The 113,061-nt window shown below is 41.6% G+C and overlaps 2 protein-coding genes across 3 annotated transcripts; one reads left to right on the forward strand and one right to left on the reverse strand.

Moving 5' to 3' along the window:
- Window positions 1-28,576: 28,576 nt before the first annotated feature.
- On the forward strand, window positions 28,577-45,393 carry MRPS22 (mitochondrial ribosomal protein S22). Its single transcript, XM_045856925.1, has 8 exons — window positions 28,577-28,761; window positions 34,688-34,851; window positions 35,909-36,073; window positions 37,930-38,073; window positions 38,380-38,463; window positions 39,814-39,959; window positions 43,901-44,009; window positions 45,259-45,393. Exons 1-8 carry the CDS (start codon window positions 28,590-28,592, stop codon window positions 45,352-45,354), a joined length of 1,080 nt encoding a protein of 359 aa, XP_045712881.1. The 5' UTR covers window positions 28,577-28,589; the 3' UTR covers window positions 45,355-45,393.
- A 561-nt stretch (window positions 45,394-45,954) lies between these two features.
- Window positions 45,955-78,992, reverse strand: COPB2 (COPI coat complex subunit beta 2). Of its 2 annotated transcripts, XM_045856924.1 has the most exons (23): window positions 78,869-78,970; window positions 75,680-75,905; window positions 71,575-71,712; window positions 68,810-68,896; window positions 68,484-68,610; window positions 67,476-67,624; window positions 65,266-65,412; window positions 62,742-62,841; window positions 61,945-62,087; window positions 61,507-61,706; window positions 59,295-59,405; window positions 57,406-57,494; window positions 57,212-57,318; window positions 56,058-56,201; window positions 55,302-55,432; window positions 54,822-55,029; window positions 50,818-50,928; window positions 49,014-49,228; window positions 47,525-47,617; window positions 47,255-47,435; window positions 47,004-47,072; window positions 46,808-46,879; window positions 45,955-46,285 (listed from the first exon to the last, which is right to left on the reverse strand). In XM_045856924.1, exons 3-23 carry the CDS (start codon window positions 71,626-71,628, stop codon window positions 46,190-46,192), a joined length of 2,634 nt encoding a protein of 877 aa, XP_045712880.1. In that variant the 5' UTR covers window positions 71,629-71,712; window positions 75,680-75,905; window positions 78,869-78,970; the 3' UTR covers window positions 45,955-46,189. The 2 variants fall into 2 exon arrangements, with proteins under 2 accessions (XP_045712880.1, XP_045712879.1); XM_045856923.1 differs by lacking the exon at window positions 75,680-75,905 and having other exon boundaries at window positions 78,869-78,992.
- Window positions 78,993-113,061: the final 34,069 nt, after the last annotated feature.

Genomic DNA, 113,061 nt, shown 5'->3' on the forward strand with positions numbered 1-113,061 from the left:
TCAGGACAAGGATAGGTCTGCCTTCCAGTGACTGGAGCGGAGCGCCCTCAGTGGGGCAGTGCCAGGGCAGCCAGGCTGAACCCGGGGATGAGTTACAGAGGGCCACCGACAGGCCTTCCTTACTCAGGGCCGAGGACCAGGCCTCCGCTTGAGGGCATTAGTGTAACTGCAGAGTGGACCTGAGCCTGCCAGGCCTAAGCTGGTAGGGGTGCTGGGGGCATCTGACCGAGGAGGACCCGTGTTTTCCCACAAACTGGCACAGAGTGAGTACATGTCAGCAATGCTGACAGAACCCTGGAGACCTTTGGATCTGAGTCTTGGGGGTCAAGTGCCTGTTCTTACCTAGCTCATCCTGCCTCTGAGCCACTGAGCAAGCCATCCCTGTCCACTTCCCAGTCTGAGTCTCACCACCCATCAGGGCTGAGTTCCAGGCCCACCTCCTCCAGGAAGCCTTTCTTGTCTAGACCAGCCCAGCCACATCGATCACACCCTCAGGGTGGCCCTGCCCCAGCCCATGTGCAGGCCGGTTGTGACCCCACCGGGGCACTGCACTAGGTGGAAACACCACAGAGTGGAGGCCCCACAGAAACAGGGTGTGGCTGGAATGGAGAGGGGAAGGAGAAAAGAGCCACTGTCATCTGCTGAACAAGCCCAGTGGGAGGGGCCTGTTGTTTCATTTGGAAATAAATTCTAGTTAAAGAGCTGCCACTAAGTTCCTTGAAGAGTGTGCAGGTGGCAAATATAACCAGAATACTACTTTTAAAGTGTATTTTAACATATATTCTAAAATGAGTCAGCTGGTATTTTTTCTCTGAAAGCCCACCTACCCTCTGAGACTGAGCCCTGAGGTCTGTGCTCCAGGGGCGGGGTGAGTGAGCACAGCCCAGAGGACTGAGATCCCTCAGGCAGCAGGGAGGGGGTGACTGCCTGGAGAAATCCTTCAGGCTGCAGGGGGAACAAACCTCTTCCAGTATTAGGAGGAAGGAAGAAGGCAGAAACGTGGTTGGGCCATGGCATCCAGTTTCCCCCACCAAGACGTGGCCCCCATGAAACCAAGGAGAGATGTGCTGTAAGAACATGCAGAGAGAATTTCTGACTTCAAAGCTTATTTTTTTAGTTTTCATGAAGATAGACTGAGAAAACTGTGATCCCCCATAGAAAGTACCACGTGGCACCACTGACCAGAAGATAGAGTCAGCAATAGCTGGACAGGGAACCACACAAATCATGGATGGTCTCCTTCGGCTCCTCTGGAGGAACCTGGTGTTGTCCACAAGCTCCCACCGAGAGATGTGGGACGGAGGGAGTGGAGGGGCCAGGGGGCCACCATGGTAAGGGTTACGGAGACCACAGATCAGAGACCAGGCTGGGGAGGCTGAGCCGGGACCAGGTGGTGCACCTAGCTGAGACACTTGCAGCATCTCTGAGGATGGGGCCAGGGCTGAGGTGGGGGAGCCCAGTGGGCACTGAGCATACTGCAGGAAAGCCCCCGAGTTCTCAGCCCTGAGCTCCATCAGAGGGGGACAGGAGCGGGTTGAGGGAACAACCCCAGGGCTTATCTCCCACTTTCCTGAGACCCCTCCCTCCACCAAAAGGGGGCACATAAGCTTGCCCCTACTTTTAGAAGCTGTTTTGGAAAGAAGAGGAAAAAGGGAGACTGAGTATTTACCTGAAAGACACTGGGATTCCTTTCATCGTTACACTCAGTGGCGCCCGGCTGCTTTCCTGCACTGTCCTGATGGGGCAGATCTATCGCAGGGAAGAGAAGAAAGCCTCACTGTGGGTGTTGTCCGGGGAATAACACGTTAAGTTCTTGACCATGAAACAAGATTAGTCTCAGGTTTGGCCATAAATTTATGCTGAGGGTATGATATTCACCTATTAAGTTGTTCTTTTCTCTCACAGAATTTACCATTTATCATTTTAAAATCATCTTATTAATTATCCCTTTAAATACCCCAAAACAGAGACCTTTAAAACAGTTATATGCCATTCCTTCCTCCTTTCAGGTGGGGAAGTCCTTGCTCTGTTCTCTTAGTCTTCCGTTCTGATCCTATCTACCCCACAGTGTGCTTCCCTTCTTCTGTGTGTGGGGCAGGGGGAGGCCAGGGGTGGGTTTACCAGCAGGCCCAGCGTGGTTGGTGTCCCATTGGGAGGGGACATAGTCACTGGAGTACAGGTTGCTGCAAGAGGTGCCAGATAGAGTTTTGTACACAGCCTGCAATGACATTTGCTATCTCAGCTTTTGACAGCAAGTAATAGCTAAGGGTGACTTACAAAATATAGATACTTAACAGGAAGACTGAAGAAAGGTATATCCAAAGTCAGTTCAGTGGCTTAAGGATGTCATCAAGGCGTAAGGCTCTTTCTAGCTATTTCCCCATGCTCAGCATGTCGGCATTTTTGTCCTCATGAATGTTGTCTCATAGTCACAATATAGCTGCCACAACTCCAGACATCATATCCTCATACAACTGTATTCAATCCAGCTCATGTGCCTCCTTTTTTCTGGTAGGGAAACATCTGCCTGAAGCTTGACCAGGGATGGCTCACAAATCCATTCTACAGATCATGTTCTGCACCCGGCTTCCCTAAGATCAAGACATTATCAGATACTCAATTTTCTCTTAGCAGGGGGAAGGTTTGAGATGACTTTGGGCCAGGAAACCAACAGTGTTTGTCAATGGTTCCAATGAGACCAGACAGGGAGAGTGAACCAGTGTAAGAAGTTTCATGTGCCAGAAGTTAAGAGAAGACAACCAATGGAGTTTAAAGTGGGTAGCAGGTGAACAATATACATGCTGCTGATGGTGGTGGTGAGGGTGGTGGCCATGAGCTACAAGTTATGGAGCACTGGTGCCACACTTGATCCTTACTAAGCAGTCCACATGGAATCCTCACAGTAATTCCACTATTTTGCTCACAAGGGAATTGAGACGCATTCCCACATGCTGGCAGGTGAGCATGGAGGTCATCATTTCATCACCCTGGCAGCTGGTGTGGGTGGCTGGGAGCATTTCAGAACAGATGCTGTGTGTGGATTCCTTCTTCCCTGTTCCATCACATAGTCAACCAACATTTAACAAAGCCTCCTCTGTCAGACGCAGCCACCATCCTCACATTCTAGGATAGAGTGGAGGACACAATAGACAATGCCTCTGCTTGTGCGGGGCTCCAGGCTAGTGGGAAGTGCGGGAGATCATCCAGAAAGCAGTCCACCAATAGGAAAGATAGTGTGGCAAGAGTGACAAGTGTCCAGTAGGACATCATGGCAAGTTGGTGCCACCAGGAGTGCTTGAGGGAGAGCCTCATTTAGATAGGATGGTCTGGGAAGGGCTCTTAGGAGGTGGCGCTTGGGCTGAAACTTCAATGGTGAGGTGGCACAGGTGTGATGCCACAGCTGTGTGACCATCTGGCGGGAGAGAATTCCAGGCAAGGGAACAGCAAGGGTGCAGGCTCGGGGATTGTAGGTGGCATTTGAAAAACACCCTGATGGGAGCCTGGCTGACTAGGGACTGGAGTGTCATGGAAAAGGGTCTGGATTTTTTTCCCCAAGTGATGTGAGATGCAGTAAAGCATCTTCGGCAGGGGAATGTAATCTGATTTATGCTTTTCGGTGGGTACCCTTGTGCACAGGGCTCCCCCTTTCTGTGGTCACATGACACTTCTGTTTGGTGGGCATCCTTCATGTTTCCCCAGGAAGACTGCAAGTTTTTGGAGGTGTGAACTGAACTCACCTTCTTTTGCACCTGCTAGAAGCCATCAGCAGTGCACCAGCGACAGATATGAAAAAGTAAATAAATTTTGAAAGTTCCGGTCTTTACCTGAAGGGGCCTGAGAAGCAACTGTCCCGGGGGACAATTGGAGCACGAAGGCGTGTCCTTCTGCAGTTCTCCCCCACCGCATCGCAGAGCAAAGCAGGAGCACATCTGTCTTCCCTTGGAGATGTTTCCCCAGGTTGGCGAGGGCTCCTCTCCATCCAGCCGCCCGCACAAGCGTGGAAGCAGCCCTGGGTCTCATTAGGGGGAGGCTGTCAGATGATCTCAGCGTTCGGCAGATCATTCCCCCAATGAGATCTGATAGGCAGCAGACGTGTGTGCTGGGGGTGACCTGGTGAGCAGCTACCCCTCTGCCCCCGCCTGCCAGCCAGGGGGCTTCCCCCGCCCGCTCAAGGTGCTCTCAGAACTCGACTCTGAATTCACGAAACATGAGGCCATCCCCCTTAATCAGAGCTGACTTATGGGAAAATTAAACACAGAAGGACACGCCAGCTCCAGGGAATGTTCCTTCCCTGCCTTCCTGGAGGCCCAGTCTGGCTGCAAGCACCTTCAGGGACAAAGACTGACCTTGCCGTCAGCCCCAGAGCTGTGACCCCAGGTGGCAGTTGCATGCAGATATGTGCACATCGACTGGACTGGGGGCAGTAATAACAGAAGAAGAATAAAAGGGTGAACTTTTTTGTTGCTGTTTGGAATGGTCTGTCTAGTCTCCATATCCTCATGGCTGGATATCACTGATTTTTCAGAAGTACTGAGTTAAAATCTCATTAAGTTTTTCCAGGTGCATCAGTTTCAACCCCTTATCTAACCCCTTCTGGAGCCATTAGAAGGAATGCAGGTTCTGTGATGGAGAGCCCAGGGGACCAGTTTACACGGACTGCTGGGAGGATGGGCACAAGAAACCTGGGAGAACAGTTCAAGAGGCTGGGCCCTGTGGAGGGGAGACTGAGCAAGGCTGTGACTGGACTGCAGTGTCACCGCTTGGGTTGAAGGACAGGCCAGACGTCTCCTCTCTGAGCCACACTGCACTTACACGAAGGCAGCAGGGTGACGCGGAGCCAGGGGCTTCTTCGTCTAACTGCGTTTGTCCAGAGAGCCTTTTGAAGGCTGCCGTGGGCTCCCGCTCCACTCAAAAAGACCCTTTCTCATGAGGATTTAAAGCATATGCTTAGCCAAGGCTGTCAAAATGCATCACAGCGATGGTCCCACACCAACTGCTGAGCACCCCCCTGTCCTGATCAAAGCAGAGGAGGCAGGCATCCCACTGCCTGCGGACGCTGGAGCAGAGCATGGGAGAGCCAGCTGGGGCTGCGTGCAGACAGCACTGCTAGCAGTGGAGGCGTCGTCCACGGGCTGCTGACCCACCCTGGGCCAAGGTGTCGGAGATGGGTCGATGACTCCTCTCGTCCAAAGCCAGGTCAAAGCAGCTTGGGCCAGGCCAGGGGATCAGAGCCAGGGCTGGGTGGGGTGAGTCCACAGACGGGAGGAGGCAGGCCTGCCAGGCTAGGTGGGAAATCGGGAAGCCCGGGTGGTGCTTATGCCCAGGAGGTGGGTGGAGGATCAAAGGAGAACCTAGAAGCCCCAGATCTGAAGCTAATTCTAATTACAACAGCTACCTTGCTTGAGCACCAGCCCCATGCCGGGCACCATGCCAGAACTGTCATGTCTGACCTCAGAATGTCCTCCTAAGAGGCCTCAGGGGTGCACATATGGGTGGTTCCCTGTTTGACACACACAATAGGGTGCAGAGAGACTGAGTGCTGTGCCCACACTGTGGCACAGTTAGGATTTGAACCCAAGGCTAGGTGTATCCTCACAGAGAGGAGAGGTGGTGACCAGGGGCCTGGTAGCAGGGGGCCCAGGGCTCTGCCGTGGGAGGCTGGCTCAGAGGAACCCCCGTGTGGGAAGCCCTGGCTCTGCAGGTGCACGCCCAGCAAAAGGCTGATGGAGAGGAGTGGGGTCCATGAGTGGGGTCTCCTGCTGGTGACCGCTCAGGCTGCACCTGCCTGCACACGGCCTGGAGGTCTGGCAGGGCCAAGGAGAGGCGACCCACACTCCCCATCTTATAACTCTTCCCTACACTCTTGAATATGGGTCGTGGTCCCATTCTCTGGAAACTTCTGGAAAAAACAAAGGTCTCACATTGATGAAGTGAGCGGTGGGTGGCTCATGGTCATCACAACAAAGAAGCTGGTTCTGGAAGAAAACTGCAATAATATGAGTGTTCCCTCTGGGATCCTAACAAACCTGCCTGGGGAAGAACTCAGCTGAAGAAGAAGGTCCTGTGTCTAGGAGAGAGGCACGCCTGCCCCCAGCACTCTGCTCCGGTCCTAGTGCCCAACACATCAGACATGTCGGGTCTGTCTGGCCTCCAGGGCTGGCATTCCTGCTCGATACCAGGCAGGCATTGGCTTCAGAGCAGATGCTCCTGGAGGAAAACTCCATCACCCACCAGCTGTATTACCTGGGGGAGTGACATGATCTGTGGTGCTGCTTCTTAAGCTATTGTCTGAGCTCCAGACCCGCCCTTCTGTCCCGTTCTGTGGTGCTCCTGGACTCTACAAATCAGGCTCTGCCCAGAGGGGACTTCAGACGGAGCCTGCAAGTCTCCCTTGATGAAGAGGGAGAAGGGGCTTGATCCTTCGCTTCTGCTCCCTGTTCCCATCAGCAGTGACCCTGTGCTGGAGCTGCTACTGCTGGTGGCCCATTCCCTCCACACTCCCAGGGCCAGGCCCATTGGGTCCTCCCTAAAGTCTGGGTCCCAGCCTTGCAGGGCCCTCCTCCAAGAGTCTCCAAAGGTCTTCATAATCCCAAAGTCTCACCTTTGTTCCCCTGGAGCTAGGGGTTATTACCGATGCTGAACATCTTTCATGTCCTCATTTGCCATTTCTATCTTTTCTTTGAAGTGTCTGTTAAAATCATCTGCCTAATTTTAAAACTTGGATTGCTTTCTTAATACTGAGTTGTAGTTCTTTACATATTCCTGCTGTTATTATCTCTGTGATATCTCACCTTCCCTTTGGCCTTTTCAGTTCTGCTCCACCAAAAGAATGTTTTTCTTCTCCTGATGGACACACCTGTCTGTACCTCAGAGTCTTCACCCATCCGGTGGGGACAATGACTCACACACAGGTGGTCATGAGGACTTGGTGAGGCGATCCCTGTGCTGGGTGAAAAAACAGAGGCTCCCACCCTAGCAAGAGAATCCAAGGTGCAGGTGGAGGTGGTTGAAGCAGAGCCTTGGAGCCCCACATACCCCGTTAATGTGGAGCTCTCACACCATTGCCCTGGGGAGTACCAGCCCTCTAGCAGTCTTGGCACAGTCTAGTTCTGTGAAATATGTCATTGGAATCCTGGTAGGACTAGTGTTGAATCTATAGATTGCTTCCGGCAGTATGGACATTTTAATGATGTTAATTCTTCCTATCCATGAACATGGTGTGTGCTTCCACTTATCTGTATCTTCTTCAATTTCTTTCTTCTGTGTCTTATAATTTTCTGAGTACAGGTCTTTTACATCCTTGGTTAGGTTTATTCCTGGTATTTTATTCTTTCTGAAGCAATTGTGAATGGGAGTGTGTTCTTAATTTCCCTTTCTGTTAGTGTTTCGGGTTTCTTTGGATTAATACTCAGAAAAGGAATTGCTGGGTCCTTCTTTGTCTCTTATGATAGCCTTTGTTTTAAAATCTATTTTGTCTGATATAAGTATTGCTACCCCAAGTTTTTTTGTTTCCATTTGCATGAAATATCTTTTTCCATCCCTTTACTTTCAGTCTGTGTGTGTCTTTTGATATGAAGTAAGCCTCTTCTAGGCAGCATATATATGGGTCTTTTTTTCTTATTCATTCGGCCACTGTATGTTTTTGATTGGAGCTTTTAATCCATTTGCATTTAAAGTAATTGTTGGTAGATATGTGGTTATATGTTTTTTCCTTCTTCTTTATAAAGAAGTCCCTTTAACATTTTTTTTTTTTTACCGGTTTGGTGGTGATGAACTCCTTTAGATTTTTCCTGTCTGGGAAGCTTTTTATCTGTCCTTTGATTCTAAATGATAGCTTTGTGTAGAGTAATCTTAGTTGTAGGTCCTTGCTTTCCATCACTTTGAATATTTCATACCAATCCTTTCTGGCCTATAAAGTTTCTGTCGAGAAATCAGCTGAAAGTCTTATGGGAACTCCCTTGTGGGTAACTAACTGCTTTCCTCTTGCTACTTTAAAGATCCTGTCTTTGTCTTTAACCTTTAGCATTTTCATTATGATGTGCCTTAGTGTGCGCCTCTTTGGGTTCATTGTTTGGGGACTCTCTGTGCTTACTGGACTTGTATATCTATTTCATTCACAAGGTTAGGGAAGTTTTCAGTCATTATTTCTTCAAATAGGTTTTCAATTCCTTGCTCTCTCTTTTTCTTCTCATACTCCTACGATACAAATGTTGGCCACTTGAAGTTGTCTCGGAGGCTTTTCAAACTATGCTCATTTTGGCAGGGGGGATTCTTTTTTCCTTTTGTTGTTTTGATTGGATGGTTTCTGCTCCCTTATCTTCCAAATTGCTGTTGCAATTCTCTGCTTCATCTTATCAGTAGACTCTATTTCAGTTGCTGTATACTTCATTTTTGACAGGTTCATTTCTTATGTTTTCTATTCCATTTTTATGTGTTTTTTTTTAATCTCTTTGTCAGGTTCTCACTGAAACCATTGAGCATCCTTATAACTAATGTTTTGAACTCTGCATTTGGTAGATTGCTTGCCTCCATTTTGTTTAGTTCTTTTTCTAGATTTTTGTTTTGTTCTTTCATTTGGGACATATTTCTTTGTCTTCTCGCTTTGGTGCCCTTTCTATAATTGTTTCTATATATTAAGTAGAGCTACTATGTCTTCCAGTCTTGGTAGAGTGACCTTACATAGTACTACATGAGCTGTGGGGCCCAGATACATAGTCTCCCTGGTCACCTGAGCCAGGTGTTCCAGGTGTTCCAGGTGTGTCCCTTGTGTGGGTTGTATGTGCCTTCAAGCTGTAGTTGAGCCTTTATTGCTGTTGGCACATCAGTGGGAAGGATTGACCCTCAAGCTGATTGTTGTGAGGACTGGCAGGGACAACAGTGGAGGAACTGTTGTTCAGGGGCTGACCCTATGGAGCAGGATTTGCTTTAGTGGGGCTCTGGTGTCTGCCAAGTCTTCCCTTTGAGTGTGTCATTTGTAGAGGTAGTTGGGTGGTGCCCTGATGTGGTCTAAAGCTGACCATCAGGTGTATTTGTTCCGGGGCCTCCTGGGATGTGCAGGTCAAGGTTAGATGTGGCCTGTGCCTTCTTCTGGGCCACGTGGTATGAGCTACAAAGTGATCTGCAGATTGTTGCCACTTGTTCTTTTCTTGGAGGTGCCTGAGAAAGGCTAAGGTGTAAACTGAGTCTGTTGTCACTAGTGCTGGGCTTGGGGTTGCTTAGCAAGAAGTACTGCGCACACTGAGGCCAGATGCTGCTTGTTTAGGAAAGTGCAGCAGGAGCCAAGATAGGCCATTTGTATGGAAAAGCCACTGGAAGAAGCTTGGGTGAGCCTACAAGTTGGGTGGGGTGAAATCTCAGGGAATTACCAGGGGCAGGGAGAACAGCATTAGCCAAGTTGATGGAGACTCAGATATGGCACCTTCCTGTGCCTGAGCCTGCAGGGGAAGAGCTCAGCAAAGAAACAATGGCCTCTGCCGACACTTCTGTTTGAGAGAAAACTGCCACTCCAGCCCTTACCCTGAAGCTGGACAATTCATTTCACTTTCATTTGTCCCTGGCACTGTTTGAGCTACTGCCCAGGAGTAGAGCTCAGAATGGGTGAGTCCTTCAGTAAATAAGTCCATGTGTGGCCCTTTAAGCCTTGGGACACCAGAAGCCTTCTGTTTCACTCAGCCACAATCTCTGTTGTTTTTCAGAGCCAGAGTTTCACAGCCTTCTCTTCCTGGTACTGGAATTCTGGTCTGGGGAGCCTGGTGCAGGGCTGAGATTCCTCACTCCTTGGGAGGGGCCTCGGCAACAGAGATATTCCTCCCAGTTTTTAACTGTCACATATGGGTGTGGGACCAGCTTGTTCTTCATCTCCACCCCTTCGGTATACCATTAGCTGTAGGACTGCTGATCAGCTAGACCTCAGGTGGCTTTCAATGATGGTTGTTCTGTAGTTATTTGTCATTTTGATCTGGTCATGGGAGGAGGCAAGTACAGCATTACCTACTCTGCCATCTTGACTGGAAGCCTGTAGCACATCTGTATCTACTCATCTGTTGATAGACATCAAGGTTGCTTCTGTATCTTGGCTATTACTAGCAATGCTACAATGAACATAGGTGTACATATGTCTTTTTGAATTAGTGCTTCTGTTTTCTTTGTATAAATACCCAGAAGTAGAATTGCTGGATCATATGGCAGGCTCTATTTTTAATTTTTTGAGGAGCTTCCGTATTGTTTTCCCGCATGACTACACTGAAATCCCATCCACAGTGTACAATGGTTCCTTTTTCTCCACATCCTTACCAGACACTTGTTTGTTGACTTATTGATGATAGACAGTCTGAGAGGTGATAGGATGTTGCATTGTGCTTTTGATTTGCATTTTCCTGATGATTAGTGATATTTACCATCTGTAAGTCTTCTGTGGAGAAGGGTCTATTCAGGTCCTCTGCCCATTTATAAATTGGATTGTTTAGGAGTTTTGCTGTTAAATTGTATGAGTTCCTTATACATTTTGTATATTAACTTCTTATCAGATGTATCATTGGCAAGTATCTTTTTTCATTAGGTTGTTAAAAACAGTAGGTTTCTTTTCATTTTGTTGATGGTTTCCTTCACTGTGCAAAACCTTTTTAGCTTGAAGTGGTCCCATTTGTTTATTTTTCCTTTTGTTTCCCTTGCCCAAGGAGATATATCCAAAAAGATATTGCTAAGAGTGATTTCCAGGAGTTTACTGCCAATGTTTTCTTTTAGGAGTATTAGGGTTCAGGTCTTACATTTAAGTCTTTGAGTTAATTTTTGTATAAGGTGTAAGAAAGTGGTTTGGTTTCATTTTTTTGCATGTGTCTGTCCAGTTTCCCCAAAACCACTTGTTGAAGAGATGGTCTTAACCCCATTGTATATACTTCCCTCCTCTGTCACAGATTAACTGACTATGTAAGTGAGGATTTATTTCTGGGCTCTCTATTTTATTTCATTAATTTATATATCTGCTTTTATGATGGTACCATACTGTTTTGATTATTGTAGCTTTATAGTACAGTTTGATATCAGGGAACATGATACTTCCCACTTTGTTCTTTCTCAAAGTTTCTTTGGCTATTTTGGGGTCTATTTTGATTTTATATAATTTTAGGATTAGTTTGAGAGGAATGCCATTAATGTTTTAATAGGGATTGCATTGAATCTGTGTATTGATTTAGGTAATAAGGACATTTTAACAATTTTAATCTTTCTAATCAATGAGCAAGGGATAGCCTTCTACTTATTTTTATCTTCTTCACTTTTCTTTCTTCAATGTCTTATAGTTTTCAGATTACAGATCTTTCATGTCTTTGGTTAAATTTATTCCTAGGTATTTCATGCTTTTTGATGCAATTGTAAATGGGATTTTTTCCTTTAATTTCTGCTTCTGATCATTCAATATTGGTATATAGAAATGCAACAGATTTTCATATATTGATTTTATGTTCTTCAACTTTACTGAATTCATTTTTGGCTAATAGTTTTTTTGTGGAGTCTTTGGGGGTTTTCTATTTATAATATCATGCCATCTGAAAATAATGAGAGTTTTACTTCTTCCTTTCTGATTGGGTGCCTTTTATTTCTTTTTCTGTCTGACTGTTCTGACTAGGATTTCCAACACTTTGTTGAATGGAGGTGGTGATAGTGGCCATCCTTGTCTTGGTCCTGATCATAGAGGAAAAGCTTTTAGCTTTTTACCGCTAAGTATGGTACTAGCTATGGGTTCATCATATATAGACTTTATTATGTTGAGATATGTTCTTTCTATGTACCCAGTTTATTGAGAGTTTTTATTATAAAAGGATGCTGAATTTTGTCAATTGCTTTTTCTGAATCTATTGAGATGATTGTATGGCTTTTATTTATTTTGGTAATATGATGTATTATGTTGATTAATTCACAAGTTGTAAACTAATCAGCCAACCCATCCTTGCATCCCTGGGATAAATACAGTTGGTCATAGTGTATAAATATTTTCATGCATTGTTGAATCTGGTTTACTAATATTTTGTTCAGAATTTTTACATCTATGTTCAAGAAAGGACTAGCTCTTTTCCAAAGCCTTGGCTTAGGCCTGGACCCAAGTTCCTTCTCCTGGTCCCATAAAGGGGCCAATAGCTTTTTAAATCCACTAATACCAAGGGACATTAGCAAGGAAACTGAGAGGACATAAGAGGCCTTAATCACTGCAGGTGACAGAACAGGTTGGAGTGTTCAAGTGGCCGCTGCCCACCACACTACACAGTATGGTTGGTGGTGGTTCCTGGCTGCCCCAGTCATGGCTACCACCTAGTAGCTGCTCCTGGGCCCTCATGCTAGCCAAGCCATCTTATCTACATCACTTCATCTTTCCTTGTGCCAACACTGTGACTGAGATACAGACATTTCCATTTTTATACATGATGAAGCTGCATTCAACAGGATTAAGTAACTTGTCCAAGGTCATACCACTTAAAACTGGCAAGTCCTGATTTGAACCCAGGTCCTAGGCTGAATTCCAGTACCCCTTACCGCGGCCCATCCTTACTAATCCTGGGGTATAAAAGTTCAGAACTTGTCTGGGTGGTGTCCTCACCCGTGGAATCCTAGGACCAAAAAGATCTATTTCCCAGCACCCCCTAGATGCCTCAATGAGCCCTGGACCCTCAGGCCCTCCTGCACAGAGAGGAGGGAGGCAGCTCCACCTCGGCCCTCATTATCTGCACTGCACCTGCCCAGACAAGTTCTGGGATGGAGCCCAGGGAACTCACCTTGCTGACTGGGCAGGGCCCTTGTCCTTGGCATGGGGAGCCCCTCCGGGTTCCAGTTTCTTAGAGGCGTGTTGAGGGCAGGTGTTGGGTCGCCGACGTATCTCAAATGCCATTGGGGGATGTGGGGGGGTGTCCCAGGAACAGCACTGCTCCCTGGGTTCTTCTTGCAGCAGGAGGCCAAGGCTGACCCTGATGATCCCCCAAACACCAAACTGCACACAATGTAACTATTTTTGGAGTATGTAAAATATTATGTAGCGTGTATAGGGTGTGTGTGAAATTACCACCTTTGTTGTTGCCAGGATCTCAGAAGCCCCATATAAGCAGCTTTCCTGTCTCCTAGATCAGGGTGCCAAGAGCAGCACCATGACATCTGGGCAGGATAATTCCTTGGTGGGGGGTGTAGGGGGGTTGGGGGTGTCCTGTTCATTGCAGGATGTTTAGGAGCCTCCCTGGCCTGTAGCACACTCCCCCATGCCCCCAGTCATGACAGTCAGATACTTCTCCAGACATTGCCACAAATCCCCCGGGTAGCCGATGTGTGTGCAAAATCCCCCCAGTGAAGAAGCTCTGTTGTGGAGGAAACCGCCTTTCGGACTTGGCGACAGTCAGCGTTTTGGTTTGTAGCGTTGTAACACCCACGCGCGTATCCCTAAAGCCACAGGTTTTGTTTCGCCTGTTCTAAACTCGGTAAACATCGAACCCCGCATGTACTGATGTGCCTGTGTGTGTGAGAGAGTCGTCGCTGCTACTGCATGTAGTTACCTCGTGCGCATTTCATCGCGGTGTGGCTTCTATCCGTGAACAGGCTGCGCTCCCGCCCTGCGGCCTGGGGGCTGCTCCCGCCTGGGCTTCGGGTCGCGGTGAGAGGGCCGCTCTCCCCGTGGGTGTCCGTGGGGAACAGGCGTTTCCACCGGCGGGGTGTGAACACTCCTGTTGTTCCACACCTTTGCCGGCGTCGGCACGGGCCAGCTCTAAGACAGTTGATGCCTGTGCTCATTTCGTCTTCTCCAGACTCCGTTTGTCCGCACACCACGGGGCGTCCCCGAAGCTATCCCGAGTGCCCCAGCCTCCCCGCGTCCTGGCTCCCCCTACCTGCATGGTATCCACCTCATTTCTGTCCCTCTCTCAGGCCACCAAAGCAGGGACATGTCCTTTTCCTCTGTGTTCCCCCCATCCCACCAGAAGACTGTGTGTTGGATGAATGAGTAATTCGTGGGTGTTAGTCCCTCCCTCTGAAGAGCAGGAAGTGCAGCCCAGTGGGGCTTAGGGGTGGGCCTGGGATCCTGACTCTCAACCCTGCCCTTCCCAGTGGGACTCTCAGTCTGGACTGCTCCTCAGGGAGTCCTCCTTCTTCTCGTTGTTGTCTGTGCCCCATCTCCAAGTACATTTTGTCCTGACAGCCACTTGGGGTCCCAACAGGGACCCAGCAGAGAGCTCCACTCAGGTACCTGCTCCGCTTCACCCAGGTGGCCAGACCTCTGGAAGGTCTTTGGGAAGAAAAGGGGTTGTTGGGCTGGGGGAGGGACTGGGGCACACCTGCAGTGTGAGCTGAGTTCCTCTGGTTCTCTGCTGCTTTTGGGCAACAGTGACAGTGACCAACTTCCTGTCATTAGAGAGCATGCATATCCAGCAAGGTTTGGGGAGGCCAGACAGATGGGCCTTGAGACACAGACGCTAGCAAGGTCGGCAGCCTGGGATCCGCAGAGTGTGGAAAAACAAGGTGGGGGGGGGCGGGCAGTGATGGTGAGGGAGAGCCTTCCCTCAGACAGAGCGTGTAGGTGCCTGCCAGCAGGCTGGCTGGCATGGTGGGGGGGCCAGCCATGGAACAGGTGGTAGAGGTAACTAGCAGGTACACTTACTTAGTGCCCACTCTGTGCCTGGCACCGTATTAGGTGCTTTACTGGCATTATCTCAATGATGGGGTAGGGTAGCATTATTCCCATTGTGCAGATGAGGACTCTGAGGCTCGGGGACAAGAAGCAGCTTGCCCAAAGTCTCTGCTTCCACGTCACAGCACACCCTCCAGCCAGGGATACTGAATAGATTTGGGAGCCTCCCACTGCCTCACACACTCCTTGAAGGGCAAAGCCACAGCAAACTCACACCAGCCGTGGTGGGCAGGACCTAGAGCAGAGAATGACTGTAGCCTCCAAGAACCCAAGTGAGCTTCACCAGGACCCTGGGGGTGGGTGGGGGCGGGACAGGCATGAAAGCCAGAAGGGAGAAGGGGTTGGAGGAGCAGGAGGGCCCTTTGGAGATACAGAAATCCCAGTGGAGTGGGGACAGGGATGGAAGTGGGTGGGGGCCTTAGGAGTTTTTAAATGACCATATTGGTTGCTGAAGTTACTGTCCGCCATCTTTCCAAAGCTCCTCCCAACCAGTTCTTTCAAAGGCTTTACACTCAAAGCCCTTTCACCCAGATGACCCCTTGTAAAATCTCTTAAGGGAGTAGGTTTGCCAGATAAGATACAAGACATACAGTCAAGTGTGAATTTCATATAAACATCACATAATTTTTTTCAGTATAAGTATGTCCCAAGAATTGCATTTATCCAATATTCAAATTGACCTGGGGATCCAAAATTTTCATTTGCTAAATTTGGCAACCCTAAGAAGGAGGTCTGTGCTAGAATCATCCTCATTCCACCCCCCACAGGAGCGGAGGTACAGGTGACAGGTGCGGGGCATGGCTGGCACTGGCACTGTGGACCTGATCCCATGCCCGGGCCCTTTCCACTCCACACAGCTGCCCCTCTGAGAGCTAATTGCCAAATGGAGTTGCAACCTGACATCTGGGGCGTGTGTCAAACCACAACAGAGCCCATCTTCCCTTTCATCAGGCCTGGCTGGGGGGAGCTGCCAGAGTCCTTGGAGGAAGGGAGGGTCCTTACTTCAAAGGCCTCGTCCTGAGAATTCCAGCCACTGCCTTCCAGGTTTGTTTTTGGCTTTATTTCTTGGATTCATCTGGCTCTTGGGACCGAGGTTTTAGTTGTATATAGCAAGAAGATATTGCTTCTTTTTTCCACAAAGGAGAAAATACCAGCTTCACTAAATGGTGTGCAGCCCTTTTCCAAATTCTTTTACATCTACTCATTAGTTCTCATGACAACCCCATGCCATGCCTTGTGTATTGTTCCCATATTACAGATGGAAATATTGAGCACGAAGCACTTTGGAGGCTGGTGAGGGCACATGGTGGGGGGTGGCTTCTCAGCCTCTTCTCTGGCTCAAAGGTCTTGCCAGGCTACCATGGGGAGGGGGCAATTATGCAACACAGGGAGTCACTCCTGGATCTCAGAACATAAAGCTCACTAAGCCAGAACCCAGCAAACCAAGACTCCCTTTGTCCCAGACTCTGCCTTTTTCTCTGCCTTCTTTGTGAAGGAGGCAGACCCAGGAGGCATGGAATCGAACAGATTTGAGCTTTCCTCCAAAGAGACAGCCCCCACATCTGTCTTTAGGCCAGCCCAGCCCCTCCTGATGCCTTGCCCTTCTCCTCCTGCGGTTGTTCTGTTGCTGAGGTTCAGAGTTAACATTCAAGGGACATTCCGTCCAAAGCCACCAGCAATGATAGGAACCACGAATGCTGGGTTTTCAGAAAGATTACCAGCCACAGGCAGGGAAAAGAAAGTGATTTCAGGTGCTCCCTTCATCCCCCCAACAGAAGGGCCTAATGCCCAGACCTCTGGCCAGCCAAGGTCTCCTGGCCGACAGCTCCAAGGCTTAGTGATAAGGTTGCTGAGGAGGGAGACACAAAGGAAGCAGGTCCCTGCACCCTGTGCAGGAGGGGCTAACCAGCCACAGCACCCTCTGCTTCGAGTGTGTGACAGAGGAGATAAAGCCTGGTGGCACATTGGCACCCCATGTGGCCCTGTGGTCTGCATGGCTTTCCCTCAGAGTGGAGGTGGCCCTGTCCCCCCATACATTTCATTTCCCTGGGGGGTGTGAGTTTGGGAGGCACTGCCATGGGTTCCACAACCAGCTTCTCTCCTGGAGACAGTTCAGGCCTAAGCCAGGCTTACTGCCTTGCTGGGGAGCAAGAGGTAGAGACTTAGGGACACTGCTCATGGTGTCAGTACAGACAGGAACACGTGTGTGATCTGCCCCAGGTCATCTGTCAAGTGCTACTTACTGTGGCCTGGCCAGTTCTGTCCACCAGAGACAGAAGGGATGAGTGAGCCTCAACTCTCAAGCCCATTTCAATGGTCTGGAAAAGTTAGAGGAGGAGCCAATGCTTCCAAAATCACAATTAACAACAGTGAAATGCACATTGATTACAGTAGCCTCTGAGCTGGTTTCCCATCCTCTCCTGTCACCGCTGCCATGTGGGGGAGGGGGGTGGTCATTCCAAGGGCTGCCCTTCTTGCATAGAAGTTCCCTAATAGCTGGAATACTGGCTCAGACGCAGCAGCCTGGTACCCAGGGCTCCCCACCTGGCTGTGTCCTCTCCTTCCAGCCTGTGGACCAGGCCCCACTCACCTCCCACTTTCCAATCGCTGTCTTCCTGTGAACCCTGTCCCGTAATCCTAGCCACCTGGCTCAAAGCCTCCCTTCTACCCTCCTCTGGCCTTTCTGGCCACACTGCCCACACCAGCCATTTCTCCCATGTCCCAAGGCTGTCTGAGCTTGTTGTCGTTTTGTGATAACCACATCTCACAAGTGCCCAGAGCTCTCCAGATGACAAAGCGCTGCCACAAGACACACTCATGTGTTCTTCACTGCAACCCAGTCAGAAGGCGTTACACTCCCCACTTTGCAGACAAGCATCAGAGAAGTTACCTACTGCCTCTGGTTCTAACTCACCCAGTTAGCAGAGGCTGAGCCTGCCTTCCAGGCCTGACGCCTCCTGGTCACACTGTCTCCTCCACCCCACACTGACAGGCCCACAGCAAAGGCCTCTGGGGATAACTGAGGCTCCTAAAGGCCAGATGGGAGGAGTGTTGGCCTTCTGGCTCTACTGAACAGACTCTTTTAGAAAGCAAGTCTTCCCAAAGACAGGGTTGCAGAGATTTATCACCAAGCTTCCAGGACGAGAAGCTTGGATGCCTGGGTGTGGGCTTTGGCACGTAGGAGGTAGACAGGGTCTTTGCAGCATTATCGCCCTCATTCACGGGACTCAAGATCCTGTGCACTCCCCACCACTTCCTGTCTTGGGAGACTTCATGTCTCTGGAAGGAGGAAGGGAGGGTAGAGGTTCTCTCTGTCAGCAGGGCTGGTGGAAAAGGAACCAAGAGGCTGCATGAAAAGGGAGGACACACTGTGTCATTTGGAGAAAAGCCGAAAAACAGAGGTTGCTGCCCCAGCTCCACAGAGGGCCAGGTGGGGAAGGTTCCTCTGGGCTGAGTGGCCTGGCAGGATCTAACACCCAAGGTCTGGATCCTGACAGCGGTCCCACAGCGCCACCTAGTGTCAGCTCAGGAGAACAAGTGTCCCCTCTCGCCACAGAGGGGGACATTGGACAGAAACCCAAAGCACCTCCTAAGGACCAGATAAAAATCTGGATCTACACAAATGTATGAAGAGCACTTGAAAAGACATACATTGGAAAATATATACAATTTTTCTTACTACTTAAATATTTTTAAACAATAATTTTTGGTAATGCAAAATGGTACAACCACTTTGGAAAACAGTTTGGCAGTCAGTTTCTTACAAAACTAAACATACTCTTACTCTGTGATCCAGTAATTATGCTTCTAAGTGTTTACCTAAATCAGTTGGAACTTATGTCCACAAAAAAACCTGAATATGAATGCATATAGCAGCTTTATTCATAATCACCAACAATTGGAAGCAATCAAGATGTCTTTCACCAGCTGAATGGATAAACAAACTATGATACATCCATATGATGGAATATTTCTCAGTGATAAAAAGAAATGAGATATTAAGTCACAAAAACACATAGAGGAATCTTAAAGGGATATCACTAAGGGAAGGGAGCCCGTCTAAAATGGCTACCCACTTTATGATTCCAACTTTATGACATTCCAGAAAAACAGCGGTGGTTGCCAAGGGTTCGGGGAGTCGAAAGGGGTGAGAGGAGCCCAGGACATGTTTGCGGCAGTGAAACTCTTCTGAAGGATGCTGTAGAGGTGATGCCTGGCACTACACATCTATCAAAACACATAAGATGTACAACACAAAGACTGAACTGTAGTATGAACCATGAACATCAGTTTAAAAACTGTATAAAGACTGGTTCATCGATGATAACAAATGCAAAATGTTAATAATGGGGGGAAACTGGGAGTCTATGGGAACTCTCTGCTTTCTGCTCAGTTTTTCTGTAAACATGAAACTGCTCTAAAAAAGAAAAATCCATTAGAATAAAAAATAATTGTTTAAACAAAAATAGTAATTAATTGAGGACATGCATGCACATATATATTACATATATTGCATATATGTAAAATGTATGATAAAATAGCATAAAGACCTGGGGGGGAACAGAAGTATACTACTGTAAGGTTCTTATATGTAAAATAATCTAATATCACTTGAAAGTATGTTGTGTCACATGCTATTCTAAACAATCACCAAAATAAAAATATCAAGCCAACAAAAGATATAAAATGGATTATGAAAAATACTCAACTAATTTGAAAACAAGCAGAAAAGAGGAAAAAATCATTATGAAAAAATGATTATGAACCATTTGGACAAATAAAACCCACATATATATCCAGTCCAGCATGTGGGGAGCTTGGAAGTCATCTCTGTATCCTCACAAATAAAAAGCTGAACAAACAGAAAATCAGCAACTCTTCTCAAGTCTGTCAGAGAAGTGAGGTCATGAGCCCACCACACTGCAAAGACAGAGAGGCGGCTATGCAGATTCAAAACTCACAGCAGTAGAAACCCAGGAGAGAGGCCTCTGCAGGAACCTCTGTGGCCGAGGGAAAATCGGAGAGGTAATGGGTGAATTGCTGGAAACTCAGTGTGGACAGGTATGGGGGTGAAAAATTCCAGGGGGACCAGTCTTAGGAGGAGTCTGAGAGTTTTGTGAATTTTATCTCTTGGAACTGGACCAGATTATCACAGTGACGATCAGAGAATATCCCCTCACACTTCCTGCAGGGAAGGGGGGAAGGAACCATTTTGGAATATGCTTGAGTTCTCTGTTCTTCTTAATAAGGCCTACCTTCAAGGTAAACTATTTTACCAGAGCCTAAGGGCCCTGGGGGAAGGGAAATACCCAACTGTGGCCCCAGCTAGCCATCCGGTCCCACCTAAGGGGCTGGGCAGAACCTGAGAAGCACAGGTGAAGTTCATAGAGGCACAAGCTCATAAAAAGGCTGAGACCTAATCACAGGACTGAAGAGCACGTCCTCTGCCTCCACACCTCACTGCCACGTCACTAAAGGCCTGTCTGCTGCAATTTCTTACTTGGTACATCGTGTTCAACCATCAGGAAAAAAATTACAAGGCATACTAGAGGGCAAAAGCATAGTTTGAAGAATCAGAAAGCATCAGAACTAGACTCCAATATGGAAGGGACATTGGAATTATTAGAAGAGGAATTTAGGACAACTATGATTAATATGCTTAGGGCTCTAATGGACAAATGGAAAGCGTGCAAGAACAGAAGAGAGATGGGAATTCTAAGAAAAAATAGATATGAGAGATTTTAAAAATCTGTGACAGAAATGAAGAATGCCTTTGACAAACTCAGTGGACTGGGCACAGCTGAGTAAAGAATCTCTGAGCTTGAGCATATGTCAACAGAAACTTCCAAAATGGAAAAACAAAGAGAAAAAAAAGGACTAAAAACAACCAAACAGAATATCCAAGGACTGTGGGACAACGAACTCAAAAGGTGTAACGTACATATAATGGGAACATCAGAAGAATAAAAAAGGGAACATTAGATTTGTCTAATCTCAGTCAAAATTCCAGCAGTACTTTTGTAAAATTGAAAACCTGATTCTAAAATTTATGTAGAGCCCTGACTGGCATGGCTCTGTGGGTTGGGCATTGTCCCACAAACCAAAAGGTCACCGGTTCAATTCCTGGTCAGAGCACATACCTGGCTTGCAGGCCAGGTCTCCAGTTGGGGATGTGTGAGAGGCAGCCGATCAATGTTTCTCTCCCTCTCTTTCTCCCTCTCTTCCCCTTTCTCTAAAAATAAATAAATAAAATCTTTAAAAGTAAAATAACATTTATATGGAAATTAAAAAGACATAAAATACCCCAAATTACTTTGAAAAAAGAGAGCAAAATTGGAGAATTAACAACCTGATATCAAGATTTGTTATAAGGCCATAGTGATAAAAAGGAGAGTATTGGCATAAAGACATAAAAGTAGATCAACAAAACAGAACAGGTTCCGAAATAGACCCACACATGTATGGACAACTGATGTTTTTTAAAAGTACAAAGGCAATTCTGTGCAGAAAGGATAATCTTTCAACAAACAATTCTGGAACAATTGGTATCCATATGGAAAAATATACTTCAATCCATATCTCATGTTACATTTAAAAAATTAACTCAAAACGGACCATAGACCTAAATGCGGAGTATAAAACTATGAACCTTTTAAGGAGAAAACAGGAAAAATCTTTGGGATCTTGGATTAGGCAAAGCACAACCCATAAAAGAACGCATTGATAAACCAAACTTCACCAAAGTTAAAATGTTCTCTTTAAAAGACGTTGTTTGGAGAATACAAAGGTGAGCCACAAACTGGGAAAAAATATTTGGAAACATTTTAAATCCAGAATATACACAAATTCCTGAAATTCAATAATAGGAAAACAAATGACTCAACTTCAAAATTCGGCAAAAGATTTGAACAGACAACTTGCCCAAGAAGATACGTGAGTTCTAAATGAGCACGTGAAAAGATGCTCAGCTTCAGTAGTCATCAAGCTAATGCAAATTGAAAACCACAACGGGCTACCACAACATACCTGTTAAAACTGACACAACTGAAAAGACTGACCGTATCCGGAGCTGGTGAGGATGTCGAAGAGACAAAGCTTTCATACACTGGGGAGGTGCAATGTGGTACAATTTCCTTAGAAGACAGTTTGGAAGTTTCTTTGAAAGTTAAATATACACCTACCATATGACTCGGCCATCCCACTTTGAGAAATTTCCCAAGAGAAATGAAAACATATGTCCAAAGACTTGTACACAAATGTCCACAGGAGGTTTTTGGGTTTTTTGTAACACCAGACACTGGAAACGACCTGACTCTCAGCAGGTGAACAGATGACAAATGACAGAATGCCCAGGTAATGGAGTATCGTTCGGCAGTGCATGTCATCGGCACACATGACAGACAATGTGAATAAACCTTAAAATAATCATGTTAAGTGAAAAAAGTGAGACAAAAAATGAAATACATGCTTACGATGTCTTTTTAATTAAAACTCTAGAAAATTCAAACTAATCTATAGGGGAGGGAAGCAGCGGTTGACTGGTGGAGGGAGTTGTATGGGAAGAATGGGAGGAAGGGGTCACTTTGGGTATGGTGAGCATGTTCATGGTCTCAGTTGTGGTGGTGGAGATATGGTGTGTACGTAGGTTAAAACATCAAGTTACATGCTGTAAATATGCGCCATTTATGGTATTCCAGTTACACCTGAATATGCCTGTTTGTTCTCTTGTTTAATTATTTTTTTTAAAAAGGCACTTCCACTGGGTCAGGAATATGGGCATGCTCTTCTCGTATTTTCCATGAGCTCATGCCAGGGCTGGGGGTGCAGAAGGTGGCCGTCAGGCATTTGATTACTTTGCATAATCTCTGACTACTGTGCATGATCTCTACAAGACCCAGCAGTGTGGAAAGAAACTCATTAAGAAAGGATGTTTACCATTGCCATTTAGCAGATGGGGAAACTGTGATTTCCTGATGTAGCCAGATTCACAGAGGGTGAGGTGAGTGGGTCTGGCCACTCATTTCTCTGGGCTGCTTGTTTAAGCCATTTATTTCCATCTGAAATGTTTGCAGCCCTGGATGGGGTTTTACAGGAGACAGATGAATGCATGCCCCAACTGCAGGGAATAAGGTGAGACAAGGATGATGCTGATGGTGATGACAGTAATAGTTATCATCTATCAACCATTTGCTGGGCAGGGACTGTGTGCCAGATCGCTATTTCTTCATGCCTGTGACCCCTCACTCTGGTCCTGTGTGGAAGCTGTTATCATCCCATCTTGGAGAGGAGAAAACCAAGGTGGTGAGTAGCAAGGGCTCATGTGCTTTTAAGCTGTGAAGTTAGAATTTGAACCCACATCTTTCTTCTTTCTTTTCTTTTCTTTTTTAGAGAGGGGAGGGAGGGAGGGAGGGAGAGAGGGGGGGAGAGAGAGAGAGAGAGAGAGAGAGAGAGAGAGAGAGAGAGAGAGAGAAACATCAATGTGCAGTTGCTGGGGGTTATGGCCTGCAACCCAGGCATGTGCCCTGGCTGGGAATTGAACCTGCGACACTTTGGTTCACAGCCCGCGCTCAATCCACTGAGCTACGCCAGCCAGGGCTCTTTTCTTTAAATTGTTGTTCAAGTACAGTTTTCTGCCTTTCCCCCCACTCCCTCCCCACCACCCCAGCCCTCTCCACTTCCCTTCTCTGTTTCCACCCCCCCCACCCCGTTATTGTCCATGTGTCCTACATACTTGTTCCTGCAAACCCTTCACCCTTTTCCCCTGTAATCCCTTCCCCTTCCCACTCTGGTCACTGTCAGCCAGTTCTCAATTTCAGTGTCTTTGGTTATATTTTGCTTGCTTGTTCATTTTGTTGATTAGGTTCCTGTTAAAGGTGAGATCATGTGGTATTTGTCTTTCACTGCCTGGCTTATTTCACTTAGCATAATGCTTTCCAGCTCCATCCAAGCTGTTGCAAAGGGTAGGAGCTCCTTTCTTTCTGCCACATAGAATTCCATTGTGTAAATGTACCACTGTTTTTTGATCCATTCATTTACTGATGGGCACTTAGGTTGCTTCCAGTACTTGCCTATTGTAAATTGTGCTGCTAAGAGCATTGGGATGCATAGGTTCTTTTGGATTGGTGTTTCAGGTGAACTCACATATTTCTGATTCTGAAGCTCTTACTATTAATTTGCCCCCATTCCCAGGCTGAATATACATGTGTGAACACATGCATGTCCATCTGTACACACCCAAGACCACACAAACACACATACACGTGCTCACCATACATATACATGTAGACACGATTTGAACACATGTACATTTATGTGCATACAAATAGTTACCTATACATATACACATGTATGCATGCCCCCAAGGCAAACAGAAACACATGTACACACATTTGTATGACACATACAGCCAAACACACACACACACACACTGCAAGTGTACAACAGACAGGCTCACACATGTACGACACCCTGAGAGCATACATTCTGCACTTTTTGTTCTGGCTTCCCATTAGGGGTGACCTGCATATGCATCTGCCAGCCCCCCCACCCCTCCCGTCCAGCCCAGGCCCCCGCATCCTCAGGAGACTGCAGTCCTGACTCTAAAGCAAAATCATGCTCAGGCCCCCGATCTGGGGACTGCATGCAAGTCAGGGCAATCAGATGCACACATTTTCTCATGGAAGAAATATCTGACAGGCTTATTAACCTTTGAAAATACCAGCTCTCACTCTGAAAGATTTCTTGAGTTCAGATTGAACTGAAAAATAACCCTGTGACAGACCACCCAGTTCTGAGCTGATGGGAATTACTTTTAACCCAGGCCAGCATGTCCCTCAGACAAAATGTTCCACATACCAGTACTGACAGCGGCCAGCTCTTGGGAGCAGGGGAGCCAAGTGTCGGCTCTTACAGATCATACCCATGACGGCTGTGACATGGGGTGACTGCTCTGGGCCAGCATCATTGTGGGGGCATCTGGGATGGCAGGAGCATCTGGAAGGAGCCGGCCTAAGTGCCTTTGACAGTTGTGTCCCTGTGCCACAGGACAGAGGATCTGCCTATCATCACTGACAGATGTAGCCTTCGCCTCCGGCAATCATTTTCTGTTTCGAGTGTTCAGTTTGGGGTAGAATTGCAGTTTAGTGGGTGCTGTCTGTCAGAAGAAAGGAGACACAGTGTCATGTGGAAAATTGGAGATAAACTGATAACTCCAGGGTTGGCGGAGCTGACTCATTCACTCCCACTGTCTCATGGCGGAGGACAGTCTCCTTGCCTGACCTCTCTTGGGCCACAGTCTGGGCCCAGAAGAGAGTCTATGTCGTTTCTGGAAGTCTCAGTGTTTTTCCTCACCCCACAAAACACATGTGAACAGAGCTTTTCCACCGTAACAGCTGTTAGCCTTGTCTCTGCACTGAATAAATTGGGTGGTTTGGGGCAAGATCCTTAACTTTGGAGCCTTACTTTATGCATAGGGAAGATGGGAATGTCGGTGCCTTCCCTGTCTACCTCACCACTTTGCCATGAAGAGCAATGGGACTGATGAGAAGACAGTGTGCTTTGAGAGAGAAGGAAGGTGGTGGTGCTGTCTCATCTTTTGATGTCCTCACCATTGCTCACGGTTTTCCTGCTCAGACACAGCCTTGCACAGGCTTCCAGGGACACCTTCAAATGTTTCCATTTTCTTCCAGAACCATGGTAAATAGTTTCCTGGCTTCCAGATCTAGGTTCCTCTCCTGCACTGCTGCAAACTGCCCCAGCACTCTAGGGGCTGGTAGTGCTCCAGGTTCTAGTGACACAGCCATGTGCTCAGCCCCCAGCAGCTACTTCACACTTCTTGCTCCTGCAGCTCCCAACACAACCTTGCCTTTTCTCAGCCAATGACTTTGCTTTCCATGGCTCAGAGATGAGAGGCAGAAAGGCAGGAAGGTGCTCTGATTCCCACCTCAGAACCCATCCACACTCTCCCCATCTTTAATACCTTGCATCCTGGCACAGAGGCCCCTTTCCGTTAATGGCAAATGTGCCCACTTAGGATCACATTCCCAGTAGCTTCCTTGGAAACCTCCCATCATCACTTGTTCCTTCCCACTTTACTCTTTCCCTTGCTAGCCGCCCCTTCCAGCACACGGAGGGACTTTGGCCATGGAATTTGTGTCTGTAGGAGGATGTTGGGTGTTTGGATTCTGAACAGGGGCAGGGCAAAAACACTCTGGGGGAGGAAAACACGGGGCAGATATACCCTTGGTGAAGGCTTCAGTGATAAGTTTTGACATCTATCCCCCACCGTCGCCTTGAAGAATATTGTGAGAGTCCAGGGCAAAATCCTAGTCCCTTTGGGGAAACAATGAAAAGTTCAGACTGTAAAATTACTGACAACTGGGTAATTGAAAGTACTTTTGTTTTACAAACAATAGGACTCATCCTTGCTCCACAGAGCTGGTGATCCCTCTCCCAGATATGACTTGATGAATCCCAGCAGTACATGCAGCAAGACCTCTTTGGGACTGTCAATCAGAAGGCCAGCTCCCTTCATTCCCTGTGGGTGAATAGAACCCCACCCAGGCCAATCAGCTGCTCTCACCAGGAACTTGAATTTGATGAAAAGCTTGTAGTTGGAACCAAGTCACCCTGAAAGCAGCCTGCTGGAGAGTTTTCTCTTGAGTTCTTGTCTCTGGGGACCCTGGAGCTGCTAGTCTTCAAGTACTACCTGAGGCTTGGCTGGTCAGCTTTCCCTTTAGCTGTGAGATATTCATCATCTTTCAAATAACTCCCATCCCTGTTTTAGTTAGGAAAGATTTCTGTTGCTTGCAAGAGAATATTAGCTGACAAACATACGACTCTCTAAAGCTCTCCCTCTGCAGAGCTTCGGAAAGCCCCCAACTTGCTGCCACGGACCTTCTTGCACCCTCTTCTTGCTCCAGGCATCAGATCCTGAAAGTAATTTATCTTCGAAGTCTGCAAGATCAGTACTACCATTATACCCATTTTGCAGGTGCGGGACTGAGGCTTTGAAAGATGTGGGCATCTGCCCAAGGTTATATCTGGAACCAAGCATCTTGGTTACTCCATGTCAGTGAAACTCAGTGTAGCTCAAGTAAAGGAGGTTAGGGAAAGTGTGGGGGGGGGCAGGGGGAGGGGACTCTCTGGCCAAAATAGCCCTTTCCTCCATCTCTCTTTCTCATACCTCACAGTGGGCCACCTCTGCTGCTGCTCCATTTTCCTGATTTTCTCTGCCAACTAGTTTTCTCTGCTTACTCATCAGAGAGCATATTGCTGAAAAAGGCTACTATAAACCTAACTCTAAATAATTATTTACTTTAAGCTTTTACCATCCACTATAGTTTCTGTGTTTCTTAGTTTGAAATATTGAGAGAAAATCTGCTTGGTGCCTGGATGGCTGGGGTAGGTTGAAAAATGGCCTTCCTTCCACAGAGTTATTTACCTCCCACTCCCGGGAACCTGTAAATGTTACCTTGCATGGAACCAGGGTCTCTGCAGAGGTGATTAAGTTAAGGGGTTTCAGGTGAGGACATTATCCTGGATTATTCAGGTGGGCCCTAACAGCAATTGTATGTATTCGTATCAGAGCGAGGCAAAGGGAGGTGGGGCGCAGACAGAAGAGAAGGTGCTATGAAGATGGAGGCGGAGAGGGGAGTGATGCAGCCATAATGCATGGAATGCTTGCAGTCGCCGGAAGCTGGAAGAGATAAGGAACGGATTCTCCCCTAGAGCCTGTGAAGGGACCACAGCTCTGCTGATACTTGGATTTCAGCCCAGTGATACTGATTTCAGAGGCCTGGCCTCAAGAACTGTGAGAATAAGCTCCTGTTGTTTGAAGCTGCCAAGTTTGTTGTAAATTGTTACAGTGGTTACAGGGTACAAATGCCCCAGCCAATGGATTCATCCCTCTTGCATTAGGTGTCCACTCACTATCCAATCAGCTCCAGCTTTGGGAAAGTAGGTAATTGATGATTCTCAGAGAAAGGGCATGGCTGGGAGACAGCCGGCATGCATGCCACTACCTGACACCTGATTTCAGGCTGGGTGAGAGGAGGTGTTGGGAAGCACAAGACAGCAGTCACGCCTGAGCGCAGGGCCAAGCCTGGGGCTCTCCTTCACCACCCACAGCGAACGAATTCACATGCAGAGCTCTTATGGGACAGTGAGAGAAAGGAGGTAAGATTAGGTGAGTGTACCTGTCCCGCAAATTCAAACAAGGGTTTAACTTAACACCTTTCTTTAGCTAGGCTTTGGGATAAGTTCTTAGCACGGGCACCAACATATAGCCCAGGGGAGCGGTAAGACCTGCACATCTTGGACAGCTGAAACGAAAATAACAGTGTCATTCAATTATTCAGCTAGTCGTTTATTTGACAAATGTTTGCTGCGGGCATAGATGTGTGAAGCTAGGTGATGTTATAATCAGAGGGTCATTGTCTTTATGGAGTGAGAAAAGTAAGCAGAGATAAATGAGCAAAATCACAAATTGAGAAAAGGGCTACAAAGGAAAGGAGTAACGTTCTGAGAGACAATGAAGTGTACGAATTGAAAGAGATGATGGTGCTGGCGGCAGTCAGGGCTTGGATTCAGGAGTTGTATTTGGACGTAGGGGTCCTGTGAGAAGTTTGAATGGAGAAGTCGAATACGCAGTTGGATTTAAAGTTGCGGCTGGAAGAAGAGTTTTGGGTAGGAAATATATATTTGTTATTTACAGCCATGGAAACGAAGAGAAAGTCCAGGAAAAAGAGCACTGGGGGCTCTATGCATAGAGGTTTCGAACACTTTTACACGTGAACACGCAGTTTACAGAAACAATCTGTAAAAGGCTTCCGGTTCCCTCCTCCAGACTACATTTCCCAGAATGCCATAGAGAAACCCTGTGAGACCGAGAATTGCTCCCAGCAGCCTCCGGCGCAAGCGGCCCTGGGTAATTATGGCGACTCTCAGAGCGTCTTTGTCGCCGTGGAGCCTCCTGACAGGTTCTCGGGGTGGGAAACGGGTCTGTTTCCGGGCCCGAGGTCTGCTCAGGCCCGGCGCCCTGCTGCAGCCGCTTCCCGGGCCCTGCGGGGCAAAAGTGCTATGTTGTCGGTTTGGTTCCGAGGCCGGTAAGTGACCTGCTCGAGGTCTGCTGGAGTTCTCTGGGAGACCAGCCTGCTTTCTGGCTGGGAGACCCACGCGGAGCCCCACCTGCTCTTTACCCCGCCCATCCTTTCCCTTCCCCTCCCTTCCTGCAGCGCGCTCTTGCGCCCAGTCTTCTCTCTTCTGTAGCAGCTGGGTCTGTCATCTCCCGCGTTTGTTCATTCGTTTACCCTCTTAACCAGCAGTGCTCGAGCTCTGCTCTTTGCAAAGCGCCGTGCTAAGTGTAGGGGACACGGATTTTTCCCCAAAGGAACTCATGGCCCGGTGGGGAGGTGGCAGTGCATTGTGACCTGGACTCTGATAGGAACGCACATGAGACTAGAACTCAAACTAGGTTGGAAGGGCAGGGAGGGGTGTCTGGAAATTTTTTGGTTCCTGGAAAGGTCATGACCAACGCCAAGACCCGCATAACTATGCTAGGGAGGAAATAAGGAGCATTCCAAGTAGAGGAAACAGCATAAGCAAAAGTCCAGAAATGAGGCTGAACACAGGTAGTTTGGGAACCCATTTTGGAGGTAGGATTGGTGAGAAGGGTTGGTTATGACTTTGAATCTAGGTTTAAAAGGAGAAATGTGTTGCCTCCCAAGTTTGTGACTTGAGCGGTTGAGTGGAGGGTGGTCCTATTTATACCAAGACAGAAGATTAATTGTAGCAGCAGTCTTTAAGGGGGAAGGTAGAGGAGGGGAGGTAGGGGAGAAAAGGCAACTAGATGAGATAAGAGATGGGAAAAGAGGAAGAAATCGGTGTTTGTTTTGGGCACATTAAATTTGAGGTGCTTTTGAGATTCAAGTGGGAGTGTCCAGTATGCACACCTGGTCACTGCATGGTAACCGAAGCAGGGCGAGGGGGGAGGGGAGGAGTCAGACTGAGGAAAGAGTAGTGCTGAGCACCTGTTGTGTGCTGGCTACTTTAAGGGACCCTAGGTGCCGGAGATGACTACAAGAAAGGGTTCTGGTCCTGGAAAATAACATCAGCTAGTGGGGGACAGTGACATAAGCAGACTACCTTAGGTTTTTCCCCCCTAATTGTTGTTGTGAGCCATTGGTGAATTTTAAGCATGGGAGTGACCTTAATTACATTTTTAAAAATTAAATATTTTTTTTCAGTTTTACTGAAATGCATAATTGACATACAACAGCATATACATTTAAGGTATACAGCAAGATGATTTGACTTATATATATCATGAAATTATTACCATGATAAATTTAGTTTTCTCTATGTAGAGAAAAAAGAAAAAAAGTTTAGGATTTGCTCTCATAACAACTTTCATATATGCCATAGAGCAATGTTAACTGAGGTCATCATGTTGCCTGCCCATCATGACATCCCACACACTTATCCTGTAACTGAAGTTTATACCTTTGGATCACCTATATCCAGTCCTCCACCACCTCTGGTAATCAGAAATCTGTTCTCTTTAGAGTTTGGGTTTTTTGTTGTTTTTAGATTCCACATGTAAATGAGATCATACAGTATTTGTTTTTCTCTCTGACTTGTTTCACTTAGCAGAATGCCTTCAAGATCCATCCACGTTGTCTAAATGGCAAGATATCCTCCTTTTTAAATAGCTGAATAATAACACACCACATCTTCTTATTCATTCATCCATCAGTGGACACTGAGGGTGTTTTCACACCTTGGCTATTGTAAATAATGCTGCTGTGAACATGGGGGTGCAGATATCTCTTCAACATAGTGTTTTCATTTCCTTCGTATTATTCCCAGAAGTGGAATTGCTGGATCATATGATAGGTCTATTTTTAAATTTTTGAGGAAACTTTGTACTATTTTTCATAGTGGCTGTTCCCATTTACAATTCCACCAATAGTGCAGAAGGGTTCCCTGTTCTTCCACGTCCTAGCTAGCATTTGTTAATTGTTTGTCTTTTTGATGCTAGCCATTCTAACAGGTGTGAGGTGATGTCTCATTGTGGTTTTGATTTGCATATCCGTGATGATTAGTGATGTTGAGCACCTTTTTCAGATACCTGTTGGTCATTTACATATCTTCTTTGGGAAAAAATCTGTTTAGGTGTTTTGCCCACTTTTTAACTGGATTGTTTGTATTTTGCTATTTATTTGTATGAGTTCTTTATATATTTTGAACATTAACCCCTTACCAAATATATAGTGTACTAATATTTTTTCTCATATCTAGGTTGTCTTTTGTTGATTGATTCTTTCATTCTGCAGAAGCTATTTAGTTTGATTTTGTACTATTTGTTTTTTATTTTGTTGTGTGCTTTAGGTGTCATATTAAAAAAAAATCATTGCCAAGGCCAATGTCAAGGAGCTTTTCCTCTACATTGTCTTCTAGTTTTGTGGTTTCTGGTCTTTCATTGAAGTCTTTAATCCATTTTGAGTTAATTTTTGTGAATGATATAAGATGGGGTCTAGTTTGACTCTTTTATATATGAATATCCATTTATTCCAGCATAAGTTATTGAATAAACTATGTTTTCCATTGCATATTCTTAGCTCCCTTGTCAAATAGTCAAGTATTAGTTGACTGTATATATTTGGGTTTATTTCTGGGCTCAGAGTTGTATTCCATTGATCTATATGTCTGTTTGTATGCTAGTGACAAACTGGTTTGATTACTGTTGCCTCATAGTATAGCTGGAAATTAGGAAGTGTGATGCCTCCCGCTTTGTTCTTTTCTGGATTGCTTTGGCTATTCAGGGTCTTTTGTGGTTCCATATAAATTTGAGGATTGTTTTATCTATTTCTATACAAAATGCAGTTGGAATCTTGATAGGAATTGCATTGAATCTATAGATGGCTTTGGGTGGTATGGACATTTTAACAATATTAGTTCTTCCTATTCGTGAACATAGGATGCTTTTTCATTTATTTGTGTCTTCTTTGATTTCTTTCCTCCGTGATTGTAGTTTTCAGCATAGTGATCTTTCACTGCTTTACTATTTCATTGTTTTTGATGCTGTGATAAATGGTATTTTTGTTTTCTTTTTCATAAAATGTGTTTATATTTGTTAGTATATATAAATTTGTTAGTATATAGAAACACTACTCATTTTTAATGTTAATTTTTGTATTCTGTAACTTTACTGAATTTGTTCACTTGATGTAACATTTTGGCATATTTTCTATACATACAGGATTTTTAATATAAAATCATCTCATCTGCAAATAGAAACAATTTTACTTCTGATTTTCTGTGCTGGTGCCTTCCTTTTCTTTCTTTTCTTGCCTAATTGTTCTGGCTAGGACTTCCAGTACTGTCAAGTAGTGATGAGAGGGTACCCCTTTCTTGTTTCTGATCTCAGAGGAAAGGCTTTCACCCTTCCACCACTGAGTATGTTAGCTGTGGGCTTGTTGTATATGGCTTTTATTATATTGAGATATGTTCCTTCTGTACTTTAATTTGTTAAGAGTTTTTATCACGAATGGATGTTGAATTTTGTCAAATGCTTTTTCTGCATCTATTGAAGAAATAAGATATTTTTTATTTTATTCTATTAATGTGATGTACTACATTCATTGAGTATGTTGAACCGTCCTTGCATCCCAAGGATAAACCCCACTTGATCATGGTGAATGATCTTTTAATGTGCTACTCATTTCAGTTTGCTAGTATTTTATTGAGAATTTTTGTGTTCATATTCATCAGCGATATTGCCTATAGTTTTCTGTTAGTGTCCTTTTCTCTCTTTGGCATCAGGTTAATGCCAGACTTGTAATACGAATTTGGAAATGTTCCCTCCTCCCTGGTTTTGGAAGAATTTGGAAAGGATTGGTGTTAATTTTTTAAGTGTTAGTAAAATCCACCTGTGAAGTCATTTGGTCCTGGGCTTTTCTTCATTTTGGGAGATTTTTGATTACTGTTTCAGTCTCCTTACTAGTAATTGTTCTGATTTTCTGATTTAGTCTTCTTAAAAAAATTTTTTTTTCAATTATAGTTTACATTCTATATTATTTTGTATTGGTTTCAGGTGTACGGCATAGTACAGCTTGGTAGTTGAGTACAGCATAGGAAATGTAGTTAATAATATTGTAATAATTATGTATGGTGCTAGATGGTTAGTGGAAGTATCAGGGAACACTTTGTAAAGCATATGATTGTCTTCCTGATTTAGTCTTGGTTGGTCGTATGTTTCTAAGAATTTACCAGTTCTTTCAGGTTGCCCAGTGTGTTAACATGTTGTGGTTCGTAGTGGCCTCGTGGTCCTGTCTTTGTATTTCTGGGGTATCAGTTGTGAAATTTCCTTTTTCATTTATAATTTTGTTGATTTGGGTTCTTCTTTTCCTCAATTCACCTAACTAAAGGTTTGTCAGTTTTGTTTATCCTACCAAAGAATGAACTCTTTTTTCTGTTAATCTTTCCTCTTGTTTGGATTACATTTTTAAGAGATTGCTCTGGTGGTTCTGTGGAGAGTGGTTTATAGTGGAGTAGGAATGGAGGCAGGGAGACTGGTATGGAGGCTAAGGCAAGAGATGAGGGTGACTTTGACTAGGGTAGTAGCAGTAGGAAATGGAAGATTAAAGAAAATTGATGAGTTATGACAGGCAGTATTTTCTGTGTCTCCTTTTTTTCAAATGGAGATAATCATAGTGTTTAGGGGGTAGTTATGAGGGTTAAATGTGCTGTGAGAAGTACTTAGCTCAGTCAGTCCTGGCCCATAGTAAATATCTAACAAATGTCAGCTGTTCGTATTGTTCCTACTGCTGCTATTGGCTAGGTGTGGAGGGTAAAGAAGGCAGGAATGTGGAGGGTAAAGGAAGGTGTCTGCCTCACATGCCTGTTGGATGGTAGTAAGATAGGGAAGAGTAGGAAGAATAGGTTTGAGACAGGAGAAAGTTGATGGGGTTTATTGCTTTATTGAAGTGTGTGTGAAATGTCCATTGGGTATTTGGATGGAGGATGGTCTTGGCTAGAGATTCAGATCTGAGAGTCTCCAACATACAGAAATAACAAGTTACAGAAGGCTAGGAAGTCATCTGTTGAGAATGTGAGAAGGGAGAAAAGAAGGAGGTAGTTCAGAATCATCAGGGACACCAGCAGTTACAGGACTAGCAGAGGACGAGGTGGCCGGGAAGGAATGGCCTTTTTTCCCTGATGGAAGTGGAAATGGAGGCCAGGTGAATGGCTAGGCACACTGCATGGGGCAGACTTGAGATCTGAGTCTCCTCTCCTGTCCAAGGCTCCTTCTTCCAAGACACCACATGGCCTCTTCAGTACCATGTCCAGTAATCCAGACCACTCTTTTCTCCCTGCAGCTTCTCAGCCTAGAATTCTTTCCCCCTTTTTTGTCTTGTTTAGGCCCCTGGGAAGCCGTCTTTGACCCCATCGTGCCCTACATGCTCCCAGGCCGTGTGTGATTCCTTCCTCAGCAGTCACACACCTCCCTGGTCTGTGGCACTAAGGCTGAGGAGCACTGTAGTGGATTGGGATTGATCTAGGCTATAGAATCAGATAAACCGTGGTTTAAATCCTAACTTGATCACTCAGTAGCTGGGTCTTTAAGCAGGCTCCAGCATCCTCATTTATAAAACTGGGACATCAGTATTTATTGTGGGTGGTTGTTAGCATTCCTGAAACTGTGTGTAAGGCCTGGCATACAGGAAACAACTCTGTAAATGAAAGCAACTATTATTATTATTATCATTATTATTATTACGTTAATTACTTTTTTCCTGTTACTTCCTCCACTAGACTTTACCTTTTTGGCAGAAACTGTGATCTCCTCATTGTAAATATTCAATAAATTGTAAAGGAAGGAATAAATCAATAACTGCATCTCATAGGTATTACCAATATGTGTATTGAGGTAGACATTGTAGACACTAAATCATTTTTAACTTTTACATTTAGAGGACTTGTTGGCTTGACATTTTTTCCATTTCTTATTTGCTAAAATTATTTTAACAGAATCTGGTAGCTCAGAGATCAAGAAACCTACATTTATGGATGAAGAAGTCCAAAACATACTTATCAAGATGACAGGCTTGGATTTGCAGAAGATTTTTAAGCCAGCTGTACAAGAACTGAAGCCCCCAACCTACAAGCTAATGACTCAGGCACAGTTGGAAGAGGTACATGAATGCAGGAATATTGGTAAAGAATACCTCTCTTTAAAAGGTTAAAAAAGATTTCCAGAGGCCCCTTCACATGTTGATAGTTGTTTTTCCATGGACACTAATGAGGGGGAGTCCCAGGCACAGAACTGAGAAAGGAAATATGAGTGGGCAGGCAGAGGGTCAGGGAGCAGGCCAGAATTAGGCAGACTGGGCATGTGGGTCGGCAGGTTTGGGTGTCCAAGCAGAGCATCCTCTGCTCTAAAACCAGTCTGAGCATCCTTCCTTTGCCCTGCCTGCTCCAGCTCCCTTCCTGGAGGAACAGTTGTCCTGAGCTGCTGTGAGGCTGAAACTTTGGTGAGATTATGCGATCCTTCTGAACAGCATGCTGCTCCAGGCAGCAGGCTCCTTCTGGAGTCATAGGTATTGAATGCTTTGTTGGAAAGGCTTCAATTTATAAATATGTGAAACATTATTGCTCTTCTTCTAATTCAAAAGTAATTTATAATCATAGCAAAAATTCAAATATCTGATAGTGTTGTATATCACATGAAGAGCCCAAGCCCCCCTCACCCTCAGAGGTAACCATGGTTAACGGCGTGATGTGGAGCAGTGCAGTCAGTGGTTAGGAACGTGGGCTTTGGAGTTGAGTTGCCTGAGTTCACATCCATGCACTGCAACATCCTAGCAGTTTACTTAGCATTCATATGCCTATTTTTTCACCTGTAAGGTAGTTGTGGGCCTCATACATTCAGAGTATTTGAACAATACCTGATACACAGCAAGCACCCAAAAAATGAAATCCTTTATTCTATTTCAAGCAGCTTTTGTGTCCTGGCTCTGCCTCAGAACATCCCTTTGCTGTTTTGAGAGTGGTCGAGCCTGTAGCTGGTGCTCTCAGCCAGACCACAGAGGCAAAGACCCGGGCCCAGGAGCCCACTCACTGGTTTACTCACTGACTCTTGGCTGTGGCTTCTTCTCTTTGTAGTCCTTAGCAGTTTTGATTTCTGTCTGTTTCTGTCAGATGATCCGTTGGTCTGTAACTGTGGTGTTCCTTAATATTTTATTTCATTAGGCTACAAGACAGGCAGTTGAGGCAGCTAAAGCACGGTTAAAAATGCCACCGGTTTTGGAAGAACGTACACCAATAAATGACGTGTTAGCTGAAGATAAGATTTTGGAAGGAACAGAAACAGCCAAATATGTGTTTACTGACATATCATATAGCATACCACATCGGGTGAGTATATGTCTAATCACGAATTGATCTTTATTAGAAATACTATGTGGAGATGGGACAGAGGGACAAGGGTCAACTTCACGTGACCCAGCTGTCTCTGAATCTTCCGCACCAGAATTTCTGTGTCTGGTTGAGAACATTGTGGAAGATTAAGAACATTAAGGAAGAAGAGAAATGCGGACCAGCCCCACACGATGTTACCATTTCCCTATAGATTAGGAACACAGTATGTCCCAGGGTAACTGCAAAGGAGGAGCTGGGAGTGCTGGGGCCGAACAGGGGTGTGCAGACAGAAACCCACTGCCACACCACAAGTAGGCAAAACTCTGCAAGGCAGTGGAAGAAGGGAGATTCTTTCTGCCCAGGTTAGACTCACTTCCTTAGCTGATGCTTTTTGGAAAGACAGTGTTTCTTTCCTGTAAGTACTTGATGATACGAAAAACCCAGACTCCCGAAGGATTTTCATTTTCAGAGTTTGCAACGAGAAGGGCATGTTTCCCCAGGTGATTTTCAGACAGCACCACTTCTGCTATAGTTTCACTATCTCCTCTTCCCTCGATTGCCAATTCCAAAAGAACACTCTGACACTTACAAAATATGTCAGTTTTGTGTTTGAGCCTTTTCGAGTAAAGAATAAAACATGTAATTTATAATACAGTTCAGCCCACAAAATGCAGTAGAATAATGCATAGTGCCAGGGCTGGGAAAAGGGCCGCCCCACATCAGTCTTCATTATACACGACTGGTGAGGAGACATGGTCTGAGCAGTGCGCGTGTCTGTACACGAACCACCCACATGTCTGACATGTGCACATCACAGCGTTTCATTGTAATTGAGATTTCTCCTTTGGGTGCTTTAACACATGTTTGCAATGCTGTGAAGGCTGATCTGCTCTATAACCTGAAAGGGAGAAGGGAACTTGGAATTCAAATTACCAAACTAATTTTGAGGAACAATTATGTTATTTTGACATCTGCTATTTTTATTTCTATTTGCAGTACTTGATGAAAGTTATATTAACCTCAAAATACATTCAGAGACTCTTTTCCTCAGAAAAATTGAGTCAGTACCATCAGGTTAATTTAGTTAAATATGTATCAATTATCTGCTGTGTGCAAAAGCTCTGTGTAAATTACTCTGCATGTTGCAAAGAATTATAATCCACAGTCCCTGCCCTTTCCTGGTTCTGTAACAACATTAACAGTATTTGAGAGGTGTTAAGAATCTTGCACATGGTAAATTCTCAGCTGAGTGGTGCAGAGAGGAAGTGGTCCACCTGCCTCAGATCTGGCAGTTGGAAGAGTGGAGAGACCAGAGGCAGGTGGACTGGTCAGCCTGACACATTTATGTCTCATGTCAGTATGAGGAGTCACAGAGGTGTGGATTAATATTCCACGTTTTGGGGTTTGTTCCTTTTATCCCCAGAACTTTAAATGTACATCGTAAAATAGTAAACTCTGTTTAGGTGAGACTTCGGCATGGGGAAACGAAACAGTTTGAAAAGGTTTTATAGCACTTCTTTCCGCTGAAAAGCATTTAGATGAACCTCAAATCAGCTTCTTTAGTTGAACCATTTTGTGTATTGAACCCATTTTAGGATCATAGTTGGCACTTAGTACTTTCATTTTAGATTTCCCGTTGTCAGAGGTTGAGCTGTGATTAGTGAAGAAAGTATTGAATCTTAGCCAAGTTGTTGAGGTTTAAAATTATCATTGAAGTCATGATTGCATTTTATGTTTTCCAGTTGTACTTTATATTGGTGATTGCAAATTATGCTTGTAATGATGTTTAGTGGGGCACAAAAACTAAAAATAAGTCCTCATAAACTCATCCTTGATTATGTTTCCTATTTCAGGAGCGCTTTATTGTTGTCAGAGAACCAAGTGGCACACTACGCAAAGCCTCTTGGGAAGAACGGGACCGGATGATACAAGTTTATTTCCCAAAAGAAGGTCGGAGAACTTTAACACCAGTAATCTTCAAGGAAGAAAATCTTCAGGTAAGGGGACTTGGTTTCACAGCGGCAGTGGTCATGGCTTCTTTGTTGAAACAGTTGGCTCTGGTGCTGCTGAGCATTTTGCTTTGGAAAACACAGATAAACATTTCTAACGATAGCTCGACCAGAGTTACTGTAGCTGGGGTTTGAATTCAGGTATAACAGTTACCAAGCCTGTGTTATTTCTGCATACCGCTCAGTGGGCACAGTTGTGGCCTGTGTGTGGGTAGGCAGGCCTGTCATGGCGTCAGGCCAGGAGTGGAACTCTCCTGTTCTCCATCTGATTCCAACTCTGCTGTGTGGTTTCAGACCATGTACAGCCTGGACCGGCATGTTGACGTCCTCAACCTCTGTGTTGCCCAGTTTGAGCCAGATTCTGCTGAATATATCAAAGTGAGTACATTTTCTAGTTTCTGAATTAGGGGTTAAATATGGGTGTAAGATTTTTACTCTAGCACAGTGAGTTAAGTTATAAGCTTTGATGCAGGGGCAAGAGAAGGGAGATACCTGAACATCTGTCAAGGATCTGATGTTTACCAGATAGATATTTTATCCTTCCAACAATCCTTGAGTTAAGGGTGAGAGAATTTAAGCTTGAAGAGTTAAGTAGCTTGCTGAGAGTTGCACAGATAGTGAGTGGTAGAGTTAGGGCCCAAACTTGATGGCAAAGCCAGTTCTTTTTTTTCAATTTTTCATACAGGAACAAAGTTACTTACTAAAATTTACCAAAATGCAGAGTGCGTGCCATACAATTCAGTTTAATAAGTAATCATGGAGTAGCTTCTGTGTGTAAGGTAGTGTTGTGGATGTTACAGGTGATGATATGAACCAGGGTGGGGGGTGTACTGTGTCAAAGCTTGCAGCCCAGAAATCATTGTGGGGGGTGGTGCTACCAAAGTATACAGAAAATTTACCACCTGAGGTCTGAGATACTAGGTGCTAAAAGGAGGTTACCATGTGCTCTCAGGAATGGCTTCACAGGGATCTTAAAGAGGTTCTACAAGGGCAGGGAACATTGTGGTGGGCAGAGTTGGGTGAGGAGAGGTGTTTCAGGTGAAGGGGACAGTATGAACAGGCTGGAAACGACGATGTATGCTTGAGAAGTGGCCAGTCACCTGGTGTGCTTGTGCATGCAGTGTCTGTGCAGGGGTGGTTCCGGATTAAACTAGAGGGGTAGATGGGGCCTATCTCAGGTGACCCCAGATGCTAGGCTGAGGCATCTTGACTTCCACCAGCAGGTCTTTGAAAGCCTTTGAACATAGGACTGCCTTCATCTAAGTATTCATTTCGGAAGATCAGTCTGGAAGGAGAACTGAAGGAATGTTAGTTAATACGATGGGAGTAGCTGATGGATAGGGTAGCTGATGAGATGGGGTAAGAGGGAAGGAGTGAAAGGATATTCTTGATTTCCCCCCCTAGTTACCAGGAAATAATAATGGCCCATTATATCCAGTGGTCTACACGTATAATTGGGGCTTCATAAATAGTGCCTGGCTGCTGAAAAGTAATCGATCTGGCTGTGAATGTTTGGTAAACTTGTTCCAGGCTGCCGTTTGCATCTACAGTGGAGGGCTGGTCTAAATCTTACCTACTAGTTAATGGCACTGGAGGCACAGGTATAAGTAGACCTGGTTTTGCTGGTACTTTCTTGGGCAGTACTCATGCTAGTAAATGTATATCCAGTAATGCTGCCACTCACTTTATTTTCATGTTTCTGAAAAAAATTGCATCTTATGTGGACAGATTCATCATCAGACCTACGAAGATATAGATAAACATGGAAAGTATGACCTTTTACGTTCAACAAGACATTTTGGTGGAATGGCTTGGTATTTTGTAAATAAGAAAAGGATTGATGGTTTACTGATTGACCAGATTCAGAGAGATTTGTAAGTATGATCTTAATTAGTAAGTAAAAGAAATTCTTATTACTATTATAAATCTGTATTTAAGCTATGTGTTTGTTGTTTTTCCAGTGATAACAGTGTACTGTCCATTGATAAGTAGCTTGCACTCACCACGGTTTGTTTATGGGCTTATTCTTCCCGTGTAACCCGGTTTTCTGTGTTTGTTTTCATTATGTAAACACAGCTAGAATTCTTTGAAAGAGTAAGTGGCTTCAGATCTGTTGTATATCTGGTTATTGACTTATCCCTGCTCATGGGCATCAGTGAACTTTCTAGACACTCAAAGGGCATTAAGTAAGAAGTGTAAATAAGTTGACATAGCTTGGGGGTGGGAGGGTGTGCTTGTTTTCTGGCAGGACTGCTTCTGGGGCTTTTCAATAAAAGTCATTTAACTTACAAAATACTCTTTTGATATTCCTTGGCTTTTGCAAGATTTGTAAGGCATTTTTAAAAAGGTTACATTTTTCAAAGTTGCACGAAACAAAGAATGTCTGTTATGTTTTAGCATGCATAGTAGTGTGTCACAGGGTTCTAGCTGAAGTAATGGTGTACCTTATAACTTGTGATAACATGAAAATTGTTTTTGAGTGTCTATTGATTGGGTTAGAAAGACCAAAGTGACAAGGAAAAGAAACCAACTAAGAAAGCCAGCTTTCCACAAAAAGCCCTTGCTGGACTCAAAATTCTGAATTACAAGAAGGATGTTTAATGAATTGCCACCTTCACACTAAGGTGTTTTGACTCACAGTGTCTGCATGTAATTTGAACCATTCATACAAAGGTAAGGCATTTGTAATGAAATAAAAGGTGTCATAGGCATTTCTAACAAATACAGCCCATATTTGGAAACTATTACTTCTCACAGAAACAGCATTCTTAACAGTAGGTGATTTCCAGCCAGCCCGCTGGTGCAGCATGTGTAGTGTAATCCAAAGTAGAGGGCAAGAATACGAGGTCTGTCCAGACAGTAACCAGCCATGAACTATGATAAAAAGGCATATATTGAAGAAGATACAAAATACAAGAAATACTGTTCTTAGGACAATGACACCTCAGTAGGCACCTTGGTACCTCACACAGTTCTCCCAGTTGCCATCAGCTGCCCCATCGTATTTTCCTGAATGTAATTGACAGTTTGAAATCTCTTCCTTTTCAAAGGTGGTTTTAGTTTTGGGAAAAGTTGCAGGGTGCCACATCTGGACCTAGTGGGCCTGAATCACCTGGGTGATTTGATGTTCTGCCAAAAATCTCTGCACGAGACATGATGCATGTGCAGGCACATTGTTGTGATGAAGCTGCCAGTCACCAGTTGCTCACAGCTGCGGCCTTCTGAGTCATCTGAATAGTTTCTGTGGAAGAATGTTCAAGCTTAATGCAAAATTTGCTGCAGATTTGCTGCTCTTCTGGCTCAGTCCGTTTGAATGTGTTGGCCACAAAATACACATGCTCAGTGAACAGTATCTACTGCCCCCACTGACTAGTACAATGAAGTTGTCATTCTTCACACATGTGTACTCCAGTCCACTCTCCAGGTTACATTGATGTCCGTTCTTGTTATATTAACAATGGCTGGACTTTTTCTGGACAGCCCTCGTATACGTACCCTCATCCCAAATAAATGGGGCTGGCTGACCGTCATGAGGATACTCAAAATTAAATTGCCTTTAGGTGCATTATTACTGACATCACCTATGAATGAATTTTCTTAAAGTTTTTCAAATGTAATCATTCTGAATTTTACTATAAGAACAATATAACTTTTTTATAAGAAATTAGAGCAACACAGAAACATATGAATTTGAAAATTAAATTTTTTAAAAGATTTTATTTTTAGAGAGGGAAAAGGAGGGAGAGAGGAAAGCATCAATGCCTGGTTGCCCCTCATGTGCCCCCTACTGGGGACCTGACTGGGAATCAAACCAGTGACTGTTTCACAGGTCAGCACTCAATCCACTGAGCCATACCAGCCAGGGCTGAAAATTAAATTCTTTACTGAAGTATACTAATATGTGACAGTACTCATTATGACATGTAAGCTTTACATCTGAAGCAGTTTATTTGCGTGTGGGGAAGGAATTTTGTGTTCTGAGTTAACCTTTCCTACTCTGCACACGTAAAACTGTTCCTGTGGCAATTGTGAACTGGAGAGCTTGCTACAAATCCCAGGCTAGCCAGTAGAGGGCGCATGTCCTCACTGAATGGAGACCAGGCCAGAACACAGATTCAGCAAACATTTCAGACTCAAGTCTCACTGTTGGTTTTGAATTGAGACTCTTTCTGAACGTGTAAATTTTTCAAAATTTCAAATATGGCTGGGTATGAAGCTAAATCATTGAGACACAGGCATCATACTTTATCATGAATGTAATGAAGCCACAAACATGATTCTAATATACAAAAACCCAGTTACGCTCTTTATGGGGCCACCTGCTGAAGCTCTAAAGGGATTTATTTTTATATTTTATTTGAGATGTTTTGTTGCCAGGTTTATTGGACTTTGTTACATTATAACTAGCATAGTAGATTTATAATTAACATTTTTGAACTTTTTCGCCTGGAAAGGTTTACTGCATGAGCACATCTGGTTTCTTAGTTCCCCCAAGGGAGGGCCTTTAGGGTAGATGGGCCTTGGGATAAGCCCCAGGGTATTTAAAGCTTGAGGAATTCTTTACCTATTCCCAGGTCACCCCACCCTAACCCCCAGCTCAAGTGATAGGAAAGGAGGGAAGGTCAAAGCGAGATAGCTGGGGGAGCACAGAATTAGGGTGTCCTCACTGCCCCCTGAACCAGAAGCCAGTACACAACAGAACCTCAAAAGAACAAGCATACTAGAAGGGTTATTTCTAAATACCCATTCAGCTTTGAGGTAGTGAATAGTAGAAAGGTACTGACTGTGAGAGAAGATAGTGATTTTTTGCTGAAAGACAGGAAGGATTTTATTGTGTATTTAAGGGTTCTTTTATTTTTAAAATTATTTTATTGATTATGCTATTCCAGTTGTCCCAATGTTTCCCTTTGCCCCCCTCCACCCAGCTCCCCCACTCCCTCAGGCAGTCCCCACACCATTGTTTGTGTCCCTGTGTCATGCATGTAAGCTCTTTGGCTGCTCCATTTCCTGGACTGTACTTTACTTCCCCACAGCTACTCTGTAACTACCTGGTTGTACTTCTTAATCCCCTCACCTCTTCACCCATTGTTTATAGCTCTCTGAAAATGTAAGTACAATCCTGAATTGTGTCTTTGTTCTGGCTTCATCATAGACGGTTGTGTGACACTGAAGTTAGACTGCTCAAGTGGAACATGGCTTTCCTCCATCTGGTGTGCATCATTTCTGATTTGCCTCACTAGATGTTTTTTCTTTCTAACTAATGGGTTCTTTTAAATATACAGGTAGCCTGGGTGTTTCTCCTTGGATTCCTACTAGGCCTCTTGTAAGAGGCCTTTATCCACTAGCTCAGAGTCTCAGTGAAAATTCTGTAGTAGGAGACGACACTGCTAACATGTAAAGGCAGTGCCTTCGTGTTCCTGTGACCACCAGCCTCTGGCCCACGTGGGATGAAGGTGTATTCCTGCCCTGAGTTGGAGGACATTACCTGCTCATGAAGTGGGCTGGCCTAGGAATCATCTGCCATTAAGAATGTTTCCATGAGAAATGCTGCTTCCAAAAGTAATTTAGCCATTTTTAGAATATATTCACTTCATGAATTGGGCACTGCCTGTTGAGACTCCTGCCCTACCTAATGCAGAGTTGGTATGAAGCCTAAATATACCTGAAAACGCTTTTAAAAATATAAAACTGAAGGATTAAAAAAATTTTTTCTCTGGCCCAAGGAAGCTTGAAATGTAATTTAGCTTTGAGTTGGCACACCGTTTTGTAGGACTTAGCAAATGGAGAAAACAAACAATAAACCCTTTCATTCTAGAGCTGATGATGCCACCAGCTTGGTGCAGCTGTATCACATCCTCCATCCACATGGCCAGTCCGCTCAAGAGGCCAAGGAGCAGGCTGCTGAGGGATTACATTTAATTAAGGTAAAATGACTTTTTCTACATTGGCTCTTGTGTGATAATTAATTTAGGAAGAATTCTGAAGTAGGTTATGTTTAATGGGAACTCAATAGATTTGTGGTCTTGATACAGTGGTTAGAGCTCCAAATATCTTCAGCCTGGACACTAGAAGAAACAGTGGGTGGCAGGGGAGAAGCTGCAGGTGTGTGTCTGAGAAGTTCAGCTCGTGGGGAAGCTGCCCCCGTGTTCTCTGGAGTACCGTCATCTGACAGTCAGTGGCAGAGTGTGGTGGAGGACACAGTGGCACAGATTCCAGTGCAGCTTCCGGTCCTTCAGTGTGGTCACATTCTTGTTCAGCGGGGCTTATATATTACCAAGCCTTAGGTGAATTATTGTTTTGAGCTGTAGACCCCTCAAACCATGAGTTTATACATACTCCTCTATAAATGTTGGTATTTTTTTTCAGGAAGGGACGAGGAGATCATTATATAACTTCCATCTCTTCTAATATTCAGAATAGACATGGTTTTGTGTATCTGGCTTCTATCCCAGTATTAGCTTGTGCATTTGCAAAGCAGTTACAAAGTTTATTAGGAATGAAATGACCAGTGACAAACACTCTAGGACAGGGGCGTCAAACTCATTTTCATGGGGGCCCACATCAGCCTTGCAGTTGCCTTCTAAGTTGTGGAATGTGATTTTAGGACTGTATAAATGTAACTACTCCTTAACTAGGGGCAAGGAGCTCAGCGGTGCTGCCGGGTAGAGACAAGGTGGAGGGCTGGATTTGGCCCATGGGCCTTGTGTTTGCCACCTGTGCTCTAGGAGCAGGAGGAGAGAAACTACAACAGTAACACCGATTTTGTGATAAGCCGGAAAAAGCAGAATGCTTTTGGAAAATAACATTTAGAATGAAAAAAGTTTGCTGATTCTGATCTTCCAGATTTCTCTTAAACATAATAGCTCTCATTTTGATTTGGCAAGAGGTGTTAGATGATTACATTTTTTTCTTTTTTTCCTGAAAGATGGCAGCCATATTAGGATACTTCTGGTGTTTAGTAAGAATTGGTATTTATGTTTGAGTTGTGTGGGATACTGTTTTTCTGTCCCTGTTGTATGCTTTTTGCTTTATAATCAGAAAAAAACTGTGAAACTTGGAAAGCCCTTAATCTGGTACCTGCTACTACAGAAATGGTGATGATGTCTAAAAACTAAAAATGTTATAAATGGTGTATGTTCAATTGCTTTAAAACATTTTTTTTAATTTGAACAGGTTTTTGCAAAAACAGAAGCACAGAAGGGAGCATATATAGAATTAACACTGCAAGCTTATCAAGAAGCATCCATTAGCCATTCTGCAGCTTCCTGAAAATATTTTTCAAATAAATTTCATTTTGCTAAATACTAACTAGCTTTCTGTTGATGTTGATTGATCTAAGTGTTTAAATTGTCAAAAGTAAAAGGTACTGATTTGGAGTTTCCTATAAATTTCTTTTGTGTTTTAAATTCCAAATAGTGCCTCTAGCAGAAACACAAAGAAAACTTATGCCACTCACTTTCCCGGGCTACAAGGGGATAACTGAGAAGTATGTGTTTGAATGCCTGAATACTAATCTCTCTAATCACAGCAGGTAAGTGTATCATTAGGAAAAAAGTACCATGCCTTTCTGTGTTAGAGCCCAGCTCAAGGAGGTCAGAGGAGCTGGGGTTTCAAACCCAGATTCCAATCAGGGCAAGACAGAAGACACCCAAGGCACACAAGACTGAGGGAAATAATGCAATGAGGTTAAGAAAACAGGTTAAGAGAATTATACTATAAGAATTACAGTACAGTTAAGGAAAAAATGTGGTTGATGATTTAGTGACGCAAAGAAAAAAGAATGTGGGATCTGTACAGTGAGGTGTAGTTTTGGCCCACCACTGTAAAACTAGATGTTTATTTTCATTATTTAGAAAGGAAACTTTGAAGTGTCTTTAATCAAAAGATTTTATGATATATGGTCTAATGACAGTTTAAAAAAAACGCCCATGGCTATTTTAGTTAACAAGGGAATAACACACTGACTTACATAACTCCTAAAACAAGGAGGGAGTTTATCAAAATCTGAGGGGTTTCTTTTCGGAGGCCCAGCACCGTGGTCAGGGTGACGATTAATATTTGTCCATAATAATGACCCTTTCAGTTGGGTAATGGAGAACATTATTCAGTCATCCAAAATCTCTTCATCCAGGTTGATATCTGTTGTGTCAATATCGTCTAATTCCAAATTATCCATATCTACTTCCAGTTCAAGTAAACTCTACAAAGAAGAGGAAGGAGAGGGTGAGTTATGGTACTATGTTAAAAGTTCTGATTCATGATCCAAGGAGAACTGAAACGATACAGGCACACCATGGAGCTATTGCGGGCTCAGTTCCAGGCCACCACAATAAAGATTTGTTTTTCAAAACTCACATCAATTTTGTTTCCCAGTGCATATAAAAGTCATGTTTACACTCTACTGTAGTCTGTTAAGTGCACAGCATTATATATAAAAATTCACATACCTTAATTTAAAAAGTCTTTACTACTAAGAAGTGCTAACCAGCATTTGAGCCTTGAGCAAGCTGCAATCTTTTTGCTGGGGTGGGGGGCTTACCTTCAGTTTGTAAAAAACAGTAACTGAAGTGCAATAAAATGAGGTATGCCTATAGTCAATCAAAAAGGGTCTCTTCCCCTTTCCAAACCCCTGGTCTGAAACTGATCACATCATTTAAAATGCAGAGGCCTGCACACCTTGTAGACATTCAAGAGGAGGGAAGTTGGGGGATGATGGCCATACCTCTTCTTCTTTGTTGGCTGAGTGGGATGCTGTGATAACAAGATTAGGAGAAGCAGGTTTTCCATCAAGTTCCTGAAAGCCCAAGTGGAGACATATTTAAAGTCCCCGCCAAGGGAAGATGGATCAGGATTAGGAAGTGGAGCTAATACTTCAGCAACAAAGCTCAACAAGATTATCTCATTAGCATTCCACTGACCTGCTGAGCTGTAGATCTTGAGGGCTGAAAGCCTTTTGCCTCCTCCATAACATTTCTTTCTTCATTAGGCTATCAGAAAACAAAGCAGTAATGTAATGAAATATTTTGAAGTTGTAATTCATCTGTGAAGTAGGTTTAAACCCCAGATACTAGCTTTTATCCCAACAATAATATATGTAATATTGTTCAAAATCTTGAGTCATGAATGCACTTTCACGCTGTGGTCACACCGAAGGAGGCCGGCCACTCACCGTGACCAGTGGGTACTGTTTAGCTGGCCACAGGTTGGCATGTGTTTCCTTCACCCATTCTTCCGCGACAAAGGCTTCTTTTAATCCAGGGAAAAGGTTTTCATACTCTGTTGGATCAGCAAGGGATTCCGCCGCTTTCTGATTGACTTTTGAGAGACTCTCTCTCCAGAGTTTCACCACCCTAATACAGATATCATGGAACCAAAGGGAGACTAAATACATGTGCTGTTTTTATTTGAAACATTTCTTCCTAAAATTACAAGTCCATACCTTGAAACCTGACTGGGTAAGTAAGTCCGGGCCAGGAAGGCAGCTTCTGGCAGTCGTCCCGTTCTAATCAAGAGCTCCAGGCAAGCATCGAGCCTAACGATTAAAAAGGAGAGGCAGTGTTACCAAGAATAAACACAGTGCTTTAACACATGAAGAGAATGGAGATTTAGTGTTGCTAAGTCAGCATCCCCTCCCCAACTCCCACACATGCACCTTGTTTCTCTCGCTGAGCCATTAACTTGCCATCACCAGTGTGTTCCACAATCAGTGGACTCCAGGTGTTGTGAAGGGGGAGAAAGCTTTTTGACCATTTTCAAACTCTTTAACTTGTTTTAACAACTCCTAAGAACTGAAAGGGGCTTTTCAAGGCAAGTTAAGGCAGCTGGGATAAGCACCTTTTAAAGGCTTCAGGAGATACGGGAATAAAAACAGGAAGGAATACAGGGCAGTGTCTCCAACACGGGCTGTGCTGGATGACTCAGTGGTGTCCAGTAGAAAATAACCCAACTGTCTATTTTTCCTTTCTTAATTTCATTTTTTTGAGTTGGATAAGTATGTTTTAGATTTCAGAATTCTTTGGACTTCAGAAAGGTAATATAGTACATATACTATACATTACCTAATATCGGTATCAAATAAAAATGAAACATCAATATTCTACAGTAACATAAAAACTAAATGATATAAAAACACCCAGTGGCATAAAGGTAACAAGTATTTCAGAGTTCAGGTCAGGTTTTGCCATCAAAGCAGTAGTTTGCCATCAAAAATCTTCAGAATATTTTTAGATTTTTGAATTGTAAGGAAGAGTGGATCTAGTCTTAATAGGTATACAAATTTAAAAATACATTGTCTAATATGTATTAAATACATAAATATTAAATATGAATACATTCAAAATTTGTATGATAATTCATGGAATTTAAAAAGTTAGCATGTAGGACAAGGTTAATGAATACTTCTGTGTTTTATTTCATAGCATGGTCAACTACTATTGAAATGATTTGGTTTGCACTAACTGCCAGACTTAAAAATAGGTCATTTTTACGCTTTACAATTGGACTCAAATCTGAGAGTAACCGGCATCTTCATCTCCCTTTATTCTTGCCATGCCAAACATCAGAATTACCTGATTTGAGTAAAACTGTCAACCATTTAGGTACCAACTGGAGCAGCACAAATAACCTCCTGCCATCATAAAGTGTTTCAGCCAGACAGTGACAGGGATGTTGAGAAATTTCTCTCAATTGAGCCTCCCTGAAGAGTTCATTTTCATCAAACATTTAGACAATTATGCTAAGAGCATCCTTAGTTATTAACAAGGTAATGTCTTGACTGCCCCTCACTAGCTACACCATTTGGCTAGGCACCAGATCTCTGTGTAGGGTTTATTCTTCACAATCCTTTCCAAAAATTGCCCTCAAAGTCAATGCCAAAAGTGCTTTTAATTACTATGCCCACCTCTTTCACACCTTGGGTGAATACTCACTTGCCCTGTAAGAAGTAGCTCATGAATGCCACATTATTCTTGCCATCTCTCTCTGCACCCTCTGCTAGCTTGTTCACCATACTAGCATTTCCAGAAGCGGTGGCCAACAGCAACAGACCCCCATAATCCTGTGCGTGGTGCAGGCACTCCTGGGCTAGGGCAAACTGACACTTACTAATGGCAAGCTCAGCAAGTTGTTTCCACTTCTGTTCCGACTGTAAGAAAGTTTCCAAGTTAAAATATCTTTGGAAATAAACATCTGAATTTCCAACATCAACATTATTCTATTATCCTGAGCAATACTGTGCTGACAGTGGGAGGTTATACATATGCACACACATATACAGGATCCAGCAGAAGTAAGGCCTGCTTGAGTGGTTGGTAGGGTAATAAATGAGTGCAATACTTTATAGTTTTAATTCGAACATTTCACATAAAATGTCATTTGGTGTGCTTGAGTGTATATTGTTATGTTGCAGAATTACATGCTTATGATTTTGTAATAAAAGATTTTGTAATAAAAAAGGGTAAGCCCTGGCTGGTGTGGCTCAGTGGATTGAGTGCCAGCCTGTGAATCAAAGGGTTGCCAATTCGATTCCCAGCCAGGGCACATAAGTTGGGTTGCAGGCCAGGTCCCCAGTAGGGGGCCCACGAGTGCAACCACACATTGATGTTTCTTTCCTTCTCTCTCCTCCCCTTCCCCTCTGTCTAAAAATAAATAAAATCTTTTAAAAAAATAAATAAAAATTTAAATGGGGCATTATTTGTGCCAGACCCTGTATATTCAGCTGTACTTATTAACTTGGCTCTATCAATCAAAATAAAATGGAATGACAAAATGTATAATGAAGAAATGGAAGTTATTCACATATTCAAAATTAATTCAAACAAATCAGTTTTAATGATACATGAATAATCATCAACCCATTGTATTTTTATTTTGTAATTAGTCAAAAAACTATAGAAGTTTTAAGGTAATTAGATTGCCGTCATTTTAATGAGTGATTTAATACCATTTTTTAAGATTAGAAAATTATATTTCTTGTGTCCTGAAATACTTAATAATTAATATCTGTTATTTGTGGCTTTTCAGAATTCAAAATGCAGCACATTTGGGTGAGCTTAACATAGCTAAAATTTAGTTTGCACATCTGAAAATAATTTACCAGTAAATGCTAGACTTAAACCACAACTGGGATCCGTCAATATACAAAGACCCATAAAAGTGTTCCTAAACTATCAAAATGTCAGAACCCTTCCTTAAAAACAATCTTTCTCAGTAGTTTCGGATATTGGCAAATTACTGCTACATCTGCACTCTCTTTTTTAAAAGAGTTCCCAGACTAGTTTACCTACTATCTCACACATTCCTTCTCTTCCAAAACAGATCTATAACAGGGGTGTCAACCTCATTTTCACGGGGGCCACACCAGCCTCGATTGCCTTCAAAGGGCTGAATGTAATTTTAGGAATGTATAAATGTAAACTACTCCTTAACTTTAAGAAGCTGAAATTACATTTGGCCCTTTGAAGGCAACCATGAGGCTGATGTGGCCCCCAGTGAAAATGAGTTTGACACCCCTGTCCTATAAGATTTGAAAATACTCTTTAAACAAATCAGAACGCTAATACCTCCAATAGAATCCACATAATCTATGCAAACATTAACATAATGCACGTTTTAACGAGACCAAAGAAAAGCAAGCAATAACCTCACTAAAATGAGTCTAATTTACATTTCAGGAAACTTTAATAACAATGTATACTAGAAGCACATGTTGGTCTATCAGTTACTAGTACATACCTCTGCTTCCACAGCTAATAGGTATGCAGTTTCGAGTTCTCCAAGCTGAAGAGCAAGTTCAAAGCGATGCTCAGGATCTGTGGATACTGTAAGAGCTTGCTGCTTGAAGCCCTAAACAAATTTTAAAAAGTGTGTGTGTATTTATGTATACAAAAGTGTGCGTAGTCTGTATAGAAACACAGTATATACACAAGTACTCAGTGAATCATCCATTTCCCTTTCTAACTAATAGATACCCTGCTGACACAGAAACCCCATTACTTGAATCAAACAAAAGTAACATAACAAAATATGCATGAGAAGATCGAGAAAAATTAAGGAGTCATTAAATTAACTGATAAGACCCCAGCAGAGAAACTTTCAGTCACACAATGCCTACTGTTCTCTAAGCAATGGAAGGTGACCAATGATAGATACACACAAGTAAAACAATAAAATCAGAAATGTAAAAAATAAAAATGTGAATAAAAGGATTTTAGCAAGTTGACTGAACAAGAGTCATTTCAAAAAGAAGGCTGTTGGTAATTTACTCATTAAGCATGGTCTTAGTTCACCTAGTCTAGTGCCTCAAAGAAAAGGAAGTCAAATGTAAATGTTCCATTTCTCTGTCATCTGCAGGTCACTTAGCAAATATCTGTTTTCAGGCCCTAAAACGGACTTGGCGTCATTACCTATGCTGAGTGCTGGTCTCATGTTCCGTTTATTCATCAAGCAAACATTCTTTCCCATGCTCTACTCGTCTTCAGGAACAATTGTTTTAAAAAACGACTGTAATTTCTAAATTAGCTTCTCTCCCAAGACAGACAAACAGTACTAGTGAGGTCTACCCTATGGGCTGGGTCTTCAACTCTAGGGAAGTAGTGTGTTAGGCAAAAAGCTCAGATTTTATCAGTTACGGATGGTCAGGATGGAGATGCTGGACAGCTTTCTGAGTTGTTTGCAGGATCTTCAGGATGACTGTACCATCCTGTTTAAAATGTTTAATTTCCCAAACTACTACAAGCTGTCCCTTCCTCGTTGCCCATGAGTACAATGTAAACAAGGCGTTCTGTATAACCTGAACACTCCTTTTCCTCCCTAGCACTGAGGCAGACCATACAGAATCTCAGAGTAGGGGATGAAGATCTGTGGAACTAGTCAGACACAGGCAAGGATGAGCCAATGAAATCAGGTAAACAGAACACAGTGGTACCTTGGTACTCGTCATTAATTCGTTTCAGGACTCAGAACTAGTGCTGAAACCGACAAGTACCGAAGCTGGCTCCTACAAGTTCTGGCAAGTGTGATGAGTCCTGAGCAAGCGCCCAGTGCCGAAACATTTTTTTTTCTCATCAAAATGCAAGGAGTATAGGGTTTTACAAGTTCTGAGGCTGACGAGTACCGAGGTATTGACTGTACAGTTTTGTTTTCCTCCATATCCCCCATGAAAGGGCTCCAAAGGGATTCTTTTTTAAAAGCATAAACTTTCAACAACACACAAAAAGGCAGAGGAGACATTAGTAGCAAAATTCTAGAAGTTGGAAATCTGGTGGCAGGGTATAAAACTGTTAAAACAGCAGAGAAAATTAATCCGACATCAGGAGTGAAGACAGCATAGACACACCTGGTTCACACCTCAGAATCCCCAAAGGTGTCTCCTGAAGGACGCTGAACACAAACAGAACTGCCTGAAAGTCCATGTGAGAAGCAGCTAGGTAACACAGGTCCCCACTCCTCTCCCTCACACCCCTGGACACACACACAAAACACAGGCTTATTCTTTAGAGATGGTCTCAGGTCTGAGGGACGCCCTGCATGTACACTTTGAGGAAAGAGTCCTGAGTATCAAAAGGAAAACAGATTATGAAAATGGATGTTGAGACTAAATGAAATACTAAATTCTGAGACACTGAGCTGTTTTCTGCTTAGCCCCCAGAATAGTGGTGATTGGGGAGCTTCTCTGTAAACTAACCAGCCCAAGGGGTATGACTTAAAAATACTAAAATGTCAATGAGGGCTATATGTCAGCTAGAACAGTGCCTGGTACGATGTTAAGTGCTCATTAAATTCATTAGATGAATAAACGAGGAGTTATTAATCAAACTCATTAGATGAAGATCCTGACATCGAGGTTCCCCCATCAAATGGCCCAACAACATCACGAATTGTAAGTCCATACCCAACAAGCCCAGCCACAAACTCAGACCTTTTGATCTGCTTCTTAGACCTCCACTCTTTAGTGAGAGCCCAAGGGTCATCAGATACCTGACGAGAATCTCTCCCAGGAAAAATGGAGATCAAAATGAACCAATAGCAGTAGCTGTACAGAAGCCTATCACGCAGGGGGAAAACTTCAAAACAACAAAAACCTATTACCCACATCTTCAGAGAAAGAAGAAAAACTTTACTCATAAACAAGATTTTAAAAGTCCAAGAATAACTAAATGAGAAAACAAGTTCAGGATGTCCAACATTTGAATAACAATTCCAAAGAGAGACTACAGAAAACAAAGGAAGGAAAGCATCAGAGAAATGATGTTTAAACTCAAAAGGATGTGAGTTTCCAATAAAAAGAGTTTATCTGATACCCAGCAGAATGAATTATAATTAACACCTTGCAAGGCCCACCATCAGGATATCACAGAACAATAGGGGCAAGATCCAAAAAAATCTTCCAAAAAAAACCCCCAGATCAGATACTAAGAATCAGGAACAGAAATGGCTTTGGACTTCAATAATAACTAGAAGCTAGACGGCAACAGAACAAAGTCTTTAAAATTCTGAAAGAAAAGTACCTCCAACCTGGAAGTCTACATCCAGTTAAATGGTCAATTGTGTTTCAGGGTAGATCAATGGCACTTTCAGGTAGTGAAGGTCACAAAAAATTTATTTGCTTTAATAAGTCCTTTCTCAGAAAACAACTCATGGATATGCTGCAGCAGAATTAGGAAGTAAACCAGGAATGAAGATGGGAATATAGGAAACAGACCCATCTCCAGAGAGAGAGGCAAGGCCAGACCCAACAGGATGCTGAGGGGGGATTATCCATGATGAGAGCAGAAAAAACAGTTCAGACTGAAGCAGATGAAACATACTGGAAGGAGATTTTAAGGAAATCTGAAGAACCAGCAGAGTAGGTAGAATAATCATAAGCACATTTAAAAAAATAAGCAAAGTATAAAAAGAGAGACAATTACTAATTTCAGGGAAAACAAGTTGCAGGAAAGGAAAGCTACATTATACCACGAGGTTTGCACAGTGTTTACAGAGCCACAAGAGTGTAAACATCGGACACTGATCCAATCAGAAACATGACGTAACTACATTGGAAGGATAAGGAAATAGGAAAATGGCAATGGCATGCATGTGATAGAAGTGGGTGGGGAAGAAGAGTAAATCCTCATCTTCTACTGACTGGGAAGTCATAAGGAATCCCTAAAGCTGAGAAACATCAATATAAGCATGTTATTCAGAATCTGGAAATAAATACAAGGAGAGTCAGCTAACAGAATTAAAAGTGATGACCTCTTAGAGAGCAGGAATGAGGGATGGGAGGGCTGTTTTTACTTAAGCCTTGTAAAACTGTGCACATATAATTTTGATTTAAAAACACCACATTAAGAAAAAGGTGTATCACTCATGGTAAATTTTATGTTGTGTGTATTTTACCATACATAAAAATAAAATAAATATTTTATTTTTTTACCAAAAAAAACAAAATAAAACCAGGTAAAAGAGAAAGTTGCATTACAGAAATGGAAATATTAATAGAATGGAAAAGAAGTCTACAGGAGGGGAAGATTGGTAATTACCCCAACATTTACATGAGGTGCCACATACACTGAGAAAGGAGAAGGAAGAGTATAACAAATGACTTAAATTTACAGAAAAACTCCATTACTGTAAGGAAATAAGTGGCAATTAAGAAATAAAGTCTTTCCAATTCATATTAACATCCTTTTGAATTGTTGGTTTTAAGAAACACAGAAAAAAAACTATACAAAAAACCCACAAAACCTTCTTACCTGCTTTTCTAAAAAGTGTGCAACTCTGGTCCTTTGTTCTTTTGGAATAGTGGGAAGGACCTTGTCAGCCATGCTGAAGTCCCGCCGCATGACAGCCGTCTGGTATTCCAGCACTGAAACCAGGAGGGAGTAGCTAACGATGTTCAGTTCTTTATCCCCCAGATAAAGCCTGTTGTCTTTAGGAATATAGCCCAGGAGGTACATCGTTCTGTGCAAGAAACAGATACTAATTTAGAAGCCCTAATCAGTACACACACCCCACACACTCTGCCTCCTGCTCAAAATCTTCCCATTAGATTGATGTAATTTTGATTAGCAACTGCCAATCTACTAAAACTGTAACAATGAAAAATCAGGCCTATCATCCCTACAAGTCAGCAATAGGTTTTGTTTAAAAAGTATACTTTTAAATTTATGGTGCTTTTTAAAAAGTATACTTTTAAATTTATGGTGCTTAAGACAAAAGCAAAATGATACTACCTGTCCAAGTGGGCAATGGTGACAATTTCTCCTCCAACATAATAATTTAATCTGTTCACAGAACTTGTGTAAATGAAGCAATCGCCTACCCACAACCCTGTTTTCACAATTTCCTGAATCTCACCAAGGACCTACAAGAAGAAGAGAAAGTTTATTATTACCTTCTTCAGCATTAGAAATCCTGTCAGTAACAAAAAAATGATTATAACTAAGGGTGATAAGGCAGAATAAGGGACACAAAGCAAAATCCTGTTTCAAGAAAGAAAATCTACCCTCAGAATTTCTCTCCTTTCTTCCTTTAAGAACAGAATCCTGCATGACTGTTTGTAATGTAAAATCTCGTTGTGCCAAAGCTGTGATCTAAACTCCTAACACACATGAAATTGGCTAGTAAGTATTTCATACCATCTTCCAAGACATCTCCACAATGGATGATTTATCTCTACCATTTGAAAGCTCACTTAAATCAATCTGCCAAATTGTCTTAAGACCAAAACACCTTCTAATTTCCTTAACGAAAGACACCAAAGTTAATCTAAGGATTTCCTAAAATCAAAGCACAAATTTCTTTTAAACATAAATACTTTCATACCCTGATCTCTGAACCAAGATTTTAATTTTCACATTTTATCATAACTCTTTAAATGCTTAGTTTTCCCAAACCTAATCTATACTAAAATGTTAAAATGAGTGAAGTTCTGCTGTAAGAACTCAGATCACTTAAAAACAAAGCTAACATTGTGCTAATGTAATTACCTCAAATGCATCTTCAATGCCATCTTCAGTAACTCCCTCATGTGTTTCCTGCGCAGCCAAGACTTTTTCTGACAGATATTTAAGGATGAAAAATGACTCCTCAGTGGCAATACAGACTAGCTCTCCAGAGTCCGACCAGAAAATCTGTAACATGACAAAAAAAACCACAACAAATTATTTTGGATTTCTGAGTGGATAGGATAAACTGCATACACTTTGTTTCTCCCAGATTTATCTTACATTAAAGTGTAATGAACATATACATATATTTGGGAAGGTGGACAGGGCAGTGCTGTTCTATTTAGCCTAGAAATGGAAAGATTAAGGGAGACAGGAAAGAGAGCTGTCAGTGTTCAGTAGGCGTGCTGTGATTTACCAGAGGAGTAGTAGCCCATTCACTACTGTTCTAGAACAGTGTTAATTCAATTCCACCTGAACTTTTTTAGACACTGTTTTCATATCCACCTTCCACTATGAAATTTTTATATCAGATACTACAGTATATATGTTTATTCACATATAATGCATACACATATGGTAAATATATTAAATGATATGTATATATATAAATACTTACACATTATAGAGAGAAAGAGTTAAGTTTTTTTACCCCACACAAACCAATTTTTGTCCCCTTTGCCCACTGAGAGTAGGTGCTACTGAAGACAGAAACGGGACCCTAAGGAGGTGGATTTGTCTCCACAGATAATTTCCTGACAATGAAAGCTGTCACAGAGGCAGAGGCAATTTGAGAGGTAGAAAAATTATGTCACTAGAGACAGTTACCTAAAGTTTAAACAGCCATTGTCAGATGAAGTATGAAAATAGTCTCTGAAATGAGTGGGAACTTTAACAGCCTTTCTAAGTGAAGGACTTCAAGACTTCTTGTCTTCAAAGCATGGTTTTTTTTTACTCGGTCGGAAGCCATTTCAAATATGAAAAGCACTTGGCACTTTCTATATTTTTCAAAATATCCAGCACCTATTGCCTTATTTTAATATCACAATTCTGAGTGTCTAAGTAATCCCGAGGTAAATGGCACCATGCCCGACACAATGGGACAAAGACAGTAGGATTCAAGAACATTTCTGGGTCTCAGGAACCCAGAGCTCATCACAAAGACACACATTCCAAAAACAATGGAGGGAACTCACATGTTTGGGCTGAATTTCAATTCTGCGTATAAGTTCTGTATTGTCCCAGTCATAGAAAGCTAAGCCATTTACAGATCTGACACCCAGTAAGAAGCCTCCATAGATACCTAAAAAGAACAAAAAGGTTTTTGTGCAGATGTTTTTCAAGCTATTACAAAGCTTCTAAAAATTTGTAGTATATAAATAACACTCACTTTCAGCTCCAAAATCTGGTTTAAATGATTTTTTTTCCTTAAAGTTCTTAAATATCTTTACAACACTGTTGCTTTCTCGTATTGCATATCTGGGCAGGGGGAGGGAAAAACAGAAGGCAAACATAGCATATTATCTACTAAGCCATAATTCCACCAAACATTACAAGTTTCTTCCAATATATTTAAGTAGTAAACCATGCAAAAATATAAAATATTTGAAGATTCACTAGTATAATTGTTTCCTAAGAGTTGAGTGAACTCCTTATATAGTTGGGCAAATTATACATGGGTTTCACATTATTACACAAATTACTAGCACTTACAAATTATTTTATAAACTGAAAAAGACCCTAATGTCCATCAACAGGTGAATGACTGAACAAACTGTGATACACTTGTACAATGGAATCCTCCACTGCAGAAAGGAACTGATTACTTACTAACACATGCAACAACATGGATAAATCTCAAAAACAATGAGCTGAGCAAAAGAAGCCAGACAAAAGAGTGTCAACTGTATTAATTCAATTTATATGAAACTCTAAAGTAAACAAATCTAATCTATATGGTGCTAAAAAAGCAGATATTTGCCTGGGGCTGGGACACAGGGCTGTGTACTGACTATAACGAGAAACATGAGGATTTTTTTTGAGGTAACAGAAATGTCCTCTATCTTGATAGTACTGGTGGTTAATGTTTATAATTAGCTTAAATTCACTGAAATGGTCACTTAAAATAAATTATTTATATAAATTATACCTCAATAAAAGTGACTTAAAAATAAAAAACAACTTTTGTAAGTGGCTCACTAGTCATCCATGTTTGGCAAAAACTTAAGAAAATTATATACAATTCAGGCTTCTGCCTTGAAAAGGGGCTGTGGCCACTGCTGGCTATTCAAAAGCATTCACTGACAATTGCTGTACTGAAAACAGAAAAGATGCTGAACAGTGTCTCAGCTGGATAAAGTGAAAAGGGGAACTACCAAACCAGAGGCAGTGGTTTGTCAAGAAAGGTAAGGCCATTCAAAGTACGTTTTAGTCTATGGAACTGTGCACAAATGAGTATATTTTGGAAATTTATAAAAAAATCAAAACTATTCTTTAACTTCTCAGTTAATCTTTTGTTTTTTAAAAAAGATGCCTATTATTACACAATACTAAGGCTTAAATTATCCACTCTTGGAGCCAGAGGCAATGCAAAATATGGGGAAACAAAACTAAGAGAACTGGGAAGGTGTAATTTGGTGTGTGGTCTGAAAATGACCAAAGCCCTAATGCTTATTACATACACCAAACTGGAATCAAAAAGGGACCAGGCAATGACTATCTAGTATAATAATTCAGAGTTAATGTATTTTTCCTGTTTTTAATGAGAACATTTTATGAACATCTGAATACAGATAGAATTTGTTTTATTAAGAATGGGAGGTAACATCATAGAAAATGAGTGTTTTAAAAAGATTCAGTGAAATTGTCAAAATGACATCGGACTATAGCATCTCTCCCAGGCAGCTCATAAAGGGGCAGAAACACCTCAGGACACCAGGTCAGAGGTCACCCCAGGTCACCTGCCAGGGACCTGATATGAGGGTCTACTTACTTTGCACCCAGGCTCTACCATGGGTTGCCATCAAGGAAATGGGTGCTGGACCCCCAGTTAACGGAATTATTAGGTCAGTTTGCATGAGCTAGCTCAATACTGAATTTATAAAGGGAAGAGGCAGCTCACGCTGCACAGCTAACCTTCTAACACACAGCTCTGATGAGAGCCCTTCTTTAATACAGAAAGCATAGCATCCACTGGGCTTCAAGAACCTCTTTAACCCAGCCACACACAGAACACCCACATGCAATCAGGGCTGCCTGGATATCACACAGTGTACTTACTCTGAAGAATCATGGGCCCATGCAAACTCCTGGGCAGATCCAAAGCTCTTGTTTCTCAGTGCCATTGCTGTGTAGATGATATACTCACCATCACCACAAACCACAACAAACCTAGAAATTAAAGAAGCCAGGGAAGGAATTATAGAGGACATGTACAAGAAACAATGATTCATATTCACTGTAAAATATTTCTTTTTTTAATACTAACCTGAGGATATTTTTTATTATTGATTTGACAGAGAGAAGAGAAACACCAATGTGAGAGAGAAACATCCATCAGTTGGATCCTGAATGCACCACAACTGGGATCAAACCCATAATTGAGGTATGTGCCCTGACTGGGAATTGAGCCTGCAACCTTTTGGTGTATGGGACAATGCTTCAACCAGACCACTCAGCCAGTACTATGGTAAAATATTTCTAATAAACATTATTTCAGTCAGCTATTACAACTAAACCTAAAATCTTTTAAAGTTATACATGTCTATGAATGCAGAGCTAGATTAAATACTCTACCCAGCAAATCCAAAAGCAAATTATGAAATGGGGTTATTGCTGCAGTGGCTTTCTTTTATAAACAAAGGAGACTGGGAACAGGAAGATGAGAATGGCTGGAGATGCACTGGAGAGGATTTCAATAACTCAACCAATACTGGTTGAGCACCAAGATGCCTAGCACCTTGCCCATTACATTTATGCCATAAGAAGGCACTATCCTGTTCCAAGACCACCTTCATTTTAAAGCTGATCATCCACCGGGCGCAGTGTTGCATGCCTATAGTTCCAGCAACTTGGAAGGCTGAGGCAGGAGAATCGCTTGAGCCAGGAGTTCTAGGCTGTAGTGCACTATGCTGATTGGGTGTCTGCATTAAGTTCTGCATCAATATGGTGACTTCCAGGGACCGGGGGCCAGCGGGTTGCCTAAGGAGGGTGAACCGGCCCAGGTCTGAAACAGAGCAGGTCAAAACTCCCATGCTGATCAGTAAAGCTGATCATTCAGATAAATACAAGTATCTTACTCCAGTTTTCAATGACTATTAAATTTATCAAAATGAACAGGATATTTTAGCATTTAAATAATGAGTATGAATAGAATGTTGAAGGTCAAAATTTTCTCAATAGATATAAAGCAAAGCAACCCTCTTTAAAAGCTGCAATTTAGAATACAGTAGTGGCTGCTACTGGACTAACAAAAGTGAACTGTGAAACTTACAGCAAAAAATGTTTTATGATATTAAGGGAAGATATATAATGTGTTTTTAGTCTTCAAAAAAAGACTTTCTTACAAATAATTACGAATACCATTTATTGAACCAGGCAGCATAGCTAGTTTATCTACTTTGTCTTCTTAAATACTCATATGCCCAGATCTACTGCAGATTAATTTTTAAAGCGCCACAGGCTTAAATTCATTGCACTAGCAACTCTTCTCTCACAAGATGTTTGGTGATTTAAAATTTTTGAGGAGGAACAGAACTGATGGTTCAAATTACAGAAAAGAAAAGGAATTATTGCCAATCCCAAAACCTTTTCAAAACATGTATACATACATATATACTTCAGCCCTGAAGTATACTTCAGCCCTGACCAGTGTGCCTCAGCTGGTTGGGCATCTTCCTGGAAACTGGGGATGGAGGGAGTGGTCACCGGTTCAACTGCCGGTCAGGACACATGTCTGGGTGCAGGTTCAGTCCCCAGTCGGGGCACATGAGAGGAAACTGATCGATGTTTCTCTCTCACAGCAATGTTTCTCTCCCTCTCTTCCTCCCTTCCCCTCTCTCTAAAGATAAATGAATGAAATCTTTGAAAAAAGATATACACATACACATACACACACTTCAGAGCCAGCTTTTTTTTTTAGGAGCAATGAGTCAGCAAATACTGAGAGTGTACCTGAGTCTCAGGGTAAGGCATGATCCTTGCCCTTAAAGGGGACAAGGACACAAACCCAACATATTTGAAATAAAACAGAAAACTATGTATCTGGTCAAAACTATGTGATGGGACCAGGCCAGGAAGGCAAATATGCTTTACCTTGCATGCCAGCTCCACCCATTGGTATGACTGCCTGCAGCTGTGCCAAGGATTGTGAGGCCAGGGCAAAAGCTCAATGAGGAATGCCCACCACAGGGCAGGAGAGTATACTCTGTGGCTATGCAAACCCTGCTCTAACATACACAGAGGCTCAGAAAGACACTTTGGTTTGGCTTACCGTCCATTAGGATTGTGCTGAATAGTCTGAGGGTAAATTTCACAGCTGCCCATATCCTTTACTGCCAGTGGCAATCTTTCTCCATCTTTAATTTCAGCATCTCCCATTGCTTTTAGGTTGGCCTGCTGGATTTCTGAATGCTTAGCCCAAATTATCTTTCCGTTGGCATCCATGGACATGGCAGGTTCCTCCCGACCAAGCTGGAAGAATGACAAATGACTCCCAGCAATGAAAAGGAAAAGCAAAACCACAACAGAATAAACAGTTCTGACTTCCTTTTCTTCCACTTCATACTTCCAGTGCTCAATCTCTTGTGCTTAATAAAAGTAGTGCTAGTTTAACGAAACTGGTGACTTGGAAAATGACTGTACTAAAACACAATGAAAATTGCTTCCCCTGGGTCCATCTATTCAGAGAGATGTTATAATTACTGATTACCTTAACAATGATACTCCCTTCATCATAGCCCAAAGCGACATTGTTGGACCCTCTCAGACTGGCCACACACCACACCCTCTCCATCCCATAATTCAATGTGCTCTCAAGGCGATAGGTGCTTGAATGCCATATACGCACAGTTCCTAAAAAGAAGAATGAAATACTCCTTTAATTTAAACGTCGACAATGAATTGTGTCAGGTGAACCAGACACATGGAAGTCTTTTATATGCAAACAGAAAACACTTCCTGGCAGCTTAATTTTTTAAAACCTATAGTCTGTAAGTGATTTTACAAAGTAACATAAGCAAATTAGTAACAGAAAGTATATAAGAAACTGAAACTAAGAATGTAATTTTAAATGGGAACTAATGAAAAGATTTCCTGGCTACAGTACATACTATGTGCCAGGTACTTCACACATGTGATTTCTTCTCGGCCTTTCCCTATAATCCCATGAGGTGGGTAAGTCCATTTCCAATTCATAATTTGCCCAAACCACATATCCACAAAGTGGCAGAACCTGAATTTGACCCCAGGTTTTACACTCCAAAGCACAGGCTTTTTCACTTTTTCTCTAGGGCTTCTGGATGTCCTCTTATCTAAGTAATAGAGTCAAAACACATCAGGATGAGGATGATGATGTCCCTTTCCTCTTTTATAGTTTAAGTATTCTACTCTAATAAAAATATTTAAAATCCTTGGAAAACTCCTATTATAATGCAGGGTTCTACCTGACTTAAATATCCACTTAGTAATAATTATAGGCATAGGAATAAACGTACATTTCCAACTTACCATCTTCTGAACCTGTGATGATGATTGGCAACTCAGGGTGAAAACTGGCACAGGACACATTTTGGGCATGTCCCTCCAGTGTCTGCACACATGTTTTGTTCTGTAATCAGACATAGAAAAGGTTTTTTTGGGGTTTTTTTTCAGAAAACATTTTTATCAGTGAAAATCAAGTAACTCATCCTTAATTTTGTCAGGTGCACAAATATAAATGACAGTAGTTGTGACACTCTAAAAGTATTCAGTACAGACAATTTTGAAATAGAATTATCTTGTATATACATATATCATAGTATAGACAAATGTAAATATCACACTTAAAGACAGAAACACACCCACACTCACACCCCCAAAAGATCTCTGGTTTGCATCTGAGTATTTCTCCCCAAATTCCTATAATAATGCCTTTAATGATTTTTTTTCTGTATTTAAATACAAAACTGGTTTTCTAGCCCTCATTTTATTAACTGCTTGGGGGAATTTTTATGTGAGAAACAAAAAAATAAAACTTAACAAAATCGTGAAGATAAAAACTATTGCTAACAAGAGTTCATAACTAGGTTTATAAGAGTCTATGTGGCTAAATGGCCGTACCAAGGCTATTTCATAACATTATTCATTGACCTGCTAGTTTTCAAATACAAACGGAAGTCTGCCAATGATGACACTAGAAGATGTATGAATTCATTTTAATTAAAATGTTAAAATTTCTTTTTAATCTGTTAACAGTTTTATTATTTTTTATATTAAATACCATGGGGCAGGATTATAAGGATGAAAAACCCAGTTAACAGCCACCTCACAGGGAATAAGAAAAATTCTGCCATTAAATTAGCAAAGGTAATGGGGAAAATTTACACTGTAAGAGGTGCCATTTCCCCACAGAATACCTCTTGGCATTGCCTGAATGAGTGGAATTAGCAATCAAAATAAATATTTCAAGAAGTAACAGCAACAGGTAAAATTTAAAGGGATTATTAAAATAATATTTGTAAGACTGACCAATTCTTGAGCTCTACTTAAAACCACAAAGAAAGACCAATCCTTTATTTATGAACTTCATAAAGGACTAGATGTGTAGCTGACATCTGCTAGTGACGATCTGGTAATATACAATTTGGTAGCCGAACAAATCGGCTTTTTTTTATTGTGTTTTCTAACCCTAAGAGATCATTAAAGGCAAAGGCTGTATGATGCTGTACACACACACACAAAAGTTCACCACAGGCCAACTACCAATGAAATGGTAGGTAAGCAACTCTTTTTCTGGTCAAGAGAAAAATAAAAGAAATAGGACTCTGCATGCTTCACACTGCAAGCTAAATTTCCCTAGAAAGTATCCAATGAAAATGGCTGCAGTTACAACAAGTGAAGGAAGAGGACTGGTGACATTCTCTCTGAAGGACGCAGCTGAGGTTGATCCCAGTTTCTCTAAGTGTGCTACCTTTCTGAGCTTTAAGCCTTCATTTCCAAAGTGTCAAGTTTCTTTTGATAGCTTCATCATTTCTGAAGTCTTTTACACTTTTCCATGAGTTGCCTTGTGTCAGTATGACTAAGTGAAACAACATGTGTTTTGGCATGGGTCCATCTTGTTCAGATGCATTCAGCAGAACAGCTTTGCTAGGTTCCATATAATTCAATTTATCATTTTCCTTGGGCATTTCAAAAACACATCCAATTTGGGATCCATTAATTCATCAGGTATTGCCTCTTTCCACAAAGCTTCCATATCTGAAATGTTTGGTGGAGCAAAAACTGCACCATAAACTTGTGTTTACTCTTTGCACTGGGACCATAGTCAAAAGACTGTAGCATTACTGACAAACAGTCACAGTCAACCCTGGGTCAGTAATCCCACTGCTCGGCCTCACACAGTACCCACGGGTTGCTGCAGTCTTCACTTTGAAACACACTTTTCTATCCATTGGATTTCACAACTTAAGATTTCTAGTGACCACATTTGTGAAGGAGCATTTCAATTTGAGATCTGTGGGAGGGTCGAGGACCATAATCTGTTCATTCTCCACCATGGCCCCAGAGGCGGACGCCATCAAAGAGACAGAACAGGGAAGGTGTGCACTCGCAGCGGCAGTTGGCTGGCTGAGGGCAGGGGCCTATGGTGGCAAGGGCTCAGCAGAACTCTGTGATCGGCCAGCAGCTCTGGGTCTCACAAGGACTTAACCCCACACCAGCTGCCGCCATCCAGCCACATGCACTGCGATCCTCAGCACCCCACGTGATGACTTCTACATGCCTACGGTGAGCACCTGGCAGTCAAGAGCCTAAAATTTCTAATTTCTACTATTAAATGAAAAACAAACATGATAGCATTTTATTTTTTAAACCATGATAGGCATTTGTTTTCATTTTTATGGGGAATTCTGGGACCACAACTTAGGTATGAATAACAAAGCCTTAAGTTATTATGCTACAAACAGAGTTCAACAATCCAAGTTTGAACTGTCCTGAAAGAAACATTAAGAAGCATGTCTAACATACAGCAAGTAAAGTTATAAAAGAACTGTACCTGATAGTCCCATATTTTAACCAGACGGTCATCTGCACCTGAAATGAGGTATGGTTTGTCGCCACCACTGTAGTAATCAATGCAATTCACGCCTTTCTCGTGTCCCTCCAAAGTGAAGTTTGGTGATGAAGAGCCTAGCTGCCAGACCTTCAGAGAGCAACAGCATCTGCCAGTCAATATGGGGTCTTGCTTTTCAGAAGACCGCTCTACCACCCCTCTGACATAGTATAAAAAATGCGAAAAGCCCAGGAGAGCAAAGCTAAGAGCATTCATTTTTTTCTCCACCCATTTGTTTTTGTCCTTTCTCACTTCACCTGAATTTCTAGGGGGCAGAATCACTACAGTGTAATCTGAAAATGTCAATTTCCAGGCTTCAATCCATATAGATTATGATTTAGTGACACAACAATGATCTTAGGAAACTAGATTTTTTAAAAATCCTCATCCAAGGATGTTTTTATTGCTTTCTTAGAGAGAGAGGAAGGGGAGGAGAAAGAGAAGGAAACAGAAACATCAGTGCTAGAGAGAAACATTGATCAGTCGCACCCCTACTGGGGATCAAACACGAGACCTTTTGGAGTATGGGATGACATTCCAACCAACTGAGCCACCTGGCCAGGGCAGAAAACTAGATTTTTAACAGACATACCAGGTGATCCACAGGTGACACTTTGAGAAAATTTAAGGGTAGGAAATGATTTTATGAGAGATTTAATGTAAAGCTAATGGAAGTGGATTTAGTGAGATGTATTAAAAAGAAAAAAATACTGCTTAATTAAAGTATGGAAAACTAGTCAAACATCACTACAGCATTTGTGTTGAACTTTATCTCTTTACAAATATTTAATGAGCACCTACTATGTGGGAGTCCCTGTGGGAAGTACATATGTTTATTACTTACTGTATACAACAAACTTTACTACAGCCAAAGAGAAGACAATTTTTATTCTCAAGACACCTAATTTAGTGAAAAAGCTTAAAACTAATTTCAAACTTTCCAACCTATGTCAAAGCAAGGATGATACAATGAAAGGAAAAAAAGGAAGGTCAAAACCCTAGTATGTTCAGACATATAACATTTAATAATAATTAGGCTGTCAAATAACATGTTATATAAGTTACAGGAAAAAATATTATACAGCTATAAGCATATATGTGTAAGCAACAGTTAATGCAATATGTCATTTTAGATCTTTGCATATAGAGAGATGTTAAATATTGTGATGGAAAAAGAAATATGACTGCATTCACTGCAACACATATTCAGCATCTAGTACAGGCAAGACACTGTGCTGCTTGCTAATGAATGTCTGCTTGAGCGAGGTGGGTGACACACAGTTCCTGTCCCAAACATCACCATTTCAGGGGATAAAAATTTCCAAAAGCACATTATTATTCAATGTGAAGGCCATAATAGAGGCAAAAAGCAATGAAGTAAATGGGATGAGCATGACTAGCTCTGTCTGGAGGTGAAATGGATGTCTGAAGAGCGCTTCTCAGAGTAAATAATTGTGCTAAGCCTTGAAGGATGAGTAATTCACCAGAGGAAAATAAATCAAAAAGGAAGGATAAAGGGTCCCGCAGGCAGAGGGAACAGTTAAGTAAGGTAAGATTCTGTGAACAGCGATGGCATCTCCAGAGAAAGGTGACTATTCCAGAGCTATAGAAGGTATCTCATAATTTAGCTGAGGCTAGTCTTGGAAGCCCTTGTATTCCACACTAGGCAATGGAATTTTATCCTTACACTGGCAACTGATAAGATAGAATCCATGTTTCAGAAGGATAACTGGCAGTATGGAAAAATGGAGTAAGAAAAAGAGAATGGAGGCAGATGAACTTGAAATAAAAATCAGATCCATAATCAGCAGAGGTAAACAACAAATCCACAAAAAGGAGAAGAAATAGTAACCTAGAGAAGATACAGGCATTTTTTAAATTTTGGGTTTGCAAAGGTTTAATAAGTCTTAAAATAGTGCTTCCACGTGGAAAAAAACTCCTTCATGAAGAATACTGAGTTGCCACAATATTTTTCCAAACAGAATATGCCTTTCTGGATCAAAAGGAGAAGCCTTAGTTTGACTTCAAAATGAAGTTTTGAGAGAAACTTCTAAGATGGGAACAACTTTCTGGGCAGCCAGTAAGTAGTAAAATACCTACAACAACTGTATTTCACAAATAACCCTAATTGACACAAATCCTGAACACCCTACCTTGATAGTCCTGTCCAAAGACGCACTGGCAAACTGATTGTTGTCTTTGGGGTTGATCACAATCTGCATAACATAATGGGTGTGTCCTTCAAACACCTGCGAGCAAGACCATTTTTTATCCCAGTCCCAGAGCTTAATAAGCATGTCATCTAGGCCAAAAAGAAAGTCTCAAGTTAGCTGCAGTTTTTATGTCTTTCATTCAAAAGTAAGCAGTCTCTGTGCCTTTTAAGGCAGATCTAACACAAATCATACATTTCATGACTTCCAGAAATAGTATCAGGATTGAATAGATTTTTCAAAAACCTTATTTATTCTAAGAATAAACTTAACTCTCTACAAAAAAGTGGAGATGAGATAAAAAGATAAATTACTAATAGCAAATATAAAATGTCATGGAAATACTGAGGACAGGCTCTGGGCTTTACAGAATGACAAAGGAGTAGTAATGCAAGTTTGATTAGCATGTAAGTATGACTAAACAATGATGGCAGTAACTATTAAAGGAATAAGCATATCTCTTATAATACAAGATTGATTTAAAAAGTGTGCATTACTTCTCAATTTTTAACTTAAAAATGATTCAAAGAGCTGTTACCAATTCAGTGCAACTTGTTTTAATTGTGATCCAAAAGGTCCACTGTTTTATACATAACACCAAGGAGCTAACGAGCCTGAATATAAAGGTAACACTGAGGAGGGTATATGGCAATCTGCCAAAAGCTCACTCATCAACATATAAATGAGCTTTCTGTTCAGCAGATGTTTAAGCATCTAGACCTTCAGGTCTTCTCTGACAGGAACTGGAGCTATTCTGCTATATAAATTCTAAATAGAGTTCTATTTCATTAAAATATAAAAGCAACCAGCATCAATAGCAAGTTAATGGATTTAAATAGTTTAAAGGCTGTATGGAATTAGAACTCTACTTGTAAGAGCAGTAAAGAATTACAAGTCTCACTGAATGAAATCACTCAGAGATGCACATGACCAAAAGGGGTCACCTCTTACCACTGCTGGTTAGAATGAAAGGCTGGGTTGGATGAACAGCGATACAGCGAATGTAGTCTGAGTGTGCTTCGAACATATGAACTCTCTCCAGAGTATTGTAATTGAACACTCTAATCTGCATGTCATCCTAGAAATGGAAATTTTAAAATTATCATTACAGTTATGAATTGCACGGAAAATTATACTATAGGCTCATGTTATAAAGTCCATGCTTCAAAGCATTGTGGTAATTTACAAAACAAATCAAGAATCAAAATTCTGTAACTCATTTATATAATCTTTGACCAATTCAGAAAATGCGACTAGAAACTCATGTAATTACTTACCGCTCCTGTTACAACCCAATTCTTCCTTGCAACAAACTTGGCAGCTCGAACAGGAAGATCACACACTTCAAATGTTTTCACCAGCATCTTTAAAATTTAACAAGAATATACACTTTGAGTTACGGGGAAATAACTGAAAAAATCTTTTCTGTTATACTTTAAACATCTAATTATTTAGACCACTTCTGATTTAAAAATATTGTCAGGCACCCTGGCTGGCATAGCTCAGTGGATTGAGCGCGGGCTGCAAACCAAAGTGTCGCAGGTTCGATTCCCAGTCAGGGTACATGCCTGGGTTGCAGGCCATGATGCCCAGCAACTGCACATTGATGTTTCTCTCTCTCTCTCTATCTCCCTCCCTTCTCTCTCTAAAAATAAATAAATAATAAAAAAATATTGTCAGGCAAAAATATGAAAGCTCAACAGTCAAGTTAAAAAACAGATCAATCATGCTTTGCTTTAACAGGTTTTTAAAATATGTATAAAAGGTAAGAAAAAACAAATGTCCACAAGATGGAACTCCAGATCCTCTGTGCTCCAGCCCTTCCCTGCTTCTCTAGCCTCATCTGTGGCTACTCTCAAATTACCTTTCCTCCTGTTCCCTCAGCCTGAAAACCCGCCCACAGCACTTTCTACCCCCCTTTCATAACTTTACACCTTTAAAATCATGTGTTTAACATCAATCCTTCCTGTTGGGCTCCCCAAGGGTGGAAATCTTGTATTCTTAGAGCCTAAAACAGTGACTGGAAAACCACCAGTGTGTTTTAAGTATTTGTTGAATGAATCAGCCGTTTCTTTTTAAAATAAAACCCATAAATAAAATAAAACTCAGGATATAATTTTTCTGTACACTTTAACGTATTATCCATACAAATGCTATTCATCTCTTTTTAGTACAGTATGAAAACAGTGACTTAGATGTACCTTTAAGCTGCCCCAAAAGGAATAATAGAGCAAGTATGAATGCTTTTCTTTGTTCTCTCACTGTGATTCCTTGTTCTTTAAAATTCTGAAGAATCAAACTATCATTTTTCAATCTCTTTTTGTATCACAGAGTAATAAAAACAGCACAATCTTAATGATTGATTAACCACGTAACTAAACAAAAAGAATAGGGACTAGTTCATCCGAACTGTTGAGCCTACTCTGGCTTGAGGAGCTTCTTCAGACAAATAATGAATAAATGGGGACATCAATTCCAACCTGTACAAATGCTACCAGTCGACTGTGATATAGACGCTGAGAACAGACAGAAATGTGATCTGTAAGATGACAGACAAATCCACAAAAGCTCACAGGAGGAGCCAACAAACCCAGGGATCTGTTGAGCAGTAAAAGAAAAGCAGCTGTAGAACAAGCAGTCATGTTCAGATCCACGTTAAGTGTTGTGGCTGATACAAATGACATGAGATCTGGTTTCCACACTCTCAAACCTGAACTATCTAAAGAGGGGGAAATGCTGCACACTCAACACCCAATGTAAGTTAGGGAAATAATGGCTAACACACAGGTCTCATACACAATTTACCTAATTTTATTTAATCCATTTGACAATCCTGTGATGTAGGAAAGGAAATAACATCTTTATCTCAGATAAGTAAACCGAGCCTGAACCTGAGCTGACAGAGGGATCCCTAGAAAGAATTAGCAGGTATGGTGGGGGTGAGGGGAAGCATCAACATATTTGCTAAGCATAAAATCAGAAAGGTTTCAAACATATGAATGAAGAAGTAGACAAAAAAGAATAAAAAAACAAAACCATGAAACAGAACCTATATTATCTGCATCAAGGAAAAGGAATTCACAAGGTAAAAAATCAGAAATTACAGAAGAAAGAAATCCTGAAATAGTAAAACAATTATAAATGGAATGTTCATTATTCACTGGTTCAACGAATAATTATTGAGCACTTACTATGTGTCAAGTAATATTGTAGGCACTTGGAAACAGCAGAGAACAAAGTGTTAATGTGCAGTCATTGTTTCGTTACAGGGACAAAAGGCTCTAGCAGGGTTTTTAGGTTTACTCCTGATGTTAGTACCCTTAGTCTATTTCTGCCTTCTTAAATTCCTCAAATGTGAATTTTTATCTGGACTCTAGAACTTAACCTTGGACACTGAGGACAATTACTGTACAAGAGACACATAACTTGTACAGTACAGTGCTGACTATCTGTTCTGCACTTCAGAAGAAAAAGATCAAATGTGGTCAAGAAAGACTAGAAAATATGATAAACTAATTTGAAGGATACATTATTTACTCATATGAAAGAGAACAAAACAAGCATTTAAGGCAAATATTCTGTAAAATGCATATTCTCATATGTGTAATCAAAAGCTGACTACAAATATTTCTGATATAATTTATAATTTGTATGGCTGATTAAAACTTATCTACATATCATATTAAGCACTGGAGGAAAAATAAAATTAAAAATTCCATTCTTAAGACTATTAGACTAATCACTAAATGGAAAAGTAAACACCATTAAATACCTTTTCCACAGCCAAGTAATCTTATATTGGTGTTGGTTTCCTTAATCTCAAAGAAAAGCTAATACTACCTACATCAGAATTTAACATTTACAGACTGTGTTTCTATTAGAAGCCTAGAACTGTGCCTTCTGCAAGCTATGTTTCTCTTTACTGAACACACTTTGTACCAATTTGAGGAAGCATTACTGGACTCTGATATGCTATTTTTTCTCTGTCATTATAAACACAGTCTAACACAGTATTTCAAATAAAGGCCTTAAAAATTCCTACCTGTGTTTCATGATTCCAAACGCACACACTGCCATTATAAAGACTCGCCAACATCCACGGCTCTGTAGGGTGTAAATCCACACTCTTAACTCGATCTGATCGAGCAGTTAGCTTTCTCTTGATATCAAGTCGTAGAGGCTAAGAAGAAATAACATTAAAAAAAGTAAATTGTTATGCCAAATAATATGTTTGAAATTGTAACTAAAAACAGTGCATTAACAGGCCTACAAAACAATTCAGTTTTACTCTAGGAAACTGTAGACACAGTATCAAGTCTAAATGTTTGGATGGAGAAGTAGATCAAAAAGAACAACAAAAAACCAGAATGATATCATCTTCATCAAGGCAAAGAATTCACAACATAAATTCTACTTCCTCACTCATACACACAAAAAATATAAATATTTAAAATTTTAAAATGTATAGCAGCAATCATCAAACTTTTTGATCTCAGGGCCCCTTTATACTCTTAAAAAATTTTAAGGACCCTAAAAATAATTTTTATGTGGGTTATATATATTGATATTTACCATGATAAAAGTTAAAACTGAGACAACTTAAAATATTTATGTATCCATTCATTTTCATATAACAAGAATAAACCCATTTCATGTTAACTTAAATAACATACTTTTATGAAAAGTGTATTTTCAAAAGAAATTTAGTGAGAAGAGTAGCAACATTTCACATTTTTAATAAAACTTTAAATTTTGAATTAATAGAGACAGTTGGTTTCTTCTATCTGCTTCTGCCTTCAATATATTGTGATATGTTGTTTTGTGAAGTATATGGAAAAAAAAACTGTCCTCACAAAGATATGTAGTTACAAAGAAATATTTTAACATTTTTTTCAAATAACTGTGGATATACTTCTTTGATATCACACCAAAACTTAACAAGTGGTAGTTTCTTAAAGGTTAGTTGCTGTGTGAAATCTGAAACTATACAAATGAACTTTTTTTAAAAAGAAAACTCCCACTCTTTTTTTTTAAAGATTTTATTTATTTATTTTTAGAGAGGGAAGGGAGGGAGAAAGAGAGAGAGAAACATCAATGTGCAGTTGCTGGGGGCTGTGGCCTGCAACCCAGGCATGTGCCCTGACTGGGAAATGAACATGTGATGCTTTGGTTCACAGCCTGTGCTCAATCCACTGAGCTACGCCATCCAGGGCCAAATGAACTTTTACACTTTGCTACTTAAAACCTATTGTTCTAGTCTGTATTTTTAATAGATCCATGCATCATTTTGTAACATCATACATCAATTACTTGGAAAATGTTGGTTCAATGAATTACACAGATCTTCCAAATGTTGCCATACTGCATTATACAGTATCAAAATCACATGTATTAATATCACCATCGACCTCAACTGATAAGTTTTAGAAAACTGTTAAGGTCAGCGATAGAACTTTTCTAAAATTCTAACTTACACGAGAAAGCTCTTATTTTTTCATCATCAAAAAATACTGTCAGGGACTTCTTTCAGCTTTTAGAAAATGTCTGCCAAACAATCAGGTCTGAACACTGTCAGCCGTTGTTGCAAGTAAAGCTAGCAACTTAAACAACAGTATGCAGCAGAAGTGCCTTATGCATACTTCCCATTCACCACACACAATAATGTAGAAGGTGTATATACAAGTGTTAATATGTGATACAAGTAGTATTTTTTTTACTGCTTCATCAATGATATTCTTAATGAAACTGGCTTTTTAAAAAGAAAACTGTGTGACAGTGAAGAATACACTATCACTAGAATTTGGTGACACTGCACCAGTAGTTTTACCTTTCATTACTTTCACAGCATCAGTACAAATATCAACACAGGGAAAAAGGCCCATAGTGTCTTACTATTAGGAAAATAATTTGTGGACCTCCTAAAAAAAATATGGGGAACTCCTATGAGATAATGGACCACATTTTGAGAACCCTTGGTTTATCGATTATCTGGTAAATAAACATAAAATATCTACTAAATCACCATTTCTGGCCATGTCATTAATGTCATATAAGAAAGTATTATTAAGAAAGAGTCATGAAGTCTTAGTAACCCTAAATCACAATATTAATCAAGACAGTATAGTATTGGCATAAAAACAGACATAGATCAATGAAACAGAATAGAGAGCCCAAAATAAACCCACATATATATGTGGGCAAGTAATTTATGACAAAGAAGCCAAGAATACACAATAGGGAAAGGCTGGTCTCTGAATAAATGGTGCTGGGAAAACTGGAGAGCCACATGCAGAACAATGAAACTGGACCCCCATCTTACACCACCCACAAAAGTTAACTCAAAATTGATTTAAAACAACAATGTAAGACCAGAAACCATAAAACAAAAAGCTCCTTGGCATCCGTCTTAGGGGCAATTTTTTTAATCTGGCAACAAAAGCAAAGAAAACAGAAGTAAATATAAACAAGTGAGACTATATCAAACTAAAAAGCTTCTCCATAACAAAGGTAACCACCACCAAAATTAAAAGGAAACCTACCAAATGAGAGAAAATAATTGCAAATCATATATCTAATAAGGGGCTAATAGCAAAAAAAAACATTAAAAATTCATACTAACCAATAACAAAACAGAAACAATCCAATTTAAAAGGGGGCAGGTGATCTGAATAGACATATTGCTGAAGAAGACAATTGCTGACTGGGGATAGACATATATTCAGCAATAGACATATTGCTGAAGATGGCCAACAGGTATATAAAAAGATGCTCCACATCCCTACTCTCAGGGAAGTGCAATTCAAAACCACAGTAAGATAGGACCTCATACCTGTTAGAACAGCTCTATCAAAAACACAAGAAATACCAAGTGTGGGTGAGGATACGGAGAAAAGGGAACCCTTATCACGCTTGGTGGGAATGTAAATTGGTGCAGCCACTATGAAAAACAGTATGGAGTTCCTCCAAAAATTATAAATAGAACTACATGATCCAGCAATCCTACTTTTGGGTATTTATCTGAAAAAAACAAAAACACCAACTCAGAAAAATATCTGCACCCATCAATGGGTGAAGAAATACAATTTATATGCATACACACTACAGTGAATATTATTCGGCCATAAAAAGAATGAAACTTTACTATGACAACATGGATGGATTTTGAGGGCATTACGCTAAGTAAATAAGTCAGACAGAAAAAGACGAATACTGTATAATCTCACTTATATGTGGAATCTTTAAAAAAAAAATCCCAAACTCGCAGATCTGTTCACAGAGAACAGACTGGTGGCCGCGAGAGCTGGGGTGCAGGGGCTGGTGAAACGGGGGAAGTCAAAGGGAACAGACTTCCGGTTATAAAGTAAGTCATGGGATGTAACACACAGTGCTGTGTCTATGGTTAACAACACTGTGTTGCATGTTTGAAAGTTGCTGACAGTAGATCTTAAAATTCTCATCACAAGAAAAAACAAATTTTTGTAACTATATATGGTGATGAATATTAACTAGACTTACTGTGGTTATCATTTCATAAGATGTATATACAAATATCTAATCACTATATTGTGATTATTGTTATATTTCAATTATATATTGAAACTCATATAACACCATATGCCAATTATACCTAAAAAAAAATAGAGTTCTTCGGAGAAAGTAGATTTATTTTGACAGTAATGCTAGACAATGTAATGTGTGATCAATATGAATTATATCTATGTCCATGAAAGCCTTTGGAGCAAATGGAAGCGTTACAATACTTTAATCGATTTAGTTTGCAGGAACCTAATGGAAAGCAGAACAATTTTAAACAAGAACTCAAATACTCTCTCAAGCCAGAAAATACTAATAGTTTAAAATTGCCTTTTATACCTGGCTAAGTAGCTAACATCGGTTAGAGCATTGTTCTGCCAAGGTTGCTGGTTCAATCCCTGGTCAGGGAACACACAAGAATTAACCAATGAATGCATAAATAAGTGGAACAACTAACTGATGTTTCTCTCTCTCTCAAATCAATAAACCTGCCTTTTCAACTTGGATTTCTCATCTAAACCACAGAACAAAAAATGATTTAAATAACAATTTTCTTAATTCTTTCAAAGATACCATTCGAGGAAAACTTTCATATAAAATACATGGTGACTTACAGCAGCAGTCTTAATTCTCTTTAGGCAAATTGAGGAAGACTGATTTAAAATGTATTTCCCCTTCAACGGCTCTTAAACACAAACTGCAAGTTTATCTGGCAAGTTGAGCTACTGTCAAACTTTTATTTTTGTGAACTTCCATGATGTTCATGAATGGGGCAGAGATTTAAGGTTACTTTCCAACTCAAAATGAAGATCACTGGATAATTTTGGCAAAGATAATTTCCTGAAACAAAACAAACACCTTACAAGGCTTTTGTTCATCTTTTTGCATCTGTATCAAATTTAGGTCACTGATTGCTTTGAACCTTGTTCCTACTTCTATACACTCCTCACCCACTTGTAGCAACACTTGTACCCCTTATTTTACTTTACTCCTCCCTTACTTATACCCTCCAACCTGTACCCCTTAATTTACTTCAAAAGATTAGAATTCTTTGGATCTTCTCTACCATCACCACGAAAAACGTTTCCACTGTCATCCCTTCCTCTCCATCTCAAATTTTCTACTTTCAAACCACCATCTTCACAATCTTTGTTTATTCAAGGAAGCATGGCCTTTTACTTGATCCATTTCTGAATTTTGCTTCATCACAAATTTTCTTTTTCTGATCTCTTCTGAGTCAACAAACATGCAGTGTCTATTATGTACCAGGAACCATGGTGGGGACTTTCACTAAGCCAGCACATCTCATACTTTTCCTCTACTGAGGAAATTAGACACCTACAAATTGTGTATAGTTTATCACTAAGTGTTTTAAATAATTGATTACTGAGCAAAAGTGATGCTACAAGAAGGTGGTCCAGGGGACTGAGATATCCTACGGTACCTTTACCTTCCCCTACTGCACAAATCCATTTCAAAAGCACGGCCAAGAAAGAGCTCTTGCTATACTTCTCTCAACATGTAAGTGACTGCTTTGAATGAGACACTGTACTAGGCACAGGCACTCTGGAATACAAAGATTAATATACTCACACTGTACCCTCAACTCTAAATGCCTCCCTCCATCTTCCAAAAGCTGAATTTGTATAGGACTCAGCTGAAATGCTATCTCCACCACTATGATCTTTCTGATTACCCTAGCCAATAGCATTTCCTTTGGGGCCCTACAGATTAAATTTTAACCTTTGAAAATGTGTACATGTCCCTTTTTGATTTCTGGAGTAGATGCTCCTTAAGGGCAGGGTCACTGCTTATTTGTCTTTATCTGCATAGCACCTTATATAGATATACCTCGGAGATAGTGTGGTCTGATTCCAGACCACTGCAATAAAGCAACTCAAATGAATGTGTTGGTTTCCCAGCACACAGAAAAGTTATGTTTACACTATACTGCAGTCTATTAAGTGTGCAACAGCATTATGCCTAAAAGAAACCAACAACAATATACATAACAATTAAAACTGCTAACCATCATCTGAGCCTACAGTGAGTTGTAATCTTTTTGCTGGTAGAGGGTCTTATCTTCAATTTGTAAAAAACAAAAACAAACAAACAATCCCCCTGCCCCCAGTATTTGTGAAGCGCAATAAAGCAAAAGCAAAATAAAATGAAGTATGCCTGTGTTTGGGTACAGGGGTTTAAGATAGACAGTATAGCCCAGGTCTAGAGGATTGTGTTGAATTCAAATTTCAGTTCCAGCATTCATTAAAATGTGCAACAGAGAGCAAGTTAACTTCTCTTAGGCTCAACACAGGTAAAAGAGTGATAACACAATTATCTTTTAGTGTTACGGAAATAAATTCAGTGTTAAACAGAACAGTGCCTGGCCTACTGTTTGTTCATAACTCACTCTCCCAGATGTAATGAGAATCAGGAGGCAAAAGTTTAGCGAAGTGCATGGAACATAGTAAACACTCTCTAGTAAATGAGTGAATAAATGAATTCATTTTGTATCTTAAAAGATTTTAAATTGTGTTAAAATGAAGGAAATTATAGAAATATATTCTTTAATGTACAGATTACAAAACAAAACTTAATTAGGCATAGCCAAGGGCCCTTCCCAAAAATGTCCATTACTGAAAGCACAGCAGACCCCACCCTGAGTACGTTGTTGATATGACTTGAAAGGCCTGAAGTCTTGTTCAGGGGCTATGAGCCTGGTGACCCAAGAAAGTTCACAGATAAGACCAGTGGGCAGGGCGTCCATGAGTGAGCCCACTGAAATTTTATGCAACATGGTGTTTCTCTATGCATTTTTCTGGGAGTATCTGTAACTTTCAACAGCTTGCCCTAGGAATCAATCTCTGTTGTATTTCCAATTGCCTCAATTAGCCTCCTACAAACTTAATTTTAAGTTTTATTTTTAACTGCCAGATGAGGAAGTTTAACTTATTAATTCTGAAGTTCTTCTAGCTCCAAAGTCTTTGAACCTGTGCTTCATAACAAGCAAAAAGAAAAAGGAAAAAAGGCTGGAAAATGTTTAAACTAAAATAAAATACTCACTTTCTTACTTTTTTTCAAAAATAATATTTTACACTACTTTTTTAAAAATTATAACACTCTTGTGAAAAAGTATTTCAGGGCATTTTTGAGGGAGAGGGTGATAATAAAAAAAAAGTGCTGCCATTCTTACCAGCCACCAGATTTGCAAATGTAGAAAAGCAGGCCAGTTTGATAAACAACTCTCTCACCCTTCTTTTCCCCTCAGAAACCTAAGCCAGAATCTCAAAGCATTTGGAACCCCACTTTTGACTCCTTATACATTCTATTTACTTTCTTTTTTGCTCATCTGCTTAAGCTCGTAGTTTGTGGTCAGCACACACACTATGCCAGGATTAAGTTCAACCACAGCGTAAGAGCAGCTGTCACTGTTTTAAAGGCAGAATGAGGTAATTTTGCCAAAGCTTTCTACGAAGTTCATTTACAGCCTTCTGTACTTCCAAACTGAACCATGACCACGGACCCCGCTGCAGACTTCAGGAGCTCCGTCAAAGGCCATAAGCACCAGTGGAGTCATGGAATCCCCGGCCCAATTCCAGGTATCGCTTCCCCGTAAACCACCCCAGTCTCCAGGGTCCCACCGCCTCCTCACGAACACAAACTGGACTAGGACCCAACAAGGCCTGAAGCGGCGGCCACAGCGGGAGCCCAAGCCGCTTCTTACCGCGGGCCCCAGACCAGGATTCCCATGCATTGGCCTCAGACAAAGGGGTCTCGCTCCCTCCTGCAGGGTCTGGACCTACCATGGCTCCGTCAGTCCGAACTGGGACGCCGTCACTAGAAACCGGCAATGAAGTCCCTGAAGAGACTCACCCACCCGCTGACCGACGGACTGACTGACGTGGAACTTCCGGGAAGTGATTCTCGCGATAGTGAAAGCTACGACGCGAGCGCCTGCGCAAACCAGGCGTTTGGCTGACGTTTTCCTAAGCCCCTCCCCAGTTTCCTAGGCAACGTGGTCCACCGTGCTGCACGTAATCGTCCTAGGGCCGCTGGAGCAGACGGGTTGTGGCCTTGGCCACGGAGGAGAAGGTAGTGTCGCCGCTAAGCTTGAACGAAAACCTGAAAACCGAGAGATAAAAAGGATGGCAAAAACGAAATGATTAATTCCTGCTGGACACTAAGGCAGGGGGTCCCCCCCACATAGAAGAATTGTGTCTTAGGGCTGAGAATTGCTGTAAGGCTCTCTCTGACTCTAAGGAGAGGAATGGGAAGAGAGAGACGAGACAAGGTTCTAAGCCCATAGTACCCTAATGGGCTACGCAACGTGGCTCAGAAAGTCCCCTGCGGACCCTGGACCTGGCACTTGATTGAGGCTGGGAAGGTATGGGCTGGACCCTGGGCTGAGCTTCAGCCCTCTGAGGTCAGAGTGGGAGAAGAGCCTTCCGTTGTGAAGCTCCCCAGGAGATAGCACTACCCAGCAGTGCATGGTCACCTTTCATTGAGTATCGACTGTGTTATTCACTCATTTAACAAATATTTAATCGATCTTTGGTTGTCTGCCAGACATACATTCCTCTCAAATCCTACACAAAATCTGAATTATCTCCATTTTACTGATGAGGAGTCCAAGGCTCAATGAAGTTAAGTGTCCTGGCCAAAGCTGCATTAATTAAGTGGTAGCAGAGTCGGGATTTGATGCAAGCTGGTATATACTCAAAATCCTGTGCTCTTCCTACCGCATCAAAATACCTCGCCTTGACCCTGTTGTTCAGTTGAAAGGTTGCAGAATTTGATCCCTAGTCAGGGCACATACAAAACAAATCTGTGTCTCTCTCTCTTTTTTTTTTTTTCTTAAAAAAAAAAAGAAAGAAATCCTGGCCCTGGCTGGTACGGCTCAGTTGGTTGGAGCGTTGTCCGGGAAACCAGAGGGTGGAGGGTTCAATTCGCTTTCAGTCCATAAGTCTGGGTTGCAGGTTGGAGGTTGGATTCCGGGTCAGGGTGCATGCGATAGGCAACCAATGGATGTTTCTCTCTCACTGATGTTTCTCTCCCTCTCTTGCTCCCTTCCCCTCTTTCTAAAATTAATAAGCATATCTTGGGGTGAGGAAATAAATAAATATCAAGAAAACATGTAAGTTTCTCTTCATTAAGGTAGCTGAACTCTAGAATAAAAGAGTTGTGCCATGGGGGTTACCAAATAACTAATGAGAATGTTTGCTTACCACCCTTCACCCTCCTAAATCTCCGGGGGTGGGGAGAGGGCAGGAAACCACTGTGCGCCAAATAAAACTTCCCCTCTGGCTGCATGTAAACGAGGACCTCTGGCTTGAGAGAAGCTGTAGAGGTTTTTTTAGACCTCTAGATTTTCAGAAAGGCAAAAATGAATACAATGTGTATGTTGAAAGTGACCTCTAAAGACATGGACTTGGCATCAGGTCATTTGTCTGTTTGTAGGAGTTTTGCTGCTGTTGTGACCTCAGTTTTCTTCATTTTTAAAAAAGATTAGGTTTGGTCATTTCTAGAGATCCTTCACTTTCTATCAATCTGTGTTTCTGTGATATTCAATAGTAGAAAGAAGAGTGGGTCTGGAACTGGATTTTAGTGCCAGCAGTATGATGTTATGATATGTAAATTGAGATAGATAATTGAATACTTCGTTTATACTTTGGAGTGATTGAGGATAACAAGAGTTGAAAAATTTACAAATATGAATTATACCTAATTTCCTTGAAGAGTGAAGGTTCCAGTATTCCTACTTCCTGGATACTCTTGCACTTGAACAAGTATCTTCAGACTTGACATGGTACCAAGTAACACAAAATAAAATAACACTTCATTTCTATTCTCAAGCAACTCAGCTGGGAATACTTAAATTCTTGTGATGCCCAAGAATTTACCCAGCTGGTATTGATTAGGGCTGAGCCCCCAACCATCACACTCAATTTAACTCTATCTTTTCTTTTTGTTCTCACTGCAATTAACCAACATTAAGTTCTGCAGTTGTGCAATGTAAATTCATTCTTCTTCCAACCATTACATACTGAATGTATACTATACCCAAAGCACTACACACATGCTGCATGAAAGTTATACCTATAACCCTGGCTGGTGTGGCTCAGTGGATAGAGTGCTGACCAGTGAACCAACAGGTCACTGGTTTGATTCCCAGTCAGGGCACATGCCTGGGTTGCAGGCCAGGTCCCCAGTGTGGGACATGCAAGAGGCAATCATACATTGATGTTTCTCTCTCTCTTTCTCCCTCCCTCCCCATCTCTAAAAATAAATAAATAAAACTTTTGAAAACACAAATGTTTAAAAAATTAACCTATAAAAATCTAGTTGTATTTTAGTTGAAAGAAATTTTGTTTTAAAGAAATAAGATTATCAGATATGAATTAATACATAAAATGGCATTCAATACATGTGTGTATATTCCTGTGTATTCAATTGTAGATTTAAAATAAAGCCTTTTGATTACTTTTTGGTTTAGAGGAGATTGGAATGTTAGGACAGTAGCTCTGGAGAAGAAAAGAAATATGGGCAAGCAGAGGAAATTGGTAAAGGGTTTCCCAAGAAGCTGATTGCAATTGATCAACAGATCTTAAAGGCTTACCTGATTGATTTCTAGGATGACTCAACACTGCCTTTTTGCTGCTCCTGGGAGAATTCCAAGTGGAAGTTCAGCCAGCAGTGCCTAATATACACCATTCCCTTTCCATTATATTCCTACCCATTTATAAGAAGTTGAGGAGGTGAAAATAATTCCCAAGGAAAAGTCTACTTGGTGCTTAAATACACACACACACACACACACACACACACACACACACACACCCCATGTCACTTAGCAAAGTGTAAGAGCATAATAAGAACCTAGTTTCTCTTTTCTTTTTTACAAATATATTGTATTGATTATGCTATTACAGTTGTCCCATTTCCCCCCTTCATTCCTCTCCCACCCACATCCCCCCTCTTTAGTTCATGTCCATGTGTCATAAGTCCTTTAGCTTCTACATTTCCTATACTATTCTTGCCCTCCCCCATCTATTTTCTACCTACCATCTATGCTACTTATTCTGTACCTTTTTCCCCTCTCTTCTCCTCCCACTCCCCTGTTGCTAACCCTCCATGTGATCTCCATTTCTGTGTTTCTGTTCCTGTTCTAGTTGATTGCTTAGTTTTTTTTTGTTTTTCTTTTAGGTGCAGTTGTTAATAATTGTGAGTTTGCTGTCATTTTACTATATATGTTTTTTATCTTCTTTTTCTTAGATAAGTCCCTTTAACATTTCATAACATAAGGGCTTGGTGATGATGATCTCCTTTAACTTGACCTTGTCTGAGAAGCACTTCATCTGCCCTCCCATTCTAAATGAAAGCTTTGCTGGATAGAGCAATCTTGGATGGAGGTCCTTGTCTTTCATGACTTGGAATACTTCTTTCCAGGCCCTTCTTGCCTGCAAGATCTCTTTTGAGAAATCAGCTGACAGTCTGATGGGAACTCCTTTGTAGGTGACTGTCTCCTTATCTCTTGCTGCTTCTAGGATTCTCTCTTTCATTTTTATCTTGGCTAATGTAATTATGATGTGCCTTGGTGTGTTCCTCCTTGGGTACAGCTTCTTTGGGACTCTCTGAGCTTCCTGGACTTCCTGTAAGCCTATTTCCTTTGACAGATTGGGGAAGTTCTCCTTTATTATTCAAATAACTTTTCCACTTGTTGCTCTTTCTCTTCCCCTTCCAGTACCTCTATAATTCTGATGTTGGAACATTTAAAGATGTCCTGGAGGTTCCTAAGCCTCTCCTCATTTTTTTGCATTCTTGTTTCTTCCTTCTTTCCTGTTTGGTTGTTTCTTTCTTCCTTCTGGTCCGCTCTATTGATTGGAGTCCCAGTTTTCTTCCCATCATTATTGGTTCCCTGTGCATTTTCCTTCATTTCACTTAGCGTAGCCTTCATTTTTTCATCTAATTTGCAACCAAATTCAACCAATCCTGTGAGCATCCTGATCACCAGTGCTTTGAACTATGCATCTGATAGGTTGGCTATCTCTTGATCACTTAGTTGTATTTGCTGTGGAGCTTTGATCTGTTCTTCCGTTTGGGCCATTTTTTGGTCTTGTAGCACCTGTTATGTATGAGGGGTGGAGCCTTAGGTGTTCAGCAGGGTGGGACAACCCAGTCACTGGGTTGTGACGCTGTATGTGGGGGCGGGGTTCACAGGGAACAAGGGCACTTGCTCCACTCTCTGTCGGTTTTCAGCCCCTTCCGCCGTTTCCCCCAAGCAAACTGGGCCCTTCTGGTGCTAATTCCCATGTGGGTGGGCTTGTGCATGTTCTAGGACCCTGTGGGTCTCTCCAACGAACTCTCCTGTGAGGCTGGGAGTCTTTCCCAGCACCTCAATCCCCACAGGTGTTTTCAATCAGTGCCCCGAGGCTCTATTTCTCAATCTGGGACCTTGGGTTGCGCAGTTTGTCTCCCCAATTTTGCTTGGTTTATCTGTGCATGAATGTGGGACCACATGGTCAGCCAGCAAGCCACCTTGTGTGCAGTGTCTTGCTTCACAGTCGCCACCTCGCTGGTTCTGCCCATTGCCACCCCAGGCCCAGGGTCTACCAGCCACCACCTGAGCACCCAGGGTCCACCCACTACAGTCTTGTGCACCCAAAATGCCTTATGTGCCCGGTACCACCGCTTTTTGTGCCACAACCCCTCTCTGCCCAGCTGCCCCACTCCACCCTTCCTACCAGTCTGGATGAATGTGTCTATTTTAACTCCTTGGTTGTCTGACAGTTCTGGTTGTTATTTTGTTTCTAAATTGTTGCTGTCCTTATTTTGGTTGTGGGAGGAGACACAATGTGTCTACCTATGCCTCCATCTTGGCCAGAAGTCTAGTTTCTCTTTTCAAAGAGGTTACAATCTATAAGTAGGAAGGATCAGGTTTGCACAAATAACTGAGTACCAGATAATATGAGTATCCAGAGAGAGAGAAGTACTAATAAAATGCTCTAAGGATAAAACACCTGGCCAGGGAGGAAACAAGTTTCATGAAGGATGCAGAAGTTGAGCTAGACCTTGAGGTGAAGAATATATGGTCTCTTGAGGACCAGAAAATCTCCAGTTTGCTTGGAGAATAGTATTCATTGAGAAGGGCAGCAAGGGGATAGGCTGGAGAAGAAATATGGGGTTAGATCCTAGAGATTTTTAAATAGGGAGGAATCGGGCTTTACCTCGGCAAAAATTTGGGAAACATATCTGCACCCTATAATATATGTGTATTGTTGATATGTATGAAGAAATGGTTGGGAGTGAGATACTATACAACTGTCAGGGAAGTGGGTGTAGAAATAAGAGTAATAGAGATTAACTCTTACTGAGTGCCCACTATGTACCCAGCTTTGGTACCTAGCAATACTTTGCATGCTGCACTTCATATAGTAATGCCAAAAGACAGGCATTTTCTCCAACTTACAGATGCAAAACTAAGGCCCAGATGGATCTAGTATGCTCCATGCCACACTGTTCAAGAATGAGTGACAACCCTGGCTGTCTGGCTCAGTTGATCAGAGCATCATCCCATACACCAAAAGGTTGCCAGTTCAATTCCCAGTCAGGTCACATATGTAGGTTGTGGGTTTGATCCCTGGTCAGGGTTTATAAGAGAGGCAATTGATCAATGTTCTCTCCCTCCCTCTCTCTCTGTTCCCCTGCCTCTGAAATAAATAAACATACCCTCAGACAAGGATTAATTTTTTAAAAAAGAATAAGGATCAGATAAGATTGAACCCAAGTCTGTCTACAAAACTAATGCTCTTTTACTAGACTATGAGCTCTCCCTTTTTCACTAAGAAGCTACAGTCAACAGGATACACAAATATTTGAGTTTGCTGTGAGTTAAGGGATTGGAAGGCATCCTGATGCTAATGTTCTGAATCTAATGAACCCAGAGGAATATCTGTAATTAGAGAAAGAAGTGGAGCCAGTAAATGACACAGACAAGAAGCAATTAGAGTAGGACAGCTAGAAGAACTATGTGCCACGCAAGGAAAAGGGAGGGAGGACATTGTAGGATGACTAGAAGTCTAGATGGCTTTGGAGACCTTAAGGAGGCTTGGTATTTGAGGGAAAAAAACTGTTGCCAATGAATTCAATGGTTATGAGGACACTAGTAGCCTTTAAAATATTTTCTGTTGAGTGATGTCAGGGAAAGCAGGTTTGCAAGGGATTAAGAAATTATTCAAACAATAAAGAAATGGAGGTAGTGAGTGTAAACTATTTTACCAAAAGATTAGTGATGAAAAGGCAAATGTTGATGTCCCACTGAAAGTGCCTTGATTGTTCCATATTTAGGGTGCAGTTAACATTAACTATGTTATGATAACACTCCAAATGGATGTCTACAACTAAATGGACTTTTACAAGTGTGAGTCAGAACTAAGCAGACAAATATCAAGAGCTTATGTACATGCAGGACATTCTCAGAAGAGGGAAGAGCGAGAGTTTGATTTTTCCAGGGAACTAAAAGTAGTTTTGTGTGCCTGGGCCAGAGAGTAGGAGAGGGAGGGTTGAGAATTGGAATTAGAAAGAGAAATGAATCTCAGATCCTGGAGGTCCATGATTGACAGTTTAAGGGGTCTGGACTTTATCCTGAAGGCTCTCGGGAACCATTGAAAAATGTGAAGTGGGGTAATCTTTATGCTCCATTACTGATTCATCATTGCATGCCAGCTACTTTCCTGTTAAAGGAAATGTTAAGGTTATCAGCTGACTTTCTGCATGCAGTGAATGAAAGTGAGAACTTGGAGCATGTAACGACACACCAACCATCAGCAGACTAAATGGAGATGGTGAACTGCTAAGCTATCTTCCAAGAAGAATGAAGCTTGTGGTTTCCTGATCCTTGGAGGCAAAAGCTGCAGACTTATTGCAAAAGCATCAATCAACTGCAATGCTGTACACTTCATGTGATTACCTTCTAAGACTTTAAAAATTGTTAAAACATATGTACTCTATGTGAGTTTGATGTGAGATTCAGGATTAAGGGAATGTTTGCTTTTGTTTACCTGAAAGCATAAAAATCCAGATTCTTAGTCATGTTTTGGTATGGGTATAATTTTACTTTTTAAAACATGCATTAACTTCACGTTGCTTTAATAAACATTTTTAGAGGAGACAGAGTTTAAAGTGAGCTCTGAATGAAATGGAGGAGGTGATTTCACAGGTGGGAATTATTAGACACGTAAATGTGGCAGCAGAGTTTGGGAGTTTGTCATTTAGTGACCTCTGTAATATTCCACACACCCAGACATTCTCTACCTGGCTCTTCACACATGGGGTGCTGGACCACCCATGATAAATCATGACCAGCAGACTCTAGAGACATCTCTGTCCTGGGGCTGTCTTGTGGAATTACTTCTCTGGGTCTCAGCCTCATTACCTATAAAATAATGTTGAATAAAATAAACTCTAAAGTCCCTTCCTGTTCTAAGCTTCTTTAGACTTTTGAGTCTGTGATTCTAGGTTCATATTAAAGGAAATGGGCAAGGGGAGTGGCTGTAGGATGTGTTAGTAGACATTTGTTTTTATTTCATTCATGTGCCGACACAGTAGTTCTTCCCACATATTCCACAGCATGCATTGCTCTTTTCTCTGGAAGTAGCCTTAAATTGTCACATTTTTGTTGAGGCTTCTTTATGCTTGGAACAATACTGTACCCACCTGAGCGTCCTGGGCTTCAGGGCAGAGAGCCTGGTGAGTGTGAGCAGGCCAGGAGCAGAGGCCCAAGTGTGCACCGAGTGTGGAGGTCCCTGGGGAACATTCTCTGACAACCAATGCTTAACTTTCTTTCCAGAGAAAGGGTTTGAGAAAGTTTTACATCAGCAAGTTGATAAGCTTAGAGAAATTATGTTTTCCCAAGAAATATGTCCTTGTAAATGACAGTGCTGCATATAAATAAATGAATAATAATGACAAATAGCCTGCATATCTGGAATATAGCAGTTACCTTTAAATTAATTGAAAAAAATTGATGTAAAAGTGAAATATCTGGAGTGACAAGGCACTGCACAGTATAATTTCCATCAAATTGCCTTATTCCACTTTTTTCTAAAGAACTTGTCAGCTCAAGTTGATATAAGGGCATACTGAATTTGAATTCAGATGTAGTTCAAGCCCTAAGGTTTAAAAATGAAGTCCTTGGGCTCTGAACTCCTGATGTGTTTTTGTATCTGCAGATGATAATCCAAATCATATTGAGTTGCGCTACTGCAGGGTTTTTTGTTTGATGTCAAAGCAACTTTACATTGATAGTGCTTGATCTACTCACTAGAATCCAATAAAGATATTGTCTCCAGGAAGAATAAATTGTTTCTTTTGCTAAGTACAGCTGTACCTTGGCACACATGACACTGACAATGAGTACAGAGATAACTTCATCCTAAAAAGGTTTCTGTACAAAGTGAGTGTTAGTTAATAGGATCAGATACACACACACACACACACACACACACACACACACACACAGAGGTAAAGTCAATATCTGAGGGAAATGGAAGGAGATTACAGGTGCTTTTGTTTATTTCTTAACTTTTTTATTATAAATGTATATGGTATAATGAAGAAAATAAATTATTTTATAACCATAAAATGTAGCAAAGGAGTATGTCATTTGAAGGAAGTGTATTTTAAATATGACTATGGAGCAAAGAAATAGTTCTTTTAAAACTTTTTAATTGATTAGAGAGAGAGAGAGAGAGGGGAAGGGAGAGAGAAAAATAGAAATATTGATTTGTTCTTTCACCCACTTATGTATTCATTGGTTGATTCTTGTATGTGCCTTGACCAGGGATTGAACCCACAACCTTGGGGTATCAGGATGACTCTAACCAATTGAGCTATCTGACCAGAGCCAGAAATATTTTTTCTTTTCTGCATAAATCTAGATTTTCATATTATAATACCCATTTAAGATGCAATAAAATAATACAGTCATATCTGGGAATGAATATATAAAAGAGAATATATAATCTCTGTCTGGTGTCCAAGGGAACTAGGAGCCAGGTTTTGAGATAGAAAGTTGTCCTATGGCTTTTTGTTAAGGCATATTCCTGGTAGAACTAGACAAGGAAATAGCTCTGTTGGAAGGTTTAAGTTTGCAAGGGTTCCAGAAAGGTGACCAGTGACCAGGGAGCAGAGGAAGAAGGAAAGCTGCTAAGAGGCCTGGTGGAAGGGCTGTGAGCAGGACTCATCCTCACCTGGTCTGTATTAGGACTGCTAAACATGTATGAAAATACCAACTGTTAGATAGCTGCTGTCTCGAATGTCTCTACCACCCTAGCTGATCAGGTCCCCATCTGGGTTTTCACATATTGTAGCCACTAAAGGGTTAACAACTTATACCATGGGGGGCCTCCAGGATACTAATTTTGTGCAACAGCCAGCTCTGGTCTGATGGTGGGAATATTTTCTGGCTGATGAGTGCAGGTGTCTTAGAATTGTTAGATATTGTATCCACCTTGCCTATAAGGAACCATTCTTGATGCATCATCAATAGATGAGGAACCAATAGAAGGAGATATAGCAGGTGTTTTCCACCAACGAGCTATATTCACAGTAGGGCAAATCATTAGGTAGGCCTCGCTGGTCTTTGGCAGCCAGTTCCAACCTCTCGGGTACTCCCTCCCCCTTTCCTGCCAACTCCGTGTGCCTTTACAGGGCCTCGTTCTATGGCTTTCTCACCACCAGTCTGATGAACGCATCGCGTGGCCTATCACGTAAAGTGCAATCGACCCGCATGGGTTTTTCAGACCTCTCCCAGAGTACCTAGAGTTTTATATGGGACCAAAGACTAAGAAAAGGGACCAAATTCATTTTAAAAAAAACTTTTTGTGTGTCTGTAGTGTATAGAATTCTAGGTTAGCACTAATTTTCTTTGAGCACATTAAAGCTGTATCAGACTACCCTTTTCTGACTTGCTGTTAAAAGTCCATTGTCAGTGGCTCCTTTGAAGATAATGTTTTCCCCTCTGGCTTTTTCCCCTCTGGTTTTCCTCTATGTGTTGGTTTTCTGCAGTTTCATTATGAGGTGTCTAGGCATGGATTTCATTCTATTCTGGTTGGAATCCACTGAGTCTCTTAAATCTGTGAGGAGATGTCTACCAGTTCTGAAAAATCCTCAGTCTATCCTACTCTCTTTCATCTCTTCCTGGCATGCCAATGTTAGAACTCTGTACCATATTCTCCATGCCTCCTGCATGTTTTTGTGTATTTTTTCCATTGTCTTCTCCTAGTACTGCATTCTATAGAATGCCTTCTGCCCTTTCTTTCTGTTCATTATTTCTGCCTTACAGGGTCAGTATGTTACCAATACGATTGTTGAGTTTTCGATCTCAGTTATCTTTACTTTTAGTTTAGTTCTTTTTCAGATATGGCCTGTATGTAGCTTTTTATAGTCTCCTGATAGTTCAAGTCTATGTGGCCCTTTTTCTGCTGTTTTGCTGGTTCTTGTTTCCACAATACTTGGTTGTCTTTGATGGTCACTGTTCTAATAAAGGTGCAGTACAGTGCATCCTAAAGGTATAGTATTGACAGATGCCCCCAGGGGCTCTGATCATCGAGCAGGCTTTTTACCATTTTGGTAGCAGGCTTTCTCATCCAGATATTGACCAGGAAGTTCTTTTTTTTTAAATTTTCATCCAAGGACATTTTTCATTGCCTTTAGAGAGAGAAAGGGGGTGGGGGAAGGAGAGAGAGAGAGAGAGAGAGAGAGAGAGAGAGAGAGAGAGAGAGAGAGAGAGAGAGAGAGAGAGAGAGGGAGAGAGAGAAACATCAATTGGTTGCCTATTGAAGGCTCCCCAACTGGGGACTGAAGCTACAACCTATGAATGTGCCCTGACAGGGAGGGAATCATACCTGCAAACTTTCCGTGTATGGGACGTTGCTGCAACCAACTCAGCCACACTGGCCAGGGCTGACCAGGAAGTTTTTTTATTATGCTTTCAGATCTTTGATTATTGTAGGGTAGTGGTGTTTTAAAAAATCTACTTTAGCAGTATTTTTGTTGTTTTTAGCAAGCATGTTGACCTGAGTAATCTAGCCCACTATTGCTGGAAACCAGGAGCCTGCAGGGAGTTTATAACTGGGTCTCAACAAAGGCATTCTGAGCATGAAAGGCAGCCATGGTGGCGAGTTATTCTCATTTAGAATGGAAGAAAGAGGCCTAGGCTGAATAGGCAAGGAGCTGCACAGCAGAATAAGTAGCACACACCAAAGCAACATTTTTAAAGGAGGTGACACGAACTTCTCAGTGCCCCTGAAAATTGAACCTACCCATGGGGCAATGTGGCAGGATAGCATTTTGACAGATGTGACAAGAATTTTCCCAGTATTTTTTCATATGCCTATATTCTCCCAGCATGTCTCAGCCTTGACTCCTCAGCCTTGACTCTGGGTCGTCACCTGTCTCAAGTTGTCCCTGCATTCTCTCCACCAGTGCTGCCTCCCTCACCTGGGTCAAAACGTGAAGGAAAGGTTCACAGCGGGCACCAGCATTCTCAGATCAGAGCAGGATCTTTTCCCAAGGGAAAAAAAAAGTACATGCACATATACTTTTCCATACAATTTTAAGATTTCATGGAACTCTTGTTAAAAAGCCAAGCGGCAAACCTATGATGTAGACAATGCAATTAAATCAATAACATTTTCTGATGACCTATTATGTGCTGTGAATCACATAGAGTTATAGAGATAAAGACACTACTTCCATCCTAAAGGTGCTGAGCTTATTATGATAACATAATAAGAAATATCATCCTGCCCTGGCCTGGTGGTTCAGTTGCTTGAAGCATCATCCCAGGCACCAAAAGTTTGTGGGTTCAATCCCCAGTCAGGGAGCCTTTTGGGCTGGGTATAGGAGGCCACTGATTGATGTTTCTCTCCTACATCAATGTTTCTCTCTCACTCTCAAATCAATAAACATATCCTGGGGTGAGGATTTAAAAAAAAAGCCATTGTCCTCACAAACATGTCCATGATGTTTACTCTTTGAAAACACTTCAGCCCTGGCTGGCATAGCTCAGTGGATTGAGCGCAGGCTGGGAACCAAAGTGTCCCAGGTTCGATTCCCAGCCAGGGTACATTCCTGGGTTGCAGGCCATAACCCCCAGCAACCGCACATTGATGTTTCTCTCTCTCTCTCTCTCTCTCTCTCTCTCTCTCTCTCTCTCTCTCTCTCCCTCCCTTCCCTCCCTAAAAATAAATAAATAAAATCTTAAAAAAAAGAAAGAAAACACTTCATAAAATTGTTTTGCATGCATAAAAATCAACAGCCACCACCAAAAAGACCCCAGAAAGTTTGGATGAACTGTAACTTTCAATTGCAGCAAAAAGAGAAGGGTGCTAGCTATAGATATTAGTGGCCTATAGCCACATGGCCAGACAGGTGAAGAATAAAGGACACAGTACAGTGGTCACCCACAGGTGTCAGCAATGTTTGTACACAATGCCCCTCCCCCTGTACCCTGGACATGGAGCTGGGGGCAATGACAATAAGAGAGCATCCTTGGGATACCAAAGAGAAATGCAAGAAGCACACTAACACTTAACAGCCCTGGATAAAGAGGAGCATTAATCTTGCATTTGGCATTAGAGGAGAAGGCAGAAGGACCAGAAATTTAGCCACATCTTCTAACAGTGATCATACAGGGGTGAGGGCTGTTAATACCCTCTTCCACAGATCAAGTATGTTCCCCTTGTTTCATCCCCTACCATCTGCATTTGCAATTCACTGCAAAGTTAGTGTGTATAACACAGCCCTGAATAGGATTCACCAGTGAGCTAAGAAAGGAGTGAGTTCTGGGTCGTGGAATGGTATCATATATTTAAATTTACACAAATTCAGCTATTTGAATTCAGAAATAAATAAATAATTTAAATAATATTAAAAGTACCTTTTTCCTTCTCATGGAATAAATACAAACTAGAAGAAGCGAATCTGCTGTTCCTTCAAAGCAGCTCATTTCCTTCATGCCATCAATAATGAGAACATGTTCCCTTGCTGACTGAGGGAACAGGTGATTTTCCTGTCACATGCCTCTAAATGCATTCCATCTGTGTCATCTCATATTAACCCAGGGATCAATAATTAAAGGGGAGAAAGGCTGTGTTGGATTTACTGAAAGGCAGTATGTCAGCCTCCAGCATGGCTCCTTCCTTATAACATTTTAAGGAGTGTTTTGTCATGATTTTGTATAATATGCGAAGTGTAGAACCCAAGCTTTGCTTGTGTGACTTTCTTATAAATGTAAAATGCATCTTTATTTGTTGAGGAAGGGCAATTTAGATAATCCACTAGCAAATTTGAGGTGCTAAATGGGAAGTTTGCCATGAAGAATACAGTTTGGCTATTTCAATTCAATGACTTTCTATAGAAGACTTAGCATGTGCAAGGAATTTTTAGGTGCTGCTGGGAATACAATGTAGACTCCTGCTTTTGAATAGTCTTCACTGCCAGTGTTGAGCTCTAGGAAGAAGGTAGAATCCAAAGACAAAGTGTGAGGGTGGGACACCATCAGCTTCAGAAGATGGAGGAAGGCTTTTTGGAGGAGGAGACGCCTAAGAGGGAACCAGATTTCAGCTGATGCCAGTGGCAACAACAGATGGCCGTGTGCCACAGAGTTTGGTGCTTCACCCAACAACTCTGAAGTATTTCCATTTTATAGATGAGAAATTCTGTGGCCACAAAAGTTGAATAACTTCAAGATTACAATATGTGGTAGAGCTGGGCCTCAAACCCAGATGAGTATTGTAAGGTTACAGCCCTGCCTGTTATAAGTATGATGTCAACTAAGCTCCCAGAATGCTCAATAGTCAATGAGCACTTAGTAAATGTTAGTTCCCTTCCCTTTTTCTATGTTGTTTCCCTCTCACAGGGGTGTCCAACCTGCAGCCCGTGGGCCACCCACAGCCTAGGATGGCTATGATTGCAGCCCAACACAAAATCATAAATTTACTTAAACGTTATGAGATTTTGTGTGTGTGTGTGATTACCTATCACAATGCATTTAATGTGTGGCCCAAGGCAACTCTTCTCCCAGTGTGGCCAAAAGATTGGACACCCCTGCAGGACCTAGTTCAGTAGTAAATGTTTAATAAAAAGGCCAGGAAAAAGTGGAATGGAGGATGGACTTGAGGTGTGTAGAGCCAGAAACTGGTACAAAACACTGGGGCCTGGCCATTTGACAGAGAAACCAGGCACATCCCATGTAAAGATTTGTCGCTGATCTATTATGAAGGAGTTGAAAATAAGATATGCACCAGCACACGCAGACCTGTTATCTATGCATATTCATTAATTGATTTCCAGAAAATACATATATGCACACACACATTGGGTTGCCAAAAAGTCCATTTAGTTTTTCTGTAAAATAAAAGACACATTTTTCATTTGCACCAGTAACTTTTATTGATTTGGATATTTTGAATATGTCAGCTATCTCCTGCTATTGGCATCCAGTGGGTAGAGGCCAGGGAAGATGCTAAACATCTTCTAATGCACAAGACAGCCTCACAGCAAAGCATTATTCAGCCAAAATGTCAATAGTACTAGAAACTTCACAAACCACTTTTCACACGTTCGATCAGTCACAGTACCTTCTCCATAAACTGCACAAATCTTTTTTTGTGTTTTAGTTGCATTTTACTCTTCTTGAAATAATAAAACATAATGTGCCTAAATGTTGTATCTCTTCTTCTATCTTCAATATTAAAACAGCTGCACAAAAATTCACCAATTTTGGTAAGATTTTTTATTTTAATTATTTTAATTTTATTTTTAAATTATATTTTATTGAGTATGCAATTGCTTGTCCAATTTTTCCCTCTTTGCCCTTTTCCACCCAGCACCTCCCACACCCTCAGGTAATCTCCACACCATTGTTCATGTCCATGGGTCATGCATATAAGTTATTTGGCTACTCCATTTCCTATTCTGTATTTACATCCCTATGACTATTCTATAACTAACCATTTGTACTTCTTAATCCTCTCACCTCTTCACCCATTCCCCCACACCTTCATCCCATCTGGCAACCATCAAAATGCTCTCTATATCCAGATTTTGTCCCTCTTCTTCTTGCTTGCTTAGTTTGTTTTTCAGATTCAATTGTTGGCAGGTATATATTTATTGTCATTTTATTGTTTTATTGTGTTTTGATCTTCTTAAATAAGCCTTTTTAACATTTCATAAAATCATGGTTTGGTGATGATGAACTCCTTTAGTTTTTTCTTGTCTGGGAAGTTGTTTATCTGCCCTTTGATTCTAAATGATATCTTTGCTGGGTAAAGCAATCTTGGATGTAGGTCCCTGCTTCTCATGACTTTGAATATTTCTTGACAATCCATTCTAGCCTGCAACGTTTCTTTTGAGAAATAAGCTGGAAGTCTTATGGGGATTCCACTGTAGGTAACTAACTGCTTTTCTCTTGCTGCTTTCAACATTATCTCTTTATCTTTAACCTTTGGCATTTTAATTATGATGTTTCTTGCAGTGGGCCTCTTTGCATCCATCCTGTTTGGGACTCTCTGTGCTTCCTGGACTTGCATGTCTATTTCATCCACCAAATTAGGGAAGTTTCCTCTCATTATTTTTTTCAAATAGATTTTCAATTTCTTTCTTCTTCTCTTCTCCTTCTGGCACTCCTATGATGCAAATGTTGGACCTCTTAAGGTCCCAGAAGCTGCTTATATTATTCTCATTTTGGAGGGTTCTTTTTTTTTTCTTATTCTAATTGGTTGGTTTTTTTCCTTCCTTATGTTCTAAATCATTGATTTGATTCTCAGCTCTATTCACTCTACTGTTATTTCCCTGTAAATTGTTCTTTATTTCAATTCATGTATCCTTCATTTCTGACTTGATCTTTTTTATGCTGTTGAGGTACTCACTAAATTCCTTGAGCATCCCTATAACCAGTATTTTGAACTCTGCATCTGAGAGATTGCTTATCTTTATTTTGTTTAGTTCTTTTTGGGGAGTTTTGATCTGTCCTTTCATTTGACTGTGTTTCTTTGTCTCTTTGTTTTAGCAGCCTCCCTTTGTTTGTTTCTATTTATTAGGTAGGGCTGCTTTGACTCTGTGTCTTGGTAATGTGGCCTAATGTAATTGTCCTGTAGGGTCCAGTGGCACAACCTTCCCTATCACCCAAGTTGGGTACTTGTGGTGCACCCTTCGTGTGGTCTGAGTACACCCTCCTCTTATAGTTGAGCCTTGGTTGCTGATGGCAGGACAATGGGAGAAATTTACCCAGGCCAGTCAGTTTCAAGGACTGGTTGTGACCACTGACCACCAACTCCCACCCTTCATGGAGGATCAGCTGTGCAGGGGCAGGGTGGTGGTGCTCTGACATGGTCTATTGCTGTCCACTGGGTGTACAGGCCCTGGGGTTTTCCAGGTGGTGCAGACCATGATCAGCCCTGACCTGTGTTTTGCCTGGGGTCACCTTTACTGAGCTGTAGAACAATCTGAGATGTCTGCTACTTGTGCTGGGCTCGGAGATTCCCAGGTGAAGCCAAGCTGTGAATCTAGGCTGGCTGCTGCTAGTGCTGTGCCTGGATCTACTTAGCAAGAGGTATGGGAGTTGAGGGCTCACTGAGGCTGGCTGCTGCTTGTTTGAAAGGATTTAAGAAGGTGTGAAGCTTGAGTCAAGACCAGCCATTCATATGGAAAAGCTACTGTTACCAGCTGTAATTGGGTGGATTGGAGCCTTAAGGGAAATCCAGGGGAGAGAAAACTGTGTTAACCAGGTTGATGGAGTCCTTGATATTATACCTGCCTGCCAGCTCAGTGGCTCTGCCTCCCTTTCTGTCTGGGAGAAAGCTGTTCCCCAGCTCTCACCTTGATACCAGACACTTCTGTTTCTCCCTGCATGCCACTGGTGCCTTTCAAGCTCCTATCCAGGCCCTAGAACTCCGAGGGAGTGAGTCTGAGTAGGTGAGTCCTCCATGTGCAGGTTCTTTAAGAGAAACTGCTTGGGACTCCAGAAATTTCTTCCACCAACTCCATCCAAGCTGGTTTTTACAGCCAGAAGTTATGGGAACTTACCTTTCTGGCACTGGTACCCTGGGCTGGGGGCGCTGGTGTGGGGCTGGGCCTCCTTGCTCCCAAGATATCCCTCCTGGATTTTTATCCACCACTCATGGATGTGGGACCAGCCCATTCCGTGTCTCCGCCCCTCCTACCAGTCTGGATGGATGTGGTTTCTTTAATTCCACACTTGTCAGACTTTCCTTCAACTTGATTTCTGATGGTTCTGAGTGATGGTTGTTCTACAATTTATTTGTAATTTTTATGCGGTTGTACCAGGAGGTTAACTGTGTTTACCTGTATCTCCATCTTGACCAGAAGTCAGTAAGTTTTTTTTTAAATGCGTGCTGATATGACAGTTGTCACAATACAATCTAACAAAATTATTTCAAATGAAGTTAAAGACAGCTAAGTGCCACTAGAACCATCATATAAAAAAACCCAATGGGGTTTTTGGGCAACCCACTACTAATAAAATGTATATATAATATAGTATATATGTGTACATATTACACACACACACACACATATATACACACATATATAAATTTGGACATTACTACCACATGGGAGTAGCTATTTTTATTTTTGTCTAATTCATCTACAGTGGATGTTATTGTTTTGGCTGCCCAGAATATTATATACCCTTCCTATATGAGGACACTCCCTATCCCCTGGCAGCATGAGGTTAAGCATAGTCATATGGCCTCAGTACAAACTTTAAAGTGCTCCTGCTTGAACTGAACTTGAGAGGCAGGTCAGCTGGTGATAACTTGCAGTGGAGTCCAGTAGTGCAGAGGGCGTGTCCAAGTCATGAAGTGTAGCAGTGCCAATGAAGGGGACCCAGGGGCAGTGATACCCATGGTGCCTGCAGCGCCCATGGCTCTGTGTGAGATCATGGCTAGGCTTGTTCTCCAGCCAGGATGCTTCTGATCATGCCTAGAAGAGCTGTCTGTTGTTTTTGATCAAGAGCCCTGCCTAGCACAGTATCCAGTAATCTGACCCTAAACAAAAGGTGGTGTGGTACTCTCAGCTGTAGTTTTGAAACCTGAAGGAATGTCACAAATGTTACATTGATTTTAACAGTAGCCAAAGCAGGTTTGGGATAGTAACTAACCATCCCAAATTGGCCTGGGGTTTGGTTGCCATTTATGGAGATAATGCTATATGTGTCTAGATATAGGGGTGGTAGGAAAACAGTCAAAATCAATAATCAGACAAGGCCTGACCCTTGGCTCTGTGTGGCTCAGCTGATTTCTTGGCTCAATTCTTATTTTATCCAAAGCCAGGTCAGAATGTGCAGGTGCAATGTTCATAAAATCCAAAGCTTAGTGGGAACACTTTCTAAGGTCAGGGTAATTTACAGTCTGTCCAGAGAAGCTCTTAGAGATGTAGAATGTGATGTAAAATGTGACCGTAATCCACAATGCACTCTCATTACCCTTCCTTCCTATTAGAAATTGATTCTGGCATGGTTCCTTCCATGAAAGTGACTCTGTCAGCAATTGCTGTTTCCTTTTCACACATTGGGGGTCCCCCAACCAAAGTATTAAAGCATCTTTAATGTTCCTTTAGAAAAGGTTAAATACAGTTCCCACCAACATTTAGAATTTTATATCTGCCTGCTATTTCTACTGTGTTTCACTCGCTGAGCAATTAATAACTGCATGGAGTGGAAGAGCTTTCTCTCCGATTTCCTGAGCTTGTCTACGCGGGATGCCCAGCAACCCTGCAGGAAAACATAGCCACACAAGGCACACAGCCCTGGCTGTGGCTGGTGGCATGTGTGTCCCTTTCTCCCTACCTGCGCCGTGACTCCAGACAAGCCAGAGACCACACTGGCCCCTGTCAATGGTTTCGTTGAAGCTGACAAAGAGTGTGGTCAGTGCGTCTTTGTATGTGGCTATTAGAGTTTTCGCAATTTTCTGAGTATTGGATGGTGTGATGGTTAACTGTGTGTGTCACCTTGATGGGATCATGGGGTACCCCCAGCTTTTTGTCTAAACAGTTATTCCTGGGGGTGTCTGTGATGGTATTTCCAAGTGAGATTACCATTTGAGTTGGGCTGAGTGAAACCATTGCCCTTCCCAGTGAGGGCCTGAATAGAACAGAAAAATGCAGAAGAAGGGAGAATTTGCTTTCTGCCTGACTCTCTGAGCTGGGACATCGATCTCCTGCCCTCAGAGTGAGACTTAGACCATCAGCTCCCCTGGTTCTCAGGCCTTTGGGCTCGGATTGAATTACACCACTGGCTTTCCCAGCTCTTCAGCTTGCAGAGAGCGGATATGGAGACTTCTAAGGCTCTGCTATTGCATGAGCCAGTTCCTTATAATAAATCTCTTTATTTTTGTTTCATGAAGAACCCTGATTAATATAGGTAGTGTCTCTTAATAGTGCCCATGGTGTTCACTTCCTGATACCATGTTTTTTCATGTTTTTTTTTAACCTATTCTAATTCATGCCCCCTTTGGTTAAATGTAAAAATTCTCTCATTACAGATATAGAACATTACATCTTCCACAGGTCCTCAGATGTCAAGTAGATGTCAGATTCAATTTTCTTTAAACTTATTTTTCATTTTTAAAGTTTCCAAATATGGAAGATTATTGACTATGCCTTTTAAAGACTTGGGCCAGCCTGTGAGGGAAGAGGCCCCTGGTTCACAGTCATGGGTTGTGGCGAACCTGCAGAGTGGTGAGCTCATCAGCCCTTTTCTCCTTCTTCTCCTTGTTGCCATTCACTTTGAATGCCCACTAGTGGTTCCACATTTACAAGCACAAGGGAAACAGTAAGAGAAGGGAACTTGAAACACCAAGAAAGAAAAAAGAATGTGGTGACCAAAATTACATATAAATACAATATAGACTTTTCTTTTCCTCTTATTTTCTATATTGTTTGATAAATAAAGCAAAAATTATACCACCATCTGATATGGTTCTAAACATGGAGGAAATATTTAAGACAATTATATTGTGGGTGGGAGAGGATAAAATATGTAAAGGGTGATAAAGTTTCTGTACTTCATTCAAACTGGTAAAATAATGATACCGGTGGAGTAGGGTCTCATGTACATAAGGTGTAATACTTAGACCAACCACTAAGGAGCTATACAATGACATACACTAAAAAATCCTACAGATAAACCATAATAGAATTCTTTAAAAAGTCTAGATAACCCACAGGAAGGCAGGAAAAAGGAGACAGAATAGTGAAAACTGAACAAACAGAAAACAAAAAGTAAAATGGCATACTTAAGTCTTTATAGATCAATAACTATATTATATGTAAATAGTCTAAATATACTACTTAAAAGACAAAGATTGGCAGAGCGGATTAAAAACTGACCCAAGTATATGCTATCTACAAGAAACTCGTGTCGAATATAACAATATTGTCAAATATAATGATATATGCAGATTAAAAGTAAAAGGATGAAATAAAATAGATCATACAAGCATTAGTCAAAAGAAAACAGAAGTGGCTATATTATATCAAATAAAATAGACTCCAGAGCAAAGAAAGTTTCCAGAGACAGAGAGGGACATTATATAAAAGCCTGCATTAACAAAAAGGAAGTCTCAATTCAATAATCTAAGTTCTCACCTCCAGAACCCAGAAAACAAAGAGTGAAATAACCCAAAACAAGCAGAAGGAAAGCAATAATAACTGAAATTAATGAAATTGAAAACAGAAAAATAACAGAGAAAAAGCAATAAAGCAAACTGCTGTTTCCTTGAAAAGAAAAGGCACTAGACAAGCCTCTAGCAAGCCTAACAAAGAAAGAAAAGAGAGGAGATACAAATTAACAACATCAGAAATGAATCGGGCCTATCACTACAGACTCTGTAAATGTCAAAAGGATATTACAGGAATACTATAAATGGCTCTCTATAAATATGGCCACTTTGATGAAGAGGATAAATTTTGAACAACTTATCAAAACTCACCTAATATGAAAGAGAAAATATGAGTAGCTTTATGATTATTAAGGAAACTGAGTTTATAATTTTAAAATTCTTAGAGAAGAAATCTCCAGGCCCAAATCATTTCACTGAAGAATTCCACCAAATGTTTAAAGAAGAATCAACACTAGGTCTACACAATCTCTTCTACAAACAAGAAAAGAGAGAACTTCCCACTTCATTTGATAAAGCTAGTATTACCCTAATGCCAAACTAAACAAAGACAATACAAAAAGAAAAGAACCCTACTGATTAACATCCTCATGAATGCAGACACAAAAATCTGCAACAAAATATGAGCACATATAGTTTAGCAATATATAAAAATAATTATATACCATGGCCAAGTGGGGTTTATTCCAAGGATGCAAGTTTGGTTCACTATTTGTAATCCACCATCAACAGACCAAAAAAAGTCATATGATCATATTAATTGCCACAGAAAAGGTATGTGACAAATTTCAAAACCTGCTAGTGATTAAGTTTCTCAGAAAATTAGAAAGAGAAAAATTTCCTCAAGTTGGTAAAAAGCATCTACAGAAACATTATGCTTAATGACAAAGGATTGAATGATCTTCTTTTACTGGGAATAAGACAAAGATACCCATTCTCATCGCTCTTATTCAACATAGTGACAGAAGTTCCAACTCACACTATGAGACAAGAAAAGGAAACAAAAAGCAGACAGATTGGAAAAGAGGAAATAAAAGTGTCCCTCTTTGCAGACATGATTATCCATGTAGAAAAATCTCAAAGAGTCTACATAAAAACTATAACCAATAAATGAGTTATGCAAAGTTGCAAAATACAGGATAAACACAAAAATAATATATTGAATACATGGCCACTGAAATAAAATATATAATACCATTTACAATTGCTTAAAAATTAAATACTTAGGTATAAATTGCCCTGGCTGGTGTGGCTCACTGGGTTGAGCACTGGCCTGTGAACCAAAGGGTTGCCAGTTCAATTCCTAGTCAGGACACATCCCTGGGTTGTGGGCCAGGTCCCCGCAGTGGGGAGTGCATGAGAAACAGCCACAATTGATGTTTCTCTCCCTCTCTTTCTCCCTTCCTTCCCCTCTCTCTGAAAATAAATAAAATCTTTGAAAAAAGAAATACCTTTAAAAAAACTAAACACTTAGATGTAAATGTAATTAAGCATGTATAGGATTTATATGCTGAAAACTATACAACACTGGTAAAATAAATTAAAGAAGATCTAAAATACATAAAGAGGTATCCCATTCATGGACAGAAGACTCAAGATAATAAAGATGCCAACTCTGCCCACAGTGATACACAGATTAGTATATACTCGCAACGCCTATCAAAATCCTGGCAAAGTATTTTGTAGGTATATACAAGATTATTCTAAAATTTATATGCAAAGGCAAAAGAGCTAGAATGGTTAAAACAATTTTGAAAAAAGAATAAAGTGAGAGGAACAATCTACCTGATTTTAAAGCTTATTTTTGGCTACAGTAATCTAGTCTATGTGGTACTGGAGGAGGGGTATCCACGCAAGCCCATGGAACAGAACCAAGTACCCAGAAGCAGGCGCAAACAAATAGGCCAAACTGATTTTTTCACAAAACTGCAAAAACAATTCAACAAAAGAAATACAGCCTTTTCAACAAGTGATACTGAAGTAGCTGGATATTCACAGGGGTGGGGGTGGGGGAGCAGTTTAATCCAAATCTGATATTTTTTATGAAAATAACTCAAAATGGATCATGGACTTAAATGTGAAGTGTAAAACTGTGGAGCTTTTAGAGAAAAAATAAGAGAAAGTCTTCAGATCTAGAGCTAGGCAAAGATACTTACTTAGACTTGACACCAAAAGCATAACCCATAAAAGGAAAAAGTAATAAATTGGACTTTGTCAAAATTGAAAACTTTTGCTCTGTAAAAGACCGTGTTAAGAGGATAAAAAAAAAAAGAACAAGCTGCAGACTGAGAGAAATATCTGTACACCACATATATGACAAAAGACTGGAATCTAGAATGTATATATATAAAGAATGCTCAAAACTCAATGGTAAAACAAATTAATAATTCAATTATAAAATGGGTAAAAACATGATGACACATTTCACTAAAGGGAATATACAGCAGGCAAATGAACACATAAAAAAGACGTTTGTCACTAGCCATTAGGTAAATGCAAATTAAAACCCCGGTGAGACATTACTGTACACTGGTCAGGATGATTAAAATGCTGACATAGGGACCATTCACACATTGTCGGTGAGGATGTAAGAGTACAGCCACTCGGGAAACAGCTCGGTAGTTTCTTAAACTAAACAGGCACCTACCACTCAACTTAGCGTTTGCACTTCTAGGCTTCTGTCGCAGAGAAATGAAACTATGTTCACACGAAAACCTGTACACAGATGTTTGTAGCAGCTTTATTTGTAACAACCAAAGACTGGAAACAATCCAGGTACCCTTAAACAGGTGAGTTGCTAAACAATCTATGGCACATTTATACCATGGGATGCTACTCAGCAGTAAAAAAGGATGAACTATTGATAGAAGTGACAACCTGGATGCATCTTCTGTGAAAGATGCTAAGTGAAAAAAGCCATTTTCCAAAGATTCCATACATATGGGTGCAATAATAAGATTATAGAAATGGAGACTGCATTAGTAGTTGCCAGGGGTTCAGGAGATCATGGGTGAGAGGCAAAGGGGTGTGGTCTAAAGGGGCACCGTTAGGGATCGTTGTGGTAAAGTTCTGTGTGTTAACTGTACCAATGCTGACATCCTAGTTGTGACATTGTATTATAGTTTTACAAGGTGTTACCATTGGGGAAAACTGGCAAAGGGCTCATTAGATCTCTGTATTCTTTCTTAAAATTGCATGTGAATTTGCAATTACCTTAAAAGAAAGGGTTTAATTAAAATTACCAGTACTTTGTTCAAACAATGTATTTTATTATTTATAAAATGACTTGCATGAATTGTGAACTACTGCCCTACAAGGTTAAGCAAGTAGTTTTTTACTTAATGTTTTATTTTGAACCACTTCTAGATTTACAGAAAAACTGCAAAATAGTAGAGTTTTCATATATCCTTCACCTATATGCTCCCAAATGTTAAGATCTTGTATAAACAGTACAATGGTCAGAACCAGGAAATTAACATTGGTACAATACCATTGGCCAAATTCAAGATCCCATTCAAACTTTACCAGTCTCTCAATGAATGTTCTTTTTTTGTCCCGGGACCTCTTTCAGGAATCCACACAGTATTTAGTTGTCATTTCACCCTGTTTTCCGACTGGCTCCAATTGTTCCTCAGTCTTTCATTTTCTTTTTATGACCTTGACATTGCCAGAGATCAGTTGATTTAGTGACTGTTCCTTATTACAGTCCTGTCTGGTGTTTTCGTGTGAGCGGACTGGGCTCTTGTACTATGAAGCTATCTGAAAGCTTCTAGCTTCTGAAATTAGGAAAGGATTCCTAAGGAAAGGGAGAGGTGAGGGAGTAAATTTACTGGGTCTTGTGGAAATATATATATATATATTATCTCATACATAACACACATTTATTTACAGGGCATTCCCTCTGAAAAACCCAAACAACCAGGTATGTTGCCGGCCCCTAGTTGTTAGCTATACCATCTCCTTGCATAAACACCTTCAACCACAAGGGGACGCCTTAATTCTTCTCAGTAGCCGCGTATTTGCTACTTAGCACCAGAAGTCTGCTCTCAACGTCTTTAAGTGAATGGTTCTTTCTCAACCTACTGCAGAGCTTGCAAATCATTTCCTCGGCTGATTCAGATGTACTATGGTGTGCTGGGAAACTTGAACATTCTCCTGCCCTATGGAGATTAATTTCCTTGAAATATTCATTGGATTAAATGTATTTAAATGTGCACTGTTTAAAGCCCAGTGCTGCAAAATGCCATACTCAGGATATATATTACATATTAAATAATTAACTTTAGTGTGGGAGAAGGAGGGAGGGAGAGAGGGAAAGACCTTATTTAGTGCTCGGCCAAGGGTGAGACTGATGGCAGCCAAGTCTAAAGTTTTCCACAAGTCAGCTGTACCCTGGCTTCCCCTATTACTAGAATTATGTTACCTTGGGCAAAATAACCTCTCTAAGCTTCAGTTTCCTCATCTGTATAATGGGAAAAATAGTACCTCAGAAGTATGAATTTTACATGTCTAATACTGGGTCTTGTACTTAACACGTAGTAGGCACTCATACAAAATAAGATTCAGGAATGAATTTTTTTGCTTCTTCAGACCCAGAGATGGCATTGGTCCTGGCTCCGTGGCACTCTTTCTTCCCCATGCCAAGGTGTTCTCCCCTAGCTCTGGAAGGTATTAGAGTGCGAGTGTTAGGTGCACGGACTCAGGAGCCAAACTGCCGTGGTCCGTGGTCCAGCTCCAGCACATATCAGCTGTGAGACCTTGGGCAAGTTTCTTAAACTCTCAATGCCTCAGTCTCTTCATCTGTAGAAAAGGATAATAGTACCTTACCTTGTACGACTGTTGTGAGGGTCGACTGTGTCATCACATACAAATTCATGAGAACAGTATAGGCATCCTAGGTGATGTTGCAATTTTGGCTCCAGACCACATCGAGTTGTAATCATTTTTCTGGTAGAAGTTCTGGCCATCAATTTGTAAAAAACACACCACCTGTGAAGCATAATAAAGGGAAGTATAATAAAATGCCTGTGCCTGCCACATGGTGTTATACAGGTGTTGGCTATTATTATTATTGAGGTTAATTCAGGCCACATGTGCCCTCACCACTTAGTGGGCCTTCATACTCAGAGTGGGGCCCGCATTACCTCCCAGAACCTTGTTCTGTTGTCTTAGTGCTCTGCTCAGATTTTCAAACTTCCAGAAGCCCCTGTGCAGGTCTACCTTCTCCAAATGGTGCCTGCTCTGTGCTGGAAGCCCACTCTCCCATCTTTCACTGTTTCAAATTCACCCTCCTCACACCCTGCTTTGTGGCTGCTGTAGAAAATGGAGCAAACTAACAAATTCATATGAAGATGCGAATGACTGAATATAAGCTCCAGGGGAACAGAAGTCTTGTTGGTCTTCTTCACAACTTATCACTAATACCTAGCAGGTACCTGAACATAGAAAGGACTCAGTACGTATCTGTTGCGTGACATTTGGACCTGTAGGAACACAGAACCTTAGCTGAAAATAATGCATCATGAATGGTGGGATTTTAGACATCTTGACAGGCTGAAGAGGAATATGTAGGCAGGGTACTCCTACCTGGGTCCCTCAGACCACAGTGGCTAGGGGACCTTCTACTTCATTTACATATATATGTGTATATATGTGTGTATGTGTGTACAACTGTATTTTTACAACCTTTTTCTTTTGAAATGAATTTTGACTTACAGAAAAGTTGCAAAAGAGTGCCCATTTTTCAGCTTCTCTGGATGTTAATGTTATCATCTTACTTGCATAGCCGTAGTGATCAAAACCATGAAAGTAACACTGATATTATGAATGTTACTATTAATGCTATTCATTACTATTAATTAAACTACAGGCCTAATTGGAATTTTACCACTTCTTCCACTAATGTAGAACTCACATTGCATTTAATTGCCTTCGTCTCCTCCAATCTGTGACACTTCCTCAGCCTTTCCTCGTCTTGTGTGACCTTGCCATTCTCAAAGAATACTGGTCAGTTATACTGTAGAATATCTGTCAGCTGGGTTTTGTTGGATGTTTCTCAGTATTAGATTACATTATGGATTTTTGGCAGGGATACCACAGAATAATGTGACCTTCTCAGCATATATATCAGGGGGTACATAATGTCAATATGTCTTATTATTGATGATAATTAACCCTGATCACTTGTTTAAGGTGGTGTCTGCTAGGTTTTTTCATGTAAAATTGCAATTTTCCCCAATATAATTAATAAATATCTTGGAGATACTTTAAGACAATGAAAATATTTTATTTCTCCTCAAACTTTCTCACACTAATTTGAGCATGCATTAGTAGGTTTTGCCTGTGATAATTATTACTGTGGTGTTTGCCTAGTGGTGACTTTTTAATATTTCTTATTTCTTTTACATTTATTTATCGGAATCCTTCTGTAAAGAAGAGCTGTCCTTCCCCATTTATTTATACAATTAAAATTTATATCAGTATGAAATCATGGACATTTATTTTTGTGGATTATAACCCAGTATTTACTTTATTTCTTTCTCAATTTGTTCCAGTTTTGGCCAATGGGTCTGGCTTCAAGTTGGCTGGGTGTCTTATCATGTGCCCCATTCTTTCCTGAGGTCTTTCATAAAGTCATATTTGGTAACCATAGAGATCACCTAGGTGCATTCCCATTAACACGATGGGGAGAGGTCCTGGGTGCACACTGCTGTTAGGAGTGGTTGGCCTTGGAATGTCTGAATGCCCGTTCTGCTCTCTGCTAAGGCTCCATGCTGCCTCTCCACGTTTCAAATACCCAAAAATTCATGTAGCCCTATGCATTCCTCGGATTCCCAGGGCTCAGCCCGCCACTGGTGGGCTGGGAGGCTAGAAGGCAGAGTGCTCGCCTCACTTCCACCTCCCGACTTCTGGAGCCGCGTGTCATGGGTGGCTGGCCTTCTCCGTAGCTCCTTGCGTCTTCCCCCAACCCCCAGCAGGCAGTCAGGGGAGGTAAATCTTTAGGTTATTGGTGTTGATGCTATTATAATACTGTAAAAGTAAGCACCTCACTTTTCAGCTAGTGTGGTCACCCAGAGCTTTTTTAAAAGTAGAAGTGAAAGATATTAAGAAATAAAAAGTGCCAGTTAAAATGGCTGGTTATAAAAATAGGCATGAGGATATAAAGTACAGCATAGGGAATACAGCCAATAATACTGTAATAACTATGTATGGTGTCAGATGGAAACTAGACTTACTGGAGTGATCACTTCGTGAGGTATACAAATGTCTAATCACTATGCTGCACACGTGAAACTAATGTGATATTGTATGTCAACTCTAACTGAAAAATAAATTAAAATAAATAAATAAAATTTAAGAAGCGTGGGTTCAGCTTATTTCTTATTCTCACTGTAATGGTTTGCAAGCAAATGAGGCTTGCTACAGGAGCCAGAAAACTTAAGGAGGAAATAGTTTTCTCTGCAGAGAAAGGGGAGTAAGTGAAGGGCTGTCACTCGGAAACATTAAGACATGTCCACCATGTGGAATATTTTACAAGGAAATTGGCCTGGACTCTTTACAAAGTCAGTGTCGTGACAACATCGAAGAAAAGTGGTGAGGGTTTTACAGATTCAAAGAGACCAGAGAGACATAATAGCCAAAGACAATGTGTTGATCCTTGATGGGATCCTCATGTTTAAAAAATTATACAAGTCATTTTGACAACTGAGGAGATATAAATTTGGGCTGGCTCTTAGACACCAGGGGATTATTAATTTTCTTAGGTAGGATAATGGCATTATCATTCTATAGAACACTCTTGTTCTGAGGAGATAACATGCTTAAGTATTGTATTTAGGAGTGAAGTGTTTTGATGTCTGCAACTTACTCTCAGAGAATTCTAAAAAAGTTTATAGAGTAAATCAAATGTGGCAAAATGTCACCAGCTGTTCAATCTAGGTATATAATATAACGCTGTTCCTCTTTCAGTATTCCGTGTGTTAAAAGTATTTCAAAATAAAGTGCCTGAGGAAAAATTACACTTACTGTCTTATTTTACATCCTCCACTCACTCACTGAGGAGACACACCCTCCACTGTATTCCCGTAATGATGACAAAAGTCAGTTCTGTTCATTGCGATGGCCACGCGAGCAGGGTTCAGGGACCCACATCAGCGGGGTCACAAGTACGAAGCCTGGGTCTGTGGAGAGATGTCAGGGCCGGGTTGCAGAGCTCTGGTCTCTGTATATCTGGGCTCGAAGCCCAGCCTCTCTGCTGTTTCATCGCTCAGTGACCTTGGTTAAGGAATTTAAGACTTCTGGGCTTCAGTTTCTGCAACTGTGAAATGAGGATAGGGACATGTTTTTTGTTGCAAGAATCAAATGTTCCGTTTGTACATGCCATCTGACGGGCATGGTAATACCTGCGTGTAAAGCAACAGGCCCACCACAAATAGTAGCTGCTGTGTTGGGAACTGAGGGCCCCCTTGTCAGCCCCTGTGGACCATGCTGTCCCACTGGGGAGTGCAGAGAATATGGGGGTGGTAGCTCAGGCCCTAGTGGGCTAGCAGGCAGCTGGTGGAAGCAGGCATGTGGAGTGGGTGGGGCAGGCATGGGTCTGTCGTCAGGGACCTTGAAAACATTTTAGAAAATGAGATTTTACTTGTAATCACTGTACCTGCATAATTTTTGGGTTGAGAGCATTAATTTATTAAACACTTAAAATATGTGATAATACTTTAAAATTCTGTTTGGCATGGGTCCTTTTTTTTTTAATGTATCAGGAGCTTCAAGAACAGAAAGGTTGACACATAAATATCTTTGTGCAAAAACGTGAACCTTCCCTCTTACATGACACTACACACAAAAATTAGCAGGAAATGGATCATAGTTTAAATGTAAGAACCAACTAAGAAGCTTCTAGAAGTAAATATAGAAAAGAACTGTAGTGATCTTGTATTAAGCAATGATTTCTTAAGTAGGACACAAAATGCATGAATTATAAAAGAAAAAATTGATTAAAATAAACTTCAACAAAAGTCATTGTCTTTAAAATACACTTAAAATGGAGCAGCAAGCCCTAGGCTGGTAGAAAAAGTTTGTAAAACATATATTTAATAAAGGGCTTGTATCTAGAACACATAAAAAATTTCTTACAACACAAAAATGAGAAGACAAACAACCCAAATAAAAATGGGCCAAGGACTTGCATAGACACTTCACTAAAGAACACGTACAGATAGCAAGTAAACACATGAAAAGCTGCTCAACATCATCAGTCAGAAAGTACAGTGAGGTAGCACCCCACCCCCACCGGATGACTGAAGTGACCAAGGAAACACCAGCTATGGGTGAGGGTGTGGAGCAACTAAAATGCATGCGCCTGCCCCGCTGGTGTGAGTGTAAAATGGTAAGGCTGCTCTGGGAAAGAGTTTGGCCATCTCTTCTAAAGTTAAACATACACAATATCATTCCTGGAAATTCCACTCCTAAATATTTATCCAAGAGAAATAAAAGCATATGTTTGCACAGACACTTGTGTGTGACTGTTCTTAGCAGCTATATTTATAATAGCCCCAAACTGGAAGCAACCCAAATGCCCATCAGCTGGTGAATGAATGAAAACTATGGGATGTCCATAGACTGTAATGCTATTCAACAATTTTTTTAAAAAAGGAATGAATACACACACAAAAATGGGGAATTTCAAAATGTGGTAAATAAAAGAAGGCAGACATATAATCACATAATTTCTTACATGACATTCTGGCAACTTTAAAGAGGGGTGTTCTGGGAAAAATAACCTAGTGATGTGGAGAGGACTTGACTTGTGGAGATCCCCAGGGCAGTATACCTGCTATGCGGCTGGTGCTGTAACCCTGACTTGACCCTGTGAGAGCCTGGGCTGGGGGGATTAGAGAGAAGGAATGAACATCAAGGGCATTTTACAGAAGGCTTGGCTTCTTATCCTTGTCCTTCTAGGGATGAGCTGTGTGCCATTGAACAAGTCACTTAACCTCTCTGGGCCTCAGTTTCTCATCAGTAAAATAAGGGATACATATCTACTCCCAAGAAGAGTGAGAAGTAAGTTGGAGTTATAGGTCAAAATGTCTCACACCCAGAACAGAAATGGAGCTCTTTGAAGATTAATTCCCTTCCTTTTCCTTTGCTTCTCATTGACATGTGTCTTGCCCCTTCCCCCTGCTTCTCTTCTGTGAGAAAGGGAAGCACAACCCTAATCCAAGGCAATATGTGTTTTCTGTCTGGCTTTCTCCCAGCACCAGCCCTCAGGTGGGTCTTTCTTCAGTACACCTTGGCCACTAACATCCTGTATGACCTTGGGCAAGTGAACTTCCTTCTCTGGGCCAGATGGTTGCTATGGGCCCCAATTTCAGCTCCTTCACTCCAGAATTCTAGTCCAGGAATGAAAAAATGGCAGAACTCAAGAAGCAGTTGCATATGAAAGTCCAAGGAAGGAGACTAGACCACAGGGGCCCTGGGCCTGGGCCTGGGCCTGTGGTCCAGCCATGAGTGGCAAGGGGGCATTTGGGAAGTCAGTGCCGAGTCTAGAGGAGAGGGATGGTGAATTCAGAGTTGTTTTGCTTCCCTCCCAACACACAGAACCCCCAACCAGCACAGTGTTGTGTTGTGTTGTGTTGTGTTGTGTGGTGTTGTGTTGTGTGGTGGGTGGGGCACTGTCCTTTCCCAGAGGAAAAGCACTGCTTGGGGTGGTACCTATGTGTTCTAAGCCTGAGATGCTGACCTGCTCCCTTCTCTGGCACAGCAGACTCATCACTAGCTTCCAGTGAACAAAGGCACTTGGCAGCATTCCTTCTTCTTGAATTTCTAGTTTTCTTGTGATTTCCATCAGGCTTAGCTACAAAAGCAGTAAAAAAATAATCTAACTCTCAGCTGCTTACTTTTGGTGGGGTAGGAGGAATATACATTTTGGCACGTCTTCGCTGAGTGGGGAATCCAGGGCGGACTTGGCTCCCTCCTCATCTGTACTCCTCATGATGAGGAAGACATCTCCTGTGGGGATGAACTGCTGTTCAGGGAGTGATGCATGCACTGGGACTCGCCAGATACAGATGGGGTCTGCCTTCCCAGATCTCCCCCCACCCCCTGTCAGGCCCCAGGATGTGGTACATGGTCTCTGCAGTGGAAAATGAGGTGCCAGCCCCAATTCGTGTGGCAGTGAGGGGCAAGGCAAGCTCAGAATCCTCGGCGGTGTGGCTGGCTGCACAGGCCTCCGAAGGACCCTCGGCCCCCACTGGCCAGCAGCGTCCACTGTGTGGGGAGGAAATGGTACCGCACTGTAGTCTGTCTTGTGACCTTAGCCTCCCGAGAGTTCTCTAAGCAGGATGCTGAGCAGCTTTGGAGCCAAAAAGGAGAGAGTCACCTCCCTGGACTGAGGGCGACTGACCTCAGTCAGATAAAGCCCCTTTCCTTAGTGCTGTGATACACAGTAACTTCAAATTGGCCCGCTGCCTCAGGCCCCAGTTCCATCCAGATCGGCATTTGGTCTCTGACAGGCACATGTTTTATAAAAATGCCATCTAGTCACACAGGCCTGGGTCAGACCCCAGTTTTTCTTCTTTAGAAAAGTGACTTAGCTTCTGTGTGTCTAACTTTCTCGTCTCTATAAGGCTGATAAACCCACCTGGGGGAGTCATTCGGAGGAGTACCAGAAGTGAACGCAGAAGCAGTGCTCTGTATGTGGTGGGCGCTCTGTAAACGGGGGCTGTTCTTGGCAATTGTTTGTAGGGCCCCGTGCACAGGAAAAGGTCACAGACACCAGACTGTTTGGGATGAAACAAGCTTGATTTTGCTAGACCCAGTGGTTCTCAGAGTGTTTCATCCTGACCAGCAGTACCTGGGAACTGGTCAGAAATACAAATTTTCAGACTTTACCTCAGATCTTCTGAATCAGAACCCCTGGGGTGAAGTCCAGTGAGCTGTTTCAATAAGCCCATAGGGCAGGGGTGTCAAACTCATTTTCACCGGGGGCCACGTCAGCCTTACTGTTGCCTTCAAAGGGCCAAATGTAATTTTAGGACTGTATAAATGTAACTACTCCTTAACCAGAGGCAAGGAGCTCAGCACTGCTGCCGGGTTGAAACAAGGCGCTGGTCTGGATAAAACAAGGTGGAGGGTCAGATTCTGCCCACAGGCCTTGTGTTTGCCACAAGTGCCATAGGAAGTTCTAACACACACTTGAGATTGAGAACATTTGTACTTTTGTTTTGCAAATTTCAGTGAAGAGAATTTAAAATGATATTGTACAAAAATATACTAATTATCTACAAATTTGAAATAATACAAATCCCCCCAATAAGTATATCATCACGATTTTCATCGTTTCAAAGCTGATGAGTGAATCAATTTTGAACAGTATTTACTCAGTATACTCGGTAGTGCCTTTTTAGTTGGTATCAATTAGGAGGCCCTTGGAAACAGATAACAGAAGATTCTGACCGAAACTGGCTTTAGAAAGAGGAAAATGTGGTAGTTCATATGACTCATTCCACAGGTGGGTGCATCAGGGGCCCCGAGCTGCCCTGTGATTCCTTCTGTCCTGTTCACATCTCATGCTGGTTTATCTTCAGGGTGGAGGGTGTTCCGGCTGCAGCAGTTCTAGATCTCACACCCAGACTTGTCCACACGGCAAGGAAGGAGCCTATTTCTGTGACCTTTAGGAACCAGGAAAAATGAATACTTTAGTGTATGCCCGTACAATAGTTGAGAATACCAATGCTAAAAAATTATTTGTTGTTTATCTGAAATTCAAATTTAGCCAGGAGTCCTGGTATTTTTATTATTGCTATTACTTTGGTTAAATCGGACAACACTGGATGGAGAAAATGAGCAGATATTCTGTGAAAACATTAAAACAAAACAAAAGAAACCAATAATGCTTCAGGCAGAAGCCCTTAACTACCTCAGAAAGGTCTCATTGGCATTAAATAGGACTCACCATTCCTTGGTCCCCTTTCTGAATGTGGGCACTGTTTTAACACAGGGGCTGCCTGTGGCTTTAATGAAATTCCAGTAGAGAGAGCCAAAGCCCTCCAGGCTTCACATGACTCATACATGAGTCCTTCTCCTTCCTGCTGCACCCTCAGGACATAAAACAACTGGAAAGACTTGCATTACTCCAACCTCTAGACCTTGGAGAAGACAAATACATTTGGAGTACAGCAGGACAGAGTCCACAAGGAACGTTTTTTAAAGAGTTACTTACAGTCTAATGAGCAAAATAAAAATAAATATATTACAAGCATGAAAGCAAGCAATATGTAGAAGGTGAAGGA

The sequence above is a fragment of the Phyllostomus hastatus genome, unplaced genomic scaffold (genome assembly GCF_019186645.2).
Source record: "Phyllostomus hastatus isolate PE091 unplaced genomic scaffold, TTU_PhHast_1.1 phas_scaffold_129, whole genome shotgun sequence".
NCBI lineage: Eukaryota > Metazoa > Chordata > Mammalia > Chiroptera > Phyllostomidae > Phyllostomus > Phyllostomus hastatus.

What these genes read in the sequence shown, in the direction of transcription:
- MRPS22 (XM_045856925.1), top strand. Translation starts at nt 28,590, where the DNA reads ATGGCGACTCTCAGAGCGTCTTTGTCGCCGTGGAGCCTCCTGACAGGT. An exon ending in GACCAGATTCAGAGAGATTT is followed by an intron (nt 39,960 to 43,900) that starts GTAAGTATGATC and finishes CTTTCATTCTAG; the next exon opens with AGCTGATGATGCCACCAGCT. An exon ending in AGGGATTACATTTAATTAAG is followed by an intron (nt 44,010 to 45,258) that starts GTAAAATGACTT and finishes TAATTTGAACAG; the next exon opens with GTTTTTGCAAAAACAGAAGC.
- COPB2 (XM_045856923.1), bottom strand. An exon ending in AACAGTACCCACTGGTCACG is followed by an intron (nt 47,073 to 47,254) that starts GTGAGTGGCCGG and finishes GTTTTCTGATAG; the next exon opens with CCTAATGAAGAAAGAAATGT. An exon ending in CAAGATCTACAGCTCAGCAG is followed by an intron (nt 46,880 to 47,003) that starts GTCAGTGGAATG and finishes TTGGGCTTTCAG; the next exon opens with GAACTTGATGGAAAACCTGC.